Genomic DNA, 125,329 nt, shown 5'->3' with positions numbered 1-125,329 from the left:
TAATTAAAATTTAAATACAAGGCACATTATCACTGCTGGATGTATGCAAATTGTTAACTGTTTATGAAATGCAGGTAAGAGTCAATGTCACTTTATAGCTTAGATGTAACATACATACAAGTTAGTGTTTGACTTCCCTAAATTCTGCCCGTTACACATCTGAATGCTCTATATGATGTTAGAACATTAAAGCTAAGGACAAACTTTGTCCTCAAAACATTAATTACACCAGGCAATCCTGTTAAATTCAATGAATTCAGCTGAATTTAATGAGGGTTCCTGGTGTAAATGAGGGCAGAGCTCAGTTCTAAAACACAGCATGCATATGTCATCTGGCTAAGTGAGAAAAGCTGTGGAAAGCAGAGCCTGAATGCACTGATTGTTGTATTCAAATCTTAAAGCTTAATGTGCCTTAACAGAAGTTTTGCAGTTAAATTCCCATTTTTATTAAAAGAGGAGAAGAGCTGTACTTCAGACATTCAGGTAATTACATTATGCACAGAGACTGATCCTCAAAAGAACTTGAGCATCTCTCTGGCATTTCTAATACCTAGCTGCTGTTCAGGTGATAATGGCATCCCCTCACCAGCTGGTCACTGACGTTTTCCTGGTGCCTCAGTTTTCAGACTGGACACATTAAGTGTCCCCTAAAGGCATGTGCAGACATGCCTGAAACTCCACAATGGACTTCAGGCAGTGTACTGGAAAGGATGGTCATTCCTTCACCTACCCTATCCTTCACGTCAGCAGAGGTGCTTGGCACAATCTAGATCAGCTCACTGACCTGGTGGAAGAACTCCCCCAGCCAGCTAACACCCTCTCCAGATACATCTTCATCCTGAGGCTGTCAACACACGGATGTGCTGGGAATTACCACACTGCTGGGTTTTCTCCACTATAGGCCTAAGAAGAGGCACACAGACAGCTCCTCTGTGAAGTCTTTGCTGCAGGGATTTTGCAAATCCAGCCAGAGAGGGGGATAAGGAGGGTATGATCTTTATGCACAGCTAAGTTATGTCTCTCTAATTTGTATGTCAGCTGATGTGCTTAATCAACCACATGTGCTGGAGCTGCCTGAAAGATGAGTGCAGGGTGTGTGGGACTGCCATCACCAGCTGCAGTGAGAAACACATTCCCTTGCTGCTTCAACTTCCAACAAAGCAATATTGGCAAAACGGGACTGAAGCATCAAACACAGATGTAAATGTATTTCAGACAGGCAGAACCACAGCAGGCAGGGTCAACTTCTCTGAGGTTGCTGAGGTAGCAACCTGTAATGCTGCTGTCATGAGCAAAGGCCAGGGAAATTAAAGATTGTTAAAGTGAGTTTATCCAGTAACTCACACCTATAAGAGTTCAAAGGAAGATGCCATCCATTTCTTCCCTCCTGCTTTCTACCCACTTAATTAAACATTGAGGAAGGAATTATCTTACCAGTGAGCTACCATACAATGTAGGAACCTGCACAGAGTTTCTGGCATTTGAACAGCAGTCCTGTAGTGCTGGATGCAAACAAGCCCCAGCACTAACCTTCAGGAAATGGTAGCAGAAAGATGCTTTCCCACTTTGTTCTCCCAGCCAGTCTGGGGATTACAAATTTAAAGAGTCTTGTCTTTAAGAGGTGTGAGAGATGGTCACAACGCTGGTCTTAGGAAGAGAAAGGTGTGGATGGGGAGGAGGACCTAGGTGCTGCCTTTCCAAGCTGTTCTGGATCTACACGTAGATTTTCTATCCTAGATTTGGGCAGTCATCTGCAGATGTTTATTATGTATGAGAATCATTAAAATGAATTCACCCAAAAGACAGCAATAATGGCTTATCATTTTCCCACAAAGGGGAAAAAAATTGGATGTTACTTCTTTGAGGCAAGGATGGAAGGGGGGAGAAGGTTCCTCTCTGGCTTTGAAAAACCATCAAAACTGTCAGTACTAAACTGAAAAAACTGAAGTAAAGAGGTGCAGAACTAGAGCTGCTTATAAGAAGAAAAAACCCACAACAATTCCACCCCCACTCCTCTAAAAAAACCAAACCACTATTTTCAATATGAGAGCAAGTACTTCAAATTCTGGGACACACTCCAGTGGCAGGCAGCAGGACTGAGGGTGGGCAGCAGCCTGTGCATAACCCAGCCAACACTTTGTTTTGTTACAGCATCACCAAGGACAGCTCACCTCCTTCCCATGAACAGCAGGTCAGCTTTAAGTTGCCTGAATCATTGGGAAACAAAAAATAAGCCTGAGGGCAGACCCAAATCAGATTCTCCCAGCTCAAATGCCTGTGATCACAGGGGAAACCAGAGCCCAGAGCTCAGCTTGGCTGCTTTGGGCTGTGTCTGTGACCAAAGGCAATCCCAGAGCATACACAAGCCAATTTTCTACCAGCTAATATTGACAGGCACAACAGTTTTTAATTGGTACTCTGAGAAGCAGCATAGAGAATTAAACAAAATTAATGCAGGTATCCCAGAGAGAACTGCAGCAGGGGAGGCCAGAATTGAAAGAGGTTCACAGTCCTTCAACTGCTGAATCTTTCCCTAAGCATTTTGGTTTTGTGAAATTTTGCTTTTTTGCCTTATCTGGGTACTTATACAGTTAATAAATAATGAGAGCTAGTGCCTCAGCTGCACAAAAATAGGTTTTTCAAACTGCAGGTATAGCAGAGTATTACCTTTTTGCAACCACACAAAATGTTTTGGGAATCAAGCTGTAAAATCACAATGAGAGCAGTAAATCAGATGAAATCTGCATCTCTGAGCCAGGAATATTTAAATTGTAACACCAATTCATGCCCCCAATGAGTTGATATGTTTATTTGGCTTCAGGAAATAGAAGACAACTGTCAGTGACCCTATTCTCAGACTTCCTACCCTGTTTGGGGGGGAGGGAGGGAATCTGAGAATTTCTATCATTTTGCCAGGAAAGACTCCCAAAAAAATGATGTCATTTTCAAGCATAGCACAAGTCAGGTCCACAGCTTGGCCAAATATCTAAATCCACAATTTGGCTATAAGGAAATATTCTTCCAAGCAGTGCTCAACTTGCATCTCAGTCTTATGTGTGCTGGTGTTTGCCAGCTGGTATTAAATGACTGCCTTTATCAGGAAACTGTCCCTTCTCCTAAGTTCCCAGTTCAAGCCAAGTCCTGGAACCAGAAACCTGGCAGGAGGTGCCTGTTCTGCCAGCAGGACCCAGTGCTCCGAGTACATGAAGATTTATACTTGTCAAGCTCAGCAGCCAGGACAGGCAGCTACCAGCTCCCACAGCTGCAGGTAGCAGCACAGCCCCTGCTCTGGGGCAGCCCAGGGCAAGACACTCACCACCAGCAGCACTTCCCTTCACCTATTTTTAGATCCCCCCCAAGTGGATGTTACTATTTAACTACCAACTGGCCATGAAATGTCTTTTCATTAAAACATCCAGCCACAGACACTTGCCCCAGGACATATAACAAGGAAGCACAGACACCAGTTTGCCACCTAAATTATTAAAAATCCTACTGTCCATCCACAGTTTGCATTGAGTCCCCTCCAGAAAAGCTCTCTCAAGATGTACATGAGAATATGGGGTATATGCCACTTTGGGAAAGTTTGGATTAAAGCAGAAAATAATACATAAATACAAAAAAAAGCTATTTTTAAACATCTCAATTCAGTACCATTGTTCCTATTTTTTTAAACTCTAATCCTGGAGGAGCTGAAATATTTCCCGTGCCTGAGTTAATGCTGCCAATATGATGTTGCTGAAACTACTTCCATGAATTTTTATACTGTATCAATATACCAAGGTTTTCCACTGGCTGTGGTAAAACAGAACCATGTTTTTGGACCAAAAATTAATTTCACTTTGCGCTTTTCTTTGAGGGGTGGGGCGTGGGGGTGGGCAGAGGAAAGAAAGAAAAAAACCCCAAAAACCACAATGAAAATAAACTGCATTTTTCATCTGAAGGAATGGCATATTCTCCTTCCCATCATTCTGCTTTCTGGAATGTTTTCTATTAACATTTTCTTTCTGCCCAGCTGTTTCCTCCCACTGTAATTTCCCACATAAGCTCTTTGCAGGTGTGGAATCTTTATACCGGCCCCAAATTGCTTTTTTCCTGGCTGACAAAAACCACTTTCAGAGTGCAAAGCTTTCACCCTTTCAAAGACACCTATAGCACTAAAGGGCATGGACTCCAAAGTGTTGACAGTCAGACCCCCACAGCCCCTGCCACCTCTCAGCAGCAGAATGCATTGTGCTATGAAAATGATGAACGATCTCCAGTGGGGTGATCGTGTGTTATTTTGACAGCCAGGAGATGGGAGCTGTACTGGGTGTATATATTCCTCCAGAGAGGCAACAAAACAAGGTGGTTCAGTCCTGCTCCCCAGGTCACATCCTACATCAGCGAGCTGCTGAAAGCAATTGCTGCGGGCAGCTGCTTTACTGTCCATCCCTCATCACTGCTCCTAGCTGTAAATCTCTCCCGAGGAGAATGCATTACCTGCTCTCTTCCTGGTCGCTCCCCCAGCCTGTTGGGCTGCCTGCTCTGTAAGTGGGGGCTCCTGAGGGCCTGTGCTGCTGCCCCACCTCTTTTTTTGCAGAGAGAGATCAAAACAGAAAGGCCCATAGGAGGAATGAACAGTCTCACCTTGGCTTCCGATAGAAAAAAAGGAAACAAAAGCTTAGAAGGAGGATGAATTCAACGGGATACCAGGGACTGATACCAGCACCAGGAGAAAGCAGTCATTTTACTTTACATTCAGAAACCAAATTTTCTGTGGCATATAAATCAAAGGAATAAAATCTGCTGCAGGCAATAACTGTCATTTATTCCTGTAGTTGTACCTTGAAAAATCCCCCAAGTTTGTTCTGGGAGCAGGAAGTCCCAGTGTGTTGTACAAGAGGACATTCAAGACCTCCCTTCAGACAAGTGGCACACAAATCCCTGAGCCAGTAAGGCAGATGTCACAGCACAGCCTCCCCCATGTGTGTCTGACTATAGCTAAACTTCCTATTTGCTCCTAACACTGATTTTCAGACAGGCTTATGGACCATGGCACAAAAGCCAGTCCTGGCTGCATGGAGAGCTGGATGAGTTTCAATTTTGCAAGTGTGGGTTGTGCCTGCACCCCTCCCATAAACTGAGCCCACAATGGCAGACTGAAGGGTCAGCTGTGTCCCCACATCTCATCTAGCTTGCAACCCAAACCCCAGGAAACACAACTTTTTTCTTCACCCTTTCCAACTTCTAATGTTTAGTACAATTTCACTTCAAAAATTGCAACTTCACTTTCAGAAACATTTAAAGAAATAAAACACCTAGAAATGGTTAACAGTAATGCTGCTACAAAGGGAGAAAAACACTGTTACCTACTAAAGAAGGGCTGTGTACACACACATAAGAAAGAACAGTGGGAAAGTTCAATTAGCCATCATCTGCTACATTAGGAAGACCCAGGTAGAGCCATTTCAACCTCCTTCTAGAGTTATTTAGGAGAATGCAAGGCAGGAGTATGTATTATATCTGGCTGAAATCAGCACACAGGCTGCAGTCAGCTCATCATCCACTGAGAGCTGGAGCAAGCAGTACAACTACCTAGCTGACATAATTCATCATTGGGAAGAATAAAACGCTCCAGTGCCCATTGCTGGGGAGCTCTATGTCCTGTGGAAGCACAAGGCATTTGCAGAAAACCAGCCTGGTGTGCTAAGCCTACTCTTCTCCCTCTCACAGCTCAAGAAACTGAGGCACAGTGAGCGATTTGTCCCATGTTACAGAACAAATCAATGCCAGCACAAGGAATAAAAGCTGCTTAATAATTACAGTAACACCATTGTTCAGTGTGTCCTAAATGTCAGCACAAAGAATAAAAAAAAATCAACATACCTAAATCAAAATATTAATTTTATTAATAACTCACAAGAACAAATTTGCTACATTTTACTGAGAAAACCACAGTTTTATGTACCAGGGCAGAACTTGGAAAGCTGCATACTAAAATGCCGATTATGTAAATTTATCTTATGAACATTTTTAGACAAGAATAAAGGAGAGTTTCTTTTCTTAATTAAAACCAGAATCCTACATAGTTCATTAGCATGGATTCTGAACAAAATGAATATTAATGTAGCCCACCTCTCACAATTTTACCTGCCAGAAATACCAAGGAAAAAAAAGGTTAGAAAATGCATTCCTGAGCAACTGTAAATGCAACTAGCTAATGTCACTGCAAGGCTGCTGGCATCTTTGAAAGGTCACAGAGATCAGGAAAACCTTTTTGAGCAGAAAAAGGCAAATAATGCTGCCACCTTCAAAAAGGCACAGAAGAGCAACTGGGGAATTGCAGGCTGCTCAGCCTGGCTTCAGTCCCCAGGAATGTTACATAATAATCCATTATGGCAGCTGTTCCAGGCACCAGAAATACCAGGTGATGGGGAGCAACCAGTCGATGCCAATTCACCAAGGGCACATTCTGCTTGAAGCCGACTGCCAGGAGCAATGGCTCTGTAGCAGAGGGGACACCATAGGTGCCATTCACCTTGACTCCAGCAAGGCTTTCTCTAGTGTGTCCCAGAGCAGCCTTGGAGCCTGACTGAGGATACAAAATACTGGGTGGATAAGGAACTCGGGTGCACTGGGCTCAAAACAGTCTGTGGTTCAACCTTAACTACTAGGTGGTTACAAGTGACATCCCTCAGTCACTAGAACTGAGGCAAAACACGTTGAGCATCTTACTTAACAGAAGGGAGCCAAGGGCATTGGTCTATGTAGCCTGGAGAGGAGAAGGCTCAGAAGAGACCCAACAGTTTTCTACTAGAGCGGGGACTGTGAAGAAGACAGAGCCAGACTCTCTTCAGATATGCAGTGACTGGGCAATAGACAACAACTGCAAATTGCAACCAGGGAGTTGGCCATGAAGAACAAATGCTTGGCCATGGGAGCAGCTAGGTGCTGGAGCCAGCACCCAGACAGGCTGTGGGAACTCCATCACCAGAGGTTTCCAAACTGCAGGGTCTTGAACAACTTGGTCTAGCTTTAAAACTGGAATAGTAATGCACAGGGTTGGACTTAAATGACTTCCAAATGACCTTTCAATCTAATTTTTTCTGTGATTCTGTGATTCCAATTTCCTATGTAAACACAAGTTTAATCAGTGAAAAGCAACAAGGCACATTTAATATGACAGGGCTTCGGGACGTTCCAGCTGTCAGGTCTCAGACACCATTACGTGCTTCTTCAGCCAAAAACTTCATGTACTGCTTCCGAGCAGGAAAATCGTCAGCCGGCCTGTTGTACGCAGTCCAGACGGGCTCTCCAACAAACAGCCTCATTGCCTTCACGTAATTCTGCCAAAGAACAGGAAGTGACAGATCATTTAAGAGCTTCTTTTCAAGGGATCTTCATTCTAAAGTTAAGGTTTCATTTGCAATTCTGCAGAAATTTTTGAAACTATTTCACGATGGACTGAAAGCTTCACACATTGCCGAAAATTATAGCACTATACTGCTGTTCCTGCTCCCAGTGCCTGCAGTGGAAGACTCTAGCCCCTGTGCAGTGATACATTATGTCATGATCAGTGCCTTCAGTTCAGGCAGAAGCAGTACTTCACCCCCTGTCAAAGAAACCAAAACCATCCTGTCTTATGCAAACCTTTTGCACTGGATCCACAGTACTCACCAGTGTAGTATTTACATCCTATTTGCTTTAACAGCAGCAACTCAAGTACCCAAGATGTTTACACAATGCTTTTGGGGAATACCAGAAGTGTCACAGTCACAGCCATAAAAACTGAATGGGAAGTGCATAAACTACCCAAAAATAAAGCTTACAGGAAGTGAAAAATCTCCAGATTCCAAAAGGAAAAGCAACAGCCTCTTAACAACAGCTAACCAAAAGTATGCCTGGCGCAAGGTACAACTGTGGCAGCAGAAAATTGGATTTTACATCCTGCAGAAGTGCTCCAACCATGGGGTTATGGGGAACTCTCCTCTTCTGTCCACTATGCTATAGCTTTAGACCCTATCTATTCTGGAAAACATGGACAGATAATTATCTTAAACCCAGGTTCAGCAATGGTAAGAATAAAGTTAGGTACCAAAAGAACTCAGCTGCAAAATGCCAGGGTTTAGAAGCACCTAAGCTTTTATTTTGAAGACAGCACTTCTGGACTAAAGCTCCTGAAGAGAACAAACACTTAAGACTTCTTGGGGACTCAACCATGACCCCTGACATTTTGTCTATGTAAAGAAAAAGCCTGAGAACAGTAAATGCAGCTTATTCACTGTGGATCTCAAGATGCAGATGGGAAAATTCGGATTTTCACCAAAGCAACATCTCCCTTTTCACATGTATGAACACTGCTGTCTGGACAGTTGATTCAAAACAAAACCATTCTCAAAACCATTGCCTTCACCAGAGATGCAACTTCACCACACAGGAGACAGCATATGTTTCTCCATTTTGCAGGGGTAATGGTGAGGTTACAAACACCTCTGTAAGAGCCCACAAGAAGAGAAATACAGACCAGGACTGTAAGTGCCAATCTCAAACTCCCACTGGCAAAAATATCTTTCCAAAGGAGGTCACCACCTGTGAAGCCAGCATCTAGCTTAGCATACAGTAGTTGCAAGTAGTGGCTCTGGATCCTTAAATCCTTCTTTCCCCAAAGGTGAATTTCACACTTGTGAAAAATGTCACTGCTGGACAGAGACATGCTCTTCTATCCCCACAAAAACACACAACAAGGCAACACAGAATGATCCATCTACACCTCACCCACCTCAACCGACAGCTGGGACAACTGTGGCAGGGACAGCCCAAGGCTTAATATGCCACAGACAGCACGTGGCAATGACTTACAGCTGAGAAGGAGAAGCTGAATTTGTGACCTGGAGATGAAAGGTTCACATGCTGTGAATTATTTATTATTTTTCATCCTCTTCCTTCATATATAATATGTTTTGCTAATGAACTGCAAGTCTCAGGGCATGTAGTTACTAATATGATACATATTCACACGGATTTGTCATCAAAATTTACGGTAATCTACAACAACATACGTTCTCATCCAGTGTAAACCGGTGATATATGCCAGCAGGAAGGGTTATCATGTCTCCTTTTTCCATGGAAATCCGAATCCATTTGTCATCCTTGTCTCGAACATCAAAATAGCCAGATCCCTCCAAGATGTAGCGAATTTCATCATCGAGGTGTAAATGTTCTTCATAAAATGTTTTTATCTAGGAATAGCAAATATTTTGGAAAACTACTGAACATAGGAAAGCTGCAAAGAAAACTGGGAGAAACACAGAGAAGCTGAGAAAGGCTTTCAAAGGGTAACTGTGTTTTAACTAACGGAGGAGACCAACATGGGTAAGAGGGCCAAGCCAGCCAGCCAGCCCCTGTCTCCCGACACATCTAAGCAGGCTTCAACATTTCCTTTGGAAAGCAGGAACTCCTCTGACAAGAAACAGCAGCTCTAGCTGTACATAACCATTCTCTGAATAACAGTGATGCCCACACTCATTTGAAAGAGAGATGGGTAAAACTTCCCACCACAGGATTTGGTCCTTGTGCTTGCTCAGTTAGACCATTCTGTGCTTTTCTCCTCCCAACACACAGCACCAAAACAAAGCCACAGATTATCCCCTCTCTTACACATATGTAGAGCTGAATTAGCTGCACAGGGTACTACTACTGTCAGTGAAAATGCAGTTACTGCCAAACATGGCCCATCTACAGCAATCTGATGTTAACAGTGTGTCATGCCTGCCCACACACAGTGAGACCCAGCTCCAGGCTCTCTTGTCCAAGACAGTGGGAGCAACATTCTCTTTTTTATGGAATGCTGAATTCTTTGTACATGCACAGAATACAAAACACATTTTAAAAGTTGAATTAACGGAGACCTGAGAGGTTTAGTGCACAGTGAGCAGTGCAATGCCAGGTACCATCACCACCTGCTCAGGCCTGGATGATATTTAGCTACACTCCTGCAGATGTCCTTGAGCCAGAAGTGATCCAGCACAGCAGGATGAGCAGAAGTCTTGTAAAGTACAGCCCATCTTTCTGTCAGATAGAGCCTACCCAGGCCATCTACCTAATGAGTTACTACCTAATTCACCTTCTTACCAAAACAAAACCACTAGAATACAGTGGGCTTAAAACAAACCGGTAAATGGAAATTTAATAAAAATATGAACGTGTCATTGGTTTGCTGTCCTCATGTCAGAGCAGCAAGCCAGCAGCACCTGGAGGCTGGGATGAGAACTCCTTCTAGGAGGCTCATCTGAACAATGCTGAACTGGAATGAAATCGTCAAGGTATGAGTGCCCCAAGGTAAAAAAATCTTGTACAAAGAACATATCCCTCCAATTCCATGGGGTTAACACTCACTTAAAAAAGACACATTATGCAAGCAGCCATTAGGATGTAAAAGCCTTCAAAGCCCAGGCCCAGCTGGCAGCCACTTGCCTTCATCCCAGACAGGCTCTCTGAGGACAGGTCAGCATTGGAGGAACTCTCCTGGTAGGAATCTTAGTTTTGAAAGGACAGTGATGGAAATGATCCTCAAAACCTTTGAAGGCAATCTACAGAAGCAAAAGATCTCTACTATCTTTAAAATGATATCAAAGGTTCTTTTTTAATGTTCAGGACTTGGGTACAGGATGTATTTTAGACGTGGAAGCCTCATCCCCGTGTCCCGCTGGGCTGTGCAGGTGTCACACGCTGGCCGGCGCGGAAACCCGCACTGAAAGCGAAGTTTCGCGTACCTTTTCCTCATAATTTGGAAGCTTGTCTTTGTGTATAGTCACTATATCCATCCAAGAATAATTTTCTGCTCTCCGAATCTCTTTCAAGCATGGATCAGTCTCATAGTTATCAGCATCCAACTAAAAAAATAGAGAAGAGGGGAAAAAAAAAAAACAAACCCACAATCGGACGCCATTGCTAAAGGCGGAACTCGGGGCACTCGCGGGAATCCCGAGGCGCCGACACTGCCGGGGCGGGTCGGCTGCGGCAGGGAGAGCTGCCACAAGGACACGGGGCGCCTGCACCCGGCCCCCGCCCCAGCCGCCTTCGCTCTGCGCCCGGCCCGGCCCGGCCCGGCCCGGCAAGGCGCTCCCCGCGCGGCTCGGCCCGGCCCCGCCGTACCCTGCGGTACAGAACGCCGTACCAGCCCCGCCGTACCCTGCGGTACACCACGCCGAGGCGGCGCAGCTCCTCTAGGCTGACGGCGCGGTTGGGCCGCTGCCGGTGCGGCGCCCGCTGGTCCTCCTGGGACTCGTCCATGTACCAGGCCTCCACCATGCCGCCGCCAGTGTCCGCGGGGCCGGGCTGCCAGCGCGTCCCGCCCCGCCGGGGCTCCAGGGCCCGGTAGCGAGCGGGACGGGCCCGCCCCGCGGCCTGGGGCACAGCGTTACCGGGGCGCCATGGGCCGCCCCAAACACGCTAAAAAGGCTGCGGTGCGGAGCTTTCGTTTGAGGGAACAGCTCCGGGCTGAGAGCCGAAAGTCCCCGAGAGACAGGCCGGGGCTCGGGGCTTCTCACCCGCACCAGCCCCCCGGGCTAACCCGGGTGAACGGCCACGGCGTTTGCATTGTGTCGGTCCTCGCTGTAATGCTCTGACGGAACTTACTGGTATGACTCAGGCTTAAAGGCCGGCATTGCGACCCCACAATGTGGAAAAATAAAAGATAAATTAAGAGAAAAATAAAGTAGTAAGACATGCTTGCACAGATAACATCCTCAGCGTCCTCCCTGAGCAGGAATGAAAAGACACACGGGGGTGTCCCCTTCAGCCTCCACACTTCTGCATCTACCTGATCCTATATGACAAATAAATCAAGAGCCAGCTAAGTACAATATAAGAATGTCCAGACAACTGAAACAATCTCTCCTTAGAATTTTTCTTCATAGTTTACTTACCAAGGTCTCTCAACCACTACTACTGCAATTCTCATAAAAAGGTACCAGATCCTTTTAATGTATAGTATTTAAGCACTGCTGGTTATCAAACATATTCTACAGAAGCTGTGCTAAGGCACATGGAGGACAAGTAGGTGTTTTGGGACAGCCAGCACTGAATATAGTGGCTGCTAAATGCCAGTATTCTCCTAAAGTTGCAGTTCTGTGAGAGGATTACTCCAACATCCACCATCCTCTGCAGGCCCTCGAGCCCCTGTGAAGTCCTTTTGAGAAGTACTATTTGTTTTCCATCCATTAATCAGCCTTAATCTTGTAACCTCCCTCTCGGCTTTCTTCTGTCCTGAATTTCCAGAATAAGAATAAACAGTCATATGAAATTGATGTAAAACTCTGTCCTATTAGATTTTCTACTATAATCTACCTATTAGAGTCAGGTAATCAAGTGTTAAATTCAGTATTACAGAGTTATGATTTACCCACCACAATCTTACAGGTTTTTCAAAGCTCCTGCTGCCAAAAAAAAAAAAAATTGATTTCCATACAGTAAAGAGGACTTACTTGTTTAGCAGAATATGTAAGATAGGCAAGTTAATAGAAATCTGATCAGGGTGATGGGCGTTTTCTTTGCAGCCAAACTTCTAAAGTAAATAGATGATTGTGTGCATATATACAAAGAAGCAGAGGGGGCCCAACCAGTGCCCTTTTCTAGCCCTAGATGAGCTTTAATGTGCAGTTTTGGATGAGAGAAAAAAATAAAAATCCTCACTGACCTGTTAACTACTGGATAGCCCGTTTCCTCCTCCTCCTACAACCATGTGACTAAATTTGTAAAACCTCACACTTTGCCTCAGGAAAGATATTATAATGCATGAGAACTATTAAGTAACAAACTTTTGCAGCTCTAACCGTCTATCTAGAAATTAACAAATCCAAAACCATTTCAGTGACTCGTAGCTTAAACCCTGCTATTCAGTGGTATAAAGGTACCATATTTAACCCAACAAACCTGTTTGCTTTTCCTGTATGCTTGCATAGAAAATAAACCTGTGTTGATTACTGATAATTACTCTCCAATTCAAGTGCACATTAGCCATTCCATTAATCTCATAATTGACTGGAAAAAAAATGAAGTCAAACACTTGAGATCTGGAAGGTATGGAGAAGCTTATCTTCTAGTCCCATTTCAGATGAAATGTTAATTACTACCTTTGGGACAATACTCAAGAGGAACTAACAATGCTAACAAGAACCAGTATGCATAAAAAAAACCTACTTAATGGAAACAGAAAGCCAGAGATTAAGAGCTTGGACATGAATCACATAGAGAGAACAGTAAAAATTCATTATTTTCTTGTGACCGGACTTTTAGTCTGTTCATGCTACCCTGCAAAATAACACGATAAAAGAAAGCTGCTGGTGCTGTAGCTGACACTGTGAGGCACACACAGGCCAGTGTTACAAGCCCATCAGTGGAGCAGTTATTGCCAGTACCAGAATGCCAGAGCAGAGCGATGGACAGCTGTGTTAGGTGACCTCCTACCAAATCAACCAACCCCAAAGTCTGCCCCAGCTGTTTTGGGCTGCAATAAATACCTCTGCACCAAAAAAAAAACAACAAACCAAACAAACAAAAACAAAACAAAAAAAAACCCCAAACAAACAAAAAAAAAACACAAACAAAAAAACACATTTATTTCATTAAGAGGAAAATACAGAACACTTTGATTTAAAATTACTTCTTCAGAAGCCTGTCTTTAAGGTGAGTTCGTAAGTACACAACACAGCTAAAAGCACTGACCACAGCCCTTCCAATAGATGGAGAAAAAACAAGTATCAATATCATCAACTACATATTGTCTTAACTGTAAAACAAATGCAACAGAAGAAAATTTGGGGTTTTCCTTCCCAGAAGTTGGTTTATATTTAGGGCTTCAGGCCAGAAAGAAGTACAGCTCAAAGTTCAACTCCGAAACAATTACAGCAGTTCAAATTGTTGCTGTCATGTTAGGCCCTTTCTTCCCAACGCAACAGTCTCTAGTCCCAAGCCATCAGCACTTTGGTTTACAAGCTCCTTCTCTTGCTAGTCTGTCAGCTTCTTCATTTCCTTGGAAGCCAGCATGACCAGGAATGTGCATCTGTCAGGACAAAATATAGCAGTGTTAGATATGGAAGAAACCAGGAAAAAAGTAGATGAAATTTGATAAAGCAATGCTCTGTCACTGATACTACAGGAGCACCTCCTCAGAGGTCCTCACTTAATATTTAACCTTTAGGATTTTTTTTCCCAGAGATTTTCATTGTCTCTCTTCCTCTTGCCAAACTGTGACTATCATTTTTATGGGAATTAGTGAAAAGCATAAGGACTAGCTAAACCTATCCTTTAAGAAATGCAGACAACAGCTCCAATTCAAAATTCCCACCTTCCTGCATTCAGAGGTTAAACTGAGTTTTCCAAATCCCTAAAAGCCAAAGTCCTCTATACCACTAAAAGCCTTGGTAGTTACAGCACTCACTTAAGATACATACATAAGATATTAAAAGATCCTCTCAATTTTCAGATGTCTTAATTGCCCATCCATCAATTAGTAACTGAAAAAAACTTTACACCCTAAGTTCATCCTTGTCAGAACTAAGGGCAGAGTAGGAAGGTGAGGAAGAAAATCAAGCTTGCTATTTGACAACATCTCAGAGGGGATAAGCATGAAGTGGGTGTGAAGTGACATTAGATTTACATGGCAAGGTTTTGGTACCACGTGGGGGACAGCCCAGAAGGGCCACAGTGGAGCAGAGATGTGCCTGCAGCCCACGGAGGACTCTGTATGCACACACTCCTCCTGTAACAAAATTCATCCCAGAGATTCAGATTTAAGAAGTGTGTATAAAGGAATCTTTTAATTATGTAAAATATTCCCAAGAACAGCTGAACTTAGTTGGTCTTTAAATTTTTATGCTTTCTCCTCAATAGCATATAGGAGAAAAATGTGCATCTATATAAAATCTAACCAGCCTGTAAATTGCAGCCACCAACTCTGTAACACAGAGCAACATGAATGCCTGCAAAAAATTCCCATTAAAAAATTGCACATTAAATTTCTATACACCCTGTTTTCTACAGAGTACAGACAGAAGCCGAATAAACATGCCATTAGCAACAAAAATCAACTGTACACACATTTTCTCAAATCAGTGGTCTTATGGTATAATTAGGCTAAAATTTAAGAGGCAAAGGAATATATTTCCCTAAAGTGTTAAGCACTGATATTAGAGGTTACAGAAAAATACATTTTACCAGAAATACCTGTACAGAAGTTAGTTTACTTCTTTACTGGAGAGCAAAACAATTTAAAAATTGTTATTTTAAAGACCTTCTCTTACCAATTTTCCTTAGAAGAAATACAGCTAAAGCACAGAAAACTAAAGTTAGTATATTTGGGGTTACACACACTTAGTTTTCCCAGTTTAAAGACAGCCACGCAACTGAGTTACTCCAACCAATCAGCATCCTAAATAGTTCTGAAAAGCAAATACAGAAATTCAGCTATGACACAAAAACCAGTTATATTCTAAGGTTAGATTTCCAGGAACAGAAATTACATCTACTAACAGCACGATCAAACTAAAAATAATTTTTGCAGGCATTTCTAAGCAGTCGTAAGAGACAGGAAACAAATACAAATATTCATTTAAGTAAATGAAATACTGATTTCAAGAATCTAGGTTATGTTGCTAATTTGCTTTAAATACAACAAGCAGCTTCTCTGTATTTGAAGTTTTACTTAAGGATGTACAATACTGTGCTCTACAAAAGTCTTAGTTATGATCACACTTTTAAGTTTCCACCAGAAACAAGTTTAAAATGTCATTAAGAAACAAGGAACTTACCCACTGAATTTCTATGTCTTTTACTAGATTATCAAGTCTTTCAAAATCTTCTTTATTTATTACACTTCCTCCTGAACTTGTTCTCCAGCCATTTGTTTTCCAGTTGTCAACCCAGCTGGTAATACCTGTGCAAAGGGGGTATCACCATAAGAGTGCTGTTAAAGAAGCCAGTAAGGATCAAGAAGGAGCCAACAGCCTTTTAACCTCTGTACAAAGTCTCAGGCAAAAACACTGGAGATAAAAGATAAATCTTCTTTGCTGCTCTGATGCTGTCTTTCAGGACTGTATTTTTTCATTATTACCTGAATTACCCAACCTTTAAATTAAATATCTGTGTTTCCAAACAGATGTTTAATTTAAAGACTACAATCTTATATATGCACTGTACACAAAGTATCTCATGAACTTCAGTAAACTAAAGCTAGGGATTTGCTTGATGATACAGTAAGCAAAGCCTACTGCTCACCAGGGAATTTTCTATATAACTCCTTAAGTAAGGATTTTTTTTCTTTTTTTAGTATCTTTGCTGGTGTGGGCAATGTAAGACATCCTTACTGATTTCATGACCTGAACCAAATAGGAAATCTCTACTCTTGCACACAAAACCTCCTAGAAATTATATCCATTTGTACTTAACTACAAGCCTCCTTCTTTGGCATTTTTAAATAATAACTCCTAGACACATCTACAAAATACCTTTGGTTAAACAAGAATGGCACCTGTATCTCAGTGACCCAAAATGCAAAATGAAACTGCAAAACCAAAGAGACTAAGCAAACCAAAGAGACTAAGAGAAAAAGAGCAACATTTAATTTTCAACCATTATCTGCACTAAGTTTTTAATGTTATTTCAAAAAAACTTCACAAAATCAAATCTCCAAAGTGATCTGGAAAGAAACAAACATGCATTGCCTTTGTAAAACTGAGTAAAAAAACCCAAAAAAACAAAAAAAAAACCAAACAAACAAAAAAAAACCCTAAACAAACAAACAAACAAAAATTTATGTAGTTCCAGATTATCACAGGAACAAAATCTGAAGATCTCGAGGAAAGAGAAAGAAGATTTTTTTCAAAATTAAGTCTTATCAGCTGCTTCATATGGTATTTATAGAGAATAAAATTATGTTTTCCAGGTCTTTTAATACATACTCTGAGCACATATCTCTGACTAGTCTTCCAATGTAGCCTAAAAGCTTGGAAGCAAGAGAACTTGGATGTACTTCACAAGTGTGTGTGCTAAAGACAGCCTCTCCAACACATGCAAAACAACAAATACCCTACAGGTTACCATACCAACTTCCAAATAATTTCCTGAGTACAGCCTTAACAGCCTATACATGAACAACATTTTTTCTAGATTTTTGTGTCACACTGAACACCTCAGGACACAAATCCTGGTGTTACTTCTGTCAGCATTTACTGTAACTGACACTTTGACTCTATTTCATGCAGTTAGCAGGCAATGTCTCATACTCTGAAGTTTTCCCCCAAGCAGTCATAAATGGTAAGTTATGAACTGTCTTCCTTACATTCCTCTCTCCAGGATTCAGAATGTTCTGTGGGTCTTATGTAATGAAAAAGCATGCAGTGCCTTTAGGGATCAGGAAAATGAAACTCGTTAACTTACCATTAATAGTAAACTTGCTATCAGTGTAGATTATTAACTTCTTGATGTTTTGACTCTTGGCTTGCTCTATTGCTTTGCAGGCTGCCTTAAGAACATTTCAAAACAACCACAGTTCACAAAGGATCTTGACCACATGGAATTAAATACCAACAAAGTACCTGATGCTAACACAGAACTACAAATATTACTGTAACCTCTCCACCAATGGTTATCAACATGTTTTAGTGTAGAAGATCCCAAAATTATGTATTATAGATTACACACTTATGATTCAGGCAAAGAGGCAGGCACTTAAGTTTCAATAGCAAAAAAACCTCATAACATTTTGATGTTCAACTCTGTGCTGAAGGAGCAGCTCTCTGTGCTGAAGGAGTAGCTCTCTGACCTGTTTTCTAACTATCAAAACCTCTATCAACACCAAGGCGTTTTCTCCAAAACTTTGGGGAGAAGAATTCATATCAGTTCCAACAGTCTAGATGCCTTAACAGGTTGGGGGGTTTTTTGGTGCTCTGAAACATTACAGGGAGAAGTGGCTGGGTGTGGATGTAGAACTGAAAACCTCTTCAGTGACAAATCTGACCACTGGCACACCAACACCACCTCTGAAATGAACTTGGTAGTTTTTAAGCAGATCAGCTGCCCATTTCAGTTCATCTCCAATCATGGAGTGCGAGATAGCAGCGAGATGAAGAGAAGACTAAATCTGCTGTTGTCAACAGAAGACAGTCAGGAGCCTCAAATTATTTTTTATATTTATCTAAGGATTATGATACTCTGATCCTGCCATCATAAGAAGCTGACTCTCAACCAATACTCAGCAGTCCTCACTCTAAGGTCTGGAATACACATATTAAAAATGGAAGAGAATGGACATAGAGTTGAGAGTGAGACTTTTCTAATGTAAGGCTGTTTAAATAGTTGTGCTTAGTGATATTTGGAAATTCTCAAGGTGAATTACTGAGTTCAAAGCCAATAAAGACCAATAAAACTTGAAGATAACTATTTGTTTGAAGTCATAACTCTGAATATTTTGCATATTTTTCTTAGAGCTCCATACTGGTTTCTGAAAACCAGAGTTGAAATAGGCCTGAAAGTGCAGCTGCAGTCTAACATGGAGAAGGATTTCAGGACATTTGCTACTTACATGGATTTCTGCTCTTTGATTAGTCTGCCGTCCAGGAAGTCTCTCACTGGTATTTCTGTGTCCAAAGAGCAAATAGATTAGTTATTCCAAGTATCCAGAATGGTGTATCTTGGCTACACATTAAAAAAATAAAGACAAGAATATTATTTCCAGTTGATTTTTCCCAGAGAGGCTGCTTTCTCTGTTCCCCTCAATATCTCCTGACTCAGTCTCATAACACTGTCATTGTGAATCTCAACAACAGAGTTTCATATTTAAAAGGAGGCTGGTATTGTAAATCATATAAAAACCAAACAGAATACATTAATTAAAAAAAAAAATCCACTGAGCTACTTACAAAGGGTGGCCTGGTCCCCAGTAGACACCTATTCCAGCACGTGCCCTGTTACGTCCATTACCAGAGCAACAACCATCTGTATAAACAACTGCAAAGTCACCTGCAAAAAAATTACCAAAATCAGCACTTCTTCAAAAACACTACTTAAGATAGAAGAAATGTTTGCCAGTATATTAAGCCCCAAAACCCCTTCCACAAGGAACTGCAGAAGCCATGTGAATTAGCAGTGCAGAGCACCTCAAGTCCCACTGCAGCTTGACAGCCTCACTGCTGTCAAACCAGTCAGCCTCAAAAACTTCTGCCCCAAGTCTCATACTTTTCACTACAGTTCATGTCTTCTTCAAAACATCAAAGCTACATCCAATCTGTAGCCCAGACACACATAAAACCACATCTATAACACTATGATTAAGCTATATATTCATACGAGTTAAAACCAATCAAAATTACACTGAAAGGCAATGTGAGCAAATAGATCATGGTTCATGTTTTCATTTCAAAAAGAAATAATGGGCCTAATGCTGCCATATACAAACCTCCCTAAAAGTTTTCTAATAGTTACACTTGTTTGTCACAAAGAATAAAGAAATTAAAATAATTAAAGGAATTATCAAAGACCTCACCCATATATGAAAACTTATCTTCGCTGACTGTTGGTACTGAGCACACTGAGTGTAATTCATCATGTTTTACACGCTTTGCAATCTGCTCTTCGTTTGTAGACTGTTCATATGGCCTTTTACATGTACTGCAACACATGGTATTTAAGTCTGGTTCCTCCCTCTGGCTACCATTTTCTTGTGTTACAGCTGGAGGACTAAATGCCTCTAAAAAAAAAAAAAAAAGGAAGGATAAAAAACAACAGTTGTTAGCAACTATTAGCAATGTTAGCCCGTTATCTGACACACCCCACCCCCAACTATTATCGAAAAGAAATAGAATACTCCAGTCATTCTTCATCCTAAGTCAAACCGAAGAGGAAACAGACATGCAAGGGCCCTTACACCTTAACACGTACACAGAACAAGAAACGTTCTCCAAACACCCACAGAAACACTTTCACTGCATTGGCATTGGCACATGTATCGCCGTGTCCGGAGGCCATCGCCACGGCGCTGAGCCAGTGCGGAGGAATGAAGGGGCTGGTGCCCGTGCCGGGGAACGAACGGGGGCTGGTGCCCGTGCCGGGGAACGAACGGGGGCTGGTGCCCGTGTTCCGGAGCGGCCGCAGCGCGGGCTCAGCCGCCGCGCCCGCCCCGAGCCCCGGCCGCCCGCCCGCCCTCCTTCCCTGCTCGCTGCCGGGACGCGCTACCTGCCGGCTCGGGCTGCGGCGGCCCCGGGAGGCCGGCGCGCACGAAGGCCCAGGCGTCCTTCTCGGTGGCGAACTTCTTGAAGCTCGCGGAGGGGAACTTGTTCACCTGCTCCTGGCACTCCGCCCTGCAACAGAGCGGGCAGCGGTCAGGCCGGGCCGGGCGGGCTCCCCGCTCCGCCCCGGCCCTTGCTCACCAGGTGCGGTAGACGCCGGTCCGCCGGCCCTTGCGCACCGCGTAGAACATGGAGCCGCCCCTGGGGCCGAAGCAGGAGTGGCTGAGCACGGCCACGAGCCAGCGCAGCATCGCGCGGCCCCGCCGCCATCCGCGCCCCCGCCCCGCCTGCGCGGCCGCCGCGCCCACGGAGCGCCGGGGCCTCCTACGGGCCGCCAGAGAGGCCAAGCTACCAGAAAATTCCACAGCGCAGGGTTTTGTGTGGCTTGGCTTTTTTGTTTGGTTGGTTTTGTTCCTTCCCCCCGCCAATAATGGTATTTTTTAAACCTAAATCAGCTGTTGTTTGGGGGTGGGGCATGAGGTGTATGAGGTCACAGCGGCTTTGCACAAGCCACCTCGTTCTGGAGGCCCGTTTGTTAAAAGGCGGAGGAGGCCCCTCAGGTGTGCTGACATGTTTAGTACGTCCGGGAGGCTGGAGCTGAACAAGGTCCTTAAGCTGGTTCTCATCCCGCTGTCCAGGCTCCAGGTGCCTGTGTTCCAGCTGAGCCCTGCTCGAGGTGGCCTCTGGAGTGAGGAGAAACACCTTCACGGAATCGCAGGGTCCTTCGGGTTGGAGGGACCTCTGGACATCATTGCCATGGCAGGGTCAGCTGCTGCAGGTGACACAGGAGCATGACTGCTGGGTTTTGAATGTCTATAGAGGGAAACTCCACGACCTCCCCAGGCAGCTGCCACTCTCAACGTAAAAAAGTTCTTCATCATGTTGAGGTGAAACTTCCCATGTTTTAGTTTATGGCCACTACTCCTCATCCTGTCACTGAACAGCCCAAAAAGAGTCTGGCACCATCCTCTTAGCACTGGACTGTCAGGTACTGGGAGACCAGAGCTGGGGGCCGGGTGTGTGCCACATTCAGTACCTCAGCTTCTGACAAGATCAGAGTAGCAAGGATGGGGGCACTGGTGTGGCCACCTCCAGGAACAGCCCAAGGTATCCAAGCTGTTGTACTTCCCTCACAGCCCTAGTACAGATCCCTGGGACAAAGCTGACCACAAGGTGCCAGAGCTGCAGAGTTCTGTCCAGACCTACAAGGGTGGCCCAGCAAAATGCCAAGAATGTGAAACACTGGTGTTAATTTTGCCTTCTGTTGCAAAACCAACAAATGGGCTCAACATTACACATAATTACTATGTGTATTAAAGGAATAACATTTCTCTTAAAAAACCCCAAATCTGAAGAGCTTGTGTATTTGGCAGCCCTTGGTGGAACTGAGAAACAACTTGGTCAAGGTTGTATGAAAATATAATTACTGCATTTTCTTCCAACACATTCATGAGACTTCGTATAGCATCCTGTCACTGTTGGGACACTTGTTACACATCTGACTAATTTATTCTCTCCACTTCTTCTCTGTGCCCATTCTGAGACAGAATGGCATAAGAACCTTCTTAATCACATTACTTTGTAGTGGCATGACTTCTTTTAAAGATCACAGGTCCACAGTGGTTCTTAAAAACCTGTCAGTTATTTGAGTACCAGGCATTACTGGGTACCAGGCACACTGACCATTCTACATCCTTCTCCTAACATAAATTCAGTGTCCAAGAGGAAACATGTTTCTACACCTTTTTTCCTCATTGCTGTTATGCAGCATCCTGGTCTGTTCAGCGCTCACAACATGGAGATGGGAAGCTGAAGACAGTCCCATCTTTATTCATTAATGCCCTGAACAGTCATGTTTTGATCCACCCACCTATCACCTGTTCCTTCTCCCTCTCATGACTGGCTTCTCAATATAAACTACTGGACTGATGAGACGATTCCTTGTTATCTTTCTTTTTGGTACTCTTCAGTCAGGTCCTGATCACTGTTGTTTAGCCAAACCAAATCTCTATAAATACTAATCCTGGCCATTAGTATGAGTTGAGCAGTTTTTCCCATTCATTGAATGGAAAAAGGAAAGAGTGACTTGGGAGAAAAATGGGCACTGAACAATCTGTTTTTCTGGCTATCATAAATTTAGTGAAAAGTCCACAAATGTTAGAAAACATGATGAGCTGCATTTTGCAGATGCTAAGGTTGTTTAGTCTGGGATGTTGGTGTCTTTGTCAGTTTTTTGTTTACAAGGGTTTATTACTCCACTATTGCATTTTGTAAAGTAACAGACTACACACAGCATTACATGGTAATAGCAAATGTGTTTGTACAAGGTTAAGCTGGCTTCTCTTGGGGTAATCTAGGGAATCTGAGCACAGAACCAGCTCTCTGAACCCCATTCCTGGGCCTAACATCCCTGGACAGTATGTGCCAAGAGTTGCACAGCTGCCTCCAAGTGGGACTTACCCCCTTGAACAAGAAACCTAAATCTGTCAACAAGGAAGTGTCAAGATGGGGATTTTTTGTCGAGGAAAGGTTTTAACTCCACTTCAGATAGATACAATCAGGCACTTTTACATGAAACAACATGCAAGTCACATTTTTTCAAATTAAAAAGTACAGCTTGCTCTATCAGTGTGCAAGTGTTGCTAGGTAATAACACAGTATATAATAAAGAGTGCTTCCACTGATGACAGAGTACGTTGAGCCCAGAAAGATCACCTTGAGTTGGTAGTACCTGAACACAGCTGAAGACTCATGCATTATTTCTAGTCCAATAAGGGTCTGGGAACTGTGATCACTGTGACACTGTCTTAGCGGAAGCGACTGAGAGGTCACGTTTACAGAGGCAAACAAAATCCAGAGCCAGGCTGCTCTGTGCTGGCGGGCGATTGCCCACACTCCCGGGCTGCCCGCACGCTCCCTGGCATGGGTTTGGCCGTGGCTCCCCCACAACGCCCCGCCGCAGGCCGGGGGTGAGCGCGCCGGCGCTGCGCCGCACAAGGGTGAACTCCGCACCACTGAACTAACGTGGAATGGTGTAACGGAGAGGGCAGGGAAAAACACCATGCAGCGGTGGCTGCTGCCGTCCTGCACAGCCCTGGCGGGAGGCAGGGAGAGGGACAGGGGGATAGAGGGAGAGGGAGCTCCGCGGCGCAGGCAGAGCCGCGCTTCCTCCGCGGGCTGCGCAACCCAGCGCGCCGCGCTGCCACGGCCGACATTGTGGCGCCTCTCCACAGGAGCGCCATTTCGGCACCAGAGGCCAGAGTTCTGCCTGTGAGAGGTGCGGCGGGGGCGTCCCACGGCGAAGACTCGGCCTAACCGCGGGACAGAGCCGAGCAGAGCAGCCTTTCCCTGCCTCTCCTCCGCTCCCTGCCGCAGGAAGCGCAAAGGGCTGAGGCGGAACGGGAAGGCACCTCCCATTTCCCACCGCCCGCCGCGCTGCACGGCACTGCGCATGTGCCAGCCCGCCCTCCCCGCGCCAGGACCCTCAATGTCCGCTCGGGCTTCGCTGCCCCGGATTGGCAGTGTGCTCGCAGCGCCCGCCCTGCCCTTCTTCCGGCTCTGGCTTCACTCGGGGTGGGCGGGGCCAGCGCCTTCCCGGGCCGCGATCTGTGCTGCTCTCGCGAGAGCTCCCCCTTTTCCCGGCCGGCGCGGAGCGAGGTGGGTGCCCGGGCCGGGGCCGCCGTTTTCCCGCTGGGGCCGCCGCGATACGGGACCGGGCGTGGAGCGGGGCCTCCCGCGGCTCCGCGGAGTGGGGATGCGCCCGATTACCGCCAGCCCGGGGCCCGATGGCCGCCGGGGCGCCCGGGGCCGGGGGTGGCCAGCCGGCGGGGTTTCCCTCCTCCCTCGGCCGGCGGCGCCCAGCGGGAGGAGGGGCCGGGAGCGGGCCCGGGAGCGCCGCTCGCCCCCCGAGCCGCCCGTGGGGCTCGGCGTGGCGGAGCCGCTTCCCTGGGCTCCCGGGGCCTTGCAGCGGGCCCCGAGGGGGGCAGGCCCGCGCTCCCTGGGACGCTTTTCCTGTGGCCGGGTACTCACCCCTGGTGCGACGTGCTGGGGCTGGCCCGGCCCGTGGGGCGTCCTCTGGCTTGGTTTTGGAGCGTGTGGCTGCGCAGCCGGGTTGGAGAGTCCTGGCTGTGTTTGGAAGAGGTGACACGTGCTTGGTGACAGCCGAAGTGTTCTTTTGCGTTGCAGATAGGCCATGTTCAGCTCTAGCGCCAAGATCGTGAAGCCTAATGGCGAAAAGCCAGATGAGTTCGAGTCTGGTATATCCCAGGTACGTGGCTTTTCCTTGTTCTCTTCGGTAACTCCAAGTTATAGATACAGTTGTCCTGACCCTAAACTTTGAGGATGATCCTGTCAACGTCTTTTCTTTCCTGGTTTTACTTGGGAACTGAGTCAGCCTCTGTTTCCATTAGTTAAACTTGTTGGATGTTGGTGTGTCTTACAGGAAGTTACATCTTTGATATTGACTGTGGTTAAAAGTCTATACCTGCTCTTTGCACTGTGGACACACTTTGGTCTCAAGTGTTCTCATGAACTGAAGTGTATGTAAAGGATTGTTCCACAACTTCACTTTTGTAGGCTCTGCTGGAGTTGGAAATGAACTCCGACTTAAAGGCTCAGCTGCGGGAGTTGAACATCACAGCAGCTAAGGTAGGCTGGACCTTCTCCACTAAGGGTTGGGTGGTGACTTGTTCTGTGTGTGTTTAATTTTTGTGGATATTAATGTACTAGGTGAATGGTGCCTTCAGTCCTCATGGCCTGTGGTAGTTTTGTTATGTGCTGTTGTAGCTTATCTTCTGGTATTTGCTGCTAGCACGTAGGATTCCGTAACAGTGTTTTTCTTAGGAACTAGTCTGGAAAGTAATTTTAAAAGCCCAGATAGCAATTTAGTATGTTAAATAAGAGTGTTTGAAAACAATGATTCTAGTTTATGTCTCTGCAGACTGGGTTTGGGGTGTGAAGCTGGCTTTTTGCATGTTGATACTGGCTGGAAATGTAGGTGTTACAGAAACTTAGAAACATAAACTGCAATACTCTTCATAAAAATCAAAATCGCTGTGATTCTCTTGTGTGCACTTAGTAGGTGGTAGGTGGATTGAGGCAATAGACTGACTTGATAGTGTAGCTTAGTCTCCTTGTACATTTCCAGTTCTAGATCATGCAGGCAGCTGAAGCATCAAGAAAGAAAAAGAAGACAATTAGTGGAAGAGGAGAAAGAAAGTTAGTGTTAGAATATGTCAGCCTGAGAGACTACATGGCAGCAATGAAGCAGGTCACTGCAATCAGAAACTTTGATGGGCTTTGGCTTTTGCTCAGGTTTACCTGTACAGACACAGGGGCCTGACTGCTTAGAGTTGAGTTAAAAAGAATCTGGGAATGCAGAAAGCAGCATGTGTGGTGTATGAGCTGAACAGCCTTGAGAAGAAACCATGTCTCTGAAAGTACAGCAATGCCAATTGTCCTTAGTGAAATGCTTTTAGAAGAGTCTTTGTTATTTACTTAGCTGCTTGATTTTATTTATGAGAAATCTCCCATGGGCATCCGAGTTGGCTCATATGAGAAGGCAGCTGGTGAAGAACGATCCATCCTTCCATTCTGTTGGAGAATGAGGATGTCTCTGCAGCCAGTTTCATGGGAGAAGTGCCTTGTAAGCCAATGCAAACTTAGGTTTCAACTTACTGGAGAGACAAACCAGGGGAGAAGTAACCTGTCCAGTGTATTGTAATCCTGTTGGTGTGTGGAGGGGTGATGAATGTTTTGATTGAGTAGTGATGTAGTCCTAGGCAAGTGGCCCACAGAAGGTGATTTCCATGAAGCAGTAGATTAAAAGTAAGTGATTTGTTCCCCTAAACTTTGTCTGGAGTCTGCCTTGGAGGCGAGTAACTTTTGAAACTTTGTATCAGCACATCTACAGCAGGGATAGTAAACATTCAGTGTAGTTGTAGTTCTAGCACCTGAGTCTCATCTTGCAGAAGGAATGGGCTTATTCAGAGGATGTGATTCTGAAAGGGGTGGTGGGATTTATTGCCCAATCACTCCTCCACAGCAAAACAAGTACTCTGATGGAAGTGTTTCTGTCAGTGCTTGGTCTGTAGGGCATTAAGGCAGGTACTGCTCTCTGATGCACTCCCTGCCCTACAGAGTCAGAAGCAAGACTATCAATACCTGTGCTTAGGATTCATGGTCAGACCAAACATTACTTCTCAACCCCCACCTAATGCTTACTTTGTACTTTTGTTTCAGGAAATTGAAGTAGGTGGTGGCAGAAAAGCCATCATTATCTTTGTACCAGTTCCTCAGCTGAAGTCCTTCCAGAAGATTCAGGTGCGGCTAGTTCGGGAGCTGGAGAAGAAATTTAGTGGAAAGCATGTGGTGTTCATTGCTCAGGTAAAAAAACCCTTAGAATCACAAAAATGTTGATTTGAAGGGATATCTGGAGGTGGTCTAGTCCAGGCTCACGCATGTTCCAGTGTTGCATTACCCATTCAAGGTAACAGTGATAGTAATTCATTGTACCAGCAGGAAATGTTGTGGGTGTTCAGTGGGTGCTATCTAAAATGTTTTCAGCAGGCAGCAGTGGAAACTTGGTGAGATGTAAAGTTGTTTCATGGAGGATATAACTTTTTTGCTCTGGCCAGTCTTACTCTGTCAGAAGTTTTGCACACAAAGCTTAAAATAAAAGGGAGCAAATATTATTAGGAACTTTGCTACACTTAAACGATCTAGGCACTTAAAATTTAAGTTACTAGGAAAGGAGGAAAAAAAACTCACGCAAGTTCTAAATATATGGCAGGAGCTAAGGTGAAAAGGTGTTGCAGGGATCTCTGGCCAGTACTTAAGGGTTGGACAAACTAGGGATCTGTCTGCAGAGTGGATAATTAGTTAAACTGAAGCTAGCTGAAAATTTTCAATGCAGTTTCTAGAGCCAGAGCACCTTACCCTGAATCTTTATATGGTCAAGGAGATTCATTTTAATGAAGTGCCTCTGGCTCACTTCACCTAAAGGTTCTTGACCCAGAGGGTGGTTGAGCACTGGAACACGCCTGCGTAGGAAGTGGTCACAGCACCAGTGTGATGCAGTGCTGTGAGGTGTTTCTGCAATACTTTCTGGCACAGTGTGACTTGTAGGAATGTTCTGTGCCAGGCCAAGAGCTGGTCTTGATGGACCTTGTTGGTCTCTTCCAACTCAGCATATTCAGTGATAATTTTTTTTAGATTCTGTGGTTCTGTAATCCCTTGAGAATTCCTTATCAATTCAGTAATCTATTTTAGAAGGGAACATGTGATTTTGACTGACATGACCCAGTTTGGATAATGGTAACCCCATCATGAATACAATCATGGAGAAGCTGTGATGTGATGGTAGAAAATACTGCTAAATAGGTATAATAGGTGGCTAAAACTTTTAATGCAGAAAGAAACTGCATCTAGAATGTTTTAAAACATCTACACTTGCAGTAGGAAAGTAGAAAATAGGTTTTACTGACCTAACATTTAGATCCTAGTTTGGAACAGGTTATATTTAAGCCAGGATTTGATCTGGATTGTGCAATACATCTTTCTGTTAAAACTAGCATTTCAATCTCAGATGTCCCCTAGCTCTCTGTGGAACTGAGCTCACTACTCTGGTTTGCACCAGAGGGTTAGTCTAACGAAAGTTTGAGATTCCCTGGGATTTCTGTTCCCAAAGAAGTGTGTTTACAGTGCTGATGAGACACAGTAAACTCTTCTTGGAGAGAAGGGATGAAGTACAAATCTTCTATTTCAATGTACTGAATGCAGGAGTAGTAATTGAGAAATGCAGCAGTACAGCACTTCACATTCTGCAAGCAATTCTAGTTCTCTATTTTCTAATGCTGATGTAACTTTAAGCATACTTAAGTCTTCCTTTTTGGCTTTTCATGCATTGGTTTGCATGAAAAGGTGCAAGTTTCTGAGTTCATTGTAACCACCAGATAACTGAGAACTGCCTTTTTGTTCTTCTCTTGCCTTAACAGAGAAGGATTCTGCCCAAGCCAACAAGAAAAAGCCGCACAAAAAACAAGCAAAAGCGTCCGAGGAGGTTGGTAAATGATACTGATTCAGTATGACAGCCTTCTTTTGTACCTGGTAGTTTAGTCAAGTAATGGTTAGTTGAGTTTTTGAGATGTCATTCAAGTGATTGGCTGGTCTTGTCCTTTCTCTTACTGCTTGAAATACTGCTTTGTATCTGTCATTTGACTGCTAAAGTGTTCAGTAGAAAGGTCACTTTTGGGCACTGTGTTGCATTTCTTAGCACTCTATTTATTTCCAGCTACAGCTGTAGCAAATTTTTAGCTAGCAGTGCTGGCTTAAGGAACCCCAACCTGCTGTCTCTGTTACCTCAGTGTGCTGACAAGAACTATTTTTTTTTTAAAGTTGTAGGAAGAAACTCTTCCACATCACATGTTAGACTGTGTGCAGAAGTCAAGGCTGGCACACTGAAGGGGATGCAGTGAGGGAGAGTGGCTGAGAAGGGCTGTAGGTACGAGTACTAGTCCCTCTGGATATGAATTTGATGGCAATACTATAGTCATCTGTGTTAAATGGCCTCCCTGCTCTCATCTAGTCACTGGATTGCTAGACATGCAACACTGCTACGTCTCTGTGGATGTCAGTGTCTCATCTGTATGTTGCTATATCATTATCTAAATCAATGTCTTAAAAGTTTGTCCTCTTTATGACATGTGGCATGTCTTGTAGCTTCTCCCTGCCCCCCCCGCCCCCCCCCAGTATTATACCCGTCATGTGTTACTGTATTTTGCAGTCTTCAGGCATGGATTTTAAAAGTACAGTTTCACAATACTCATCTAGCTGCAGTCCTGCCTTTGGAAGACTCTGCCTGTGTCTTTTTAACTAGCACCGCAGAGTGGTTGGAGAAGTTGGCATTTGTGTGGCACACTGTCCGCCACTTTTCTGCATGAGGAAGGGCAGGTGTGCAGGACTGCCCCTGTCTCAGCCTGAGATGAGAGCAGGCTGCTGTGTTGTTTTGGATGTCTGTCTCCCTTACCTATGCCAGTCTGGGCAGGTGTGAAGTGGTGATGTAGACACAGGTGTTAGTTACTGGTGATACTGCCCTGAAACTGTGGATCAGGATGCTGTGGATCAGAAGACTTACTAATCCTCTAGAGTCGCGTAAAACAACCTGGGCCACCTTTTCTCGTGTTGGCTCATTTCTGAACAGTTCAGGAACACACATGCAGGTTTCAAGCAGTCTTCTAAGCAGGAATTTGGATTGGCCAGCTAGTCTTTTTCTGTATTACATTGGTCTTCTAAGCTGCTTGGGCGTAGGCAGATGAAGAAACCAGTGTTTCCAAAACTGGGTCTCCCATAAATGTACTCTGTGCAGCTGAGGTTACTTACACACTTAAACTTTTCCAGTCAGTGTCTCTGGCAGAGTTGCAGAAGGAGCAATTTGGTTTTGATTTAAATATTTATTAAATGTGTAGAAATAGAACAATGTTTCAAGGCTCTTGCCTCAAATCAGTATTATGATCTGAAAGGTCAGAAACCTGGCTGCTTTTTCTTGTGCAGTCATTAAGTTTCTGCACTCTGTAGAATTTTTCTTTTCTGTTTGCATGCCCTGTGATAGTGCTGTATTGTTACACTGTGGCATTAAAGAGAGTAAACGCTGCTGAATTTTCAGCCAAAGCATGCTATGGAAGACTTAAACCTTGTGAAACTGGAAATTTTTCAAGAGGATGTGTTTTAATGATATCAATGTGGAATTTCAGCCGTACACTTACTGCAGTGCACGATGCTATTCTCGAGGACCTGGTCTTCCCAAGTGAAATCGTGGGCAAGAGAATCCGCGTAAAATTGGACGGCAGCAGGCTTATAAAAGTCCATCTGGACAAAGCACAACAGAACAATGTTGAACACAAGGTAAATAAAAAAACTTACTTTCTCATGCAGGTGGGGGTGACATTCTGACATCCCCAAGAGTCTGCTTAGAGATACAACAAAAGACTTGCCTTTTGGCTTGTGGAGATGCTTCGGTTTGTATTTGGAGTAAGGTGCTGGAAATAGAGGCGAGGCAGTTTTGAATTAAAGCTCTAGTTCCACTTGCCAAAGCCCCTGGATTATAAAGTAGTTCCCTCATGGGACCAGTCAGTGTTTTATTGGGTTTTTTGTATGAATAGGGGTTGGTTGGGTTGGTTGGTTTGTTTGTGTTTTTGTTTTTCAAGTGAAGCACTTCGTTTTGACCTTAAACAGATGTGTTCAGTAGAGCCTGCATTTTGCTTGGTTTTTTTCTGGCTGGGTGAAATGAAGCTTGTGTTTGGGCCTGCTGAGCTCTCAGGGTCTCACTGTTGTTCAACTCATTGTTGAAAATCAGAGAGAGCCCAAATACTCTACAGGAAATGTATCTTTTGTGTAAATCCTCAGCTACCTTAATCTAGAAAAAAAAAATGCCTCAGAGTGAAGATACACTGGCAAATAGTATAGTACCTTAAGTATGTTAACTTAGAGTTGTTCATGCAGCATGTATAAGCAAGATTTATTTGTCTTCACAGGTGGAAACATTTTCTGGTGTGTACAAGAAGCTCACAGGCAAAGATGTGGTGTTTGAGTTTCCAGAATTCCAGCTGTAAAATGCAAAGAATGGCTGAATAAACAACTATTCATATAACAGAGTAATTTCATTTAAATTTTTAATTCCATAAACACAGATGGGAATTAACTGGTTCATGGGACTTCTCCGCTGTCTGGAGAGTGACACATGTGAATCAAAGTATTAACTCCCCAGCATTTTAATGGTAGCCCTCTTAGATTTTTCTTGGCACTGTTGCAACACAACTGGACAAAAGAGTCCAGAGTCTGCAAAAGGAATTCATGCTGAAGAACCTAAGTATTCAAAATGTCCCCAACTGGGGAAAATACGGAGAATTACTGTAGAGCAGTGGAACTCTCTTGAGTTTTGCACACAAGATGTCAGTTGGAAACCTACATGTTCCTGACACTGAAGAACTCAACTAGCAGGTGGTGCATGACTTAGGAAATGTGTAGAAATGACATCTGGATAAAGTGTTTGAATTCTTAGGAAGTAGTTTGGGTTGGGGGAGGTACAGGTTGATTTTGATGTAACTTCCTCTAAGTGGCAACATTCCTTACCAGTTCTTACCGAAAAGCAGACTCTAGCTTCTCACCTTCTGGACTGAAATGGGAAGGAATTTTTACTTCTGAGTGCTTGACTATTATCACTGGACAAAAACTATGGGTTTTTTAGGTATTGATCTTGCTTTCAGAAATATTTTTTTAGTTGATGTTTTAACATGGTTCTGTACATGCTCAGTGATACAGAGAGAGGTGGGGAAGAACTAGATGCACCAGTATCTGAAGGATGATAGACTTTTAACTTTAGTATCTGTGTTAAAAAACTCTTTACACAAGCTCAGGGTGGTGTTGGTCATGTAAAGTTCTGAGCTAATTACATGCATTTAGTACCTGATTGTACTAAACAAAGTAATAGAAATAAGTGTTTAACACAGTAAAAGACAACTAATTTTGGAGTCAGTCTGATAAGTGAAGAGCTAAGTTGGGAACAAGTTGTGTGACAGGAGCACTTAACTTGCATTTTCTTACCTGAGAGTAGATGGGGGACAAATACCCCTCACTTAGGGTCTTTGTACCTTTACTTCCCTTTTCCATTTACAGTAGTTTTGTTTGCTTCCCATTTGACACTTCTTCTTTAGCTAAGGAGAGCTAAAAGATTAAAACAAGTTTTGCATTGTTTTTGAATTGAAAAAAATGAAGACTTTAAAATTTATGCATGACTTAGTAGGGCAGGACAGATAGCCCTGTGCTGTTACTGTTGGTGGTGAGAATGCAAAGAGAAGGAAAAGGTGCCCTGTTGCAATTAGTAGTTAATTTCCTGTTACTTGCTGACAAGGCTTGAGTATTTGCACAAAAAGCAGGCTGTATCTTTGAAGAAGTTTGAAAAGGAGATAGGAAGAAGCCTTAAGGTAAACAAACTTCTGTCTCTGGAGTATAACTTAATTCCTTATTTATTCTTTGAGTACTTATTGTTCGTCTTGAATGATTCAGCAGAAGTGAACGCATCAGCTTCCTTCAGAATTACATGAGAGAAGTTGGCAGGTGTATAATAACCCCAAATCCTGTCTGCTTGTGTGGAGAATAATTATAAAAGATCTTACAGTAGAGGACCCATAACTTTTGAATTCAAGTTTTCATTGCAAAAATGGGTATTATTCAGATTGGAAATGCCACCTTGTCTAGGCCCCCAAAAATATAGTCTTGAGTCAGACACATCACTAAGCTTTCCTCTAAAACAGTTGCAGTGACAGTCTGTGCAAGTAGACCTTGGCTGGTGTGGGCTGAAGAAGCAGCTTGGGGAATATTTGGAGACTTACCAGATGTTAACTACCTTTAGTTAGAGGCGGGTGAGTCTGCTGGGGCTGTGTAACCTCTGCAAGGAGAGGTGATCTGCAGAGGCTTTGCTAGGCAGCATTTCCTGCTTTATAGGGAAATGTAACTCAGGTTTCATCTCTTCATAGTAATAAAAATGTCAGTTGAGTTTCTTTTGAAGCACTGGGAGGGGATGAGCGGGGGAGGAGAAATCCAGTAAACTGAACAGAAAGATTGCAAACGTTCCCAGGCACTGCCAGCTGGCTATAGATTTTTCTTGGCTCTTGTTGCAAGCCCTCTTGAACTATATGATATGCAAAGGCTCATGATGGCCCCATAAGCAAATACTTTGAGGGAAAGGATAACGCTGTCAAAGCTCTATGGCTTTTACATCAATTAAGCTACAAGGAGAGGTGAATTTTTGTGGCATAAAAATACAAGGCTGTGTGTTTGCAAAAGACTTTCTTCTTAGTTTACCTCTATTTACAGACTCCCTCGTGTGTTTGTGTCAGTTATACAGTTAGACAACTCCCTCTGTCCCTTGACAAGCATCCTAAGTGCGTGCCTGCAATCTGGAAAGTCGGTTTGATGCCATCTGGTCAAGTGTTAATGAGGATGCTGGAATGCTGGTGTCAAATGTTACCATAACCTAAGCAAACTCCATGTGAGATGATGCTAGACTTTTCCTAACTTTTCATATGCTGGCACAGTTGAACTCTGAACATGTGATTGATCACAAGTTTTATCAGCTGCTCTGGGTGGTGGGGCATTCTGTACCACGACTGCAGCAGTAATATGTGGGTAGTACCAACATGCAAAGACAGTAATATACTGAAGTTCTTTCTTCTAGTAGCTCCAAATGAAGAGCAAGGGCTTTACATCTGTTAATTGCTCATGAGACTTTCACCTGATCTTAAAGCTTCAATTATTTATTTCATATAAATCATTTCACAATGTCTTCAAATATTTTTGCCTCTGAGGAGGACTGATCCCTGGTGATTTTTCTTTGAAAAGGTGTATAGATGTGTTACAATTGTAGTGTAACAGAACTTGCTGGAAGTTTTGAGTGGTAAGTGCTTGACCTATCTTGTATTAATAGGGCAACTTGATATATGATTACATGATACATGATATATGATACATGTCTGAGTAGCCCCTCTTGAGTGTAAGTGGGAACAACTGGTGAGTTTCAGTGTATGATTTCGTGTCAAGCAGTGTTCAAAGGAAATGCTATCACTCCTACATTGTGGACTGAAATAATCAATTTCGTATTCCTTTGTTTTTCCTGAATTTTCCAAGTGATAGGGTTGAGTTTGATTCTCAATTATGTCAGAAGGTCAGAGCAATGCTGAAAAGCTACACCTGTTCCAGTTTGTGGGATGTCCTATCTAGGCCACTGGATGTTTATCAGAATGACAGAAAAAAATATAGCAATTACCGAAAGTTATGAAGCCTCATAAAATGAAGGCTGGTGCTGAGGCTGAGGGAGTGTGAGTTTGCCTGTCTCCAGTAGGGGCTGACTGCAGCACTGATCAGTGTGAGTATTTCACTGCTGTTTAACCAAGTGCCTTTGTCCTGTCTGCCCCTTGCTGCCTGCCTTGCAGTGCTCCTGTGAACATCTATGTACTAGTGCTCTGTTCCCTACAGAGATTAATACAAGTAAATAGAGGATCTTATTTATGTATTGTCATCAAGAGGAGAAAGTTTGTTGGATTTGTTAAGTCTATGAGTTCATGTATTCCCTCTTTTACCTTCCAGTTACTCTTGTTTTCAGGAAAATCATTCTTAAGCTTAGTGTCATGCAGTTGCTATTTGGTGTTGTTAAATGATTAATAGCCAATGTTTCTAATTATTGTATTAGATTGAGTTAACATGTGTGGCTCCATTGTGTTCTGCCCCTGGAGCAGCAAAAATAGAATTAAATCCAAGCACTGAGGAGAGTATTCCAGTTTTAGAGACAACTAATAGAAAAAGCACAATTGCTGCAGTGAATGCTGCATAAAAATTCTTATACAAAAAAAAAATAGTTCAACATCACTAATGAAGTAGAAGGCCAGGTTTTACACAGTTGCAAACAAAGGTAATAATGTACTGGTGTGACCACACTGATCTTTCCCATACATCTCATGCACTGCACAGAAGAGGTGGGAAGAGAGCTTCTGCTCTCTGTGCCCAGAGAGGGCAGACGTGCTGGGGCAGTGCTAAGATGTTCAGATGGCAGATGGATATCTTCACAGGGACAGATCTGCAGGCTGTGTTTTACCAGGACTGTCTTAACGCTTAATAAAGTTGTTTCCTATTTTCTTGGCTAAACAGATACTGTTCTGTGAAGCAAAGGGAATAGGAGACATCATTGTTCTGTCCTGAGAGCAGAGGAGGGGTTGCACTTGGCGTGTTTGTGTGCATGTCTGTCTGTGGAGGAGTCCTGTATCTGCTGTATCTTCTTGCCACTTTTTGGAGTTTCTTGGGGGTGCCCTGGGAGGCCTGATAACAGTTGCTTAGTGAGGCAGCTCTTAGTTTCAATAACTAGAATAGCATTTGTGATAGCCTGCAATAAACTGAGTTGCTGCAACTGATCTCAGATACGGATTTTTTAAAGAGTTTGGGTATTGGAAATTTTCATCCTTTGGAAAAATCTGATTGGGAAATGCTGTTTGGATGCTTTGCTAAACCAAAGGGAAAATCAGAGCCTTGTCATCTTCTCTTAAGATTTTTAAATAACCATTGTGTTCTAAATAGGTATTGTGTTTAATCCTCTTACAGATACAAAGATAATGCCAACTGACTATGCAAAGTATAGAAAAATTTTCCTGGATGCTCCTAGAATGTATTAGTGGGTTTTTTTTCGGTTTTCTAAAAACTTTTTATTGTCCTTTTACAACCAATTGGATTTTATCTGCGTGGTTTTGGTTTGGTTTGAATCCAAGAATTCTGCTTGTAGTTGTGTCAGTGTGGTATTTAACCTGAATTTAAAGGCTGAAGAAAAGCTGTGTAGTGGGTGAAGCTGAAGTAGCTGGCCTAACTGGTGTCTTGCTGTATGAAACAGAATGGTTTGGGTTTCAAGGGACCTTAAGGATAATCTACTGTAGCCCTCCCTGCTGTGGGCAAGGACACCTTCCTCTAGATAAGGTTGTTTAAAGCCCCATCCTACCTGGCCTTGAGCATCTCCAGGGATGGCGCATCCACAGCTTCTCTGGAAAGCCTGTTTCAGTACTGCTCTCACCAGTCTTACAGTAAAGAATTCATAGTGTCTGATATAAACCTACCCTCTATCAGTTGGAAGCCTTTCTGCCTTGTCCCTGTTAAAAAGTTCCTCTCTCAAGGATTACATATCCTTGTAAAAATTCCCTCTCCAGCTTTCTTTTAGCTCTACACCCCTTTGGGTAATAGAGAGTGCTCTAAGGTCTCTCAAGAACCTTCTCCAGACTGAAGCCTAACCCTTTCAGCCTGTGTTCATTAGAAAGGTTCTCCAGCCCAGTTCTGGTCATGTTCATTAGCGCTCCTCCAGACTCATTCCAACAGGTCTGCATTTTTCTTATGTTGGCGGTCTCAGAGCTGGATGCAGAACAGCAGGTAGGCTCTCATGAGAGAGTAGAGGGACAGTCACTTCCCTCAACCTGCTGGCAGTGCTTCTTTTGATGCAGGCCAGGATGTGGGTGGATTTCTGGGCTGCAAGGGCACGTGGCTGGCTCACATTGAGCTTCTCATCAGCCAGCAGGTTCTTAGGGCTGTTCTTGGTCCATTCTACCCAGTCTGTGTTTATGCTTGGGATTTCCTGCCCCAACCCAGGTGCACTTGGTGTTGTTGAACTTCATGAGGTTGGCACAGGCCCATCTCTTGAGCCTGTCAAAAGAGTCTCCTTTTTCCTTGCAGAGAGGACTCACGTTTTCCTTAGTATTCCTTTTATCACTGATGTACCTAAACAAGTTTTTCTTGTTGCCTTTGGTGTCCCTGGCCAGATGTAATTCTCTCAGGGCAGGTTAGCTTTCCTAACATGGTCCCTCATAGCTCAGACAGTCTCTATCCCTCCCAGGCTACCCATTCTTGCTTCCACCCTCTTCAGGCTTCCTTTCTGTGCTTCAGTTTGTCCAGGAGCTCCTTGTCCCTCTGTACTGGTATACTGTGGCCTGTGAAGGCTGTCCCTCTCTATCCAGCAAGGGTGACTAAAAGACTTGGGAATCAGCTCTTGAAGTGCTACAGTGTCCTGGACAGGCATGTTAACATAATAAAGAACTTAATAACCAGCAGCTATTGTGACCTGGTGATGACCTAAGCTGCTCCCACATGGTCCATGCATCAGTACCCCAGTTTGCACATAGTAGCCTGATTTAGATGATGCACCAGTATGGCTACACAGTTTCCAGTTGTTTTTTAGAGTGGGAAAAGGTTACTTATGCCATTCTGTATGGGGGCTATGCCTTTCTCTCTCATGTGAAAGAAATACATGTGCTTGTTTATTCTCCCTTTTCTAGAGAAAGCTCTTTCACTGCATTTATAGTATTTGCCCTTTCCTTTTGAACACTGGTCATTTATGTTTGTTTTCTTTTCTGCTTCCCCAGTGTTGAATCCTACCTTTTCTACCAACTTTCCCTGACTGACTCTTATTTCTCCATTGAATTCTCTTTCTAGCCTCAAAGTTATTTTCTTGTGTTTACAGGGAGAGTAGATATGTATGTAAATGGAGTTGTCTTTGCCATGGTAATATGATCTTCAAAGGCTTGGACTGCAGTCACTTTGCTGCATTCTTTACATAAAATGTTTGTCTTGGCAAGTTTCTGCCAACAGAGTGCTGCAAGGGCCCAGTCCTGTTAATTGCCTTCTGTTCCCACTGAACTGGTGGGGTCTGTGTGCATAAAAAAATGGACTTTAAAATTAGAGTTGCATGGTCCTTAGACAGTTATGTTCATGTTTTACCCTTTTGTTCTTTCTTTACTGAGGTAATCTATCGAGGAAGAGACCATTGGCTCTTAACTTTTCGTGACCATTTGGTGTGTATAAGAATACAGGAGTTCATGGCCGTGGAGGAGGGTAGCTAGGTTCCAGTCCAACGTGGAATCCTGTTTGTAGGTAGTCCACAGGGAGTCCTGAGTTTGAGGCATCGCTACCTCTTTTTGTACCTGTGTTTGTCTTTGCCATTAAAGCTGGTCAGTGTGTGCTGTGGGCTAACAAAGCAGGAGCTGTTGTGGGCAAGGAGGCTGCACAGGCTTAGGGAGAGGTTTGCTGGGAGAGATGATACGTAATGTCAAGAGCAGAACAGGAGGGGAGTACATCAGTGCCGTGTCATCAGCTTGCACTGCAAGCCCCACCACAGCACGAAATTCTCAGTGAAGTGGACCTACACCTCAAAAGGGATCTGAAAAGTGATAAAGAAGTGAACACACAGATTATTCTATTGCAGCTTTCTCTATCCCCTCAGTCTAAAACCTTTTCTGTGTTCTGATGCTTTCCATGTGGAAAATTGAAAGGAACCTCCTGCTACTGCCCTTAGCTCCTGTCCTGGTTTTCCAGTAAGAGGTCACATATTGGGTGTTACCCAGGCTCCCAGCCCACTGAGTGCTTGCTTAGAGCATGACCCCTCAAACATTACCTGGAAAAATTGGGAGGAGGGAACAGTAGCATGAGATAGATGGATACAGATGATTCACAGGATTTTTTTGTAGCTGTCAGAGCTACAGTCTTACAAATTCAGCAGCTTTTCATCAGAGGGTATTGATTGATATAGTCCCAAGTGGTACTCTCTATTTGCCCTGGAAATTGAGAGTGAAGCCATTTATATCTGTTGAAGTATAAACTGCTGTAACTGAGGGGAGTGTTCTCAAAATCCCACTTCCCAGAATCAGCTGGCCGCATTTTTTTGCTCTTTGAATGTATATGGAGTACTGTGATTTATCCAGGCCTCAAACTAGTTTAGCTGTTGTAAGGTAAAAACCAGAGCTGTACAACTATTTAGAAGCTATAGTGAAATAGCACTAAAGTTGTATCAAAAGGTGTTTTAAAAAACCCTACAAAATATTGTGAAGATGCCTGCCATGTGAATAACTTAGCATTTACATTGTTGTGGAGTGTTCAGACATAGCTCTGAAACAGTTGCTTTACTCAAGTCAAGAATGCTGCAGCCAATTGCAAGAATAGAGAGAATTTCAGCAAGGGGAGTGTGTTAATTATCCACACAAGATGATCACGTTCAGTGCTGTGTTTCATGTGTTTTCATATCCGCTGAAGCAAAGCAAGAGAAGTGTTGTGCTGGGGCAATGTGCATGCATGGCTTAGAGCTGAATAGATGTAAATGGTTAAAAAGGGGTTCTCTGCTAGAGAGGAGGAGGGGAAAGTAAGTGTGCATTCCCAAAAAAGTACATTCCCAAAATAAAAAGCTTACATCATGGACCTCTTCAGTTTTCCCACACTTCTTCCCTAATTATTGTCCTGCAGGACAGCTGATCTATTTCAAACAGGAAGCTGTTTACAGATAACACTTGCAACTGTTTTGTCTGATTTGTTGAACTGTCGAAAAGAAAAAGACAACCTCTTTTCAAATTAAAAACTGTCAGACTTCTGTAAACAGCAGCAATGAGGTTCATCTGTGCAGTGTCCCTGCAGGCACAGAGCGTTGTGCAGTTCCCATTCTCTCAGCAGCCATAAGGTAAGAGACTTTTATGCTTTCACTCTGTAAAAATATGTAGAAGAAAAAGTCTGGATATTTGTTAGGGGGCTCCTTTGTATATGGCAAAATATAATTGACAATCCCCAAACAGAAGGGGAAGGTAAAGGAAAAAAGAGCTTGCTTGAGTCCATTGAATAACATTGGACTTTTCTACAGAGAAGCACCCATGTGGGTTAGATCACTGAATGCCAGTTTAATTTAGGTGGGGGTGTATTTAAAATGTACAAATGCCATTGGAAGAGCTCGCCTTCCTTTTAGCAGGGAAGGACAAAACAGTTACTGAATTTTAACTTTTCCTACAATTGAAACTTATTTTACTTCATTCTTGGGTTGTAATTCCTAGTAACAGACACAGGCAGTTGTCTGTTTTCCACTTTAAAAAATGATCTGTTAATACAAAAAGCAAAGCAGAGAATGAAGACTGGCATTGCAGAAGTGAAGGTCCAGTAAGGGCTGGAATTACATTGCTGGATAATTAAGAGCAATCCCGGTGAAAACCAAATCATGTAGGTAGTAGTACCATGCAAAAATTCTTAGTGAGATATAAGGGTGTATAATGATACAAAATCTTGATCCAAGTGAGCAGGAATGAGTGAGAGTAGGTCATACTTTAGTAAGCAGCAGGGCACGTGCCTGCTTTTCTGTCATGAGCTGTGAAAACTAGGATTCATAATGGACTTGCAAGTTTCCATTCTGACCTCTGCATACATATGTGTAAATTTTGGTGGAGAATTGTTTTCTAGCAAAATCAAATCACTGTGGAGAATACCTAACTTTAGTTGTCATACAGTGAAACGGAGCAACTGGACTGGAAATACTATGACTTTGTGGATTGGTGTAAAACCAATACATTTGATTCTTGGGTATTGAAATATTTTTAAAATGTTGCAAACGTAAAAGCTGCTGCCCTATGTTTTCCTCTCTGTAGCTGAGATCTTTGTATTTCATATCTATGTGATTATTTACATGGTCATGAACATTTAAAGCATTATAGTAATCAGAAAATATGAAACAAACACTGATTTAAAGTTGACAGAATGGTACTATCTCTAAACATTTAGTATGTTACTGATGCAGTGTAAATAAGGTGTCCCAGTGTTGTAGACAAGAAGTAAGACTTCCAAGTTGAGTATTCCTTTTAAAAATGTTTGGAATCTATTTTATAAAATTCTTAGATGTATCTGTTAAAATGAAATTATTTTTTTAGTTAATATATGAAATATAATGTGCAAGTTAAATTCATAGTCAAAATAGCATTTTAAACATGGCATACAGTCAACAGAGAAATGCTCTATGGAAGCAGCAGAAATCTGTGCAATGTCTAATTGTATGCTATGTTCGAGGCTATTTTTTTTTATTATTTTGAGTGATTTTACACTGTTTCTAAAGCTCTTTTTAGTCATCTCTAGGGCTGTCCAAAAATTCTTGAACCAGAATCCTTTTGAAGTAGGAAGACTTGCGGCAGAGTAGCTTTTTAAAGAAAAGTGTCAGTTTTCTGGGATAGTTCAGTTCTTTTGTCAAATTATTTTGGCTGAAAACCAGGAGAGTTTAGCCAAAAATATTCTCATGGTGTCTCTTGGGAAGTGTAGTTTGTGCTTTGCACTGCATTTCACTACTGGCTGAACTTCACAGCTGAACCACACTTCCCGTAAGGCTGTGTGATCAGGGTCTCACTATTTTAATTTCCCTTGATGAAAGGAGTGTTAGAGTGTATTTTGGAAAAGTTAGTCTCGTGAAAAAGGCACAGACTGGGCTCATAAAGCATCAGCTGGTTGATAACTAGTTGGCAGCTTCTTAAAATTCTATTGTTTCCTTCTGGTTTGCATCACGGGCCATCATGGGTTTCAGCCATGAGAGTAGGACCCTTCAAGAGAGTGTCAGCAGAAGGTTTAAAACCTTTTGTTGTTTTTGGCCATGCAAACACCTGTACGAGGGAGAGAATATTTAATAATGTTTCTAAGGCTTTGTTAAGGCTTCTGCCAACTTTTGTACTGAAAGTGTTCCATTTTATATATTTGGAATTTAAAAATGTAAGGGAGTATGGCTGGATGTTCAGATTTTTTAAGAACTCTTAAGAGGAAAGCAACCTACTAGAAGCCTGAAGCTTTAGAAAGAGGTGGTTTTGAAAATCCAGCAAGGTGTTATCTCACCCATCTAAGTGGCTCTTCAGAAAAATCTAGTCCTGGGTCATTTGCCTATAGTTGTATAAGATGTTTGTAGTCAAGAAAAGAATTGAAGTTGGTCTGCTTGAGCACCTCATTAGTGCACCAGTTTCTTAATTGTTCCATAGGATCCAAGGATTCTTAGCTTCTGGGACTATTTGGATGCTGTCTCCTCAAAACTTCATCAGAAGATTGGTTAGGAGGTCCATAGGGTATTCTGGAGGCCAGGACAGAGCAATATGACAAATGGTGAGGGGTTATAGGGTTTACATTGGTTTTCTTCTGCACTGAATCATAGAATGGTTTGGGTTGGAAGGGATTTTTGAAGATCTAGTCCAACGGCATGTGAATGAAACACAGACATGAATAAATAGTTTCACAGTGCTGCAAGCTGGATACCAGACTCCAAACCAAGAACTGGCTGTGCAAACCAAGAACTGGAGGAGAGCTAAGGGCTGAAGAAAGTGACTCACCACAGTCAGACAAGTGAGTGATGGCCATAGCAGCCAGCCATCTGAAAATTGCATCTTAGAGGTGTTCCACAATTCTCTCTGCTGGATGTGGATCAATTAACCATCTTTAGTGCCAAATGCTTCAGGAACTAGGGTTCTGGAAGGTGGAAGATTACATTGAATTTGTGTACAGAGTTTTCTTCAAGCATGGAGATTTTGAAAAATGGTTCTGAGAAAAGTGTTTTCTACAGTTCTCTTTGAGAACTAGACTGCTGCTATCCAGCTGTCACATGTCACCTGCTGTCTGGTACTGCTTACCCAGGAAGTAGGAGGTTTAAATGCAGCTCATTGAACTGCTCCAAACCTCCACCTCCCATCTGCTGGAAAGGTGTCCTTGTAACTAACCAACATAGTAATTAGGTGTGCTAGGAGGAGACTGAATGATTTTGGATGTGTTTCCTTGATGGAAATGTGCTAGGTGGGAGGAGAGTGTCTTGTTATTCTCCTCGGGCAAGATGTTGACCATCTCTGGTCTGTGCTGTTAGAAAAGCTTAGACACCCATGTTTTCCAGTAAAACCACAGCAACCTCCTACCTCTTAAGGTGGCTGGATTGTTAGGAGATGGTTTTGGATGCTTTGTTTGAACCTGGGATGAGGCCACAGAGAGATTCAGAGGTAGTTGCCAGTGTTGAACTTAAGCAGCTCTCACTGGGAGGCTTAGGGTGAAAAATGGGGGAAAAGGATGGAGAATGGAGAGAGAAACTGCTTCAGCTTTGGCTGTTTTTTGAGTAGGGACTTGTAAGAATGAAGCTTTATCCATAGACGTGCTTAAGTTCCTGGTGCCTGTCTTTGGTCTTAGGTATGGTTTTATCTGTGATTATTTTCTTTTTGTCCTGTTTTCTAGTTGCAAAATAAGCATAAATAATAACAACAACAACATCCTTCAGACAGTACCCTAAGATTTTCTGTTTAATTTGAGTGATTTTCAGGCTTGGTTGTGACCACCCCAAAATCTTCTGTGACAGTGCTGATGATTTCAGCAAATACTGAAACTTGCTGACAGTAGGTATGCATTTGTTCATCTTTAGTGGACTCTTTAGAAATGGTGTGTGGGCCTCCAGGAGACCGTGGATGAGATGTTAAATGTCAGGGTCAGTCTGCTTTTTGGAAGGACAAAATTATAAAAGTGACTGTATAATTTTAATTTTACTTATATATAGAACTTTTTATTATCATCAGGGAAAGTTTGTAAGAAATCTAATTTTTGGGAAATAAAACAAAGAGCTTTAAAAAATTTTATATGAAAGAACCAGCATTGTTAGATGGCATAGTAATAATAGCCAATGAATGAAAAACACCAGACAAGAATCTAATGAAGGCCTAGCACAGGAAACAGAAAAAAAAAACCAAACCAAAACCTTATTTAATAGGAAAAGAAAAATGTGTATCAATGAGCTTTGTGAGAATGGTGTTAATAAGAAAACAGGTCTCTGATGGCTCACTGGAGTGGAGTTATATTCAAGAAATGTTAAGGAAACAGAAACTGAGAACATGTGGAAGAGCAAGAGAACGACTGATGGTGCATGGTGAGGAGATTGCAGGGTGCTGGATCTGCCAGCAGCACCTACAGATGCACTTGTAGTGTTTCTCTCTAGCTGTGCAATGAACTTGCAGTTTAAAGCTAATTTAGAGATGAAGTGAGATGATGTAATGATAGCCATTCTATGCTGAAAAACTCTTTAATGGAGGTTGTCTTCCTTTGCTTAGTATCTCCGTGTATTGGGTTTGTTCAGCCAGAAGAGGAGGTTTTGGGGAGACCTAATTGCAGCCTTCCAGTACCTGAAGGGAACTTACAGGAAAGATGGAAAGGGACTTTTTACAAAGGCCTCTAGTGACAGGACAGGGGGAAAGGGCTTAAAACTTAAATTAGTTAGTAGAAAAAGATTCTTTACTGTGAGGCACTGGAACTGGCTGCCCAGAGAAGTTGTGAATACCCATCCCTGGAGGAGTTCAAGGCCAGGTTGGAGTTCTGACTAACCTGGTCTAGTGGAGGGTCCCTGCCCTTGGCAAAGAGGTTGGAACCAGATGGTCTTTAAGCTCCCTTCCAACCCAGGCCATGATTTGCTATATGATATATGATAATGTCAGAATTGTGTTTTATGTAATTGTGGAGTGTCAAAAACTATTGTCGTTCTCTACTTTTATGACTTGTACAAAACCTGTAGAGAGGTTTGGTGGGCAACTGGCCTCCAGCCATGGCAAACCCACCGTGTCTGATAGACTGCCTCCTAAGCAGCCCTGTATGTAAACATGCATTTGCCTAATTACACTTAATGTGCAAGTGATTGCATTCACACTGTTCCTTGATTTTAGGGAAGATGACATTAAACATTGCAGCTACAGTGCTGAGTGCATGGACTTTCTGTTATGTATAGAACTGATGCCTCTGTATCTTTTTGGCAGCACTGAGTAACTGTGTGCAAGTATTGGTTTTGTTTTCACTGTTCCTTTTTCTTAAGTCAGGTGGTGGATGTTGGGATTTCAGGTCAGTTTACTCTTTAACACCACTGAAGCCTTTTATTTTACTGGTAACTGCACAGTCAGAACAGTAGCATTAGTTTTTGCTCCTGTAAGTGCCCCATAAATTCTGAGCAGACAAACATGGAGTTTCAAGTGAACACTGCTTAGCTGTTTTGCAGCTTCTTAATTGGTGCACAGCTGCCCTCTGGTCATGTTCTAGCTGTGTGAAGGGTACATCTGCTGCTATTGTTAGAGAATTTGCTGAGTACCAAAGCAGTGGAAATGCCAGTAGTTATCACTTACTTAACACAGCTTGTTATATTATTCCCTAGAAATGTACATTATTAAAATACAGAAATCTCTCAGGGCAGTTAGTTAGATGGAAGGACTTAAATGAAAAGCTTTCTAAGGGGGTTGTCATCCTCAAGAATCTTTTGGTAGCAGAAGCATCACAGTATGCATTTAAGGGGAGTAACACCTTCTTTATATGAATTCAGATAAACACCCTTGCTTGCAAGTTGTGTTCTTCACATTCTATCGCTCTACTCCTGAATTAATATTTCAGATGTACAAAATGAGACGAGATTGTCAAAAGCATCTCAAACTGCATGCAATCCCTTGTACTCCTTCTCAAATTTTAAAAATATTTGTCAACCAGTGCATCGTATGTGGTAAAGTATTTTGAATGCATGTGTTGTGGCATGTGTAAGAGCTGCTCTGGGAGGTTTTGCCACTGAAAGATATTTCAGCTGTGTTCCTTTAGTTAATAGCTTTTACATTGGATCATGACTATGGCCAATGATATGGACTGATTAGTGAAAGTCTGCTGTAGCCTACTAGTGTAAGAATACTTTGACTTCTGAGAACTTTGTTAATGTCTAGAATTGAGTGCCTGTGTGTGTGCTTCAGCTAAGTCACATCAGACACATAGAAACCTGTTTATTTTTCCACTGCATTTTCCTTATATAAACGTTTCTGTGTCAACCATATATTTTCTATATCTGTTTTGATAAGTTCCCCTTTCTTTTGCCTTCTTTGATTTATCTGTATTTGGAAAGGTGTGTCAGAGCTCTAAGAATAAAAGGACATTGGGTAGTACTTTTGCTATCAAGATCATCTGTCACTTGTCCAGTGAAGATATTATAGAGTCATAGAATGGCCTGAATTTGAAGAGACCTTTACAATCATGTGGTTCCAATCCCCCTGCCATGGACAGGGACATCTTCCACTAGACCGGATTGCTCAAAAAGCCTCATCCAATCTGGCCTTCAACATTTCCAGGGATGCGGCATGCACAGCTTCCCTGGGAAGCTTTGTTCCAGTTCCTCACCACTCTCACAGTAAAGAATATCTTCCCAGTATCTAATCTAAAGCTACTTTCAATTTGAACCCATTCATTGTAGTCCTGTCACTATATGCTCTTGTAAAAAGTCTTTCCACATCTTTCTTTTAGACTCCCTTTAGGTACTGGAAGGCTGCAATTAGGTGACTCCAGGAATCCCAAGTATCTCAGCCTTTCCTTGTAGGAGAGGTGCTTCATCCCTCTGATCACCTTGGTGGCCTCCTCTGGACTCACTCCAACAGCTCCATGTCCTTCCTGTGCTGGGGACCCCAGGGCTGGATGCAGCCCTGCAGGTGGGGTCTCAGCAGAGCAGAGGGGCAGAATCCCCTCCCCACGCTGCCTCTGCTGCAGCCCAGGGCACGTTTGGCTCTCCAGGCTGTGAGGGCTCATGGCTGGGCCATGTCCAGCCTTAACCCACCTTGCACCCCCAAATCCTTCTCAGCAGGGCTGCTCTGGATCTACTCACCCCAGGCTGTGTTGATACCAGGGACTGCCCTGGTGCAGCACCGTGCACTTGGTCTCGTTAAACCTCAAGAGATTCCCATGGGCCACTTCTCCAGCTTGTCCAGGTCCCTCTGGATGGCGTCCTATTCTTCAGGAGTGTCACTGCACCACAGCTTGGTGTCATCTGCAAATTTGCTGAGGGTGCACTCAATCCCTTCATCCATGTTACTAATGTTGATATTAATTGTGTTGGTTCCAATACAGACCCCTGAGGGACACCACTTATCACTCTTGTCCATCAGGACACTGAGCTGTTGACTACCACCTGTAGCTATGATATTTTATAAAAAATCCTTTACTAGGATTTTTTCCTCCTGAGAGCTGAGGGCTTCAGGAAAGAAATGTAAACAATAACTATCTGCTGCAGTGGAAATCAACAGGTGGATCTTCCATTGGTCCATGTGGATTGTTTTCAATTGATGACCAATCACAGCCACCTGTGTCAAGGCTGTGAGCAGTCACAGGATTTTGTTATGCATTCTATTCTATTCTTGTTCTTGGTAGCCTTCTGATCATTCTTTTCTCTCTGTTTCTTTAGTATAGTTTTTATGTAGTACTTTAGTATAATATATAAGATAATAAATCAACCTTCTGAGAAAATAGAGTCAAGCCTCATGTCTCCACACATGGAGCATTCACCACAACAACCACCCTCAAGATATGATTTTCCAACCACTTTCTTTTCCATCTAACACTCCACCCATCAAATCCATCTCTCTCCAATTTAGAGAGAAGATGTTGTGGGGCACCATGCCAAAGGCTTTACAGAAGAGCAGATAAATGACATCTGTAGCCCTTCCCTTGTCCACTGATGTAGTTGCATGTAGAATTGCATGGGATCATGTGCAAAGTGTTAGTTGGTCTCTCAGCCTGAATTCCAACCTTTTGTTGGAATAGCATTGACACTGCCCCAGTTCAAATGCAAGATTTTGATCATGAATGCTTATGTACCACAGTGTTTTGTTATATTGAGGCTATCACTATAAGAAATATGTCCTTGTCATTTGAGGATAACACTCTTGGATCCTTTCCATAACTCTTAGTGGCTTGCATGTTATTACAAAGTGCCTGATGTTGTTGTGTTTCCTATGTTCTGTATCTTTTGCTGGTTATTATTTCCCATTGCAGCCTAGTATTTTGCCATATCTTTCTTTTAAAAATGTTCCCACTCTCATTATGTGCTGGATTGTTTTTTAGTTTTTGGTGGGGAGTTTTCTGCGGGTTTTGTAGGTTTTTTGTTTGTTTTGATTTGTTGTTTTGTTGTTTATTTGTTTGTTTTTCCTGGTAATTTAGTTCCTGAAATTCTTTCACTTATGTATCTTCCTGTTTTCTGTATGCTGCTGGCATGCAATGGCACAGCTTTATAACACACTGAAGGCCATCTCAGCTGCTGCCAAGGGCATTCCTTTCCTTGGCTGGCATAATTTTTCACAGGAATGATGGCCACGTTATCCTTGCCAGGAACCAAGGAATTAAATCAACTGAAAAACAACATTACAAGCAGAGGAATATCTTACTGCTGGAATAGCAGCCTGTGCTAGCTGGGATCAGCTGGCTGTTGGTGACAGTACAGACAAGGGCAGGCTAATGTGTGACTGCAGCAGGATGCCAGGCTACTGTTAACCCTCCCGTAGACTGACTTAGCTAATTAGCAGTGGTGTGACACCTCTCATATAACTTTACATACCTGCAAGGCTGAACTAGTGATACTCAGCAATGAATAGGGACTTCCAGAGTCAATTACCAGTTCTGTTCTGTATTGGGATGAAATGAACCCCTGTCCCAAGGTGCCTTTCTCTGACTTGGCTACAAGTTCAGGATGATTTTCTCAGACTGACCACCTATGCCAGAACACTTATATCTCCCCCAAGGGTCTCTTTAAAACTAACCTCTGCTAGCTTGAGGTCTGGACCTAAGCAGAGTTGTCCTGATAAATACGCATCTGCTAATGGCAGCTGTGCTTTGTCGTGTGCTTCACTCTTTGAGGTGCAATACTTGAAGCATTGGGAAGTACTGGGAAGCAGTTCAAGTGGCTTCCCTTTATTCTTAGAAACTCCTTTAATTGTAGTTGTCACTTATCTAATATGTGAGAAAAGGGTGTCAAAAGCTGTTTCTGCTCTTCCTTGTTTTTTCTTCTCACTGAGGAGTAGGATATTGTGACAACCAAAAGCAAACATTTCTCAAGGTCCCCTTGACCTCTGGGATGCTGCCATTGCTCCTCTGTCCTTTTTCTGCTATTCTCCTCTGTTCAGACCTCTAATTTTTCCCTTTTGCTCTATATCTGCTAGTAGTCTATATCCTATGACTTGTCGCTTGTTTTTATTCTTCCTTTAATCTCATAAACTGCTTTTCTTAGATTTTGTCTTCTCTCTGGATATTCCTGACCTGTCCCCGTGTTTATACATGATGCAATTGTGGGACATAAACACAGAAAACAGAAAACTCATTTTACCCAGTTTTAGTCATGTCCTACTGCTAGGCTTGAACTGGCTTCATCATCAGGCTTCTTCTCTGCTTCCTTTCATCCTTTAATGTAGCATGCCTGAGTGTAGTCTAATTTCACTTGTGTCCATCCAATGTGAGCAATTACTCTCTTGGGGAACTGGAGCTGTGTGCTTCAATCCTTTTAAGTTAAGGATCTTCCATAGTTGTTACTTCACACCCTTTAGATCAATACTTGAATGGCATTTCTGTTGTGCAAAAGGCAGGTGGCACTGCTGGCATGGCTGGGAGGATTGGATGGGCCCTTGATAGACTTTTCTGTCTCTTCTCTACACCTCCCAGAATGGAACTGCAGGACTGGGACAACCCCCTCCTAGGGTGGGTTTCCTTTTGAGCCTGTCCGGTGCCCTCAAGAAGGCAATGGTCAGGCCCACCTAGGAAAACTTTCAAACACCTCAGGAGTGAGAACATGTTGCAAAGTGTAAGTTGAGTGAGCATAACATTGCACAGATATCCCAACTTCTGCAGCTAGTCCTAAGCCTCTGTGGATGGAAGGGCTGAAAAGGAATGCCATAAAGCTTCATAAATAAAATTACAAATGCATATGTTCATACTATGTATTTATTCATGTACAGAAATGTTACCTGCAGCATTCTCCTCATCACTCACCGATTCTTGGTGAATCATTGGTTTTTTTATTTCCTACAGATAGCTGTATGGGGATAGTATGAAGTTCTCATGTAAATGCTTTATAGGAGTAGGAATGAATGGAGACATTTTAGACCCCTGTTTTAGAAGAACTGATAGTTAAATTAGAATCCTGTACACTAGTTTGTTTGTGGTTGAGAATACAAAAAACTTGATCTGACATATAACAGTGATGGCACACAAAATCACAAACTATTTTTGTAAAATATAGCTGAAGGCAGAAGAGACTTTGATTGAACCATTGCATGAGAAATTCTGTTTAGTATTTCTAATTGTCTCTGACCACCAATTTACATTAAAATGTACTTGAGTGTTATTTTCTACAAAAAATCCATAGATTGTCTAAAAATCCATAGAGAACTATTGTGAAAAATTTGGCACTCAGGTCCCATCTCCCTCTAGTTAGAAGCTTTGAAAACTTGCCCCTTTCTGGCACTACTTCATCTCATTCTTGCTGAAGCCTTGTTTTTACACTCAGTTCAGATGACAGTAAGTCAGTTCTTACATGAGCTCATTGACTTCAGCAGAACAACGTCAGGATGAAATTTGTTCCAATTTTTAAAAAACATTCTTCTTGATGAAAAATTAGGCTACTTTACCTACATCTGGGCATGTATGTTGACAAACCAATCATACCTTACATCTCACAAACATTGTCTGAGGAAATGGCTCTATTGTGCCAGTATTAAGTGTACTTTGGGGAGTAACCAAGGACTTAGTATCAGTTTGCTTTTTAGGTAATGCTAGCTTCCCATCAGCTTAGACTCACTCTTTTGTCCTCTGCAGCAAATCTCGCTGTTCTTGAGCATCATCAGGAGCTGAAATGTGTTATGTCTCTGCTTATGCTACTCCATGCGCCATAGATTTCACAGAGGCTTGGTAACCACAGCAGTTATGGTCCTCATTTTTGCAATTCTGCAGTATTAATATTTAGGGATTTTTTCAGTCTTTCAAGTCCATTGCTTTAACCTTTAAATCAACACGGAGGATTTAACTTGACAGCATTGCAATGTTATGATAATGATCATCCAATGTTTAAGCAGCTTTGTAATTGATTCTGATTTTTATAGTCTAGCTAAATGGCAAATGTTTGATTACCCAAGGTAATGTGCAAGGGAACTGAGAGGACAAATGAGAAAATGCTTAGATAAAGTAAAAGCATAGCTACACAAAACATCTGTAGGTTAGGAAGATTAATAAGGCTGTAATGGAGAAAGATGAGGTCAGTGACACAGGTTTCATCTCCAATGTGAAAGGCTTCTTCCCCAGGGAATGATCCAGATCCCTTGGGCCAAGGGGTGAAATGCAGCTTGTGTCAACAGTGCTGGAGGCTTGTCCCTTTTGCTTCACCCTGGTCTGAGGTGGGCACTGGTGTTAGCCCTGGGATTTAATTTTTTTTGGTCTCTTATCTGTTCAAGATGTTTGCAATAGCATGAGGACTGTGTCACACCCTGCTATTTTGTGGGCATGTGTTACATCTCCTAGAATTCAGCTTAGGGCCTGCAGGAGGCTTGAAGATACATGAGTTGCCAGAGAGTTCTGCAGGGAAGTGTTGAGATGTGGATGATGAGGACTTGAAAAGTCAGGGAGTGAAAACTGTTGGAAGTTATTGCTCTGTCTGTAGTGCTGACTCAAACCAGCTTGGGAAAGTCACTCACCAAATGTGGCTGTGGCTCTGCAGATTTGTGTGTCTGTACCAGAAATATACTCAATTCAGAACATAATTCAGCTCAGATACCTGAGAATGAAGTATAATTTTAAGAATAACAGCAAAAAAAAAAAAAACCCCAAAAACAACATAGTGTGAAAACTACTCAGTGAAATAAAACCAGTTCAAATATGAGTCCTATAGGATTATACAGAGGATTACAGTTACTCTGTAGCTATTGGCTGGCTGAGCATTAATGCCAGCAAGCATCACTAGTCTTCTGCATTTTTCATCCATTTAGTTTCAGCTTGCCAGATCATCTGTGTTGTTTCTTCTAAGTCCAAAATAATGGCATAGAATTAGCCACTGGCACTTTTGGAGCCACTGGTAGATGCAAGGACTTCATGCATGAAGCATTAGCTGGCTCAAGTGATCTCCAAGCTTTCCATCCCCCCAGAGTTGGGGGGAAGTGTGGGAACTCAGTGAGTGCCAGCTGGCCTGGCTGGTCCTGCAGTGGTTTTGAGCGAGCCTGTGGGGCCTTTGGGATTCTCCAATGACCTCTCAAGGACTTGTCATTTGAAGCTTGGCTTGAGAAACCTCTTCTCTTTTGGTGACTGAGGCAGATTTCCTAAAGCTGAGAGGTCTCAAAAGTTGTTTTGAAATTATTGTCCTGGTTACATTGATATGTTTTCATTTCTGATGGAAATCGAGGCGCTTTATTAAATTTTATTTTTTAAGTGCTGACGTTTCTTCTCCTAATGTTTTCCAATGCATTCAGCTTTCGCTAATTTATGGGCCACTGTTAATGGCCATAAATTTGACTTGACCCCTGCATAGGCAGTAAGAAAATATATTCATAGTTTTGCAAGTGCTGAACATGGAGGGTTTCTCTCTGACATTGATTTTACCAATGCTGAAGATACTCCAAATACTAGGGCCAAACCAGTGTTTGAAAAAACCAAACCTGGTCCTCCTTTATCTGAGGACTAGTTTCAGTGCGATTTAGTTTTCTTAAAGACTTCATGCATCTAGGTCTGAAAGGGCATGAAAATAGGTCAGAAAGGTAAGAAATTTTCTAGGATTTTAAAGTGAAAGTGTCTGTGTAGCACATACCTGGAGATCAAACTGTTATTTCCATCACAGAAAGAAATTTTAGCTGCAGAGGGCTTCTTTTGAAAGAAGGCAGAGATGGAGAAAGTGATACGCAAAGTGCTTTTGGCTTGATTTCCACTATTAATGTGTCTCTTTACTGCAGACACAGATTCTAGAGAGTTTTTAATATGCAACCTCCTCCGAGATTCCTTCTGTTAGTGGCTCTTCTCAGACCAAGGTAATTTCTCCGAATATTCTTATGGATCTGGGTGTTGTTACCTGAATGACACTAAAGAAGCTTCTTTTTCTAGAACAAGTCAATTTCCTCTGTGAGTTGAGTTATTATGTGGTAGGGTGGGGCTGTATCCCCTCTGTCTCTGAGACATGTAAGCCCAGCAGCAGACAGCAGGGAATGTGCTGAAGCTTTGTTGCAGATTTTGTTTTCCACAGAAAATCCATCATATGTGGCTGCTGAGCAGAGCCAAGAAGCAGCCTTGACAGTTCTCTGCTGCTTGATGTCTGTCTCATCTCTGAGCTGTGTAGGAGTTTGCAAAGGCAGATTAATATTTAACATACCTGGAGCCTTTGATCTTTCAGTTGGAGTCTGGATACATCTACAGCCTCATAAAATGCAGACAGAGGAGATGATGCTGCCTTTTATTCACTAATGCAGAGGCAGGACCACTATAATTTCAATTTCTTCTTCCCTCTCAGGCCATTTCATTTCACTCTCCAATTTGTCCGTCAAGAATCCTTATCACCAGTCTGCCAGGTGCTCATGCTGAAACTGCCTAATGTTCAGGCTTTCATCTGGGTATCTGAGCCACTTGGCTTTGTCTGATCTTCTGAATCCTGAAGTGCTCCCTCTACATAAAAAAAGGTGGGATATCCTGTCTAGGATGTCCTGCAGGCTGGTGACCAGGTGTTCTCCTGGAAAAGGATTGTTTTGTCTAACTATCTTGTGAACTTACTAACACTTCATATGAAGTTCAGAGTTGCACACCAAGGCAACACAGAATCTGAAAAATATGAAAGCTAAAACCTAAGGCATCATCCAGGCTGAACAGCTGCAATTCTCTCAGCCTGTTTTTGTAGGAGAGGCAGTCCAGCCCTCTGATCATCTTTGTGTCCCTCCTGTTGACACATTCTAACAAATCCATGCATGGCTTTATGGTGAACCTTCTCCCCTAGCTCCTGTTCCTCATCCTTGAGTGGCAAAAGTCAATTTTGCTCTGTACTCTTGAGAATCCTCAAGTGGTAATTGCTGCAATTTTGACAAAACTTACCATGGTTTGAATATTTGAGCAGCAGTTCCACACTCTCTTAGGTATTCTTTCTGGTTGGCAAAGCTTGTCTATGAACTGGCTTATGCCTGACCCATTATAGGACTGCATGACAGGTTGTGGAAATCCTCAGATAGTCCCTGTTCCTCCCTTTCCCCATGGGAAAATTACCCAGGATTATCTTTTCCCCAGGGATTCCTGCCATTAGACTATGACTGTATCAAGATTTCTTGACCCAAGAGCTCTTCCCAGCTCTAAGCATAGATATAATCTTTTAAGGTGTGGTCCTCCAGCTGCAGGTCTCTCTCCTTTGGAAAGAAACCTGGGGAAAGGATTTGGGTCAAAAGGGACTCATAGCATATACAAGTCTTTGCACCAGAGCTGGATGTTCAGTAAGAACTGGGGGGTGTATTGTGGCATCCCCCTGTCCCTCAATGTGGATGTAGCAACAGATGGTGTAGCAAGGGGGTTGTGAGGCACAGAAACCTGGCCTGTAACTCATGCAGTGCCCTGCACACAGGAAGAAGGAGACAAAGTCTGCTTCCATCAGATTCCCTTGCTATGGTCTCCTAGGGGAAGCACAAACTGGACAGTAATTCAGAGGGACAATTTATTCACCCAACTCCAAAATCATCTACTTGGCCTTGCTGCTAAGACATCTGTTAGGCCAGTTAACACCTTCAGGCCATCCCAAAGATAACAGTTCCACTCTCCTAGATCCCAAACATGTTAAGGCATACAGACCCACATACTGGTCCCACACCTGTGCCTAATCCTACTTGGCTTATTTTTGAAGGGATTCAGGGAGTGGAAATAAATATAGCCCAGTCTTCTTGCCCTAGATGTAAAATGTATATGCCCTTATGGTGGCTATAAAAGATGACAAAAAACCTGTTATGACTTTCAGCTTATTTGTGTGCTACTGAGTTCTGGTTAAGGATAGACTAGAAAAATGTATCAGAAATACATAAATAACACTTTTGTCAAAGTATTTTTACAGGCCTCCTAAATACTGGCTTTTTACACTCCTTTCATACAAACTCAATTTCTGTTTGGTTGTTTTCTGGGACATCTCTTCACAGCATAATTTCAGGCTAGCTATTTCACTTGTCAGCTTAGACTAGGATATATTTCAAAGGGGATTCTCTTCAGGAGTTATTGAAGACTCTGATTCAACTTTATTGAATGATACAGTGAAATATTACCTGCCTTCCCCCCTCAATGACTTATATGAGGGCTATTGTATCAGACAATTTGCCTGAGCACAATTCCAGTGCTCAGGTAGGTGGGAAGTGAATTTTCAGGCCTTTGAGTTGGTCTCATCTGTTACTGAATTGCCTCTTTAGAGCAGTATCCACTCTAAGTGGGAACTTAGTACTGACAACCTTCAGGGCAAGGCCAGGTGGCCAAGAAGGCCAAAGACATCCTGCCCTTTATCAGCAATGGTGTGGACAGCAGGACCAGGGCAGAGATTTTCCCCTGTACTTGACACTGGTGAGTTTACACTTCAAATTCTGTGTTCAGTTCTGGGCCCCTCACTGCAAGAAGGACATGGAGGTGCTGGAGTGTGTCCAGAGATGGGCAACAGAGCTGGGGAAGGGTCTAGAGCACAAGTCCTGTGAGGAGTGGGGTTTAGCCTGGAGAAAAGGAGGTGCAGCGGAGACCTTATTGCTCTTTACAATTACTTGGGAGGAGGTTGTAGCCAGGGTGGAGATGGTCTTTTTTTCCCAGGTTACAAGAAATAGGACAAGAGGAAATGGCCTCAAGAAGTGCAAGAGGGAGTTTAGATTGTATATTAGGAAAAAATGACTTCATGGAAAGGGTTGTCAAGCACTGGAATAGGCTGCCCAGGGAAGTGGTTGAGTCACCATCCCTGGATGTATTTCAAAGACATGTAGATGTGGCACTTGGGGACATGGCTTAGTGGCAGACTTGGAATCCTGGGTTAATGGCTGGCTGATGATCTCAGAGGTCTCTTCCATCCTAAGCAATTCTGTGATTCTAAGCCTACATGCTGCATTATCTCCTTTCACCTTTCCAGATAGCTGCCTCCAATGAGAAATCATGCACACAGAATTGCCTATTATTAGCATTGTTTAATCTCCTTGTTTAATTAAATTTATCCTGAGCTTTATCCCATCCAATCTAACAGTAAAAAAACCTGCTAAATGTGCTGCTGCCTGTTTCATGTGTGTCTGAGGAACATATAACTTGCTGGGAAGAGCTGCACATGTGCTTCTCATGCTGTGTGGGTTATGGCACACAAATAAATATTGTGTTTGTAGTGGGATGCTGCATGTGTTTAGAAACTGTTGAAAGCCTTTGGAATTCTTATAACTGTTTATTCATTCTTTTGTTTAGGAGTCAGTGACCTGTAAGTGCTCATTATGAAGAGAGATCTGGTTTTCTTGGTGACTCTAATTAGCCTTGCCTTCCTGTCACTGCTGAGATCTGGATATCCTCAACACATTGCAGAGGAGTCCTGCTCTGTTCAGATTCTTGTTCCAGGCCTCAAAGGTAATGTGAAAGCCTACTCCATTATTCAAATATTAATCTTTTTGTTCTAACAGGCTCATTTGCATAACTGACAGTTTTAACTGAGACAAAGAAGTTGTCCTCTCAGTTGTCCTCTTATTTGTCCCTGTGTGTAGCCTCCTTAAAAATGGAGTTTTAAGGTCCATAAGGTGAAATGAAATATTTCAGAGAATGCATGCCAGTTTCCCAGATTTGCTTGTGATCACTAGTGCTTGTTACTCTTATACATTGCCTAGTTGCTGTGTGTTTATACTGAGCAGTGGTACACATACCCAAAAACTGTAAAATCAGGACCTACTTTATACCTGGAGAGGTTTTCATTCCATTTTGCAATGTAATAGGAATTATTTTGTGTTTTCTTGTCTTTTGTTTGTCTTCTTTTGATTTTTTAAAAGCTCAAATACCTCTTAGAAGAAAGCAAATATTAGTTAGGTTTTTGGCATTTCTATAAGGGTTTTTTTGAAAAAGGCAACATTTTTAAAGAATATGCCCTCATACTCTTGCCCAAAGAAGGTGGCATAATAAATTATTGATCTTTTAATAGGAAAAAATATATCTTGCATAAGAAATCAACCACTGTGAAGAATTAACATTTTAAAGCAACAGCATCCATTATGGTTGTTGAAATCCCAGCCCTGTTTAGTCAATAACAATAATTCTCCTTGTGGAGGCTTTGACATTTCTGTTGAAATACATCACTTTTGAACACGGGAAAATACTTTTTAACTAAGGACAAAAAAACCCCATGAAAACCACCAGTTTATCATCAACACTGAAAAAAACCAAACAACTCCAGCATTGTGTAAGACACACACAACAAACCTTTCAGTTTTTCTTGTAATTATGCCTTGTAGTGTCACAAAACCCACCTAACCACAACTGCTGCCATTAATCTTATCTGTACAAATCTGGGCTTTCCCGAGTTGCCTGAGAGCCACAGTGCGGACTGCAGGCATTGCCTGTTCTGGTTAATGGATTGGGAAGGGTGAAGCTCAGCTCTGTTCTGCAGTTGTTCACACAGCTAAACTGAGAGCCCAGCTTGGCTAAGGGGTTTGGCTGGGGTGTAAACTGCCCTCTCCAGGCACTGCCCAGTTTGTGTGTGGCTGCCCTCTGCTTGAGACAAGAGAGCTGGGCTACAGGGATGCCGGCTGTGCTTAGCCAATTGGCTTTAAGAATATGTTTATTTCTTAATATTTGTTATTGCTTTGTCTATTATTGTTATTATAGATGCAGCTTTGGATGACTGAACTCAACCAAAATCTATTCTTTACTTTTACTTTACCATTTACTTCAATGAATGGCTTTTGATCTTAATAATGTGTAGAGTTTCTGCAGATTTTCTAGTTAGAGAGAACAACACTATATGCAGGCCTTCTGAGGCTTAACTAAGGCTTGAGTAAAGTTGTTTAATTTGTTTGGTATATTTACTGTGTAAAAGGCATAGGATAGTGCTCTTAATGTGACTTACAGAGGAGAACACAACCAAGTTAAATAGATGTTGTCCAAATTTGCATGAAAGATCAGTCAAAGGGTCAGATTTCACAGCCCTTTGAAAATATTTCTCATATCAAAAAGCTTGACAGGATGAGTTTTGTGACTTCTTTGCATTGACTTTCTATTTTTGTAATCAGTCAAAATTAGCATCTATGATTACCATTGTAATGCAAGAATTATTATTATTATTACTACTGCTACTATTATTATTATTATTATTATGTGCAGCAGAGGTTTTTAAAGTGTGTAAACTGTGCAGAACCCTTTGGCAGATGACAGTTCTGAGCATTGAAACAAGAGAGGGGCCTGAAAACCACTGTGTATTAATGATTTCACTCTATTTCATAAGATATAACCTTGCAAAATTGAGAGAGATTGATGTACAAATTCAGCGAAGGACAAAATGGCCTGATACAGACCTAGTTAATGTGAAATCCCTAAGAAGCTTTCAATGCTCCAACCATGCTGTCAGGGGCACTGGCTCAGAGAGGTGGTGATGAGACATTGCTGACCCTCACTGACACAACTCCAACCCATTTCACTGGCCAAGGCTTCCTTTAAACTGAGCACACGTGTGGCCACATGCCCAAATTTCAGCTGCCATGCAGCAGGATTTGCTCACTTTTGGATCTGCACCATCTCCTCCTTCTTCCCTGGGCTGCCAGCAACATCTCCAGTGGTGGAGAAATAGAGTGCCACACTGCTGCTGGGCATGGCTCTGTCAGAATCCGGGAAAAAACAGGTACAGGGAAAAATGTGAGAAATAAGGGAGACCATGGGATTTGTGAATGGCAGAGGATAGACACTTAGGAGGTGGTGCAAAAAGTGGAGCCCAAATGGGGTGATGAAGGAGAAAATCATCAGGGAAGAGTACACAGAAGCAGGGGAGTGTAAAGGAGGGGTTTTAGAAGAACAGAAAGAGATAACAGGAGAAAAACAAAGGAAGAAGAGCTCAAGTATCAGACTGAGTGGAGAGTCTGGAAACTAAATAAATGTAAAATGACACAAAATCAATTAAGATCCCACAGAGCAAAAGAGAAAATCAGAAGGGGCATGAGATGAGAATGGAGGTGGAAATGGATGAGGAAGAAAACTAGTAAAGACACCAAGAATAGTAAAAGCACAAATGAGATTAAAATCATCAGTTTACGTCTTAAGGACAGGTTTTGGTGGTTTGGTGGGTTTTTTGTTTGTTTGGTTGGTTTGGGTTTTTTGTATGTTTGGGGTATATTTTTGTTTTGGTTTAATTTTTTTGTGGATTTTGTTTGTTTTTTTGTAGTAATTTTGGTGGGGTTTTTTAGGGGGGCAGGTTTTGGTGGGTTAGTTATTTTTTAAACTCAAGAGTATAAAGGAGTAAGATGAAAAGTGTTAGGGGAAAAACCATGGCTGTGAGAATGCAGACTGAACCATGTTTTAGAAAGCCAGCAATATTAAGAAAAGTGTACTGTGTGTGAAAAAGCAATGGATGATGAAGCCTCACTACACAGCTCACTCATATTCTTCCTAAAGTCCAGCTTCTTTTGATAGGCACATGAAATTGAGGTTACTACTAATGTGGAGAAAAAAAACCAAAACACAGAACAGTCCTTCAAAGCTTAAATTCTCAGCTTGCCATCTTGTTTTGTCTCCCTTCTAGAGTCTAAAGCAGGAGTTATCTTAATAGTCTCAATGATGTTCAATACATAAAAAAGTTAATGCTACATTAAAAATCCCAATTTTTTTACACCCACACTTGATGCATCTACTCACATGGGGAATATGAGTAATGGAAAGAAGTTATCACCAGGCAGGAATGCTTAATAGCTCACATAATTTGGCAGAGCTAAATTTCTTTTAGGAGTATGGGGCATCTCAGCACTGTGGAGCACTACTAACTACATCTCGCCCTGTCTCAGCTGCAGAGACAATGCTGCATTGTGCTGACAGAGAAAGTGCTGCTTCCTGCAGTGGGGCTGGAGCAAATATCCAGGGAGGGATGGAGAGGAGACTGAGCAAGAGGTGCAAGTGCTAAGGGACTGTGGCTGGTGGAAGAGGCCACAACAGATCAGTCAGGTAGGGACCATAATGCACAGATCCCAACCTCCTGCTCTGAAGGGCCTTGGTAAATCAAGGAACTGAGGACCAGATAGGAGGCACAGGGATGTCTTTCTTTATTTCACAAATCAAGAATTTAATAGTTATTGGTTTTTGGTGAAAAATTAAATTGATTGAAATGTCTTGACAGAAAATTGTTTTGTTGCCCATGACACCTACACAGCCTTTACTTCCTCAATTTTCACAATGCTCAGGGTACAAACAGCAAGAACAGGGACTTACACAAGGTGAAGCTGTGCAGAGGGACTGATCAGTCCCTCTTGGCCAAGGTCTTGCTTCTTAAAACAGCTGATAACAAAAAAATGTCGACTGGTCTGTAGCTGGGCCTGTAATGGAGTAATCTCCTCCTGGAGAAAGTTTTTAAAACACCCACACTAAGGAATGCGGTGTCATCATATTATAAGAATAAATGCAGGCAAGTGTAATGGCCTGAAGCAAGAGTGATCTATTTTATTGATCCCTAATGCACAGCTTTCACTCTGAAGAACGTGTAAAGCAATAGGCTGTAATAGCCTGCTCTCAGCCTCCAGAGAGCAAGGAAAAGTCATTGTCAGGATTTATCTTTGGGAAGCAAAGAACTCATAACCAGCCCTGAGGGGTGAAAGGCAATCATACAAAGCCTATTGGTTACTTGATAATAAAAATGTGACGTTCCCAAATGTGCCAAATTATAGCCTGTTTCATACTAACAATATTATTCACTGGGGGTTATGTGAAATTTGTCCTCATTAAGGACAGAGAATGGCCTATTTTTGCATGTCTGAAGGCAGAGAAGATGGTCTGGAGCAGCCTGAAGAATGAAAAATAACAGATGGAGGGCTGAGCTCTGCTCACAGCCACCTAGGTCTACAATAAAGAGAGATGAAAAGTGAACTGGAGGCTGCATATTTGAAATGTGCCATGGTGTGTCAGATTTTTGTCAGCTCTGTGACTCCTCTCTGAACCACAGTTGCCAGCTATGCCAGAGAGCTGGGCTTGTGGGGTGCATGACAACCACTGACTTTCCTGCTGTGGTGCTCCCATCAGCTTCCTGAAGAGCAGCTAATGCTCACTCTCCTCCAAAGAAAAACAGTGTTTGGATATCATAAGTGCTGTGCTAACTCTGGATCTTACATACCAGCACTTTATTTTCTGTGGAAGCCATAGGCCTTTCTTCTCCTTCCTCGTATAAATCTTGTTTTGTCAAGGTGGCTGTATAAATAATTCCTTAACCTTCTGTTTGTCAGAGATTTTAATTTTATGTCAATAGCAGACTACAGTCGTAGTGTAGCTGTAGTGGGCAAAACAAGCTAAGCATCTCCAAATTTTTAATGAAAGGCACTAGGGAGGCAAACACTTTTTACAGAAAGTGATGTTCAAATATGCTGAGTATAATGATGTACCACAAGCTATGTGCATGTAAATACACTACATAGTGGTTCACACCTCAGAGATTAAAAAGCATGGTATTTAACTGAGGATACAAAGTAGAGAGTTAATGCTTTCATGCTTAAAAGTGGTCCTCTAATGATGGATGTAGCTGTGCCTTCTTATAGGTCTCTATAAGAAGAGGATGCTCATTAAAAAATGGCATTTTTTTCTTTTAATTTGAGGTCATAGTTAAGCCATTTTCACTTGAGACTTAAGCATGTCCTTAGAGGATTGGAAAGAGTTTGGTGAACACAGAAGTTTATGTGCTAAGTTGGGAACTGACTCTGAAGCTTCTGCTTAAGTGAATTGTGCTGTTGGCTTTTTGAAGGTCAGTGATATAAGTAACATCCACAAAACTAGACCTGTTGTATGTTGTATGAGACTTCAGTAATGTATTGACAGAGTTTTCCAGTGTCTGCATCCATTGATGAAGAATCTATTTTCTGTCCATCAAGTAAATCTTTTAAATCAGATCACACCTCCTTCTATTTTTTCCACTGGAGAGAATGGCATTCTTGTCACGGCTGCTAACAGAAAATAGTCCTGGTTTAATATGATTCTTCTTTTTGTTTACTTTTGTATCAACAGGGGAGGCTGGAGAAAAGGGGGAGAAAGGTGCTCCAGGTCGTCCAGGCAGAGTTGGACCTCCAGGAGAAAAAGGTAACTTTGATAAATAAGATATTTTTGAAGTAATTCCTGAGAAAATGCTGCTTTTTCTTGTGAGATGGTGAGGATGGGGGTCCTTGCTCCCTTAACTGGGTGACTAGTTCATCCTTGGCAATTTCTGTTTAGTGCTGTTGTGGTTTAACCCCAGCCAACAGCTCAGCCCCACATAACTACTCAGTCACATCCCCTGCTTTGGATGGGGGAGAGACTCAGAAGGGTAAAAGTGAGAAAACCCATGGGTTCAGATAAACTTTAATAGGGAAAGCAAAGGCCGCATGCACACAAGCAAAACATAACAAGGAATTAATTCAGTGCTTCCCAAGGGCAGGCAGGTGTTCAGCCATCCCAGGAGAGCAGGGCTCAAGTGATGGTGACTTGGGAAGACAAACACCATCACTCCAAATGCCCCCCTGTTCCTTCTTCTTCCCCCAGCTTTACATGCTGAGCACAATGCCATACATTAGGGAATTTCCCTTGGGTCAGCTGGGGTCAGCTGTCCTGGCTGTGTCCCCTCCCAGCTTCTGGCACACTCCCAGCCTCCTCACTGGTGGGGTGGGGTGATGAGCAGAAAATGCCTTAATCCTGTGCAAGCACTATTCAGCAATAATGAATGTTTCTGTATTATCAACACTGCTTTGGTCACAAATCCCAAATATAGCACCCTCTGAGCTACAATGATAAAAATTAACTTAATTTAATTTAGCCAAAACCAGTACAGCTATATGCACTTGCTTGTAGCCTAAGTATTATCTTCTGGTTAAAAATATATATTTTGGAAATAAAAAAAAAAAATCTCAATTTTTTAAAAGGTCTCTGTGAAGAAAGGCATCATAATGTCTCCATAATTTGCCTTCTACAAATGAAAGCCTCAGATCACAGGGGAAAAAATCATAAGGCCATTTTTTTTTTTTTTTGGTGAATTTGAACACTCACAACATCTTAATTAAAACCATTGAGGGAAGGCAGTAAGCCATAATAGGCAAAGATGAACATGAGTGTTCCCACATTTTTTGGATTTGGGGAAATGGTGATAAATTTGTTTGCATTGTAGTTCAAAAAATATTTTGAGATCTTGAGAGGAATGGTGCTCAGCAGTATTCAGTTATGCAGCTGAGAGAAACATAGCACTTCTGTCTTGCAGGAAATTCTGTTTTTTCATGTTTGTTTTCCTTCTCAAGCAAGGAGGAAATTTGATCTTCATAAGTTTTCCAGAAGGTTTGTGTTCTGAAAGGTTCAAATTAGTAGGAGTCAAATCCTTTGATTTCAATACTGAAAATAGAGATTGACATTCCTGTCATTAGAAGGTTAGAGTTAGCTTTTACTGAACTGAGTTAAAATCTTTCTTTCAAAGCAGTTGTAGAGATAATTTATACTTCCTTGTGATGATGCATGGTCTATTATGTTGTTCTTTTAGACCATTATGGAAGTCTGATGCTGATTGCCCTGGGACCAAAATTCATAGCTAGAGCTCTTCCTCCTTCAATACATTGAAAATTTTGTAACTTCCATGAGGGGTGTGTGTGTTCAGTCAGTGTATTTCCCTTATGCAGATGTACTTTCAAGGATGACTCTTAGAAAAAAAATATTGGAAACTAAAATTTCAGCTCTTGTAAGGCGATGCAACCTGAAGTGTAGTATGACAGAATATTTTAGTTTAAATGGTTGTAAAGAGCTCATCTAGTCCAATCTCCTGCCTTAAACAGGGCAGACTTCAATATCAGAGCAGGTTTCTTAGGGCTTTGTCTGTAGAATTTTTTTTCAAAAGTAGGCTTTTGAAAATCTCCAAGGATGGAGATTCCCCATAAATTTTAGTCAGACTGTTTCACTGGTGTCATCATAAAAGACCTATTGTAGCTTGTAATCATTGCATCTTGCCCTTTCTCTGTGTGTCTCTGAGAAGAAAGGGCTGCATCTTCTCTGGAAACTGCTTGTAAATAGTGGAAGACTGCAATTAAGTTCCCCCTTTACATTTCTCTATTCCAAGCTAAACAAAACCATCTTGCTCAGCTGGACTTGACTTTGTTTCTTATGTGTGAGGGCCCAAAAGTCTCTCGGTTCTCTAAGACAAAGGAGTTTTTTTACCCAGCCACGGGCCAGACTTCATTGAAGTGTTGCAGGTGAGGAACTCAGGATCTGGCTGAACCCATGATATTCCTGCCAACGCATTTCTGCAGCTTGTCCAGCTCCTCCTGACTGGCAGGGCCACCCTCCAACGCACCACCATCCCTGCCAGCATGGAGAATCTTCTACTTCCTCCCTTTCAGCAGTGAAGGAGTCCTTAGCAGCTGCTGGTTAGACTTTGGCAGCCTTGCAGCAGCACCAGCTAGCCCTCTCAGCACCCCTGGATGCCATGGGCTCGTGTACATCCAGGTGAAGTAGTCCCTCACTCAATTGCCAGCTGCCATGAGTAGCTTGTCCTCCCCAGGTCTTTGCTACCAGACGTGCAGAACTGGGAGGCCAGAGAGCAGCCCTTGCCAGCAGAGACAAAGGCAAAGAAAGCACTCAGTGCTTCAGCTTTCTCTGTGTCCTTTGCCATGAGGTTGTCTTGACAACTTCTTCAGAACCCCTCTCATCATGCTATCTTGCATTTTTCTATATCTTGGCATATTGTCATGTCACTTCAAAATGCTTTGGACCATCTGAGATGTGGAAGTACTCTTTTTCAGTCAGGACAATCCATGATGTAGCCTTTCATTTATTTATTTTCTACTGTAAAATTGCTTTTGTTTGAAAAATAGTTCTCATAAGGTATGCTTGATTAATGCTAATAATAGTGTTAATTTTCTAGTTTTTCATACCTGCAAAAGTCCAAAATTCTGATGAGATTGAAAGAAGAAACACTGAAGTGGAAACACACTATGAGAAAACATAAATGAAACAGAAAAGAGATTAAACAAAATTGAATACTAATGCATGCTGTATTGGTGTTTTTCCAGGTAGTACTTTCAACTAAACATAGGCAAAATTTCTTACTACTTCTGTAGCAATATATTTTTCTGCTTTCTTTTTTGCATACAGAAATTTCTACAAACAAGCTCTTGTTTGAAATTCTAAAAAACCAGTCCTTTCATTAATGTTGTACATTTTGTAGACATTTGTCTTGATCAAGTCCTTTCCACAAATATTTTGTCAAAGAAAATAACACAGATACCTTACAAACAATTTGGATTATATGGCACCACTTTTCATCACGATACTACATCCAGTACACTTCGAATGTCACAGTGTTGACTGGATAAGCAAACAGACTTCACAGATGTAATTTCTGGTCTGTGGAAAGGACACAGAAGAATATCCAACTTTGACCTGGAAAAACCTTTCAGTCTCCTGACCCTTCAGTCTCTGGTTAGCCTCCACAGATTATGTGTAATGTGCAGACCTGTAGCTGAATTCATGCATAAATATTTTCTAGACTCTCAAGCTGCATGAGAGTGGGTATATTCTATTCCAGCAGACCAGGGATTTTCCTATTTCTAATCCAGAAGATGGAACATTTAGACAAAAATAAAGTATAATAACGTTTGGCAAAAATCATTGTTCCTTCATTTTGCATTTGCCCCTAAAAACACTCATGGACAGCAGCCCTGCTTCTGTTCAGTAGTCTGTTCAGTTTCAGTCAGTGTGTTAGTATGTGTTCAACCTCTTGTATTTATCTTGAAGCATGATAATTTTTGTCTTGGTCTAATATTTGGCTCCTTCTGTTGATGCAAGCTGCTAAATTCCATTTTATTTTTCTCCTCTTTGAGTAAGTGATGGTTTACATGAGGGAGAAACTGTAATCCTTCTGCCACATTTGTGGAATTTTATACTTTTGGTCCTAATTTACATTATCAAAATCACACTAATATTTTTTCTTTTTTTTCCCTTTCTTTGTTTCATTTTTCTAACAAGATCATCTAAGAAAATGTGTTTAGTTTCTTTGAACTTCAGAGGTGTATAATACCATAAAATAGGTTACAAAAGAAACTATCTTCTTATGGAATATTTGACCTGAACAGCTCAAGATAACAAAGTGTTTCAGATATTTTTATCATATCTTTCCTCATTGGTAACTCAGAAAAATTAAAACTTTCTAGTGCTTACCTGAAATAAATCTTGTTCTGGCTGTCTTGATGCTTCAGGGTGACATCAGAGATACTGTTGTCTTTGGGTGCTGATTAAGGTTAAATTCCACTTACTTTGCTCATTGGTTTTAATTAAGTGTATAGGTCAATTATGATGCATAGCATGTCAGCAGAATATAAAACTGTGCTGGCCTTATGTAAAGCATGGAGCACTGGGTCGAGTACAATGGCTGTTTCAGATGAAAGCAGTGTGTACTGCAGCACAAGTTTTGGCCTGTGAAGTTCACAGAATTGCCTTTCCCCACTTTCACTGATGTCTGTACTGTGCCCTCCCATGTTGGGAGTGAACTCAGTTATTTAACTGAGTCCTAGCGCAGTCTGTAAGGCCATAACTTCCTTGTTTTCAAATTCCACACAGATAGTTCAGTATAGTAAAAGCAGATTAACCCCAAAGAAAGGGAGAAATGATACATCTGACTCCATGATATTAGAAGGCTAATTAATTACTTTATTGTACTCTATTATTCTATATGATATTACTCTATATTACACTACATCTAAACTGAATCTGCACAAGCATTCAACTCCACTCGACTGCGCAGAATCTTGTGACTGTCAGCTGACAGTCCCAACACACACACCTGGATTCAATTGGTCAATGAATCAAAACACTCACACCAGAATCCAGTTACCAATTCTCTTCAGGTAGACAATCTTCCACAATGCATTCCACTTGTTCCAAAACATAGGAGCAGTAAATGAGATAAGAATTGTTTTCTCTTTCTCTGAGGTTCAGAGAATGTGAATTCCAGAAAATCCAAGCTGTGCCTTGATTTTCTCTGTGAAAAGAAATGTGGCTACAGTTCAGTAACAGTACCATCCTGTGAATATTCCCAGAGTGTCTTACAGCAATCAAAATAAGGAGAGCAAACTGGATTTACACTTGGAATATGACATCAAAGGAACATAACATTAAAATTATGTTCTTCAAGATATTTAAATTTTCTTAGAGCCCTAGCCATTTAAAATGTATATTATTGTAGTATTTTAATTTCAGCCTTTATACATTGTACTTAATTTATATACAACTATAATGGTATGTGATACAGTCTCACATACTGTTCTTGGGCTTGGAACTCAACTGTCTCTACCTCTGCAGTATTAACACAGTGACTTTGGCTTTTTCCATCTAACACTTTCCCAGGTGTATTTTGGGTGCTAACACAATGAGCAGCTTGCAAGATTATCTTGGCTTGAAGAGTAAGACAATTTAGTATCATGTATATTACTAGTCCCATTCTTGACTACCTGGTTTCCACTGCCAGGGAATAATCCCAAGCATTTAGTTTACTAATACAGGCACAGCCTCTTAAGTAGAAGACTCATTAATTTATCTGGATTGGAGCCAGAGTGCTCAGTCATTTGTATAATCAAATTCTAAAAAGAGGTAATAATATCTTAATTTATATTTTATTATTACTGATTGCTCATTAATATGTAATCAATCAATCCTTTGCATTTCTGAGTCAATTTCTACATGAATTTATTGCTCGCTAAGGAGTGCTGTAGGCAGTATTCCATATAAAAGTCCTGACATTGACAGCTGTGAATTCACAAAGTGGGTATCTGGTTCAAAACTGTCTTTTAGTTCCACCTGAACTCAATAGGATTTTGAGAAAATCCTGCTAAACTGAGTGGGCAAAAAGGTGGCAGATGGGCTTCAATGTAAATAAATATATTGCCTAGGGAAATTAGGGATGCATGATTTAATCCATACTTAAATGATGCCAAAACCCCAAACTGTCACTTAAAACTCAAGGATTGCTCTGAAGTCATTAGCAAGAGTCCCAAGGCCAACAGAACACTGCCCATCATCAGAGAAGGATGACAAAGGGACAAAGGACAAAACAGGAAGCTTCTTTTTGCAGCTGATTTTGTTCTGTAAAAGCCTGACATGCCCTGTCTCAAGAATGTTCTTCTGGCCTCTGTCTCTCAAGAAGGACTTTGAGAAGTAAGAGATGGCCACCAAAAATGTGAAAAAGAGGAGCTGCTTCATAAGGAGAAACTGGACAGACTGAGACTCTTGCATCTGTACAGAGCAGTCTGAGGAGGTTATAATCAAGATTACAGAATCACCAGATCCCGTTGTACCTGAACTAGGAGGCACTCTCTGAAGCTGCTGGGGACAGATCTGGCAATTTCACCTGCAGATACTGGCTGTGGATGTGGGATCTTCCTGGATTGCACCTTCTGCTGCCATCACAGGAAAAAAAGTCTTGGGCTAGAGGGACCAGTGGTTTGAAGAAGCTTGGTAATATGTTGCTAAGGTAATTCTAGCGAGATAGTGTTTTATGAGGGTGGATGTCTTTGCTTGCCTCCAAATAGAAACTCTTCCATTCAGGAATGTACCATTCTGTTTTCATTTTTGTTTTGATTGTACTTTTAAATGCATTAAACTTTTCTACTGCCTTTCTAGATTGGATTTTTTCACTAGCTTTAGTTTCCTTTGCAAATTTTCTAACTATTCTGATTATGATACCTGTCTAACATGAGTGGGGTGAATCACTACTCAGAGGTGTTTATTTTTCCATTGCCTACCATGGGAGTTTAGCTAAATATCTTAGACTAAAACCCCTAACTTTAAGATGGCTAATGCTTGGTGAAATTTATTTGCCCCAGCTATATAAAATGCCTCCTGTGGTTATGCACTGTTCATTCGTATAAGAATATCTGTTTCACATTGTTGGTGACACAGATGGTGGGATCGAGTGCACCCTCAGCAAGTTTGCCAACACCACCAAGCCGTGTGGCACAGTCAACATGCTGGAGGGAAGGAATGCCACCCAGAGGGACCTGGGAAGGCTTGAGGAGGGCCCACAGTGTTCAACAAGACCAAGTACAAGTTCCTGCACCTGGGCTGGGTCAATCCCAAGCACAAATACAGACTGGGCAGGGAATGGATTGAGAGGAGCCTGAAGGCGAAGAACTTGCAGGTGTTGGCTTAAGAGAAGCTCAACATGAGACAGCCATGTGCCCTTGCAGCCCAGAAATCCAACCACATCCTGGGCTGCATCAACAGCAGCATGGGCAGCAGGTCGAGGGAAATGATTCTTCCACTCTACTCTGCTCTCATGAGAGCCCTGGCTTTGGGACCTCCAACATAAAATGCACATGGACCTGCTGGAGCAAATCCAGAGGATAGCCACAAAGATGATCAGAGGTGGATGGGACACCTTGAAGACAGGCTGAAAGAGTTTGGCTTCTTCAACATGCAGAAAAGAAGGCTCCAGGGAGACTTTTAGAGCATCTTCCAGTAAAGAGAACCGACAAGAAAACTGGAAAGGGACTGTTTACAAGGGCATGTAATAACAGGACAAGGAGGAATGGCTTTAAATGCAAGGGCAGGTTTAGATTAGATATAAGGAAGAAATTATTTACTGTGAGGATGGTGAGACACTGCAACAAGTTTCTCAAAGAAGCTATGGATTCTCCATCCCTCAAAGAGTGTTCAAGGGCATGTTGGATGGGGCCCTGAGTAACCTGGTCTAGTGGAAGGGTCCCTGCCTGTGGAAGAGGGTTGGTACTATATGATCTTTAAGGTTACTTCCAACTTGACCCATTTCATGATTCTGTGATAAGATGTAACTTCTTGTAGCCACTGTTCCCTCACCAATCACTGACCTTCATTAGTGTGGATAATTCAGATTTTTCATTGTAAAGCAGTTCTGTAGCTGTTGACATATTTGGAATTTTCAGATTTCCAGTTGCCAATAATTTTTTTTTTTTTTTAAATGAAGTGTCCTGAATGTAGATTACCACTACAGTATCATTATATCCTTTAAAAATATAATTCTCATTCAAGTCAGGCAATCTATTTGCATTGGGAATGCTGACTGCTGCAAGACTATTGAGGTGCACTGGGGGAAAGACTTTTTAATCTTCATCTATATCTTATGTTCTTTTCCTAAGTGTCCTCTGCAGTTTGCTGTAAAAGATGGCACTAGATTCAAGAGACCTTTGGTGTGGTTTGGTACACTTCCACTTTCCTTGTTAGGTAGGTGTCTGTGTCATGTCTCTATGTCAAATCATGGATTTGATTTGATTTGTCTTAAAATCCTTAAGTTTGGGAAGAAAATTACTGGTCTCTTCTTTTTAACATGATTCGATTAAATTTGTCTGTGACATGGTGAATTTGCATTTCTGCTAGATTTGTCTGTTTGATGCTTTTTTCTTTTTGGAGGTTGTTTTATATCTTCTTGTCTGTTCCAAATAATCCTGAAGAGGTTGCCCATCCTCTGTGACCCCCATTTATGTTATGGCACAGAGTGAAACCCCTCATTTTTTTTCATTTGTTTTGCAGCCCACCATTCATTTCTGGAATTTTATTTCTTCACTTGTTTGTGGGCCTGAAAAAGCCACCAAGAAGATCATTTAGAATTTCCTTCTCTTCAGTTCCTTCCCAAATCCTTTAAATCTTCTATAATTGGTTCCAATGTATGCCACCTTCATCTGAGAGATGACTGACTTTCTTCAGTTCTCTATTCACTCTTTGTGTTTGATTTCCTATTTTTGGTCTATGGAGACTTAATTTCTTTTATTGTCCCCATTTCTTTCCAGCTATCACTTCCTGATTTCATTAAGACTCCTCAGACTGCATTTTTGACAACCATAGGGCCACTAGAAAGGGCTTTACAAAAGGTATTAAAACTTCTGAAACCCTCCAGGCAGATGGGTCTCTCTTGAAACTTTGTGATTTATTCTGCAGAAGAAGAACAAGCAAGCCCCCGGAGTGGAAGCAGGGGTTAGTCACTGTAAGAGAAACCCAAATGTGAACAATTCTTTTAATGAGGAAAGGAGATTTAATGTATGTCTTCATTGCTTGAGATAACACACTTCCCTTTTACTTCTGCAGAGCACATAGGTTTTACTGGCTGTGACTGAGAAGCAGTTCATTTTCTAGGCAATTTCTACAAGAAAGAAAGTCAAATAATTGTATATATTTTATTTTATTTACACATTAGATCAGTGAGTTTATTTAATTTCTGGTATAGCAGCCTGAAAAGAGAAAGAATTCAAACATAATAGTCTTTAATGGGGTAATCCTAATAGAATAATATGCAAAGCAAGAGACATAATTTTCAGAGCAACTTGAAAAAGAGATTACAAGCTGGTACTTCCAGTAGGAATACATAAGAGAAATACATTTTTGTTTTCTGGTGAAATCCTGTGTCCAGTAGTGTCTGAATTTGATACTTATTAGAAACAAAGGAAAATTATTGATTGCAGGATTCGCCAATAATTAATCAGACCAACAAAACACACACATTTAGCTTCTCTCAGTTCAGAGGAAATGGAGTAATAGATATAGCTTCTCTTAGCCCAGCAATGATCAGTCTGTATTCTGAAACTTTTTATTTATTTCACCTTTAACTCAATGGTAATGACAAAATGGGTAATAAAATTACCCAGCTTCCAAAAATACGTATGTCTGTCCAGATGCAGTAGCAACAGGGGGCAGCAGATCTTCAGTTGTCATAGATCCGCAACTGAGGCTCAGCTACGACAGTTTGCACAAGCCCAGTTGCTGGATCCCTCTGGTGGATTTTCCTCCTAGCTTGTCTCATTGATTCCTTGCACCTGTGTAGTAGACCAGAGCATAGCAGATGTTGCTTTCAGCAAAGAAGCAATCTTTTCAACAGTCATTGAAACAACTTCATAAATATTTCCTAAAGCAGTTTTGGGCTTAGATTTCTGCAGGATGGGAGCCTCAGTACACATTTATCCCTGCAGTCCCTCCACACCCACTCTCCTCTAATTGTGTGGTAGAGAGGGAAACGTATCTCATATGACAGTATTTATATTGTATAAATAAGTCATTAAGTCCAAAGCCAGCCCTCAGTTACAGTGGAATCACTGTCTGAGATGAAATGTCAGTTGTGCTTAGATCCTTTAGTTCTCAACTCCCTGATAGTTTTAATCTGCTGATCCATGTTTGGATACAACAATCCTGTGTATTTTCAACATAATTCTGTCATGATCTGCTGAAAGAAGTTTGGAAAAGCTTTTCCAGTGGTTTTCAGACAAAAGCTGTTGACAATTACACCTAGATGCCTTGTTAATGTCAATTGCTTAGCAAAGATAAAATTACTGTCCAGGTTGCTGTATGCAAGTTCTTCATGAGGATTGAGCTAGACCTCTGGAGTTCAATGAATATTTGGGATATAGCATTTGTTCATTTCAAAAACTAATATTGGAAATGTAGTAGAATCTGAATGAATCAGACTACATTGCTACCTTGTGCCTTTCATCCTTCTGTTATGTATAGGGGAAATGGGGGACAAAGGACAGAAAGGCAGCATAGGACGTCATGGAAAAATTGGTCCTATTGGTTCAAAAGGTATGTTTAATTCAATTATTTCTCCATATGTGTTTTCTCCAAATGTGTGATCATTTATGTTTGAGAAAAGTCTTGGAAAATGTCTAACAAGTCCCACAGCTTACCTCAGTAGGAATTTTCTCACACTGTAGTCAGCCAGGTCACTGAGATTTCTCAATCAGTTACCTTTGCTGTGACAGTAGTACATTTAGTATTAAAGCACTGTGAGTATCCTGGTTTGAGGATGAATAAAGAACTTTGCACTGTCACACAAGTGTGTACAGTTGAAAAAGATAGGAAGATGTGCTGTACTTTGGCAGACTTTTAAGAGCCAGAAGATGTGTTTTCTTATGTTGACTGCTTCATAGGCTTCCCACGTGACTTTGGTTAAGTCATTTGGACCAGTGTTTACCTAATCATCTAGATCATGATTCAAAATTTAGGTATATCCAGCCCTTTCCCCTCTACAGCATCTGAATTTACTAGTTCTGTAAAGTTTATGAATGTCAAGAAGTGAATACTGATGCATATTATTTGGGTTCAAGTTTCACAGCTTTGGCTGGCCTTTATTGTGGAATGACTAGGACAGAAAAATCTTTATTTTTGCTTGGGCATATTTCTACTCTCCACGTTTGAATTTTACTAGAGAAAAAATAGAAAAGTGCTAAATGAACTATTGACAGAAAAGGCAGCATTAACATTATGTTATTTTTCATGTCTTCAGGTGAAAAAGGAGATAATGGTGACATAGGACCACCAGGTCCTAATGGTGACCCAGGTAATCCATAACACACCTTGTTTATGTGAAAGACTTTTCATCACTAAAAATACATCTGCTTACATACTGGAGGAAATAATGAATTATTTTTTTCATCGGTACTGTAATATTTCACTGTGATATTTTCAAATGACTTAAAATCATTGAAGTTGCAGCAGTTGCTGGACTTGCAGGGTATATGCTAAAACAGTATCTCTTGCTTTCTCTGAGAAATCTCTCCAGAAGCCTAGTGGAAACTGAAGTCAGACTGTCTGTATCATTCATCACCGGGGAAAAGGGATGTCTCTGCATATCTCTCTTTGCCTTCCAGTCAACACAAAGGAGCAGGTTGGATGCTCCTGCCCATCCATGGATTATAATTATAGGAGCAGGAGATTGTCAAGAACTGAAATCACAGAATAGGTCAGGTTGAAAGGGACCACATTGGGTCAGCTGGTCCAACCTCTGCTCAAGCAGGGTAATCCCAGAGCACATGGCTCAGGATTGTGTCCAGACAATTCTTGAATATCTCCAGTGAGGGAGACTCCACAACCTCTCTGGGCAATCTGTTCCTGTGCTCCATTACCCAGACAGTAGAGAAGTTCTTCCTCATGTTCAGGAGGAACTTCCTGTGCATCAATTTCTGTCCATTGCCTCCTGTCCATTGCTTGGCACCACCAAGCAGAGCCAGGCTTGGCCTTCTAGTTACGCTCCCTTCAGATTCTTATATGGAGGTACATGGATCTTCCAGAGGTATAAGATGTTCTAGAGAAACAGCCTAGTGTATGAAGTGCAAGCCTTGCAAAAGTGGCAGGTTTGGATTGGACTGAATTCATCCTTTCCTGGCAGAGTGCATTGGAGGTGCACAGATTAGATTTCCCATGAGAACATGAATTGTCACTCTAACTCTAGAGTCAGCGTGCTGTGCACCCGGCCAGCATGCACAGTTTTGCAAAGCAGGTTCCCTGTGCTCAGACTGACTTACACAACTGAGCAGAGTAGCTGGGTAGTCCAGTGCAGATTTTAATAATTGCATACAGAACTGCAAATTGTAATAAATGCAAATGGTAATTGATCCTCATTTTGAGATTTGTGGTCAGAGATGTAACAATTATTCTTTTACTGTTCACATTCAGATTATCTTTGTCAAACCTATACCAATTTGGGTTAATAGATTATTTTCTAGTGTCTAATTTTATTATCAGAAGTACTGTAAATTCTGCATTTTCAAAAACAGAGAATTGCATTTTGCAGGTAATTATGTACAATGTGTGGTTGGAATGTTGGATCTGCTGGGATGTGTTCCTTGTGAAGTACTTGCAAACAATGTTTTTGTTGTGAAAGAAATCTTTGAGAAGTGGGAATTTTTAGAAAATGTTTTTAGTTAAAAAATATTGTGGGTGTTTTGCAGAGAATATCTATCTGTGTTTAGGTTAGTGCTAATTATTCAGGATGGAAGATTTGTAGGAAGTAATCTGTTCTACACAGGCCCAGACTCCCCTGAGAATCCTATAATGGTGCAGGATAGTGAAGGCTCTAATTTTCTGTCTGTTACTTGCAAGACAGCTTTCTCCAGGGCTGCCACACTGAGCCTCTTCATAAAATTGTTGAGATAATTGTTGAAATTAGGTAGCTTTTTGATTTGGGTGTATCTATATCATTTCACAGGCATCCCTTGTGAGTGCAGTCAGCTAAGGAAGGCTATTGGTGAAATGGATATTCAAGTAGCCCAGCTGACGACAGAACTAAAATTCATAAAAAATGGTAGGTTAATTTTATATAACTGTTTTCCTTTCTTTTTGCCTCATTTTATCGGTGTAATCGCTCGTAAAGAGTGCCACCGTCCCACATCTGACTTGTGAAGCTCTTTTGGGGTGTGCAGTGACTTGGTTTATAGAAATGCGAGTGCTCACTTTTCAGCACTGCCCTCCCCCGCAGCTGTCGCCGGCGTGCGTGAGACAGACAATAAGATATATCTGCTGGTGAAGGAGGAGAAGAGGTACAAGGAAGCCCAGCTGTACTGCCACGGACGAGGAGGGACGCTGAGCATGCCCAAGGACGAGACTGCCAACAACCTGATTGCCTCGTACATCAACCAAGCTGGGCTCACCCGAGTCTTCATTGGGATTAACGACCTGGAGAAGGAGGGGAATTTCGTCTACTCTGACCGCTCGCCCATGCAGACCTTCAACAAATGGCGCAGCGGGGAGCCCAACAACGCTTACGACGAGGAGGACTGTGTGGAGATGGTGGCGTCTGGCGGCTGGAATGACGTTGCCTGTCACATTACCATGTATTTCGTGTGCGAATTTGACAAAGAAAATGTCTAAGCTGCTCTGCTCTTTCTCTATTTTAAGAAAAATGTTTAAGATGATACAACATGGCTACTCCGTGTTTATAGAGTACAAGTGAAATTTTGCAAGTGTGCGGCGTCGGAGTTGTACAGCTGTAAATACAGTCTAGGTATTTCAAATATCAGAATTTACCCTTCAGAAGGGAAGAGCAGTAATAAGGCATAGCTTGGCTGGCTTTTTCTTTATTTAGGAAAATATATCTGTTTAGATAAAAATGTGCTTTGGGGCTAAATTTTGCCCGTACAACAGTTAACAAATGTTAATATGACTGTAAGGGAAGGCAGAATTTGGCCTCTAGTTGTTAGAATGGTTAGAATTAGATTCCTGATATTCTTTTATCTTAGCAATATTTGTAGTTATAAATGCTAATAACTTGTAGTGCTACAGGGATATTTTTTCAACAAGACATATTTTGTATACTCCAGTTAATAAGTACAAATATTACTGTAGGTTTTTTGAAGGTTAAAACTTTTTTTTTTTTGGCTGGCCAAAGCAAATCAAAAGTCAAGATTCCTACCAGTTTTGTAATGTTTCTTCATTAAATTGTTCACAGATGTATGACCAAAAAGCATTTATGTAAACTGAATTTTATTGCTGAGGGAGGAAAAAGTCTAGTGAAAGGTGTCCCTGCCCATGGCAGGGGGTTGGAACTAAATAACTTTTAAGATCTCTTCCAACCCAAAATATTCTATGATTCCATGATTCTATGCTATGAAAATCCTTATAATTTAGTACTAAGAGAGCTTCCATCCAGGTGGTGTTTTGGGGTTGGCTAAATGTAAAAGTAACAGTTTGATTTTCTGCATTCCTTAGTTGAAAAGGACTCAGTGCATGAAGTATTTTAGACCCTGAATAATTCCCTAAAGTAAATGCTTCATATTTATTTAAGATAATCTTGGTGGATCTTGTTATCAAACAAGCAAAAATACCAGCCCTCCACAATTTAAGTCATACTTCATATATATGCAATTAAGCTTGTGAAAACACATTAGTGATCAGTTCCTTTTAATAAGAAAACAGCTTACATTTTTACACAGATTGTTAAAACAATCCCCTGAAAAGCAGAAGAGTTTCTGAAATTTTCCTGTGTATATAGCCGTAATAAATAACCTTGCACAAATAATTTATGTACCAAATTTACAATTGCATGTGATGGAAAAAGGGATGTATATTAAAAAAAACCCAAAAAAACCCCAAAAAACTCCAGCATAATTTCACAAAAGAAATTATGAATTTCTTTAAATCTTCCCAGGAGCCAGTTGCATGGCACCTCATCTTACTGTTAGGCATAGAAAAATTGAAAAAAATTTGCAAAATATCTGTGTTTCTTTAGGAATACCTTGCACAGTGTTTTCAGATGATTTTTAAGGATAAATGATCCTTGCATGACATTCTGTTCATATGCATATCTGATCATTATGGCAGATCGGCATTTAAGATATCCACAGTGGATACGGCATGTGGTCCCAGAGATTTCCTCATAGCAAGGAAACCAAATCATATCAACTCTGCTGTGCTGCAGCACGTAAACCATCAATGGCCATACAATGCTGTTCATATCCACAGACACTGACATTATTTGATTTAGGTACCTAAGAGAACAAGCTGTTTTGTTTGATATATTTACTCTGTAAATCTCATTCCTTTATATATATATGTTTGCTATTAATTTTGGAGATCACTAGCAGTACTACAGTATCCTATAGTATTCGATTATCAGCCCAGCTCCAGAAAAATAACTCAAAATGAATGGGTTCTTTGATTGCTTTATTTTCTTTTAATAAAGATAGATATGATACCTGTGTGTTAGTCATTCTTACAACTGCATATTTAAATCTATTAAATAATGTGAATCTCTTTCTACACTAATATTCAAGGACTCTATAGAATTTGCAGGGAGCTAACAATTCCAGTAGAGCAATTTGTTTAGAGTAGTTCTTTGAATATCAGGATTGTCTCCTGCCTGCTATAGAAATCCTCATAAACCGTTTAAATCTCCAACATACTTTTGTAAAATCATTGTTGCTATATTAAAACAGTCCAAACCTGAAATACAGATATTTGAAGCTCCCTCATTATGTGTGCTGAAGTTGCTGTTTTTCACCTAGGTTTTGAAGGTTTCTGTTGTATTGTTCAATTTCCTCAGAAAGATGAAAAGAGGCCTTTTAGGGAGATACGAAACCTTTTGAGATGCCATAAAATGCCCCTATTTCAGCTGAAGTCACACCAGGTTTTAAAGATTTCCTTGACATATGTAGCATTTAAACAGTCTCAGTTTCTACTAAAATTTAGCATAAAAAGTAAAAGCAATGGAAAAACATTTATTTTTCCTAGTTTTCATGTTCTTCAGGATATTTTCTTGCAGTATTTGATATGTGAGCTAGAAACTAAATTAGTTTCATTGTGGGATACCTGTACACTGGCTGCAGCACCCCTTATTTCAACATTTGGGCAAAGGGAGCAAGGCTGGTGTGTAAGGTCTGTAGCTGTCCTGCAAGGGGCAACAACAGCACATCTGATATTTACCCCTTTGAGGAACTGGGTGGGAAATGATGGAGGCATTGGAAATGAATGAGCCCTTCATAATTTCTTTCACCCTCTAGTTGCTGGTGCCTGTGGGTAGACCCTTGCTGGAGGCAGAAATCAATGTTGCATGTAGTGCTCAGCCTGCATGAAACCTGCTGACATGCTTGGTAAAGTTTCCATTATTCTCCTTGGAATTTGGAACTATTGTTTGTTTTTTTTTTTAAATTAAAGGAGTGATAAGTTAATTTTGCTTGAGGTGTTTTCCATGTGCATGAAAACCTGCAATTGTAACATAATCACTCATTTTGTGTAGCTCTGCAGAAGCCTTTGGAACATGTATGTCTGGCAAGCTCAGGTGTTTCTCAGACTATTCTTATATGCTCTATTTTTGATGGATAATTTCTCCTCATAAATATATCCCCATAGCCCTAATTTGTTTTATTCTTGAATAAAGAGAATTCTATAGCATTTTAAAAAGGCAACAATAGCAGTCTTTTTTTTTTCTTTTTTTTTTTTTAATGTAGCAGCCCATTCAGGTTTTTGAATGACTTCTTCATGTAAAATTCAACTGTACTCTGTACCTTTAGCTGCTAGGGCTGCGTGTTGCAGTATTGATGTCACGGCAGACATGCACTGCCCTTCTAGGAGGGGGCTTGGTGAAGATGAAGCATTTAACTGGCTGAGTCCAAGGGGACATCTTGGGAGAGCACTGGATCATGTCTCATCCTGATCACCATCCAGATTTGTCACTCCACAACTTCAATGCTTGGTGGAAAGTGTTGCTCCCACTTGCCTTGTTATTCTGCTCAGCTCCTGGCTCACCATCCCTTGTGAACCAGCTGCTCCTCTCTGCTCTGACAGCTGACATGATTATCCCTGGAAATATGGGTTTGTTACAGGTTTGTTAGCAGCAGAACTTCTCCCTGACTGTGAGTTTTAAACATTCTTATATCACAGAGAAGAACTGTAAAAAAATTAATATTCATATGTGGGATATAGAGCATCCTTATTCATGTAAGTAAAACGGAATGCTTCATTTTTCATAAGCTCAGGAAATGCCAGTTCAAATATGCTTTGCAAAATAGCAGTTCACTGGACTTTTTTTTTTACAGTTCTTGATGAAAAGAGAAAGAAGACAATATTAAAATAATTTTAATTGTAAAATATGATGAAGGTTCACAACGGAGGAAGACTTTTGAAGTAGACATTTTTAAAGATGTTTACTTTTAGAATTTTTCAGAATTTAATTTCCAAGTTCTAAAGCTTTTTTTTTTTGACCCATAAAGAGATTTGATTTTTATAATATTGTTAATATATTTTACACTATGCCAGTAGCAGTGATCTATATAATGTTTGATATATTTTACTTTATTCTTTAGGTCTTGATTTCCAATGGGAACAAGTTATTTTTTTGCGACTTCTGTTTGACATGCTGAAAGACTGACATTGGAGTTGTTTTTTCCTCCTGGGCCTGCTATGACACTATAAATGCCTTGAGTACAAAATAATAGATAGTTCAACCTACATTACATAGAAGGCATTCTTACCGATTATGAAAATTATTAATTTAAGTATTATGCCATATAATTAGCAGTTTATGCACTATTCCAGATGTCCAAACCAATCATTAGATAAGATAAATACAAGCCTTTTGAAACCTGAAATCTTACAAATATACTTTCATCTAAATTAAAACAAAAATTTGTCAAAGTAATCAAAGTAATGCAGAAATCCAGGGTTTCCCCTAGGTCTATATGCAGATCTAGTTTTTGTGGGAAACTCTGATTTGTGATGGTCATGACTGAATCAAACCCTTGAGCAGAGTATTAGCCAACAATGCAATGATGTGTGACTTTACCCTTTGCACTTTCTGAGCTGCATCCCTTAGCCTTTGTTGGTCCAAGAGCCAATGCCTTTCCACTGGAAATTTTGGTTTTCAATTTTTGGCTTGCCTGTGGTGCCAACAGGTTCATCACTCTACACGTCTGCCACAGATTATAGATGAAGAGATGGGATTTTTCCCACTGTGGGGACCTGGGAGTGCTTGTAAAACTGTGATGGGGAAGGTATTGTGCAAAACTGGAGCTGGCCACTCACCCCTACCTTGGGGTGCATATTCCCGGCCAGGGAGAGTCAGTCCAGCCCACCAAGGGGAAAAGCTGAGCTTGTTGTTGTGGGTAAAAAGAAACCAGAGTTTTAAGATTTACTTAGGGAAAAAATTGTGCAGTGAAGGGTTTTGACTATTTACAGAGTAGCTGTGAGAAAGAGCAGTTTGGTTTTAATTTTACTTTGATAGGAGAGTACAATCTGTGTGAGATGGGAGAGAAAGGGTTTGTGGAGAGGACGCAGTTGTGTGCTCAAGGTGTTTTTCTGGATGCGAGTCTTCTCCTAGCTCAGAGCTTTTCTATTGGATGAGGAGGGAATCCTCTCAAGAGGGAGAGCACAAAATGGAGAAGGTGGAAGAAGCAGTGAGTGGATGTGCATAACTGGCAGTGAGTGGGATGCCCATGAGGCAGAATGTAAATGTTACCTCCAGCCATTCTCCTGCTCCCTGCTAGGGAAATGTAATTATCCTGCCCTTTCCGTCAAAATGTCTCACTATAGCTCTGGATGGGTAACTCACAAAAATAGAGTGAGGCGACCAATTTAGCGTAATATCTGTGCCTAAGTAAAACCCACTTTGGGTCTATGGACAAATAATAGCATCCACCACACTCTGGGTATATTAATGCAGGAAATCACAAGGGATATAATTAAGCACTGCTATTCAAAGGCTAGCTATGTAGTATTGATGAGCTTCTGGATATTCTTTACATATAAAAGTGGAAATGCTGACAGGAATTCAGCAACAGAAGGTCTGGTGTGCAGCTGAACAATACAGGTGTTACCATACTATCATCTAGTGGCAGTAAGAGTAAAAATGAAGGAGCTGAGTGGTATGTTGCTTCTGCTTGCATCAGTTGCCACGTAGTAATCACTGATGCTGTATCGAACAACTGACTTTCCAGCTCCAAAGTCTTTAAGTCTTTAGTCTACTTTCTTTCTTTTTCTTTTTTCTTTCCCCTTTGTGAAAGATTATTTTGAATTATTACAAAGAGACGTGCAATGATTTTAAGTCCAATTCTCAGGTGGCAGTTTTGACTAAGAAGTGAGAAGTGTGCTCAAATGAGCTCAATTATCATGCCTTGGAGTGAAGAAAAAGAAAACAAGTCAAGCTGTGCTCTGCAGGCCAGCATCTAAATTGCAGGTACAGATCTTCACCTGGCATCAATCAACTCCAGTGAAGCCAAATTGATTCATACCTGCTGAGGATTTGAGACAGTATTGTCATAAATTCTAGATCTATGCTTATTTTGGAAAGAAAGAGAAGTATTTTTATATTTATGATTTATTCTGAGCACTTTAAATGTTATTCAGAGTCTAAGCCACTGTAATGGGTGCATCTCCTATGAAGATTTCTGGGCAATAATCAGTTTTGAGACAAATACTGAATGTAAAATAATTGAAGTAGGTCTATGATGCAGAACTTTATCCTTGCAAGTACACAAGGGATACAATGTAGAACACAGAAGAAGCAGTAAAATCATTCAACACAAAGAATAAGTCCTCTATCATTTTATATTGTTCTGTGAATATGAAACCTTTGCCTTTTGCCATGTTTAACGTTTATCCATAGGAGAAGACAGGGTGCCATCTAGTGAAGAAAACATTTGTTGCATATCTAAAGAACAACAAACCCAGCTTTGTTCCTGCTTTATTCTTTAGTATGAAATGAATGATATGGTCATTCTGCAGGAGGGAAAGTGTGCAATATGTTAAGTCCACTGTGTTTGTAAAATGCAGAAATAAAAGGAGGTATACAAATGCAAAGTACTAATTTCCTTATTATAAAATGCCATGTTAAAATGCCATACATGTTAATAATAAAATGCAATACATGTTAACTTGTTTTACTTAATCCAACTCCCTGCTTCTTCTCCAGCATTACTACCCTTTTCTTCTACATAAATAAATCAAATATGTTACATATTAATTTCGCCACCTTTTTCAAATATCCCCAGCTGAGTTAGCAAAAAACTTAAGAGTTGGCCTTGATTCATGGAATTCCTTTTCTGTCCTGATTTTTGTCTACAGCTTCTGAAAATAGAAGATAAAATGCTCTATCCTTTAAACTTGCACTGCAAAAGTGTAAATGCATTACAGCTGATGTGTTGACCTCATGCTTAACACTCAGTTGTTATACCTCTCTTAAAAAAATATTCTGAGTCTACTGTCCTGGTTTACACAGTGCCCCCAGTTTCCTTCTTAAAGCTTATCTTCCTTTTGCATCTGGTCAGACCCAAAGTGAAGTTAATTATGTGTGTTGATTATATGTTCCATACTGTAGATTCTTGGGAATTGATTTGCCTGTGCAGTTGTTTTGAACCATAAGCAGCTTAAAAAGATTTCTTTGAAAATATGTTTTAAATTGTTAACAAAGACAAATTCCTTTCAATCTAGACATTTTTTGCTTCATACTAAATAGCATATCCACAAATCTAACCCATAAGACAAATCTGCTTTATTATTCTAAGTTAAACTGAATGGGCTGGTTTCCAACAGATGAGAAGTCACTGGCCATTGGACCTTTAGGCTCAGGTAAAGCAGGGCCTGAGTTTGCTGACCCCAGGCTGTACTGTGGCATGTGCCCTATCAGCTGACACCTGAGACACCTGGTCTGAGGCTTTGTGGGCCAGTTTTGCACAGGCCCAAATCTCTGGGTTTAGTGCAAGTTGCAGCTCATTATCAAGAAGTGCCTGCCTCCTTTGCTCAGCTGTGTTAACCTGCTGTTTGAAGAACAGAGCTGATGTGATGGTATGGTATATTTCCTTAAAATAACTTTTGAACCTTTTAGCCATTGTCAAACAGGTGTGACATAAAGTCTCTGGGATTTGCAGGTTTTAAACACTTTATGTAAAAAATATGAATTGGTGGTAAATAAAGATCTTCCTCCCCAGGAGATGGATGCAGTGGGAACTCACCTGTTGTTAAACACCAGAGAGCCATCTTGGAAACAGACTATGCAAAATCCTAACCACAGGAAAAGACTTGATGAGAAATTGTCCTTTTTAGGCACTGAAGAGTTGAACTAATATTGATGGATACTATAGGAAACCAGCCTTTCTGCTGGATGCCCACCAAACAACTCATCTGCTCTGTGATGTCCAGTTGATGTTATGCTGGCTGCAGGGAAAAGGGACCATTAGATCACCTCTCACCTTAGAAGAGAGCTAGAAGAGAATACTTTCCATCCATGTCATGAGTCAGCTTTGCTGTGATTTGAATGTAAATGGTATTTGATCATATTTTATTTAATCCCACTCTGATCCCATGCCTTTCCCTTCCATTGTCGAGATCACTAACCAGGGATAAAGAAAGAATTTTCAAAACCACTCAGCATTGTCCTGGCTCTCCTGTGAGCAAGAAAGGGAAAGACAGAGTTGGGCAATAGACACCTGTGCATCCCACTTTTTCTGCTGGATGCGTTCTGCATGCTTTATTTTTGCCTGTGTGCAATGTATAATGCCTTTTTCCAATGGCTGTGTTTTGCTTCCCTTACTCTTTACTTGTTCATGTGGAGATGGGATATAGGAAGTAAAAAAGGCCTTTTCTGCTGTTTAAACAAGTAATGTGTGACTAGAGACTACATGTAAGTGCATTCACAGAAATCCATTTTTAATAGTGAGCAGGGAGGGAAAAATCATTTGTCATAAGATTACAGAGGGGAATATTTAAACCTGTGATGAAATTTTTAAAGGTCTTAAGGAGTATGATAATGATTATGCAGACTAGGTTTATTACTAGGGTATGTAGTTAAAATGTAGAAGAAATCAAAAAATCCCACAGTGGAAATCAATATTAACTAAGGTATTATGTGTGAAATTAGTCTTGAAAATAAGAAAGTAGTATTACATGTTAAAAAGGATTAAAGGGAAACAATCGTGGAGCATAATTAACTGGGTTGCTCCTTACTGTTAAGAGTTTTGGTGAACCTATTTTACCTCTAATTGCCCTGAAGTGTTCTCTTTTTTTTAAATGTCTTCAAACTAGATACTATTTTTTGGCTTATTCTTACAGGTTGCTTTGCATGATCTCTACCCCTGCTTCATTCCCAATCTTGTGATGGAGGATGCTCACCTGCTGTGACAGTGTGTAGGGTTTACTGCACTGGGAGCAACACTGCAGTGGGCAGCCTGACCTGGTAGTTTGCTTAAGTGAGGTCAAATTTTGTATCCCTTGGGGAGAGGCCAGTGGATAAATGTGCTGAATGTCTTGGATGTCCTAGGGTGCCCAGGGCACTGGGCACCTCTGTTTGAGGCAGCTGAACTGAGTCCATCATGATCAATTCAGCCTTCTGGGTTTGCCAGAACCCTTGGCTGAGGTCTGGTAGTTGGCAGTTGTCTCCTCTAGTTTTAAACATCAGCACTGTCGATATTCATCTGAGCTAGTCACACTGTCTCTCTAGTCTGTGGGGAGAAATAAGTGCATTCAGGATATGATTCATCTATCTTATTTTAGATGTCTAAATCGGGATAGGAATGTTCCTTGTTCTGACTCATCATTTCTTTCATTTGCCCTGAGGTGAGGTCAAGGTGACAAGCTAAAATGCAGATTTTCTGACTGACCAGATGAATCCTACCCATCAAATCTCAGCAGCTTCCATCACAAAATCCCTATTATGTGGAGCTGCCACTGAAATGTTTCTTTTGCTGACCAGTGGTGCTTGTTATGTAAGTTATGAGGAGAGGTTGTAAAAGGTTTTGAAGGAGGTGTGACATCCACTAGAGGAGCATGACCTGCGACAGGTGACTTTTTGTCACATGGTGGATCTGGATGCCTTTTCTATCATGCAACCCAGTGTGATACAGACTCATGAGTCACACTCAGGAAAAAAAAATCAATGCTCTGCCTGCAGAAAATAACTCTCCTTTCTTTCCTTCTCAAACTGGCAGTTATGATCACTGTGTGAGAGGCAAGCTGAATTTGTTCTTACGTCTCTTTCTTGCATGAGAGAGAGAAACAATAACAGTTGCCTGGCATTGGTTCTTTCTTTCCTCCAAACTGTGATGTTTGCCTTTCCTTGTCTGTGCTGCAAAGCAATAAATAGCACCTCCAGGAGAGACAACGGACAGCAGAAAGAAGAAACCACAGACACAGACATGGCAGAGACCATTTCAGTGACTTCCATGCACAGATGTTCTCACTTGACTCGTTTCAGTAGCAAAAACTCAACAGAGAATGATGCTGTGTGTGCTCCATAGCCCACATGGGAACTTGCCATACTGAATGTTTTAAAGAGATTACCGATTTCTGCTTGTAAATATAAAGTCAAACAATTGTTTCTGATCTGGGGAACACTATTTGAATCTCCTGCGCCATACACTGTGTGTTGTATCTCTGCCCTGTAAAGTTTGTTTTGGGGTAAAATATTGCGGAGGAGTGTGACATCCTGTGCTCCTGTCACAGCAGTCAGTGCTGATCAGCAGAGAGGGAGCCAGGCCTGCAAATCCAGCATCACTGGGGTGCACAACTGTACTGTAACTACTGAGACAGCAAATATCTGGTGATGCATAATGAAAATGCTTTACTGAGGTGCTGGTATTATATGGACAATATATTTCTTTTTAATTTGACAGAATAAGCTTTTGTATGCTGTGATGACATAGGAAAGGCTGAAAGATTCACTCTCCTAAGGTTAATTGCAATCAGATCTTTGATGCAATTAATTTTAACAGGGGAAGAGAATCACAGGTCAGAAGAGAGAAAGGGCAGGTTAAAAAATATTTGGATGAATTAGAAATGTTCCAGTCAGCAGGGTCAGGTGAAATCTGGTTGAAGGTTGCCAAAGCAGTTACTGAATTATTAATGATTGTCTTCAGATGCTTGTGGAAGACCAAGAGGTCTCACAGTCCTAGAGAAGCCTCCTCCTTTATTTAAAGAAAAATAAATACAAAGTAACTCATCAGGCAAATAAACTGGATTACCAGAGCAAATGTCTAAAAAATAAGTGAAAGTACGAAGTGGATCATGAAGTGATGTAAATAATAATTGTGGATTTGTCAAGAACAAATCACGTTGACTTCTCCTTTATATATTTGGCTTTTTTGCTGATCTGGTAGATGTAGAAAAACAGTAAGATGTATTCTTGATGCTTGCATGTCAAATGGGGTATAGATTTGATTCATTATTATAAAGTGAGTGCTTAAAAAATCCTTCTAAGAACTTTATCAGCGCTTTGGGGTAAAAATGAGAGGATATTTGAAGTTAGAGATCTCTGAGGTTTATCCCAAAAAGAATTCTACTCAGTATTCCTGTTGCTGTTTTCAATGACATAATAAAAGAGTAAGGAGGATTTCAAGAACTGTGGGAGACAGTATCATGTTTAAAATTGATTTTTACTGTATGGAAAATTGCCAGGTATCAACAAATGAAATGCAATAACAAAAAGGGAAAAGTATTGTACATAAGAAAAAGTGACAAGATGGCCCAGAATATGTGAAAGATGAAAGAGACTTGGAGGTTTAGTGTTAATGTAGGGGCTAAATTGCAAAAGATTAAAATTTTCTTTTGTTTATCAAGATATTTCAGTCTGGGATATACTCATGAAGGACATGGAAGGGAGTTAATTTCTTTTTCATTGTATAATAGGGGTCTCAGCTGGAATAATGGACTCACTTCTGAGCAGTGAATACAGACAAAGTGTAGGGAATCCAAAGGTGAAACAATAAAACTGATGAACAGCTGGCAAATATGACCTGTGAAATAAGCTCCATTTGATCTAGAGAAGACTTAAGGAAGTGTATGATGCAAGTGTATGATGATGAAGAGTAAAGATTCTTTATAGTGATGATAGCTGATTATTTACAATGTCTGCTCATGATGTGGCATGAAAAAATAAGTTAATTGTGAAGCTAACAGGATTTGATTACAATACCAGAAAAAAAATCTAACAAAAGGGACACTTAAGCTCTAAAACAGATTTTATAGTGAATCAGTGCTATCTATTTATTACTGTTATTAATAGTATCATACTTCTGTGTTCTTCATGGAAATATTGCCCCATTATTTGCAATCAATTCTTCTTGCCTTATTTTAAAGCCAAGATAAGCTGAATCTGATTCCTTCCAAGCCCATGTGTCCAGTGCCATGATGCTATGGCTTCTTTTACTGGCAGAGTGTAAAATGGCAATATTTGATAATGAATGCAAAGCAGAACTGTGCAAAAAAGGATTTTGTGCCTTCTCAGCCAGCTGTATGCTGACCTGGCTGCCTACCTGTGCCTGCCTAGCATCAAGAATGCACAATTCTGCTGACTTCCAGTAGCTGTGAGAAATTTGTTGATTTTCCTATCCCAACCCCTTGCAGTTCTCATTTGTAGCTCAGGCTCCTTTGGTCCAGCTTAGCATCAAGGGCAAATCAAGGATTAAGAGGCTGAGCTTCCGTGGCTGATGTTGAGCTGTGCTGCTGGCATGGTGCAACACAGGCCAAAGGCAGCCAGGAGAAAGTGGCCCACATGAAATCTTGCTATAAGCATGTAAAGCTAACTCCTGGAATGCTGAGATATAAATAGACATGTGTCTTTACACTGCAAAAAGAATTACACACACACACACACACATACAATATCACTCCAAAATAAGGAAATATAAACAGTTAATTTTTGGCATTTTGAAGTCAAGTATAAGTCTAGGAATTGTTTACTTCTCAGAGGTATAGCTTTGCTTTGGGGTCTCCATAATATTTTCTAGACTTTGATCTCCCGACAGTCTCTAGCATACACTAGAGTGGCAACAGCAATAAAGTAATTATTATTTTAAGGTTTCTAAGTAATATTTTTGAGAGGTTAAATTCCATTTCATAGAAATATAAGGGTAGTTCTATTGGAACTAGTTGTTCAACTTAAATATTTGTTTTCTAAAGTAATGTCAAAGAATCCTTGTAAATGTTTCAAGTAGAACTTCACAACACTTATTTTTGCTGAGGATGATTCCAACTAGCTTTATCCGGTAGCTTTTGGTACTTGTATGGGAAGAGCTCATGAAAAGTTGGTCCTTTCCATACTGTGGGTGCTTCCCACAAATCCACAGACCTCTACTGTAACTCATCCCTCTTCCTGCTCTATTCAGATGTTGCTTCCCTGTTCCAAGACTGTATGACCCTATCACTTCTTCCTCTGCCACTTCTCCGCTCCTTTTCCCACACTGCCATTTGTCCTCCTGCTCAGGAGGTAAGTGGTGGATAGCATCAACTGTTGGACTCAGTCAAAAGAAGAGTCAGAGTTAATACAGAGTATGTTTTTCTTAGAAGGTTTCCGTGGGCTTGCCAATCTCCACATGGATTGCCCTGTGCTCATCAGTTTAGTTTATGTTCTCAAAAATGCTGTTCTTGGAACTGATGATAAAGACATTGAAAGTAAAATACTAAGTCTCTGATTGAAAAAATATCACATCATTTTCCTAAATCTATTGCTTGCATCTCTGATGCAGACAATGTCCTGCACCAGCACAAAAAACCTTTCCTAGAATAAACCTGGGCCATCCTAAAGTCTAAGCTATGCAGGCCATGGACCAAGATCCCCTTTTGCCCTGTGGTTCTAAAACAGTCCTTCCTATCTGGTCAGGTGGGAATCTGGCAATCACCCTTACTAGCAAAAATTATTATTCTGGTAAGTATGTATTTTTATAATATAGCTCTGCAAAAAACCATAATTATTTGTCAGCCTTACATACTTGAAGGAAATATGATTTTTAAAAACTTAAATTCTGCAATTCTTTGTCACCTAATATATGCTTCATGTTTTTCAGTAGTGTGTATTGTAAAACATGTAGATAGTAAAGCAGTATCTCGAGAAGATGTGTAGGTGCTTTTTGAAACTAACAGCTAATTCCAGCCATATCAGTTTTCTTGGCTGCTGAAAGGGCAGAGGAAGAGTTGCAAATGCAAAACAAGTGACCTTTTATAGTCTGGTCTTCACAAAGCAGAAAAACTCAGTATTTATCTGACTTCCTATATGTAAAAGAAGACACAGACAAAAAGTAAACTTTTGTTTCTAGGTGAAGATCAGAAAGTGTTTTATAGACTGTAAAAATTAAGGTTCTCAACATCCCTGTGAATTAGGTAGTAATCTAATTTTCCATGTGGGAGAAACTAAGGCACAAAGAAATAATCAGATTTATCAACCATATAATTGCAATCCTGTGGTAAAAATCAGAATGAAGTCTGAAAATCTCCACTCTTTTGCTTTAATTAAAGCTGTTTCCTAAAATAAGTGGTTCTCAGCAATTTTAGTAGATGTCTGGGTTGAAATTCTGCTAATATAACTCTGAATTTTATACTGAGTATTTTAAAGCTTGGAAATCAGGTTCCTCTCTTCTGAGGATGGGTGCGAATAGCCTTCAGCAGAGCTCATAAAAAGAAAGTTAATTTTTGTTTGGCAAAACACTCTCCTCCCTGTACTTTATCATAAACTATAGGTCACTAGCATAATCTCCATCTTTTTATGTGCCTTTGAAGTAAATGGAATTATGTACTATAAGAAAGATACTGTTAATGAAAAGATGAAAAAATATCCTGCTGAATTGCTTTGTATATGAAATCCCTTGCTTATACCCATGAAAGAAGAGCGACTTTATTCTTTAAAATTATTTGTAGTTAGAACATTGTTTTTATGGTGCATTACTGAATCATTAAAAATCCAGAGGGGGAGAAATCAAACTAGCTGGCAGAGGAGTGGCAGGTGGCTGCTGTTATTGGCAGATGTGTATCTTGGAACTGAACTCTTTGCAAATGTCATGTGAAATAACTGAATTTATTAGAAGTAGGGATTGCACACACAGAAGCTGATGACCCTGAAAAATATGCAGGCAGCTGTGGGACAGCAGGCTAGAAATTACCCTTCCTGTCTGTATTCAAAACCTGTGCAAACGCTGTAATAGATTTAGCTACAGCAATTTCAAAAGCTGCTTCTCCTGCCTGCCCTGTTTTTACAACAGAGCTTGTCTCTACTGAGCAAAGAGGCAATATGGGACAGGTTGGGCCCACTCCTGGCCACACCTTGCATGTGGACACAGTTCCCTCTCCACAGTGGATGGGGTTAAAACACTGAAAGGGGGTGACTGAGGTGAAATACAAGTCCAGTTCTTACTGCTGGGATGATGACAGCAGTTTCTGTCAGAAAGCAGGGAGGAGCTTGGCTGATAATGTCCTTACCAGCAGGAGATGAGCAGAGCCCTGCTCCTGCAGTGGCCCCATTTCCAGCTGCCTGCCAGGCTGTGTTTGCAATGATAGCCTGTGCTGCACTGCCCCGGACTGCAGAGGAGGTCGGAGTGACTTCTGGAAGTCACCTGCTCCAAGCTCCTGCTCACAGCATGGCCAGCTTCACACGTGGCTTGAGTGCTGCCAGATGTTAGTATTTAATCTGTAAACTAATTTAATGGAGCTTTCCTTTTTCATGTGATCTTCAGGACTAGTTCACTTTTAAAGAGTAGGAACACAGGGCACAAAAAGGTGATTTTTTTTTTTTAAAGGGAGAATTGAGTGGTCATAAATGAAAGCTGATATGTAGGTGCTTTTTGTCTGTTTATTTTACATACAATTTTTCACAAAGTATTAATTTTTTTTCTTTTTTTTTCCTTGATAAACATTACTTCAGGTGAGATTTTAGCTCCATCAGAAGAGCTATTAAAGGTATAGTAGTATGATGCTCAGTTTGCCCAAGAGTAGAGAGTTTGCATGTTATTACAAAAAAAAAGTAGGGTGGATGAGACAAGAAGTAATCATGATATGCACAAACAAAGATGTAATTCTCATGTCTAGTTTCATGTTGGTATTACACAGAAATCGTCAACTCTACAATGCTAGGATTTTTTTACTATGTTCTTTTACCTCTCATATTTGTTATTCTTGGATCTCAGCTTTCCAGGTGAGGCGAGTTCAACTTTGCCTATTGTCTATAAGCAGAGGTAAGATAAGATGCCAACCTCTCCTGAAGATTATGGGTGGTCCTGGAGATCAACTGCAAGCTTGAAACCTCTGGTTGTCATCCAATATGATAAAAAATTCCCCAAAGAAAATCCAGCTGTTAAGGATGAATGATTCCAGAGGGTGGATCAATAAGATACAAAAATGATGACCAATGTGACAATCAAGAGTTTGAAATTGTAGGTGGAGTGAAAATTTATGAGCTTTAAATTTACATTCCTCAAAGTTCACTTTGACAGTGAAAATGAAGCAGAATGTGGTAATCAAACTTCAGTAGAGGATGTGCTAATTATTTGAACCATATTTGTGTTCTTGCTCCAACACCTCCTTTCATTTTTGATAATGACAATGTTTCAGCAGCATTCTTATTCTTTGGACAAGAAAAACAGGTAAGTGTATTTTGGAATGTTGCCAAACTTTTGAGAATTGCAAGGTGGAAAATGAGAGAAACAATAAAATTTCACAATTATCAAGATCAAATCTAACCTCCAGTTGGCCAGAGGACTGGCAGGCCCTTGCAAAACTCTTTTTTTTTTTCAGTTTAAGACCAAATCCAACAGAAGGACAAAATTTTAGAAGCACAACAATTAGTATGAGGCATAGTTTATAGAAGACAAAAAAGGTAAAATTAAAAGGAATTTGTAAATTTTTTTGTCCATCTTGTAAAAGAGCATCTGCGAAGCAGTATTGCCAGTAAGATCAAGGGCTGAGAAAGGAACCTGCTGGGGATGTCTGGACAGCTGAGTTATCAAGGAACTTGCTACCCACATAGCTCAGAGAGCTTGGGAAGCTGCTGAGGTGGGATGCTTGGTGTTTGTGGCATGTGGAGCCAGTTGGCTGCAGAGTAGGGCAGTAGCTCCAGAGAATTCTTCTTTTTGTTGTATCATCTTGATTTCCAGCTGTCCAGGGAATTGCTAAACCTTATGAGCTCCTTTGTGAGCTTGGATGGTGGCTGTGAACTCTGCCAACCAGACTGCTTATAAAAACCCCACAGAGCTCAAGAGATAAAGCAGCCAGGAGCTGGCTGGGAAAAGGGCTTTAGCAGCCAAGCACCCAGGAGATGGGCAGTGGGCAGAGAGACCACAAATGAGTAGATTTTCCACAAGGGTTATAACTGAATTGGCATATCCCTTCAGAATGCTTTGATTCTGTCAAATCCATTATTTTCTGGTGACTGTGGGGAAATTTCTGAAAAGTTCCAAATCTAAAAAAACTACCAAGTAAAAATCTTCACATATATGTTATTTTTCACATAATGCAACATTGAGAAGTATAGGCAGGAATTTTTTTTGGTCCACTGAAAATGCAGACATTCAGCTTTTATACACTCTCCTGTTTAAGCAGTAAGTAAAATTAATCTGTGTTGGGCTGTGAAGAGTGTTATGTATATCTGAGTCCTTGTTGTGGTGATACAAGTCTATTCTAAAATGGTCCTTACAGCCAGGAAATGCTAATTTTTTCCTACTTTGCCCAAAATATATTAACTCTGAAAATTTTCCAGAGCTTGACAGTGGCCATAGTGATTATCTAAAAATACAGGTGCATTCAGACTGAAGGTCTGCAACTCAATAATTTCATTGCCCAAATTTAGATTTTAGTGTGAATGTTAAAAACAATAATTTTAATAATATAAACTGGTCCAAAAGTCCAGATAAAACCAAACAAATCTTCAGCTTCTTTCCTTAACAGATCAGGATCCCCATGAAGACATTTCTCTTTTTTTTAATGCTTGCTATGAATACTTAATCTGTTTTAAACCATATATAGCTACATTTTTAGATCGTCACATGCTTTTTTTCTCAAGAGTTTTTCAATTAAACTTCTCCTTTCACATCTAAAGGTAAAGAAAACTCCACTTTTCCCTAATCTAGTGGTTTTCTAGCAGCCAAATTAGTAAGTGAATTCTATCCCTAACAATAAATAAATAAATAAATATAATAGAAATATTTTCAGAAAGTTTTGATTGCATCCAAATTCTTTCAAAGAAAATTGGGATATATTATGGAGTTTTTAATTACTTTGCAGTCATAATTTGATTTTTATTTCACAACCTGTATTTTGAAGATAGTTCTCAAAATTGAGAACTATCTAAAAATAGATAGTTTAATGTGCTAAAAATATTACTTGAATTCAAGTTTAGAGACGGTGCATATCTCTTATCTTAGTTACAAAACAAAGAAAACACACATTCTCTATTTTTTTCCATTAACAGGTATGATTAATCCATTACCCAGCTGGGACCACCTGGCATTATCTGTCTTTGTGAGTTAAACCTTTCTCTGCTGGAAACTGTGTTCCTCTTATACTAATTCAACAGTATGTCTGAACCAACAAAATAGATGAGTTTTGAAACAAGGTAAAAGAGTAGTTTCTGAAAAGTTACTGGACTTCATAGAGAAAGAGCTATTGGATCATTACATTGTATAGTTAAGGCCACAAATATGCTATTTTTGGAGAAGTGGATTTTTGAGTTCATAGTTGGTATAAGTAATTCCTTATAATCTGATGTTTGGGTAAAAATAGTGTTGCAATAGCTATGTCTTATCAAGGACAAAATGGCAGTGGGAATGAAGAGGGAAGGAAGAGCAGCTGATTGCATTGCTTTTTGACAAGTTTTATGCAGCATTTGCCATTAATAAGTGTTTTGAAGATCATATCTTCTGGCTATAAGAAGCAAAATCCTTCATAAAGGACTCAAGGCCAGCAATCAGCAGCTATACAGAATACCATTTTCCCTAGAGGATTCCTGAGCTACATCCATAAGAACAAACGTACCACCCTCAGAAGAAAACTGTGGAATTAGTGCAGGGCAAATCTCCCTGTGTGCCTCTTTGTCTTCTGATGGCTGAGATGCAACAGTTTGAGCACAGCCTGGCCCATGCAGGTGTTGGGTACCACTGTGGTTTTCCTTTAACACTTTTTTCCACAGCTCCCTCTGAGGCCTTCCTCTTGCCTGGCAGATCTACTCCAGCTTCACTGCCAAGGGATGTTTTGTGCCTGGCTATCGGTGACAGAGAGACAGGGATGACTGAGCTGGATCAGAAGCCAATTTTATTGAGAATACAAGGGGTTTATATAGGGTTTGTTTGTATGACACTTACATATAGGATTCTATTTTTGGTAACAATTTCCCATTGGTTATGCATCCTTTATGACATCAGTTACTTGGTAATCATTACAAAGTTTCACAACATGTCTCTTGGTCACTTCCACACCAGGGATCAGTGTGATCTGTGTCTGTTTCTCCCATGGCTTCTGCTCAATCAGGCTGCTTTATCAGTTCCATTGTTCTCCCTGTCTTATCTCCCATAGCTGGCAAAAGGAACTTAATTGCTAAGAAAGAATAAAACCAAAGAAATCAGATGCTTTGAAAGAATTAGCTAAATTTTTTTTCTATTGGAGGTAATACCTCAGACAGACCTTCACACACAATATTGTTAAGTACTTTTCTGCTTGACCATTCAGATGAGATGCAGTATCACTTTAGGTGTGTGATAACTATGGAATGCAAGTTGTTTATTGTGTTTACACTCCTTTGAATCAGCATCCCCTTAAAAAATGGTGTCACTTATTTTGCTGTAAAATGCCATGTAACATCTGACATTGTGTTTTCAAAACTTGGATTTGAAATAGTACTAGGCTATTTAAATACCACTTAAGATATATTGTGAATTACTTATTGTATGGAGATTTTAAAAAATCATGGAAGAATTAGCCATTTTATACATTTAAAAGTTTAATACTGAATAGTGCTGGTTTGTTATCTAGTTTGGTTTGTTCTATGCATGTATATAGCAGTGTGAATTCTGACATGAAGTATGATTCCTGTAGTTTGCTTTTTTACACACATAAGAATATTTATGTAAAAATACTAAATTCAGATTATGTAACCATGTAAGAAAAACAGTATAATATTAAGGTAGTAAAATGGCCCTCATGTATAACATATTTCTGCTCAGAATACTTTGTGTGACAGGTAAGTGGCAGAATATTTATTTTGTCCAAAGAAATAAGACAGAAACAAGGTGGTATAGGGACAGTAAACAGGAAGTCTGTAGAAAATACAATATTTTATTCCACATCTTCAGAATATAGCATTAGGACTTTTATTCCTTCCCAATAATCACAGATATTTAGTATCTCATGCTAGAAAAGACCTGGTTTTCATAGTTGTTCTTCTGTTCCTTTCTGGTTCATCCTACTGTTTGTGCCTGTGATGCAATGAGCAATACTATCATTAAAAATATTTATTTTGATTTATTGCATTTCTGTTTTCTGTATTTCTATTTAATTAAATTCTTCTGCACTGATTATAAAATAAGAATAACATTTTTGTTTGTGAGAGGACAAACTTTGTAAGTCACTGTTTGTTTTACTAGTCCAAATGATAATTTTTAGATATTGTCTTTCATGTAAGGACTTTTGGTCCATAGCACCCTTTTCTGTGCTGACTGTCCTATTGGAAAGGAGTAAAATTGTTAAGGAAATCTAGATAAAATAAGAAGCTCATCACCAGTGACATTCTAAACTTGTGATGAACGGGAAGGGAAAGGCATCTCCACACAATCCCCAGCTGAACTCGGATCTTCACTGTCTCTGCTGCTCCAGGAAGCTGGCTGCCCTCCTTGCCTGCCTCCACAGGCACTTCAGCATCTGCTAGAGAAAAAGCTGTGAAACAGAAACACAGACTTGGAGAAAGGAATGACTCATGCGGAGAAACAAAAGCCTCATATTTCAGGGAGGTCTTATCAACTTTAAAAACTTATTTTCTGTTCACTGCAAAGTGCTCTGTAACATCCACCCCAGAACCTGATGCTATTTAGAACGTTTGACATGTTCAACAGTTAACCCCAGGAAGTTTCAGGATTCCCACCACCTTGGTGGGTCTGCCCCTGTGTGCAGAGCACACATGCAAGCCACCCAACACATCCAACTCCCTGGGGCAGAGCAGGTGGGATGGGCAGCTGGGCAGCAGGAGGCAGGAAGGCACTGTCTGGCTCCTGACTGCCTCAGCTGAACCTCCAGGGAGGGATGGGGCTGTCTGGTCCCCACTCTGGGCTTGCTGGGCTCATAAGGGGCCATCAGGGTTTGGGATGAGAGATGGGAGAAAATCTTCATGAAACCGGCCAGGGACTGCTCTTTCCAGGCCTCTGTCCTTGACCAGTTAAGCTGTCTCTGTTGATGGGCTGCCCTGGCCTGTGAGTTTATGAACTGCCTCGATATTGCCAGGGTTTTGTCATTATGAATTACTGTGGACCAACTGAAATCTGCTTGAAAATGCAAAAAGGAAAGGGAAGAGGAGGAGGAGGAATGGAAATACTCTTCCCTACCATGTGTTACACTGGAAAGGCAAACTGCTTGCTTGAGAAGACACCTAAGTTTGATTCAGCCAAGTTGCTCCTCTGGAAAATAGTGACGATCAAAGGTTGTTTTTTTTTTTTTTCTTTCTTTAATACAGTAATTAATTTGTCATCCTGCAAAACTTTTCAGAGCTGAATTAGAACTGTCTGCTCTCATGTGGGGTGCTGTAACAGAGTTCAGCTGTTCGTGCTCTGAGAAGGCAACAACAGGGCTGTCAGTAGCAGCAAGATAAAACTGTGATATTTTACCAGGAGAGTAATGGTGCTCACAGCAGGCAGTGAATTCTAGCAAGAGCTTTTAGGATTTTTATCCAGAAATTCAGTGAAAATAATGAATTATCTTCCCAAATGTACAGACGACTCTGTTAGGTCTCTGTTTTGTCAAGCAAGTCAAAACAGTAAGATTTATTTAGTTTTAGTGTTGCTCTGAAGAACCTCAGAGTGCAGGAGAAATAGTCAAGAGTCTCATAGTCTTCAGGCATGCTTTGCTGCTACTCTGCTACTGCCTTAGGGAAACGAGCAGCAAAAACATCCAGTGGCTTTTTTTCCTTCTTTTTTTTTTTTTTATCAGTGATAGACCTAACAGACTGCTGCGAAACAGAATTCAGTAATTTGAATTCAAATTCCGAATAACCAATAAGCCACATTTGTGTATAATCAATCACTTCCATGTGAAATTAATGAATGCTTTTTTTTTTTTTCATGAACAAGATTAGCTAGCTGGCAGACCTCAACTTGAGTAAAATTAGTTTAACTAGTTTAGATATCCAGCATGAGCTGTTGCTTAGCTCAATGTGAGATTGCACAAAAATTTTGGTCAGATTTCATTGAAAAAGAATACTACAGAAATAAAGTCTGGCATATATATAATGGTGCCTGTCTTCTGTTATACACATAATATCTCCCTGGATCACCCTCTTCAGACAGCAAAACCTTTTTCAAAAACCATATCTTAATTGACCATTTGCAGAAATCTCTTCTGGAACTGAGTAAATCTGGCCTGAAACTCCCATTCTACAAACTTGCATATACACATAAATGCAATGTATCAAGAAAATAACTATAGACTAGAACGTAAAGCACAGTGATTCAGTACAAGTGTGTTAGTCATTGTGCTGCTGTGCTGGGGATGGGTGGTGCTGTCAGAGGCTGCAGCCATGAGGAGATGCACAGCAGTCTGCAGGGAGAGTTTAGGCTCGGGGCTGGGAGCTGCCAGAGAGCATTCTCCCTCCTGTCTCAGTAAATTAGTGTGTGCAGCCGTGTTTCGTGCTGTTACACGTGGCTTGTATCTCTTGCTGGCCATCTGCAGGCAATTCCTGGCAGAGTGGGATTTCTGAGCAGCCCTTTGGAAGTGGCTAAAACCTCCAAATCTGTGGAGGCCTGTGCCTGATGGGATTTTAGATTCTATGGTGGTGACAATGTGTTACACTTAGTTTCCAGTTCTGGTAAGTTGAAGTGATTTTATCCATGTCCTTTTCTTCTTTTTTCCCCCCTCAATCCTTAGAGAAGGATTTCAAAGTGAGGCCAAAGTATTTTTAGATTGTCGATTTAATTTGAATACAAATGAACATACTTTATCTACTGTGTCTTTTTTTCCTCTACAATTACATTGAAACAGGAATTAAAAAGCCTGAGGGGAAGAAGAAAGAAATGATAGTAAGTGTTTAATTATGAATACTGCCTGTTTAAATTATTATGAAAAAATACCCATTCATTATTTTATGCTTGTATAATTTATGTTTAACTGTTAATGTATGCTATTTCAGGGAAGAGTATGATATGATAGTAATATCAATTTACCTGAGATTTGTTATGTAAAATTTTGGATACAAAGATAATGTTACTCTGTCCTAACTTTCCTTTGTCCTTACTGTGCAACTATTTAAACATCAGTTGACTGGCAATAAATATTTTCAGGAATTAAGAGTAATGATTGCTCTCTTACATTCTTTGCTGTAGAGTGTAAAAGTAGAAGTTCAGGCAGTGTAAACTATAGATAACATTTAGTGATTAATCACAGCATCACGACATTGTTGAGATTGGAGGTGACCTCTGGGGGTCATCCAGTCCAAACCTCTTCTGACTGAGGGGACAACTAAAGCAGGTTGCTCAGTGCCCTGTCCATTTAGGTTCTAAATGTATCCAATGGATGGAGACTGCAATCTGTCTGGGCAACCAGCCAATGTTTGACCACCCACACTGAAAAAAGAGTTGTTCCTTCTTATCTGATCTTGTATGGTTTTCATCCCAGCTGAAACTGATGCCAGATAAGTAAGATTTGCTCATTTTTCGGCTTATGTGGAGTCAGAGACTGACCAAATCACATAGGTGTTAAGTTAGCTTATTTGGATTTAAACTGCTACAGAGGATAATAAATATTCAAAATGAGAATGTAAGTACTATAAGTCACAAACCTAAATCTATATGACTTCATCACACAATAATAGCCCGTTTTTTAAACTGTTTATTTTTCAAACAGTTAAGTGTTAGTTATGTGTAATTCATCTAATATGGATTACAGGGAGTTTTTATGACAGTATTGATACAGATAATGCAATGTTAAACTATACATCCTTTCGTAGTCATTTTTGGCTGTGTGACCTAGCACATGTACACTTGCATTGTGACATCTCTGCTGTATCTATCATTATAATAGCTTGTTACAGACAGGGACATAACAGACAATATGGTACACTGGCACTACTGAAGTCCCATTTATATCCTTCAAATATAACCAAAGTGGTTCAAGTGGGAATTTATGCAAACCAAATGGTGGACTATTTTAAGACTGCGGGAAGCCCTGAGTACTGTGTGCACACGCAGAGTAAATCTGTTTTATACATCACGGAATTAACTAGGTTGGAAAAGACCTTTGAGATCATCAAGGCCAACCTATGTACAATGACTCAAATCTGTTCTTTGTTCTGTCTTCTCCCTGTAAAAAGAAGGCAGAGTCCAGATGACTGGATATGGATATTCCCATCTCACTGAATACATGATTTTGAGTCCAGTGTTGCTGTATAGTGGAGCCTCACTCAATGTGACATAGATTACACCACATACAGAGCTCCTTTGGGCAGGCTGAGCTAGTCAGAGGTTGCCATTATCATTCTGAACAGGGTATTCTCATTCCCCCATATGGCACTGAAGACAAACAGGATTGAGTTAATAACTGTTAAAAGGGAAAGGCCTTTGATAAATTTCTACATTTTGAATTATAACTGGATTTTGATTCAAAATAGAGACTTAAAGTAGTTATTTTCTTCCTCTGTCATTGCTTTGATAAAAAAGATATAGTGAAAATGAACTGGGCTAGACTTCTGACTTTACTGAAACTGTGCCTTTCTTACTGAGAACAAACAAACAAACAAATAAATAAAGTTAATCCTAAATTGAATACATGAAATTAATCCCACCCAATTTTTTGTATAAATAAGAAATATAAATCTTGGAACTTATGCGATTGCTTTGATACCTACTTGGTATAAATTACTAAACTACACATTTGTAAAATGCCATAATAACTCCTATTTAAATTAACATTTTTAATTACTGTGAATAAAAAACCAACAGTAAGCTTATCTTCTCACACCTGAACTATAAAAGCTATTTTAATGAAATAAACATTTGGGTCTAGTTTGAAGAGTAGCTTTTCTCTTTGCACAGCTGCTTGTGATGTGTTTTAAAAGAGTGCTTTGTGAATAGGGAGGATTTACAAAATATCAGTTTGGTAGTATATCACAATATATTTTATTATTTTCTCTCTATTGAGTTGTATTTAGAGCCAAATTCTGTTTATTCATGGAAACAGACTGAAAGGCAGGAAGACCAGATCTAAGTGATTATGGAGTGAATGACTGAAGTACCTGAGAACACCTCAGTTCTTGGGCTGAGGTGGCCACTCCAGCTGTGTCTTGTCTAAATGTCATGATTCAGCCCTGGAGTTTGTGTCCCCTCCTTGTACTTTCTCTTCCCTTGAAATGATACAGGAACATAGCCACAAAGAGACCTCTAGGCAATAGCAATAATCCACAGTGCCACAGTCTGTTTGTCTCTGGCTGCATGTTTATCAGTGCATTAAACTCTCTCCTAGACTGTGTTGGGATACCAGAACTCAATTATCTGTACCGGGACATGCTTTTGGCTTGTACCAGCTCATACCCCAATTCCCAGCCTAGACATTAGGATGGACCAAACACCATTCTCAATAGGCATGAACTTCATTTTGAAGATGCACTGAGATAAATATTATGGATTAGAAGATGATGCTATGTGATTTTGGGACTGGGGAAGAGGTATTGTTGCTGTTTCATTCAGTAGTGTAAATTTAGGAAGTTGTGCATGCATATTTTGAGGGACCAGGATTTTGTCCTAAATTTTCCACTTTAAGAACTTTGTTGTACTTCACAAATATCTTTTACAACTAGAAAAAGTGTAGCTATAATGGAAATTAAAGGAGTAAAATGTAAACCTAAATTACACCATTGCCAACCAATTAACATGTACTCCACCTAGAACTGTAACAGCATCAGTGTGCACCTTCACACTGCATAGAATGGGGCAAAGGCATGGTCCTGAGGACTGGCAAGGGGTAGGATGAAATCTCCAATCTGTTAGTGCAGTCCCTGACACACTTCAGGTGAATGCCCTTTGGCACACTTTCAAAGTCCTTGCTTTGAGATTCACAGTTCCAATGAGGACAATTGAACATCACGTGATGAGTGTTTAGGCATGGATATGAACACAGAATACTGTGCCTTGTGGCATCCTGCCTCTGGTTATTTGTACAGATACACTAGTGAGGTTGACTCCAGGCTAAAGACAATGTGCTTTTTGAAAGAGAGGACATAGATTTTTATGCCTAACAATTTCCTTACCTTGTACATTTGCTGATAGAATCCCACCAGTATAGGACTCTGTCTCACTGATTATTCACACTTGTTCTCATGTAACACTTGCAGGTTTAGCATCTAAGGACAGATTTTATGCTGGAGAGAAGATTTATGCTTTACTACCTTTGCCATTGCAGGAGTAGCCTATCTTTGTTTCTACTGGGTCCTCACCAATAAATACAAATTTATTTGAATGAACAGATTGAACTTGCATAGAGGTTTACAATCACTGCAGTATCATTAATGCCACTAGGGCTTTATATAGCATAAATTAAAGCAAAATGGCACCTGCAATGTCTTTTCAGTAGGTGAGGAAAGCAGGTTTTAGAGTTACTTGACTATCAGTATAAATATTTAACAGCTTTTTTTTCCTGGTTTGTACTCCTGTATGGGAAATCCTTTTTAATTCCAAGCCTCAATTTTTCACTTCTTGGCTTAACAGATAGTGGAAAAGCTGTGGTGGCAGCTTATTTTCTCAGGGGAGAGAGTGTATCAGGCCACTTGACAGTGAGCTCTCTGGTTGATTAAATTGTGTCAGCCACTTCCAAACAGAAAAGTCTATCGGACAAATGGTGAAAGAATATGACACAGGTTTTTGAGGATAGAAGACATGTAACAGTGAAAGCCTTGGAATTCCTCAAGTATGACAGATTTTCCAAAATACTGACATGTAAAATATTGCATTGAACAAAGATAGTATTTGACAGTGGGACTAGTGTTTATATTTAAGGAATGCTTCTGAGAAGAAAATATTTTAAACATCTTGCATCAGCTAATGATGTATGATTTATTTTTCTGCAGATTAAATCAATAATTCACAGTACTTTCTGTGGGTCTTCCAGATGGCAATTTGTCTGTAATAAGTCACAATATCAATGAAATATGTTATAAATCAGACTCTTTTCTTGGTTTTATGTTTTCTACTCTAACGTATACAAAATTCCAAATGTTTAGGTTCATTTACAGACTGAATGTTTGTAGTGAAACTATGGTTAACCAGGTGGGATTTGGAATGGTCAATTTCTTGATTTAGATACCATGAATTAAAGTTAAATTAGAATGGTATGACAGTAGGTTTAATTTTTCTGAAGTATTCTTAAGTAAGGAAGTAAGTTGAGAGTGATGATATACTGCCATGCATAGTTACATTATGTTAGTGAAATTTAAAGAAAAAACATGACGTGATGTGAATTGCTTCTTCAAGAAAGGAAGTGTGTAATTATTAAATTGAATCATTCTTGACCACTGTATATCTACCAGTGGCAAATTAAACACCAGAATTTGAAGGTAAAGAAAATAATTTAGGTGTTTTAGTTGATTTCTGTAGCTGCCATGCCTTACACTATGCAGTACACTTTCCTGGTTACTCTGCATTTATATATTTCTCAAGATGATGTTTCTACATCAATCCTCAGACCATCCTGCAGGTTTGAAGTTTTACTTTTATTGTAAGTTCTTTTTAAAGGTATTTTTTTCTTAAACTTGAATAACAACAGTTGTGTCAAGTTTCATAATGTATTTGAGAAAAAAAACTGCTAAAAAGGAAGCATGTCTCTCCCTTTTCTGCCAAACTGACTGCATTTCATGTCCACGATCCCCAGGTTCTGCCTGACTTCAGTTCCACTAGATGGCTCCAAACGTCTTCTGAATGCAGCTTTATTGCTTCAAGATGTTTTAATGTGGCATGCAGACATAAATATTTGCTCTTGGCTGGAACTTGACACACTGTGGTAGGAGTGCTAGGACTTGCCCCAGGCAGCTTTATTTATTTATTGAAAAAAAAAGAAAAAAAGAAAAAAAAAAAGAACACATGTTCCTGGAAAGCGTTTTTCTTGACATAGTATTTACCTACACAGAAAGTTATATTTTGCAATTTGCAAGATAAACAGATCATTGAAATACATCTTCTTGGTTTTAGAACAACAAAATACATTATAACATTCCATATTAAAAAAAAAGGATGGAAGAGACCTTCTCAATATAAAGCATTTAGGTCCCAATAGTATAGAAAATTGGTAAATTATTAATTACTTTTTATGACATCTAAATAGAGTTAGATTCCTTATGTTACACAGAAGATCTTTCAGCCTTCTTTTTGATATACGTAGACAATTTATTAGAAGTTACTCTGTCATGGAAGATGACAGAAGGTACTTTCTAAAGCAATTTAGAGCAAGTTTGCAGCACTGTCAGACTAAAATGGCTGACTTAAGCCTAGATTACAAAATCCCTTTTAAAAATAGGTATTTTTCAACTGTTAATTTATAAATGCTGCTTTCTGTTCAATCCCTTCTTCATATTACAAGACAAGGAAACCTGCTTTCAAAATGCTGGATTCATAGTAGAAGATCAGTTACTTTTTACATATGTTCTTCTGAGTTGACCTTCAATATCAAAAAAGACAAAAGATTTAATGAATGAAAATTAATGAAAAATGTTGAAAATTAGATATTAAAATTTGTGTCATTAGTGATGTAGGAGAGGGAAGGAAGTATTTCAATGTTTGAATGGGTTGTGAGTTATGGATAATCTTCAGAAGGTCCAAAAGAAACACACTTGTGGGAAGAAGAGGAGTTTCAAGGAAGTAATATGAAGTAATTGGTAGAAGGAAGTAATGGGAAGAGGAGTTTCAAGGAAAATGGATATATAATGCTAGGGGCTGAGGAACGTGACTCATCATAACTATTTATTTTTTTAACTAGAAAACACGGCCTTTGGAAAGGAGATTGTAGTATCCGACACAGAGTATGAAAAAACTCCAAGTATTTTTCTTTTGATTTAGTTTAATCTGTATTTGGGAGAACAGTGTGTGTTGAAAGGGAAGGAAAGAAGAGAAGAAATAAGTTCTGAGAATTTATCATTGATACAAAATCACATAAAATCAGAACTGTGGAGGGCACTTATGAGGGTCATCCAAATTCCTATTCACAGACAGGTCACAAGAGCAGGTTGCCCAGTACCATACTCAGTCAGGTTCTGAATATCTCCAGGCATGGAGATGTTGCAATCTCTCTGGGCAACCAGTACCAGAGTTTGACCAACCTCATTGTAAAAAAGGTTTTTTCTTATCCTTAAGTGAAATTTCCCATCTTTCAGTTTGTACCCATTGTCCTGTAGCCAGACACTACTGCAAAAATTCTGTTTATTCACTCATTCTGTCAGGAATTTATACACATTAATAAGATCCCCCTGAGCCTTCCCATCTCCACATGCAGCAGGTATCCTGGATTCTCCTCATAATCCAATGTATGCTCCAAGGCCTTCCTTATCTTTGTGGCTTTGTTCCAGTAAGCCCACACCTCTGCTGGACTGAGGAGCCCAGAACTGGACACAACATCTAATATGGACTGCAGTGAACAAAACTACTGTCCTGCTAACTGTTTTGATGAACTTACCTTGCTTTTGTTTGGAATCATGATAACTTTGTTGAATAACACAAAGAGAATGCAGCTGAAGCCTGGAGGACAATGTATTTCACTGTTGACTCATCTGTTATGTCAGACAGGCATTAAGGATATGATCACATATTTTTTTAATGAGTTTTAAAATTTGATGAAATACACTGGGATTTAAAATGAACTGTTGAAATTCAAAATTATGTTTGAATAGATAGATAATTTAAATTCAGCCACCTTTCTCTTTGAATCAATTGTTATTTGTTGTTATTTTTTTAGTTTTGATCTTGTTCAGTTTGTAAATAAAAAGTAGAGTAAAGCATTTGGTGAGCTTGTAGTGTATCACCAGAGAAATAAAGTAAAATGAAATAGAAGGGTTCTACCCTTTTAGATAAACCTCTTAATTTCTAGGAAGTTAATGGAAATTTATTTCTTTTGTGAAATATTCAATTTAAGTCAGACATAATAAAATATTGTTTCCTTTACATTTAGCATCCTTCCTCTAATTATTAAATTATCAGAATCTTTACACTTTAGAGAGTCTTTGGGAAAGCCTTTATAATGCAAAAATCTTGAAGGGAGGACAAGAGATGTTTTTCTCACTTATTCTAACTTCAGCATGACTTAATGATTCAGTCTTTCTAAGCAACTGTTTTGCTCAGATCTATCAGTATGTTGAAAATGTTTGTCTGGAAGCAGCAATGTTCCTAAAAGCTACAAATAAAAAAATAATATTACACGGGAATTTGTTATGTTATTTCGCCATACATCTCTCAGGGCCTATGTTTCTTGAGAAGTTATTAAGTTTTTTTTGCTTTCATATTGATAACAGTATTTCAAGAGTACAGATTTGCAGACTATAAACCAGTACACAACCACAGAAAATTTTGCTTTACCATTTGCAGAGACTCTTTTACAAATTCAGCATGTTTTATTCTTTAAATACGGTGCCCCCTCTCTTGCTTTCCACAGAACCTGCCATTGAAGGCCTTATAGGCTGAGTAGGCTTGCCTATTAAATTAATTGTTTAGTTAGGAACTTGATTTTTACTACCCTCTTAACATATTCCTTTCAGTTTTTCGAACCACAGTTCTGTGAAACATTGAAAAAACCACCAATGCTTGTGCTACACTAATTTCTGTATGTCACAGTTTATTTCTTTTTTGAGAGAAAGGATGTAAGTGAAATTTTTGGTGATTTTAGCTGTAGAGACATATTTCTTCATCTCTTCCATATGTTACACATGTAGTGTAAAAAAGAAGCATCTCAGCTCCCATCATTTATTTTTACCATCACAGCTGGGTCACAGTGATATTTTCTGTGGCACATGTTGAGTTTGTGGTCAATCTAAGACATTTCCTCAAGGTGCCTTTTGTCAGCCATGCACCATTCCCTCTTAGATGGAAACAGTTTTAGTACCTCCACTTTTCTTGTCATAATTTCCTTGTACACAGTCATTGGAGAATGATGTTGGAATATTCACAAAGCATTTTTCTGGTTCTTGAGGTTAATGCTACTGTAAAAGTGGCATAGCATATACTTTCCTTTCAGTTTCCCTCAGTCAGCCAGCTGAATCAAGCTGTTTTCCTGTGATTTCTATTGTGTAAAACTTTTGTATTTATTTCTTTGCTACTGAGACATCCTTCCACCTCTTGAATATTTTATCAGAACCGTTTGTTATTGCTGACATCTGGGATGAAATTTGTATAGACATCCCCTGCTGGTTGAAATCCTCTGGTTTATGCGATTTAACTTCCAGCTGCTGCTCCAGAGTGGCATGAGGCTCCAGAAGTCATGCAGCCTGTGGTAGTCTGTTATTTTACAGTTCGTTCTTCTGTAGCAGGTTTTAAATATTCCCTGTTATAAGTTTGTAATGGTTCATTCCGTGTACCCCATTTGGCTTTCCTGATGGTTCAGCGCTGAGTTGTTTACCCCTAGATTTTCCTGCCAAGTGTATATCAATCCCCTGTCTATCAAAGCTAGCACAGCCTTTTTGTTCTGGAATGTTTCCTTCATCCCTTCCTCGAAGCAAGGTTGGATTGCAAGGCTTGCTCCTTCCCCTTGTTGGCTTCTATTGGACAGCCCTTAGCTCGTACTCCTTCCCTAATGCCTTCCTATTGGTAAAAGGTTGTGTCCTCCCCTTATTCCCTTCCCTCCTTAATAGCAGTTTTTTGCCCTCAGTTATTGTCACTTGTCCCTAACTCCTCTGGGGAAATAAACCTTCCTTGGAACTCAAACAAGTGATCCCTCTCAATTCCTTCCCCTCGGTGCCTAGTACTGGGTTGCTGCTGTGTCACCCGCGCCACAGCCGCCTGCGGCAGAAGCTGTGAGCCCCTGATCTCACCAGCACCTGGGAGGTCTCTGGGGACATCAGGGGGTGGCCTCTCTTGTGACTGTCCATCGGTCTCGGGGAGTGAGCTGGCCAGAGAACATATTCCCTATGACCGCAGCCCACACTTACAGCAGCCCACCACTTCTGTGGCTCAGATTCCACAGGTCCATGAAAGTGCACCAGGCACAGTGATTCGGCAGCTGTAGCCTGTTTGTGATTGTAGGCAGCTTCTGGAATTTCTTCAGGGATCTTCTGAGCCAAAACAACCTGTTACAAACATTTTACAGTTTCAAAATCCTCTTTGCCTCTAATTGTGGTATTTTTGTCTCCCCTAGATGGACTCCAGACTACTGCAAGTCCACCAGATGAGTATATCAAAAGGCCTTGTTCTGGAGGAAGTTTCTAGAACTGATTTTACAGGAAGCATGTTGTACAACAGTTACTTGCTGGATATGGAGAGATCAAACTTGGGAGTCCCATTATGTATTTTAGAAATCTGCACGATTTTCAAAACAATGTCTTCTTAAGAGAAATTAGTTTACATATGTGGGCTTTCAAGAGGCTTATTCTCATAATGTTTCTCTCAGATGTTTCCCTTTAACCCTCTACACTGAAAGAGAACTTGGGAGTTACAGCAAGCACTGGGAATCCTTACAATCTTTAATCCCACATTGCAGCCATTAGAATCAACAGAAACTTGCCCTACCTTTGAAGACAGTGATTTTTTAGAAGTTTTATTATATGAACTGGTTTCAACATAGAAATCTCAGCTCTATTCATATCATAGCTGGGATGTTTGATGGCTCTCAGAGCTGAAAGAAGATGGATCTTCTGTGATTAGATGCATCCTTACAAATGGCAGCATTCAATTTAAATAGTCAAAGTTCACAGCATTTCTTACAACACGGTAATTAACTTGTCTGCCTGTCATGCTACCTTATTTATTGAATCTGGACTTTTTTATTAGTCAGAATTAATCTGATGGTTATTTTACTCAGCTTCCTCATTTTATAAGTTTTCTTGTGGTCTCTCTCCTTGCTGTCATATTGCATACCCATTTTGGATATCTACACATACACTTGTGGTGGGAGCTGAAACAGATTTGGGGACAGACTGAAGGATCCACTTTCACAAACTGTGCATTAGACTGCCAATGGTGATAGACCCACTTTGGGAGTCCAAATGAAGAAAAATATGTGATACCAGTTAAACAGGAATGAATCTAATAAAGACATCAGATTTCTTCGATCAGACAGGGTTGCACTTAGATGTGGTTTTGGTAGGTCATTACAGAGGAGGTTTTGAGCTGGGCTATCTAGTTTTTCAAAAGCATTTACTTTGGATATAATATTTACTGTTGATATAGTCTATTATAATAGTTTCTGAAAAGATTAAGACTGACAATTATTATGTATTGATGAACTCATATTCTGACTTACCAATACCTTTCTGTTTGAAAGCTTTTTCCAAGCAGTATTTTTATTTTATGAGCAGCAACATACTTTTACCTTTTGCAATGTTATTTTTATTACCTGCATGAGGTGTCATTGATTCTACAGTGTGATTTGGCACAATATTATAACTGCTGTCACATTTTCTGAGAGCAGATATCTTTGTGGGTTAGCATATGTTTTACCTTTATAGTTTGATTGCATTTTTAATTTGATGTGTTTGGCATTTTTGCTCAGCCTACTAAACTTTCCATTTGTGAGTAATAATCCTTTTTAGCTCTCCTAATATTTTTTCTTTGGAAAGTCAAGTTTGTTTTTACAGTACTCTTTTATCTATATTGCGATTGGCCATTTTGCAAATAGTGAATAATCTAACAAATAAATTTCTACATTTATGAACTGTTTGAATTCATTGAAAAATGACAAAATTGGTGCTCATTTATCTATGACTCTTCCCAGTCCTTCTTAATGTACCACCATCAGCAATTCATGATATTAATAAAATATCATATGTTCTTTCTAGAAGAGATTAAAAAATTTATTTTCACAGAAAATATGAGAACTAAAAAAATTAAACATAGATACTTATGGTATTAAAAACAGACTGCACAGATATAATTATATATTTTTTAGTGCTTACTTGAACAAATAAAAACATTATGATTTAAATTGCTTAGAGTTAGATTTAAAAAAATTCATAAGATAAATTTTATTTCTCTAAGTTTAGAACAGATGCATAAATAATTTGATTTTTATTATAACACTATTCTGTTTGACTGTGTTATGTATGATTTGAGTGTATTTTAAAAATGATGTCTAGTTGATGACTTTATGAAATGAATTCATATAATTATTGAATATTGGTAATTCAAAGCAGTTTGCTCTGTAGCACTTCAGCCTCTTACTTGTACATAAGGAATGTGAAATTGGACAAGACTTATGGTAGGCAGAAATTACTACAACCTGGAAGTCGTTCAGGGTTCTAAATCAAGCAACTTGATGGTTTCACACCATTTGCCAGTGTCTAAATACTTTAGGAAAATGTTTCACAGCAGTGTCTATGTACTTCAGAAGACATCCTGCTGATTTAATTGAAATTTTTATGATTTCTTCAAAATCTGACTGTAAAAGGCAGTAGTTTCTTCATGATGACATGTATTATATTACCACTACTCGGGTAAAATTATGCTGGTTGTTTTGTGGGAGAACCTTTACTTAAAAAAATTATGGTGTATGGAAAAAAATTAGACAAAATGTGTGCAGCTGCCTATAGTAACTGCATCGACTTTACAATACTCAAGTATAATTCTGATTTAAATGAGAAGGATTTAGGGTTCTAACTGAAGGTCTATTTTTTAACTTTATAAACCAATCACTTAGAAATTATTTGGTATGTGCCATTTGCAGGGGGTTATAGCTCATACAGAAGGGAAACCATTAAAACACATGTAAAATTTAAGTTCCATGTTAATTTAACACCTTATAATGTTATAAATGCTTTCACCTGGTTGAATCTGTTCAGTAGGTGGAACTGATGCTTTAAGTTATAGCTTTCATATTCTCCAGATTCTGTACTGCATTAGTGTGTAACTCTGAACTTCATAAAAAGTGTTAGCAAGTTCCCTTCACATTTTAGTTAGACAAAACAATCCTTTTCCAGCCCAAGAGCCAAGGACACCATTGCAGCTTCAGGCCCAAAAAGTGTAAACAACAGCAAACTGAGGAGAGCAAACTGGGAGAATGGGACTTCATAACCCGAAGCTGCAATTGGACAATTAACCAAATATGTAAATGGACCAAAACTTATAAAAGTGTGAAAACCCTGACCCGTAGTCCATCTTGGGTGTAGCCCTGGCCAGGCTCTTGTATGCACAAGGTGCATCCTTTGAAGGCCTTTTTAATAAATATCTACTTTGTTCCTTTAACACTGTCTAGCCTCTGTTCTAGGTAGCCTCTTTAAGCATTAGAAGGAAGAGTTTTTTAGCATTGTTACTTTTATTTAAAATTAGTAAAAAAGAGAATGGACCTTCATTGTAACACTTGTAATTCAAAATTATCAAATTAGAATCACAGAATCATAGAACGGTTTTGGTTGGAAGGGACTCTAAAAATCATTTGGTTCCAAAACTGTGATATGGGCAGGGATATCTTCCACTAGACCAGGTTGCTCAGAGTCCTATCCAGTCTGACCTTGAGCACTTTCAAGAATGGAGAGCCCACAACCTCTCTTTTCCTGTGCCTCACTACCCTCACAGCAAAGAATTTCTTCCTCATCTACCCTCCCTTCCTAAATCTACCCTCCTTCATTTAAAGGCCATTCCCCTTTGTTCTATCACTACAGGCTCTGTGAAAAGTCCCTCTCCAGCTCTCTTGTAGTCTCTTTAGGTGTTGGAAGGTGAGCTAAAGTTTCCCCAAGCCCTCTCCTCTTTAAGCTGAGCAGTCCCAATTCTCTCAGCCCATCTTCTTACGAGAGGTGCTCCAGCCTGTCTCTCCTCCAGACTCCCTCCAACAGTTCCATGTCCTTCCTTTGCTGGGGATCCCAGGGCTGGATGCAGCCCTGCAGGTGGGGTCTCAGCAGAGCAGAGGGGCAGAATCCCCTCCCTCACCTGCTGCCCACACTGCTCTGGATGCAGCCCAGGATACAAGTGGCCTTCTGGGCTGCAAGCGTGTGCTGCCAGCTCATGTTGAGTTTTTGTCCACAAACACTCCCAAGTCTTTCTTCACTGGGCTAGTCGATCCATTCTACAATTACTTGTAATTACTGAAAGAGGAGAGTGTTCGAGAAATTACTTATAATTTAATTTATAGTTTCCTCTTTAGGATAGTTATATGCAATTTCCTGAGGACCTAAGTTAAAAAAAGGGGAGAGGTAGCTAAAAAATGAATTTTAAATATACATTTTAAAGATGTGGCTAGGGTATGTTTCAGATATTTTATAAAAAAATACATTGTCAGATCTATAAGAATATTGCAAAAATAGCTGGCGACATAATGAATCTGTTGTAATTTATGCTTGAATTCAGATTATGTGGATATAATTATTTGGATTTTAAGTAAATAAAATGTAGACAGTTATGAAAATATACCTATATACTTTAAATCTGAGTGTATTTTTCATATTATATATGAAATACATATATTATATAAATATATATGTAATATATATTATAATATATATAATAACAGTGTATTTTTTCATGTTACTTTTGCATTTGTCCTCATCACCAAATTCTCAGAGTGCTTCGTTTTCTCATGTTGAATTTATTACTTCTCTGACCTGCATTAGAAAAGTAAGTGATTTAATATTCATGTTTAGAAGATGAAAAAAAATTATTTCATTCATTGGGGATATTTCAGGCTAAAGGAAAAGACTATTTCACTTTTAAATTTCTTTTAAGCTTGTAAGGATGTCATGGGTAAAATACACTGATTACAAAGTTTCTAGATTCCTTGTCTCCTCATTTCCTACAGATATTATGAGAATTGTAGAAAAGACCTCTGGCATAAACGCAGACATTTAGACACTAGGAAGAAAATCAAGAAATCAAATCTATTTGGGAGTTCACATTTTGCAATTAAATTAAAAGTTATTTATTGTAGTTTCCTTACTCCTTTTGAAGAGTTACACTTGGAATGCTGCATCTAATCTAAATAGTGGATACCTTGTGTGCATTGATCAGCTCGGCGTCCTATAAACCAAGCCTGTTCAGTCCCCTTTTGTAAGGCAACCAGGGCAAGGTGCACATGAATTTTTCAGATTACATGTGTCTGGGTCATATGGTGACATGGAGCTGGGACATGGCCAGTGAACTCGTCTGGACCTGGTTTAGAAGCTGTAACTCACACCTAGGCCAGAGCGTTGGTCATCCTCTGTAGCAATGCAATGAAGTGGCTGCTGCTTCCAGCCTGCTCCTCTTGCTGGTTTGTGCTCCTGAACCAGCTACATTCTTAACTCTACTGGCTGAGTCTTCTTTCCATTCAGAATAGGCTCGATTAAATGGATTAGACAGTTTTCATCACAGTTTTACTAGAATTGCATTTTTTTGTAGCGCAGGACTATCCGCTGCAATCACTGCAACTATTGCTGGAGAAAGGCATGCAAGGAAATTTCTGCGCTTTGCATAATGGGACTTAAAACAGCTGACACATAATGGAATGTTGCATAAACTAGCTAGATAATGTAGTAATAAAAGAAGTATATTGAAAATATTGCCACTTTCTTAGAGTAAGGTGCTGGCATGAAACCTTGAAATAGTCACCTTGGAGAAATGGAGATTCATGGTGTAATATTTTGTTCGAGTCTGTGTCCCATTACCATTTGTGTACAGGCAGCTGGACCACTCTCCTATTTTAGACACAAGGAAAAGGCTCAAAGAGAAGAGAGAAGTATTTTCAAAAACTATTTAGCTATCTAAGGTCTTAACTGGAAAATGGGAGTCCTGAATTCCTAATCTTTTCTTAGCTTAATTGGTTTCAAACCCACAGCATGCACTTCAGTGAAGAGTGATGAAGCTACAGAGTACCTGAACCTGAAATCCACCTTTCTCTCACCTGGGGAGAGCTGGGTGATCATGGAGGGAGCTCAATACTACTTATAAAGGAATGTTTGCTTTAATGTTGTCAGTCAAAGTTTGATTTCTATGCTGGATTTACCCCATAAATTTTTTAGTTAATAAGTTAATGTAGCTGTGCATAAGCATAATTGTTCTTTAAATGTTGCTGAAATATTAGTTTTCAAACAGTAATAACTACATGGAAAGTATCTGTCTTGTAATAAAAGTTACATTTATTTCCATCTATGCTGGAATTTTATTGGTTATTGTTCAGTTCCTGAATTAAGATGAATGCCATCTGTGGTTCACTTAATATTTTATAGGTTTTTATTACTATGCTTCTTTTATTTTTTGTATCATACTTAAATTTAGAACTACATTCTCTAAAATTTCTCTTCATGTCAAAGATCACATTATAAAAATAAAGACATACTTTCATGATGAAAATTAGTTTACATTTTGCCTTCAATAGGATTTTTATATCAATCAACTCTATTATTACAAATTTGTCTTTTTCTCATTTTTTCTTGCTCTTGTTTTCTGCCAGTATATATGACAGTGCCATATGTGTTAATCATAATGTTAGAAATATCACTGCACTTATATTACACAAGTTTGGCTACTTGTAATCCATTGGGACATTAAATCTAAATCTTGGCCTGATGCAATTCTTGCATTGCTAACAACTAACCAGTCTAAATCTAGTCACAGTGAGCCTTGCAGTATCACAGAGTCACAGAATCAATCAGGCTGGAAAAGACTTTTGAGATCATTGAGTCCAACCTATGACCTAACACCACCTTGGCAACCAGACCATGGCACTGAGTGCCACATCCAGGCTTTTCTTAAAGTAAAAGGAAACTGTGCGGGCTGTTTACAATCCTGATATGTACTGTTTAGCTCTGATGTTTACTATTGTGTGACGACTGAAATAGTTTCAGAAGTGGGAACTGGAACCCAGAAAAGAAATAATCTCTTAGTGGGATTAGTGATAAGTAGGGCCACAATGAGAATTTGGGAAAATACTGGCTTTGTTATCCTTCCAACGGAGTATCTTGTAAAAATACTATGTAGTCCATACATTACGTGCATTTTGAAAGGGGAGATAACTAGTTGTAAATGGCTTCTTCTTTGAAATTGAAAGAACAAATTGTAGTTTTGTATGAAATATTTTATTTTTTCTTAAATGTACCAACAATAGTTTAAAATTTCTTGGTGGGATCTATGCATGTTACCTGCAGTTAGTGATTTTACAGAGTGACTGAAATATGAGAATATAGGTATAAGAGCTGCAGTTACTTTCTCACTTTTGCAAAGCCAAAATAACTAGAAATCATAGTAAAAAAAGATTATGGATGGATGTAATAAATCAGAACATTAATACTGGTTACACTAAACACAATTGGAAACAAATTATTTGGGCATAATTATCAATATATCAAAACTGTTTAGTCTCTATTTTGACATTTTCTGTTTATGTTCCATGAGTCAGCAAAGCCAAGTACCAGGAACCTTCCAGTAGACCTCAAGGAATATCCATTAAAATACAACAATAGCACTTGAAAAATGAAAGCCAGATTTTTATGGAAAAAGGTAAACCAAGATAACATGTAGGTAGTGAATTAAGGCAATATAAATAAATTCTGAGATTAAGTGCTGTGGAATTAATATTATTCAGTCTTGTGCTTGTCAGAACTACTCTCTATGTTATTCAAATATCCAACCACTTGGGATGATGGAATAAGGTTGAACTGTAAATTTTCTTTAGGATAATGTTAACTGCAGTTTAATGAACCTGTACAAGAAATAGTGTTTAAATATATAGGTAATCTCTTCTAATGCTAAGCTTTTAATACAGAATTTTTTTCTGTCGATGCTGCACAGCTGGATCTCCACAGATCTAAGAAATAATATATATAAGCTCTGTTCTGCAGATATACACTAACGAAAAGAATATACCTGGTACCACTGCCACTGTACAGTACAACTTGACTTCAAATACCAGAAGTATCTGATGCTATTAGAAGGTAAAGAACATAATCTTCATGTTTCATAAATACATTTTAAAATAGTTTAGTCATTCTTAATTTTCCTAAATTTCCATTTATCTTGAAGTACTTATTTTCCTCCTTCCAAGATTTAATGTGTTTTTAGAATGTAAAGAAAAAACATTATTTTCTATTATCTGTAAAAATTGAATGCTATGATAGACTGCAAAAGTCTGCTGAAACTGTTCCATTGCTGGGGAACATGGAAATGCTGGTATGAAAAACATGGAAATGCTGGAGTCACTTGGCTGATTAACACCAGAGGATCAGCTAACTACACAGGGGTGGAGATGATAAGGTTCCCATAATCTACATTGGAAAGTTGCTGGGAAAGTTTCTGTGATTTTGCTCCTCCCTGGGGAAAAGTCAGACCAATTTCTCAGATTTTCTTTGCTCAAGCAGCCTGGTAGGCTGACTGATAATGTGGGGGAATATGCTGAGTCTCTACCAGAGGGATTTATGTTTCCACTACTTCTTTAAACTCTTAATAAAATAGTGGAATCAAACTAGTGCCACTCACCCATGAACTAATACAACATTTTTTTTTTATTGATTTGACTTTTGAATGTTAATGTCATAGTAGAGAAAAAGCAGAATTGTATGTACCAGACTGATACTCAAAAGTGAGCCTGAGAGAATACTCAGGTTTTCTTTTGCTTCCTTTCTGACAGACTTGGAGTGTGTTGTGTTGAATTTTTTGTGTCATGCTGAATGGATGTATATACATATTTAATAGAAATTGAGCCCTATCAGTTAAAGAAAAAGCTGAGTTGATTCTATTTATCCTGGCAAATTAGAAATTATATTAGTGATCATTAAGAGCAAATAATTTTCCTCAAAAAACTTTAATAAACAGGAACATGTACAGTTTAAAAAACCAATAGAGAAGACCACATATGAAAACTGATCACATCTACTGTTAGCTCATGATCATTATGTTGTCATTAAATCATTAATTCATTAAATTGATTTATTGCATTAATTTTTTTCTTATATTTAGTTTAATTAATAGGGATTTTATATGCATGGATATTCTATCCATGCATTTATATGCATGGATATTCTTAAGCATTTTTATAATGGTTACAATAAAGAAACAGCTATTTTATAATTTTATAGCACTATATCTGTGTTGTTTAAACATCAAAAAAATAGCTATTTTATTTTATATTAAAGATGTCCTTTATGAAACTATATTCAATAAGCTGCCCAAACATGTAAGTCAGAGTAGTAGATACTTTAAAAATAGGGGGGGGGAAATGGAAAATGTACAAATCAGGATACAATAGTATTTTGCTTTATCTTCGTTTATGTTTGGAAGAGACTGAGACAAAAGATGACTTTTATGTTTGTTTGTTTTTTTTTTACAAAAGCATCTAATTCAATATGCTACTGTCTTTCAGTTTCAGCCCAGATGAGGGAGATTGCTGAAGGGCAATGAACTGTCTTCATCTCTGAAATCTCTCACTCAATTCATCTGTCAACTCAAACCTGTTTTGACAGTGAAATCTTTATTTTTGTTTTTTAAAGGGGACCCAAAATTTGTGAAAGGTGCCAGACTGACAGTACAGAAAGGTGAAGTCCTCTGTTTGTTCACAGAAGAGATGCTGCTCATCAAGTAACATCAGCAGTTAAGATTTTACTAGAAAGTTCACACAAGCTTTGGCATTAAAGTACAGTTGCTTCACAATTGATTTTGCAGGTCATAATTTTTAAAAATGACAACAAAGTCTATCATATTTTATAACGTAGTTTCCTACTTTATTCTTTTGTGTGTATGAAGCTGTTTTCAACCAGTTTACATTTGACTACACATTGTGTAAGGTCATTTGAGATGTGCTGCCATTATGTATCCATACTGGTTCTTTTTGAGATGATCTTTACCAGAGTAACCTATTGGCAGATCATTGCAAACTGGACAGCATTATATTACACTTGATGGTAAAGTAGGAAAAGATGGAACATGAAAGGAGAAGGATAATAAGAAAGAAGGAAAGTACAGCAAACTTAAAATTCAGTAAAGTATGAGACAGGCAGACACAGAATATAGAAAATGGAAATAGAGCTGGAGAATTCAGAAATGGAAACAAAGACACTAGAAAAAACCCAGGAATAAGTAAAATAATGAAGAATGTTAAGTATGCATATGAGGGCACAATAAATATTTATGTAAAAATGTGCTCATTTTTGGAGTATGCTTGTTATACACAATTACGATGATAATTTTTCTTTATTACAGCCATGGGACTACATCAATATTTTTCTTTGCTTGGAGAACCAATACACATTAGATCAATCTTTCAGAAAACTATTTCGCATTGCTAGATTTTAATGATATTTTTCTTGGAATGTATAAATGTATTGAGTAATTTCCAAATATATATTTTATTAATTTAATTAATAAGATTCCTGTACTTTTCTCTAAATATTGCAGCATTCTTCTCAAACAAAGCTTTTTAGTAAATTTTTATTTCTTTGCCTGTTATCCTTTTTTACACAATGTGTTTGGTGAACATTTGTGTGTAAACCCTTTTTATCAAATCCAACACATTTGCATTTGACTTTGAAAAGTAAAACTTCTGTATTTTCATAGATAAGGGTTTATTACTCTATTTGAAGCACTTGGACAGTGGATCAAAGACTACTACTTACTGTCGTCTGTTAGTCAAAATGCAGTTGCAATATCTGCCTTTAAAGGACATGAACTGAATGTGGCCCAGCATATTTAGCCTATGTGTCAGAAGCAGAGCAGGAAAGATCTACTGATTTTGTTAAAAACCTAATAAAACGCAGAGAACATGTTGTCTAAGTTTTCATTGGTGAAGATGCTTTTTGAAATTCATTTAAATTTTAAAAAACATTGAAAATGACATTATAATACTTTGTTTCTTTAATATAAACATTTTCTCAATAATCTAAGATAAACGTTAATGTTTAGTGAGATAAGGTTATAATGGTTTTAGTATTGTAATTGTGATACTTTTGTTCCCTATGCTTGTTCTAATTCACTTTCATACACCAACAGTAATTTTGATTTGGCTAAATTATTTATAAGAGCTGAATGTCTTTGTGAATATGAAATTAGCATAATTCATTATTTTACTACTTTAAGCCAGACCCTCCAGCTCTTATTTAAGTAAAAACCTTGCTGAAGTGTATACTGATGCCTGAAGCAGAGTTTTGACTTGAATAAGGCCTTCAGATCAGATCTTTTGTTTAATAATACATATGTAAATAATATTTTATAGGTATTTTGATTCATAAGTTAAAGAATTAGTGCTTAGTTCTTTGTGTATTACCACTGAATATAATTTAAAATTAAGGAAAAAAAACTAAGATTAATTTAATAGTAAAAGTTAGAATGAAATGAGAGTGAGGAAAGTGTTAATGACTAGTATACAAAGTATGCAAGGAAGAACTAAATTGGTTTTTATGTATGTAGGTTCCACCTGAGAATGTGCAAGTAGAAATTGAGGAACATACCAGCAGTACTGTGTCTGATTTTAGATTTCCTTGTTTTATAAATGTGTTTTCCTACTTTAAATGCAAGCTGGATTTTTCATGTAGAATGTGAAACATTTTTCATTTGATTCTGAACGTGAAACCATTTAATGTAATTTTTGATTAAGCAGTGCAATGGTGAGGTTTTTTTGCTTAGTTCTGATGTGGCTGAAATTTCAATGAACCATTTGCTTAGGATATTGGTATGATTAAATGATGATGGGAGTCCTGTAAGATTCAGTAATCAAATTTTTTTCATCATTACAGGAGTAACTCATGAAATGCCATCATTAAATCAGTTTCAACTGAAAATTTAAATCCATTTGACTTAACTAGTGTATACAACCAACACTTCTTTTTTCCTTTTTCAACCAAGAAACAAAATGCAATACAACCACACTAATTTTCTTGTGAACACTTACAGAAGCAATTGAAATAAGTCTGTTTATGTATGTCTTTTTATCAGAATATATTTATTTTCATTCTACCTTAAATAGTAATTTGTCTTTTACAAACTTGACTTAGAATTGACTCATTCTTTAACAGTGTTGGAAGAGAAAAATCACCTCTTAGGGGTCATGTGATGAATTCCCTGGTACAAAATTTGGCCTCATCAAAAATAGTGTGTGCTTTATAACTGACCTTAGTAAGTTTAATAAAATTGTACCACATATGTTTTATGAGATAAAGATGAATTTGAAAAGCATAGCTGCTATGTCAGAATTTCTCTGTCATTAATCATTTGTCTGTGTGTTATTCATGCTTAAAAGAATGCCTACACTGATTCTATGTACACTTCAGTCAATGAATTGAGAAAGAAGCAGGTCTAATTTTAAAGACAGCACCATCACTGTTTTGACTATGTGAACATGAATATACCCACAGCAAATGAATGTTGAGACTGAAACCTGGAAAGGCCTGTGCTGCTTCATGCTGAGGCAATTTAGTAGTTTACTCAATGATTCGAAAAAATCAGTCAGGATTCACAAAGAAGATTTATGATCATAATTATAGCATGTCCTTTTTAGCATGGTGTTTTCAGTCACATTTTTAATCTCGGCATGGTCACTTAAGCCTTCTGTAGAATGCATGTGGAAAATAGGGAATCTCAGACTGTATCCACAAAAACCTGAATTCCAGGTGTGCATCATCGGAACTGATAAGAGCAAGATGGGTGTTACAAATCCTAGCCCTTAGTATGAATGGATTTAAACTCAGGCTTTATTACATTATCCTAAGACACTGAGTTGTGGGAGATGGTTATGAGTCTTTTCCATTTGCTTTTAACTGAAATTATGTTCTCATTGTATGATTAAGTAAATACCCACTGTAACAGCAAATACAACATAATGGTCCCTCAGGCTGGCAACTGACTAATGTACACTTCTCTTTGATGTCTCTTTTTCTGTAGTCCACCTTGCCTACCACTATTTCTACAAGCTGAACTCGCTGGGATTGCATTTTCTGTCATGAGGAAAGGCAAAGCCACTTATGCTATCTCCCTGTACTTAGGAGATAGATTCCAGCAAAACTCAAGTCTTGATATCAAACTTGAATCCAAAGATAGACTTTGGCACTCTGTGTGGTATAAGTGTGCATATTCATGCACAAATGCAGATATAACCATACATATTTATAGCAAAAATTTCAGATATGATTCAGCATATCCAGACACACACTACTGGCACTTTGGTTGGTGTATTTCTGTAACTCTTAGAAAAAGTGGTAGGAATGGCATAGAAATAATTAAAACCTTTTAAAAATGTATGAGTTACTTGAAAGAATTTGTGATTGCAGCAGTTGCGTATGTGAAAGTAAATATTATTTATTCATGCATTTTCAATGGGTAAAATTCCAAGTGAAACCAATGTTGAAAATGCTGATAATGGGATTTCAATTAAATATTCAGTGGATTAACTGCTATACGCTTTTTGGCATAGGTTGAAGGGGATACTCTGTCTCTGAGGATATTCAGGAAAAGTTTTAATTAAACCCACAGTTACTGCTTTCTGAACAGAAGAATTCTGGGTAGCAGGCTAAAAGAAGTACTGCAAATCTGGGGTAGAGTAAATACATATCTAAATGTAAGCATAAGTTCATCTAGAAAAAAGTAGTACAGAAAGTGCTATTATATATCCACCATAAATAAACTTGGACTATTGTTATGAGCATATACTTCATATGTAACACCTTTAGGATGAAGTTCTTTCTTACTTTGTAGGCTGTTTATGGAGGTACTGACATATTTGGAATTTTAAATCTCCAAACCTGTGCATCTGTAGGAAAGCCTGCAAGAAATGCCTCTATAAAGGTTTTGAAAATGGCATATGGTGATAAATACAATGTCATACTCATGAACAGTCATATGCAGAGCAATAAGTAGTTTTAGTGGTAATATTTTATGAGAAAAATGGAGAAAATGTATGAGAAAATTTAACATGACTAAAAATCACACTTTTCTACTGGAAAGTGTGAGTTTCAATTGACCATTTTTCAATCAGGAATTGGGCCATTTTGGATTCAAACCTTTTTATACCCCTATGAATTTTTCCAATAGTTTGATTTTCCTTTCTCAATCAGAACATAAATTAAATTAAAAATACTGAAATTAGTATTGAGACAAAAATTCTTTTCCTAGTTATATCTAGAAATTGGAAGCTAAAATAATGGTATGTTAAGGGAACTGTTGTATTCTTAGAATGTCTTTGAAAAGATGGTGTCCTTTAATTCTATTTTTACCATCACTGTCTGAACTCAGGGATGGATTTTCTTGTTTTACCTTGTAGGAAGTAGATAATGTGTGTGGGAGGAGGCCCTTAGTGAGAGCTTCTGTTGTTGATTTATGAGCAATAATCAAATGTGGGCCATTTTTATAGTTGTACTATCTTTACATTACCAATTAAGATGATGACATAATTTATTCTCACTTCTAGCAGGTAATAAGCAAATATAACCTGGTAAAATAGGGAACTCTATTGATGAAGACTATGGTAGGTCAGCTTTGCTAGTATATGTCAGACCCATTTCCAACAAGGCTTTCTCTGTTTTTTAGTGTAAGGTTGAGGAGCACACCATTCCTTATGGGAGCCTCCACTATCCATGTCAGGGAGTCGCCATCAATGCTTTCCAGGTTCCTCCCATCCTGTTTGTGCTTCATGGTGCTGCTTCTCCAGCATGCCAGGGTGGTTGAAGTCCCCCACAAGAACCCGAGCCTGTGGCTGTGGGGCTGCTCTGAGCTGTCTGTACAAGGCCTCGTCCACTCCCTCCTTCCGACCAGGAGCCTGTAGCAACCACAGTGCCACTCTTGCTACTCTGCCCTTATACCCGAACTCATAAGCACTCAATTTGCTCATTCATCCACACCAAGACAGAGCGTGATACATTCCAAGTGTTTTCTCACATAGAGGACAACTCCACCACTGTGCTTCCCCGGTCTGTCTTTCCCAAACAGCTTGCAGCTGTTCACGACAACGTTCCAGTCACATGAGCTGTCCCACAATGTCTCTGTAACTGCAATCAGATCAAAGCCCTGTGACTGCACACAGATCTCTAGCTCCTCCTGTTTGCTCCCCATACTGTGTGCATTTGTGTACACAGGCTTTATAGAAGTATTTGATTGTGTCGATATCACAGTGAAGGTACAAAGGGATGGCCCGCAGCCCTTTCTTGTTGTTTTGCCTCTGGGTACTTGTGCTTGCTGGAGGTGTCTCTTTAAGCTTCGTTTTGCTACTTTGGTCGTTGCAATAGTTCTCCCCTTCCCATACTTCATGTCTGTCAAGCCTGGCTATGTCCCTCTCCCACTTCAAATCTAGTTAAAACTCTCTCAATGAGCCCTGCTACATCCAGACTAAGATCTTATTTCCCTTTGAGACACATGGACCTGGTGTGTTGCCATCAGGCTCAGTGTCATTTATACCAACCCATAAATAAACCCCCCAGATTCTGCTAATAACACCAAAGCCAGGTATTGTTCTGCTTGATTTTCCTATCTCTTGCCCCATCATTCCCTGTAACTGGCAGGACAGAAGAGAACATAGCTTGTGCTCCAGATCCCAAAGTCCTGAAGTCCCTCCTGATCATCTGCAGCCTGCTTAGGACTTCATCAGTACCCAGTGGGAAAACCAGTAGTAGGTGATAATGACAGGCTGAGACATTTTTTCTATATTCAGGTGCCACACAAAAGCTCATTGCAGTCCGTGATCTTTTAAGAACAGGGTGAATGTTACCAAAGGACCACACACTGTCCCACCAGATGCCAGGTTTGATTTTGCAGAACATTGAAACCCAAATTGTTTTTATTGTGATCTTTAACTTCAAATTGAATGGTCAGCATCTGCTTATCATCCAGGGGCCAAAAGTTAACCTAAGCAGTTGGCATATAGCACTTGCTCCATTTGCTAAAGTGATTTTAACTCTTTGTCTTCCAGGTCATACACTCAGGTTCTCAGCATCCTGCTGCATTAATATTGGGCATTGTCCTCACTTATCTATTAAAATGTTATTAATTGTTAATGAGAACAGAGATCTGAATATATGGACCATTATCATGTATGCATTGATAGGGTTTGACTTGCTGGACTTCAGTCTTGCCTGGCTTGTGGCCATAATGCTCTTGCACATCAGCCACCTGAATCAGATCAAATGGGGTCATTTTTTGTTTATGATTCCCTGCTCCACCTCAGGGTTTTATAGTGGATCTGGCATCATGTGCTGGGGAATTTGAAAGAAATAAGGAATAGCTTTCCCCTACTTAATTATCACAGAGGTCACTTCCTGTATTTCTATCCTATTCTTTAAGGAATATGGTTAGTTTTCTAATCTGAACAATGCTCTGTAATAATTGAAGCTCTCTTAAGTGTCCTTTCTACCTTTTTTCTCATTACAAGAATAGTGAAAGATACAGCTTAGTATAGAGTGAACATGTGAAAACCTGTGCAAAATAAAACACTTATGGTTAGTAAGAAAAGCCACATAAATATTCTGAAGAAACACTTTAATCTCTATCAAGTAAAAAAATCTAAAATATTTTGGATAAAACACTTCAGACATGTACCATCAAGAAGTTGGACGGTGTTTTTCTCTTACCTTCAGTGAGGTAATTTGGTTCCTGTTAATAACTTGCACCCATGCAAGCAGATTTTAATCTTCATTCATTGGATGTACAATATCACTTGGGCAGAAGCTGTCCCACGACCATGTTGCTCAACTATCAGAATACATTTTCAGACAAACCAAGCAAATGAAGTGCACCTGCTTGGTGTTCTGACACTAATGAGCAGACTGTAAACTGTATCTGAGAAAGTCATGTTAACAATCCACCACCTGCTGAAGCATCACTGCAAGATAAACTACCTTGGATAATTCAGTTCAATTATAAATCTGATTAATTTAATCCACACAGGTGCACTCAGTTTAATCAGTACACAAAGAACACAGTTTACACTTTGGTGAACACTGGCCCTTTCGATAACTAAATGGTTCTACTTTCCGATATGATATCTAAAGTTTGGCCAACTTTAAGTAAGCTGAACAATTGAGAAACATATTTCATGTATACTTCTTGAGCCACAGATTTTTAAAATAAAATATGTTCATAATTAAAAGATTTATTTAATATAGCAAAAAAGTCAATGTGTATCTGTATATATAAATTAATTTCTAGTTAACTTTAATACAAAGATAAAAGTTCAGTAAAAGCTTGAATAAATTATTATTTCTTTTCTATTAATATTATGGGTTATGGGACATTAAAGGAGGTCAAAATCGTTCTAGCATAAACAGTACATGTCTTTCATGTCCGTTGAGATACCTTCTTGGGGGTTTGCTAATTACCCATCCCAGGGGCTTGGGGTGAACAGCCTGTAGTTCTTTGAGTCCTCCTCCATGTCCTTTTGGAACTATAGATGTAGCTCAAGACGCTGGTTCAGGCTGTTGCATATTAATGCAATTAGTCAAAGTTGTAGCACTGTAATTTTAATTATTTTCATGTAAGGAAGTAACACAATGGGTGGTAAAACTTGGAGACTGATTAAATGATAAAGAGAAGTGTTTTAGGTTCTTCTTCTTCAGTTTATAGCTCCTTTCATAGAGAAATGTGTAGCACCATATGTTCAATTTAAGTTCTGGTATAGAAATAGTAGATTTTATTCAAATCCATCCAAAACATAAAACAAAGAATACATTGGGGATTTTGTTCATGAGTGCTCCTACCAATGTTTTGGGTTTTTTTTTGTACAATAAGTGCAGACAGGTCAACAGGGCCCTTTATTCCTCTTTCATTTGTAGATGAGTATTTTTGAAAATGTACCCAATATTCAGTTCTAAGATAACAGGTAGCAGGTTGTATTGAGGGTATTCAAATTATTGAGTGTTTTAAAATTACCAGCTTGAAACAAGTTTGTGTTGTCTGTTCTAGGAAGGGCTGGATACTGTATTTCTGGGTCACAATATTTGTATTAGATGCACCCCTAACCGTTGCAAGGCTTATACAAGTAAAAGTCTGTGATGATTTTTTTTCAGATGCAGTTCATACTCTTTTCACAAATTAAGTAAGTTAATAGCAATGTAGGGTATTTTGCTGAGTTAAATTAGTTACACTAAATGTTTTCAGTATTAAAAAATAACTGAAAGTCACACTTTCATATGATTTTTCAGACTGACAAAATTATCTTATTTAGACCCCATCAAAAGAGTGATTTTTTGAATGCCCTTTCAGGTTTAATATAGGTTATCTTCCTAATTATTGATAATTATTTAAGTAAGTCAGACAGGTATTTGGATGAAACAGATACTGAAAAAAACAGCTAAGTGATCAGTGAAGCTCATGAAAGGTCTGATTACACTGACATTTCCGTTGACTTTTTTATATTTTGAAAGTTTGAGTTAGCTCTGATGTTATTTAAATACTGTCTAATTTTACAGCCACTTCTGTGGTGCAGAAAAAAAACCTATTGAAGCCAAATATTCCATATTTGATTATTTCAGTATTATTCATTTTTTCTTCTTTCTGCTTATTACATGTAGAAATGTACTGCACTTCTAA

The 125,329-nt window shown here is 39.8% G+C and overlaps 4 protein-coding genes and 2 long non-coding RNA genes across 11 annotated transcripts; 4 read left to right on the top strand and 2 right to left on the bottom strand.

Moving 5' to 3' along the window:
• Positions 1–5,869: 5,869 nt before the first annotated feature.
• Positions 5,870–11,344, bottom strand: ADI1 (acireductone dioxygenase 1). 2 transcript variants are annotated; one of them, XM_064412019.1, is made up of 4 exons: positions 11,137–11,344; positions 10,755–10,874; positions 9,042–9,221; positions 5,870–7,328 (listed from the first exon to the last, which is right to left on the bottom strand). In XM_064412019.1, the coding sequence occupies exons 1-4, from the start codon at positions 11,290–11,292 to the stop codon at positions 7,197–7,199; spliced, it is 588 nt and encodes a 195-aa protein (XP_064268089.1). In that variant the 5' UTR covers positions 11,293–11,344; the 3' UTR covers positions 5,870–7,196. The 2 variants fall into 2 exon arrangements, with proteins under 2 accessions (XP_064268089.1, XP_064268090.1); XM_064412020.1 differs by having other exon boundaries at positions 11,173–11,340.
• A 2,239-nt stretch (positions 11,345–13,583) lies between these two features.
• RNASEH1 (ribonuclease H1) lies at positions 13,584–20,566 on the bottom strand. 3 transcript variants are annotated; one of them, XM_064412016.1, is made up of 8 exons: positions 20,406–20,566; positions 20,212–20,336; positions 19,523–19,726; positions 18,900–18,999; positions 18,563–18,617; positions 17,419–17,503; positions 15,792–15,916; positions 13,584–14,044 (listed from the first exon to the last, which is right to left on the bottom strand). In XM_064412016.1, exons 1-8 carry the CDS (start codon positions 20,513–20,515, stop codon positions 13,958–13,960), a joined length of 891 nt encoding a protein of 296 aa, XP_064268086.1. In that variant the 5' UTR covers positions 20,516–20,566; the 3' UTR covers positions 13,584–13,957. The 3 variants fall into 3 exon arrangements, with proteins under 3 accessions (XP_064268086.1, XP_064268088.1, XP_064268087.1); XM_064412018.1 differs by lacking the exons at positions 20,212–20,336; positions 20,406–20,566 and adding an exon at positions 19,949–20,097; XM_064412017.1 differs by lacking the exons at positions 20,212–20,336; positions 20,406–20,566 and adding an exon at positions 19,918–20,069.
• A 113-nt stretch (positions 20,567–20,679) lies between these two features.
• Positions 20,680–21,144, top strand: LOC135296094 (uncharacterized). Its single transcript, XR_010358140.1, has 2 exons — positions 20,680–20,824; positions 20,903–21,144. It is a non-coding gene; the product is annotated as an uncharacterized LOC135296094 (long non-coding RNA).
• A 2,661-nt stretch (positions 21,145–23,805) lies between these two features.
• Positions 23,806–30,909, top strand: RPS7 (ribosomal protein S7). Its single transcript, XM_064412015.1, has 7 exons — positions 23,806–23,921; positions 24,450–24,531; positions 24,840–24,911; positions 26,505–26,648; positions 28,259–28,323; positions 30,014–30,164; positions 30,794–30,909. Exons 2-7 carry the CDS (start codon positions 24,457–24,459, stop codon positions 30,869–30,871), a joined length of 585 nt encoding a protein of 194 aa, XP_064268085.1. The 5' UTR covers positions 23,806–23,921; positions 24,450–24,456; the 3' UTR covers positions 30,872–30,909.
• Positions 30,910–31,054: 145 nt separating this feature from the next.
• Positions 31,055–77,007, top strand: COLEC11 (collectin subfamily member 11). 3 transcript variants are annotated; one of them, XM_064412014.1, is made up of 7 exons: positions 31,055–39,285; positions 55,821–55,976; positions 61,581–61,652; positions 72,048–72,119; positions 72,823–72,876; positions 74,524–74,619; positions 74,794–77,007. In XM_064412014.1, the coding sequence occupies exons 2-7, from the start codon at positions 55,847–55,849 to the stop codon at positions 75,183–75,185; spliced, it is 816 nt and encodes a 271-aa protein (XP_064268084.1). In that variant the 5' UTR covers positions 31,055–39,285; positions 55,821–55,846; the 3' UTR covers positions 75,186–77,007. The 3 variants fall into 3 exon arrangements, with proteins under 3 accessions (XP_064268084.1, XP_064268082.1, XP_064268083.1); XM_064412012.1 differs by having other exon boundaries at positions 74,776–77,007; XM_064412013.1 differs by lacking the exon at positions 31,055–39,285 and adding an exon at positions 39,354–42,779 and having other exon boundaries at positions 74,776–77,007.
• On the top strand, positions 66,042–72,029 carry LOC135296091 (uncharacterized). The gene is made up of 3 exons (XR_010358139.1): positions 66,042–68,049; positions 69,692–69,776; positions 70,340–72,029. It is a non-coding gene; the product is annotated as an uncharacterized LOC135296091 (long non-coding RNA).
• Positions 77,008–125,329: the final 48,322 nt, after the last annotated feature.

Source organism: Passer domesticus, chromosome 3, assembly GCF_036417665.1.
Source record: "Passer domesticus isolate bPasDom1 chromosome 3, bPasDom1.hap1, whole genome shotgun sequence".
Taxonomy (NCBI): Eukaryota; Metazoa; Chordata; class Aves; order Passeriformes; family Passeridae; genus Passer; species Passer domesticus.
This window is presented reverse-complemented; position numbering and strand designations above follow the sequence as displayed.

Coding starts and splice junctions, on each gene's coding strand:
- ADI1 (XM_064412019.1), bottom strand. CDS start 11,292: ATGGTGGAGGCCTGGTACATGGACGAGTCCCAGGAGGACCAGCGGGCG. Junction 10,875..11,136: donor ACGGCGTTCTGTACCGCAGG/GTACGGCGGGGC, acceptor CTATTTTTTTAG/TTGGATGCTGATAACTATGA. Junction 7,329..9,041: donor GGTTTACACTGGATGAGAAC/GTATGTTGTTGT, acceptor GTTCTTTGGCAG/AATTACGTGAAGGCAATGAG.
- RNASEH1 (XM_064412016.1), bottom strand. CDS start 20,515: ATGCTGCGCTGGCTCGTGGCCGTGCTCAGCCACTCCTGCTTCGGCCCC. Junction 19,727..20,211: donor GCCGCAGCCCGAGCCGGCAG/GTAGCGCGTCCC, acceptor TTTTTTTTTTAG/AGGCATTTAGTCCTCCAGCT. Junction 15,917..17,418: donor TAGCAAGTTTACTATTAATG/GTAAGTTAACGA, acceptor CCCTTTGCACAG/GTATTACCAGCTGGGTTGAC.
- RPS7 (XM_064412015.1), top strand. CDS start 24,457: ATGTTCAGCTCTAGCGCCAAGATCGTGAAGCCTAATGGCGAAAAGCCA. Junction 24,532..24,839: donor TCGAGTCTGGTATATCCCAG/GTACGTGGCTTT, acceptor TCACTTTTGTAG/GCTCTGCTGGAGTTGGAAAT. Junction 28,324..30,013: donor AAGCAAAAGCGTCCGAGGAG/GTTGGTAAATGA, acceptor GTGGAATTTCAG/CCGTACACTTACTGCAGTGC.
- COLEC11 (XM_064412012.1), top strand. CDS start 55,847: ATGAAGAGAGATCTGGTTTTCTTGGTGACTCTAATTAGCCTTGCCTTC. Junction 55,977..61,580: donor TCTTGTTCCAGGCCTCAAAG/GTAATGTGAAAG, acceptor TTGTATCAACAG/GGGAGGCTGGAGAAAAGGGG. Junction 61,653..72,047: donor TGGACCTCCAGGAGAAAAAG/GTAACTTTGATA, acceptor TGTTATGTATAG/GGGAAATGGGGGACAAAGGA.